Consider the following 133,466-nt stretch of genomic DNA (forward strand, 5'->3'; position numbering starts at 1 on the left):
CTGAACCGCTGATGTCACATGGACTATTATAACTATGTCCTTACAACCTTTCTGGGCCTTGCAGAAAGCTCTTGGATTTTATCAAAATATCTGAATTTGTTTTCCGAAGATGAACAAAGGTCTTACAGGTTTGGAACCACATGAGGGTGAGTAATTAATGACAGAATTTTAATTTTTGGGTGAACTATCACTTTGACACTGTGTAACTTACATTTTAGGCACAATATTGAGAGTAATTTTGTCCATTATTGCTTTGCCAATGAAAATAGTCAAAGGACTTCACACAAAGTTAGAGGATAATCAACTAGTAATGGAAATTAAATATTACTTCTTAAAGCTTTGAAACACTCACAAATCTTTCAAATCAGTAGTTTGGAGCTTGTTAAAGGGGTCATCGGATGCCCATTTTCCACAAGTTGATATGATTCTTAAGGGTCTTAATGAAAAGTCTATAACATGCTTTGGTTAAAATTTCTCAGTGGTAGTGTAAAATACACCCTTTTTACCTTGTCAAAATTAGCTCTTTTTACAGCAACCTGTTTTTTGTCATGTCTCTTTAAATGAGCTCTGCTCACCCCGCCCCTCTCTTCTGTGGGGTGATGAGTTGTGCTCTGAGAGACTGTATTGCTCACAACATTATTAGGAAAGGCAATTTGCAAAGACTCATAAAAAACCCTTATCCTCGCTTCTGCTGTAGGTCAAGTTGGATCACAAACAAAGATGCATTTCGGTAGATCGGGAGGCGCATTCCCTTCAAAAACAAAAGTAATCCATCCTCAGCGGCACAGATGTCGGGAGTATATTACGACTATTATGTTCACTATTACATCCAACAGCCAAACACCTCAATTGCTTAGAAGACATTCTTGTCTTTCCTTGCACTGGAGTCAACACAATGGCGGACTGTTCACAGCTCACTCAGGGCGGGTCTAAGGTAAGACGGCCTTGTCAATGAACAATCGTGGGAGTGGCCTTGGTCTGTGTGACATCTCACAGCCAGGAAACTGAGAATGGCTTGATTTGAGATAGGGGATATTATTTAGAGGGATTAAATAAAAACCATTGGGTGGATTTTGATCATTATAGGGTGGATGTGTACATACACTGCCAACACACATTTATGTCCAAACAACATGTAAAAGTGAATTTTGCATCTGATGACCCCTTTAAAGATGTTTTATTGTTTTGTTTTTTTGTTACAGTGTAACTGATTTTTGAAACAGTGAATCATTTTGCGAAGCAATTGATTCAGTTAATTCAGAGTTTTGAAAAGCTTTGTTTTTCCAATCACTGTGATCGACCTGTGCCGCATCTCAGAGACTGAATAAATCAGTTTTGTTGAACAAATCATTTGAGTGAATCAATGATTCATTCAAAAAGACATTCAATGTGTCTGAAATTGCCTATTTGATTCTATATAGTAGAAAAACACTATGTAAAAAGAGTAGTGTGTCAGAATTCATAGTATTCGAAAAACAGTATGCAAAAAGGGCCCGGGTGATTCTGAAGTGTGCACGACATAATTGTCGTTTAATTTTATTACTTCATGAAACGTGTTATTTTTTCATTGTAGTTTCTTGTTAAAAAGGTGCATGCAGATGTGTGTAACAAGTAATTGCTGTCACATTAGAGGAGCGTCAGTTTGAATCTCTGGGGTCAAGCCAATGGTTTTGAGAGAGTGACAGCGCAAAGCGTTATTCTAGCGTCTGCTAGAGTCTCCACGAGCACAGGTGAGAGCTGGAGAGATCTTGATGAAATATTAACGGCCTGTGAGCTGATGCAGGGCCAGGACGAGGGCACTCAGGGGGCACTGTCTCCTTAATTACTGTGTGCGGTGCTTTCACTATTTCATTTGGGAAAAATCCCAGATTGAGGTTATGTTCAAATTGCCCTTCTTCTGCCACTGAGCGAACTGGACTACGGTGCCCGGAGGACACGGTTCCTGATTTAATTAATGCTTGGGTGTGTTATGCACTATGTTAGTGGGGGGTTGACGAGTCATTAGGTAATAATAATGGCCCCAATCTCAATTAAGCAGCATATTTAAGAAACAGTGAACGCTAATCGATGGCATAAATCTACAATCAGATGTATTTACAGTGTAAACAGCTTTTCGCAGTAACGTTAATTATTTGCACAGATGAAATTAAACACACAGTTTGACTATAAAGGGGCTTTCAGCGTGCCGAGTTTCAGAGATTGGCATAGTTAAAGATCCAGCCATGGTTATTAGTGTTATTAACGTAATCCCTCTCTCCTCATGGTCTCCTGGAGCATTGATCCTCCAAAATGGAGTATGGATCCCACTTTATCCACTGTCTTAGAACAGCTCACCTCACCTTGTGTGTTCTGCCTATCCCTTCATGGACACTAGATATTCTAAGATATAATAGCTAATCTGATTAATTATGTAGATGCAGATGCAAAACATATCATGACTATGTCTGCGTATGAAATTGCACACTCTATGTACTAAATAAGTAACTGCTTATCGACCATTCAGAAGTATATTCTATATTGTATGAATGTAATCTGGACGTACTACATTTGCCAAATAATACATAAACAATAAATAAATAAATACTGTGAATTCGGGCATAGTACTCTGTTCACATGTTCTGTTTTTGTTTTGGTTTTTTTGTTTGTTTTTTGGATACTATATAGTAGAGAAGTATGCGATTTAAGTATATACTTTTTAACCACAAATGCTCATCTTGCACTAGCTTGACTTGAAAGGTTAGGTGCAAGGTCAACGGAAGTACCAACCCAGTGTTTACAAAACAAATGTGCATAGAAACCCAAAGAAACCCTCTACAAAAAAGGTAAAACATTGGTGAAGGGCAATTTCACCAATCACTATTACATATTCGGGTCTTTAGTGACCTGGACCTATGTATCCAGCATGGATGGATCTCTAACAAAATTTTTAAGAAAAATTACAGGAGAATAAAATAAGGCATTTTTCTTTATCTTTCGAAACTTAGAAGGGTTCAATTTAAGCAGATGACTGTACCATCTCCATCATTGTCAGAGCACATTTCCACAGTACATTCAGCATCTGGCTCATATTCACAAGCTCAACCATATTAGCAAAACTATTGTTTTCAGTGACTTCAAAATCAATAGTCTGATTGATGGCAGCTTATTCACCACATCCACTATCAAATGACAGTGACATTTATATTTTATGGCATACAGTAATTACTCTGTAGTATAGCCATTCAAACCAGCTCAATATTTGTTGATGATATTCTTTTGTTTTATGCCTGCAGTAATTATGAGTGAAACATCACATCATTATTGTCTATTAAACAGTGCCACCTCAAGGAATAAGGGTGAATTGCATGTATTGAGTCAACAGATAATAATTTTTTTTTTGCGCCGAAATTATACTTACACTAAAACACATCTCGGATCTCTAGCAACCCTATACACTTTTAAAAAAAAAAATAAAAAATTAATCAGAAAACAGACATTCTTTTAAATTTGATCATTTTTGTCTTGTTATATTGTTTATAATGAATAGATTGAGGAATACTAATAAAGTTGATGTCTAACTTTAAAAAATGAAGGAGGGAGAGGGTAGTGAATGACGTCCCGGGTCACTAAAGACCCGAGGTATGCATCTGAGTTAAGATAATCCTTAGCTGGTTATAAGATGGTTTAAGCTGGTTCTTAGATGGTCATGTGCTGGTCCTAAGCAACTAGCTCCTGCTCAGGACCAGCAAATGACCAGCTCATGACCAGCACATGACAAGCTTAAACCAGCTCAAACCAGCAGCCATGCTTCAAAACATAAACATAATGTGGCATCACACCAACAGAGGCCACTCCCACGATAGTTGATTGACATGAGCATCTTACCTCAGATCAGCTGTAACAGTCCTATCTCCATTGTTTCAATGCCGGACCAGGGATGTAAGTTAGACAAGAATATCTCCGATTGAGCGACTGAGGTGTTGTGTTGCTGGATGTAATAATGAACATAGTGGTCGTCATTTACTCCCGACATTTGAGCCACTGAAGATGCAGTGGATTTCATTTGTTTGTGAAGGAAATGCGCCTCCTGATCTACATAAATGCGTCTATGTTCGCGCAAATCATTCGTGATCTTCACCTACAGCAGAACTGAGTATAAGCTTTCTTTATAACGTGCTAGTTAGCAAGTTTAGCGGCTAAACGCCCAAAATTCGGCTAAAGTAAACAATCGCTCCGAGCAGTTCGTCACTCCACAGAGGGTAGAGAGGGGCGGGGCGAGCAGAGGGTGTTGTTTTACACAACCATTGAGAATTTTTAACCAAAGTATATTATGGACTTTTCATTAAGACCCTAGAGAATCATATCAACTTGTGGAAAATGGGCATCCGATGACCCCTTTAAAAGCATTGCAAAAATGTTTTGTTTTGTACTATCATAATAATATGCTGGAAGCACATGTAGTGAAACTTTTTTTCATTCACAAGATAAAGTGTTAAAGGTCCACTGATCTCCAGTACGCCAACAAAGCCTCAGCACTCCGGTCCCCCTGGACACCAGAGAGTGCGGCAGAAAATCTGTCAGCCCTAAAAGAGCTTGTTGCTGAAATTGATTAGCATTTAGATTGTATCTAGTTTGATTCAAAGGAGGAGAGGCTACAGATGGTTTGAAAGCAGGAGATTTAGAAGTAGATTTTGAAAACTGTCCCTAAATGGATGCATTTACACGCAACTCATTTCATGTTTTCCTTTAGGCCCGTGTACCCTCCGCCCCCAGACCCCGGCCTGTTATCTGACGGCTGCTATTACTCACTTACCATGTATTTAGTTCATAGTATTTAACAGTGCATTCATCTACTTCATGAGAGATTCCTCTTTTGGGAGAAGCCTTAACTGTGAGATTTGATCTCAGATACTGATTTTATCATATGATACATTTATTAGTATAAATTTAACATCCGCTAAAGCCACATGGCCATAAGCCGAATGAAGTCCGTTCATCTTCTCCTTCCGAGACCATGTGCATTCTTCATTGCAATGGATAATGCTAAAACATGTTCCTATCAGTATGCTCTTTCCAAGGGCTTGACATTAAGAAGAATAAATAGCACTGGTTTCACAACACCACCTAATTCATCAAAGTCGCTGCCACGAGTACATGCCCAGTGTGAATGATCAAACACTAGCTGGGCTTTTGGCTCATGCAGAAGGCACCGGTGCATTAGAAAGCACGGGAACTGTCTGCTAATCAGGAAAACTATCACTCCCTTTCATGAGATGCATTAGAAGGCCACGGTTCTAGGGTTTCAATACAATAATCTGAAAACAAATCAATTTTCTGGCAAAATCTAGCAAGCTACCTAGCATCAAGGCACCATTTGTTCATTTGAATGCATGTGCTGTTGCTGTAACTTAACACACCGTCACTGTTTGGCTCTTCTGAATTAAACACATTTGCAAAGTATTAGGTTAGCACCTAGGAAACCACAGTAGGACTCACAATACATCACACTGCTCAAGGCCTTACTCATCTCAGCCTTATTAGTGTAAATGACAAGTATTTTGAAGTGTAAAGAGAAAATGTGTACTTGGCACCAATGAGCAAGCTTTTCTTTTCAGTCCTTACATGATTTGCTGCTGACAGTAGTGAAGTACTAGCTTCTGATAATAAATTCCTGCTCAAACGCATGTTGTAGGATCTTTATTTATCTGCTGCCCTCTGCTGGCAACATTTTATGAGGAATTCTAGGTTTTGAATTGTAGCCAAAATCTTTCATTCTCCTCTTTTGTGAGGTCTGTTACTGACATACTGAATTCATTTTTATACCCAGAAGCCACCGGCTAACACTGTTTTAACTCCAGTGTGCTAATTTAATAATTTAATTAAACGTAGCATAATAAATGAGGTATGTAGCAATGGTGTTATTCAGCTAAAAGCAAAAAAAGAGGAAAAAGCTCATGTACTGCAAAAGAGGAACATTTTTTGTATATAATGCAAAATAAACATTATCCTGTGAAAAAAAACAGCAATCTGGGATTATCACGCCAAAAATATTTTACATTCTTAGTTATACAATACATGAAATTGTTGTTACTGGTTTTGTAATTTTTTTTTTTTTTTTATGTTCCTGCTTATTTATATTCAAACATACAGTTGAAGTAAAAAGTTTACGTACAGAATCAGCAAAATGTTAATTATTTCACCAAAATAAGAGGGATCATACAAAATGCATGTTATTTTTTAATTTAGTACTGACCTGAATAAGATATTTCACATAAAAGATGTTTACATTTAGTCCACAAAGAAAATAATAGTTGAATTTATAAAAATGACCCCCGTTCAAAAGTTTACATACACTTGATTCTTAATACTGTGTTTTTACCTGAATGATCCACAGCTGTATTTTTTAGTTTAGTGATAGTTGTACATGAGTCCCTTGTTTGTCCTGAACAGTTAAACTGCCTGCTGTTTTTCCGAAAAATCCTTCAGGTCCCACAAATTCTTCAGTTTTTCAGCATTTTTGAACATTTGAACCCCTTCCAACAATGACTGTATGATTCTGAGATCCATCTTTTCACACTGAGGACAACTGAGAGACTCATATGCAACTATTACAGAAGGTTCAAACGCTCACTGATGCTCCAGAAGGAAAAACAAAGCATTAAGAGCCATGGGTGTGAACGTTTGAAAGGAATGAGGATGTATATAATTTTCTTATTCTGCCTAAATATCTTTTTCTTTTTTTTGTTTAATTTACCCTGATCTTCATCCCCCTTCTCTTAATGCATAATTTTTCCTTCTAGAGCATCAGTGAGCGTTTGAACCTTCTGTAATAGTTGCATATGAGTCCTTCAGTTGTCCTCAGTGTGAAAAGATGGAGCTCAAAAACATACATAAAGGGTTCAAATACACAAAAATGCTGAAAAACAAAAAATTGTGAGACCTAAAGGATTTTTCTGAAGAAAAGCGGCCAGTTTATCTGTTCAGGACAAACAAGGGACTCATGAACAGCTATCACTAAACAAAAAAACACAGCTGTGGATCATTCAGGTAACAACACAGTATTAAGAATCAAGTGTATGTAAACTTTTGAACGGGGTCATTTTTATAAATTTAACTTTTTTTTTTTCTCTTGTGGACTATATGTAAACATATTTTATGTGAAATATCTTACTCAGGTCAGTACTAAATAAAAAATAAAAAATAAAAAAAACATGCATTTTGTATGATCCCTCTTATTTTGGTAAAATAATTAACATTTTTCAGGTTCTGCAAGGTGTGTGTAAACTTTTGACTTCAACTGTATTAGTTAGGACATATTGCTGTTATCTGTCCATATTGCGCAAATTTGTTTAACAAATGGTTCATGTTGCACTGTTCATGCCTTGCACCATATCTGTACTTCCATTTTTCAAAAACTGCTTTATGCCAGTCATATCAAATAATAAAAATATAAAAAAAAACACACCATATGGTAGACATGCTGGGAACCTATACAATGAGCAATATGGCCTAATGTAGAGACCAGCTCTGCTTGCATTTAGCATTTAACTTAATATTCTTCATACAGACTTTATTCTATAAAGAATTGCTTGCTGAGTTCAGTCCAAAAGCACGTTGGGCACAAAAGAGTGACTTTGCAAATAACATCACACACACACACAAGCAGCCCTTGCAAATGTTTTAAAAGTATCAGACAGATTGTCGTTATTTTCCTCCATTTCAGTTATCCCACAGTGATGATTGCACTCCATATGCATGTGGTGCCATGGAAAATCCATTTGCATTGTGGCTTTCAAAACATCTTGCATTAGTTGTCTCTTAAAACTGCATTAAAAAGTTACCCATTAACATGAGAAATATGATGCTTTTGTGGTTTTACTCGTTTGGGTTATTAAATGTCCCATTTATGATTAAATCATGAGCAAAATACAGCATTTTCAGAAAAGAAAGATGGATTTGCCATTGGTCTTTGATATATAGTTTATATAAGGATGCAAAGATAAAACGGAAAAAATATATTCACATACCAAAAAAAAGACATTTGTCCCTTCAAGTCAATAAGAGATTTGATTGTACAGTCACAGAGTGACCACTTTTTAGCACATTTATAGACATGAACCTCATCGCCTCATCATAGATCAAACTTGTTTTCTTAAAACTGATGATGAGGCAAACTCACAACTTTTAAACATTACTCTTCTAGATCAATCAATAAGGTCTCTTTGTGGAAAAAATGACTATGAAAATGACATTCAGTTCACTTACAATAACATAATTACAACATATTTCACAAAGCAACACTGAAAAATACTGTTAGCCGCCCATCTGGTGGGAAATACCATAATTTCGTCTTCTAGTCAAACTGAATGTATTTGTGATCCAAGTTTTGCATCTGTTCCCCATCTTCAATAGTGAGTAATCACTTTTTGTTCTTTAGCACATCAAGACTCGGATTTAAATAATACATAAAACATTTTAAAATGTGCTGGAATCAGAGCACAAAACAATTGGTCATATGACTGAAGAAAAGGCAACATTTGGAGGAATCATACTGACATAGTCTCAAAAATATAATCTTCAGGCACAGTATGAAAAATGCAAAAACATTTACAAAAAAGAATGACTGACTGTGTGTCTTTTATATCCGAGCCTCTTCATCACAGGCCAGCATGTGTCCTCAATGAGTTTAATCTCATCCACAGCCATATTCTCCTTCCACATGTTGATTTTGGCAGGTGATATATCTCCTTCATATATCAGATTATACAGATTTGTAGATGTGGCAAATGTCAGCTGGTTTAGCGCAGCTGGTGCAACTGGTATTCCAATAAAGTTATGTATCATTTTTGCTGTCTCTTCAGGGAAGCATACAATGTCTTCAAATTTGACTATATGGTAAGTGTGTGGGGGGAGGGTTGCGCTCACTCTGAGCCCTGCCGAATTGTGAGCCAGCCATAGCTGAGCTAGCAGCTGTACAGGGTTGGGATCTTGCTGGGAGAGGATCTTCTTCAATGGAAGGAACTGTGAATCCACTTTAGCACAGCCCTGATCCACACCATCAACGTTCTGCTTAAAAATGTTGCTGATGTGTCTTTTAATATTCTTACGTATGTACAAGCTTGGCTTGCTGCTGTAGAGCATTAGATAAATCCATGCACGTGGGTCTCTGACCACATGAACTGAGCGAAGTGAGCGACCTATGACCTCTTGAAGATATGGCAGCTTCAAGAACCAGCCTCTACTGCCCATGTTCAGCACCGGCCGGGCGTTTGGGTACTTTACAAGGTGCTGCCTGAGTTCTTGAATATATCTGATGTCCATATGAGTACCTTTAGTCCTTTGGTTGTCTGACAGCAGCATTCTTCTCTTTCTCTGTCCTTTTTCTTTGACTTTATTTTCTGTTTCGTCATTGCTCTGGTGCAACTGAATATTTTGCATGTGCAGTTTTACATTGTGGACTATGGAATGGAACCATCCTTGAATGACTCGAAATCGTCCATTCTGCGCATCTGCTTTGGACCACTCGCAAGCGTCCACCAGAGAGGCGAAAGGAGAAATGGGAAACCGCAAGAAGGTCGAAGGGATCCGAAGGTACACAAAGTCAGAGCTGTTATCGAAAAGGTGCTGGAGTATCTCCGCGCCCGAGCCTGGCATGGATGTGATGGTGACGATGGGGAGGAGATCATGAACGCTAGAGTCTGTTCCATCATTTATGCTGCTGTCTTTTGATTTAGCATTGCACAAGAGCTGTTCGCAGCCGTAAAAAACAGACAGAAGTTCAGTCACCCACAAAAAAAGCACACAAACCAGAATGCAATGAATCAGCATATTGAACGACATGTGAAACTTTCTTTTTTTCACTACGAAAGCTACAGCAAAACATAAAGTCAATACCGCAGAGATGTTTACCACCAATCCAAAGTCGAACGCGAAATCTTTTGTGACTTGACTTGACGTCGTTTGAATTCCCCGGCCGAACTGAACTATTCTTCTGCTGTCTTCTGTTTTAGCAAAACCTGCAAAACCCAAGTAGCCATGTCTGGCCTCAATGTCTAAGTAGTTTGTTGCAACTGACACAACAGTCTCTGTGCCATTAAGAGTCACTGATATTTTAACTCCATTTTTGCTGTTGTCTACGAATCTACAGTCCGAGACCTTGATGTAGGGGCCATGCATCAAATAAGCCACTCTAGTGACAGGGTTCTCCATGGGAAAGGTCACGTTTATGTACTGCGTCCATCTCTTTTTGAATTCAGCAGCCTGTTCTGCCTCTTGTATCCTGGCAACGGGGCTGGATCCTTGAGCGTCCAGCCAAAACATTTTGTAATGTGCATCCCACACATCCATCAGAGCCCCATTGTATTTTGCAAATGATCTGTGAGGAACGTACCTGAAATCAATGTCAAGGTTGTGAAAAAACGCACTGAGAGAACTAAGAGGGGAGCGCTCGTGTTTCTCAATGTGGTCCAGCACGAGTAATGTTTGAGAGTTGAGAAGCACAAGCGCCCGATACACACTTTTTAGCTTCATGGCGGACGAATAGGCAGACACAGACTCTCCGCTCACAAACAACATGTCCTGGTGTGATGAAGCTGCGATGACCTCCCCGGCGGTATCCCCGACTTCCTTTTCTCCCCATCGTAGCCACTTTGAACATTCCCCCAACTGTCCTTCCCATGGCTGATTACACTGGCTTGTGGGTGAGGGGGCAAATACCAGCACATTGTTAAGATAGCTGTATTTGGGACCATACAAGGCCTCAGAGACAAACACCTGTCCATTTGGTGCAAAAGTGAAGGAGTTTTGATCAGGGTGCTCGTGTCCGGGGTTAAAGTTCGTCCAGCCTTCAACCCAAGAGTAAGGTTGTGCATGGACAATATCATACACTGCTCGCCCTCCTAATTTTCCAGATTTAAATGACACAAAGGTATTACCTTGAGCTTGAGGTAACCCTGCTCCATATGTCACCACACCCCAGTTGGAAAAAACATGCATGGTTGCTTTGTTAAATTCAGGTGGAGGCTGTGGGGTTAAGTCAGAGTCAAACCATATGTACTCAGTATGTAAAGTAGCCCAGCGCTGGGCTGATGATTGCATCATGGGTCCTTCCTTAGGACGATGCTTCCGAATCTGCTCTGACAGCCAGTTTCCCGAGCCATTTCGGAGCACGTATGCATCCAGAAATACAAGCTGGCTTTCTGGCCCGTAGAACCAGTTATAATTGGAGTCTGCAATGCCAACCGTTCTTTGAAATCCAGGAAGCAGTGTAGCGAAGTAAAACATGAAGTGAGCTTTGAGCCAGTTGTTCTGTGTGTTGTCTATCTGAAAATGACGCAAGGCTAAGTAAACATACTGAGTGATGGATTTTGCCGTGTAGCTACCATAAGCAACACCCTCGTCGAGAGACCCATCGACAATGTGGCTGAGAAGGAACATGGTCTTTTCCATGTAGTTCACTGATATCTGCTTCCATATCATGGTCTCTGGGTCATTATGTTCCCCTGCCACAAGTGCACCAATAAGAATGGCTAGTATATTAGTTGTCTGGTGGTTCTGTAGAAACTGCTTTCCCCATCCTCTGTGCTTGGAAAGCTTGAAAAGCTCTTCGGTAACAGATCGTATTTTCTTGAGATATTGCAGTCTTCTGCGGGTGTCGAGAAAGGTGTAAATGAAATCATACGCTGTGGCAAACCCAGTGAGGGAGTGGGCGATCGGTACCTCATCATTTGGCGCACTGGACACCGTCCAATCTGGATACTCCACCATTCGGTCCATGTACTCTATCAAAAACTGAGAGGCGGTAGCATCCTCAGGTTGAAGCAGACAGTATAGTGCAAGAGGGGGCAAATTGTTACCGTAAATCTCATTCCATTTCTTGCCGAAATCCTCATGGCTCACCGGAGGCTGGTAAACAGCTGCATTGGATAACATAACAGAAACAGCATTTCGAATAGCTTTAAATATGTGTCTGTGCGTGGTGGCGGCCCTCTGTTTCAACACATGCAGTTGTATTTGATCAAAATATAGCTTGGGGTGAAGGTGCGCTGACAAGGTGATATTGTCTGGTTGGTGTTCATTCAAAGACACATATCTGTCTGAGGCAGACGAAATTCCACAGAAACCAAGTCCCACAGCCAAGACACAGAGCAGAACCGCAGACCTCTGCATGTTCTCCATGACCATGATCCAAGAAACAGATGTCGTGCTTTTCTCTTCAAAAGCTCCTCCTCTAAGGCACCCAAAAAATTTGTTATTAATCCAACTTGTACTCACATGTAGAGCTGCAGATATGTTTTTTCTTTCTGGCAAAATCCCAAATGACTATGGCGGTATTTTTGTAGCCAGTAGGAAGCGTTTAAATTTCCTTGGGAAAACATGCTTTTAACTTCCATAAATGGCTATCCGTCTAAACTAAAACTTGATAAACCCACGCGCAACAAATTTCTTCCGCATGCATTTGTGCGCTGTTGCATTATTTAACCAGATAAAAAATGTTAATATCAGTCTCGCTATTTAAAACGATAGCTGCACGAAGTGCCATAACGGAAATATAATAAATGCAGAGATGTGTCAAAGAAACTTCCGTTTTCAGAATCCGTCATTACAAGTTTGATCCTATGCTTCCCGCGGGTCTTATGGAAGACAGTTTCCAGAAAGTTGCAGCGTTCGGCAGTAACTATTCACAGCACCATGTAAAGTCACCCTTAACGCCTTTTTCTCATCTTGTGACACGAAAAGCGAGATAATCCATTAATCCACTTTGAGGTGAAGGAAACGTACCGCTTGTTCTGTCGTTTGTCTAAGTGGTGATGTTTTCTCATTTGATCTGAAGCAAAGGCAGATTTGAAGAATCCATAATGCCATTTCAATGTCACTTTTGTAGGCTTTAAGGTTAAATTTTCTCCATCAAATTCTTCTTCTGTCACAAAAGTGTCTCTGTGTTTTAAGGCAAGTCGTTTTTCCTATCTTCCAAGTTATCTAGTACAACTATCACTGTCGGCATTAGCATTTTTTAATATGGTCGATAGATGGCGTCGTAATATCACATTGTGTGGTTCATTAAACTACATTTCCGGTATTCAGATCGTTTGATTTATACTAATCTATAATCTCTGAATGAACTTTCTATCTAGATGTGAAGTACGGTTTTATATCAAAGATGTAATATGAAACCTTGAACCACAAAACCAGTCATAAGGGTCTTTTTTTTAATATTCTCTGAAAGCTTAATAAATAAACTTTAAATTGATGTGTAGTGTTAGGATAGGAAAATATCTGTCTGAGATACCAATTGAATATATGGAATCTAAAATGCAAAAAAAAAAATCAAAACATTGAGAAAATTGCCTTTAAAGTCATCCAATTTAAGTTCTTAGCAATGAACATTACTAATCAGAATATATTCAAAATATCTTCATAGAACATGATCTTTACTTAATATCATGATTTTCGGCATAAAAGAAAAATCGATCATTTTGAACCATACAATGTATTGTTGGCTATTGCTACAAATATACCCTTAATACTGGTTTTGTGGTCCAGGGTCACATATAGTTTAGGCAAAATTAAGTCAGAGTTGAGCACTTGACTTCTAAGCAGACACAGGTCACAGTATTGTATTCAGAAGTGTGTCCTTTTTCATACTTACCAAAAAATAATGAAACAACACACAGGGAGCTCCGAAACAAAAATGTACAATACATTTTTGAACATAAATGTTAACACAACTAGAGTATATCATACATGTATGGCCATGTGTGTTATATTAAACTGATTTCAAATATTTAGACTTTCACATAATGGAAGTAAAATAAAAGAAAACAGGTTAATTTAAGTTATTTGAACTTTATTTGATAAAGAAACCTACCACATATACTATTCACTGGAAAGACAGTTTATAAAAAAGGGAAAAACAGCATTCCATGTAATGATATGGTAAAAATTAACATGATCCTAAGTAAACACTAAACAGTCCATGTTAATCCTCTTTCTTTGCTTCAGAGGTTTTTCCTGTGCTCTCAGGCTGCAATTCTATTGCCTTCTTCCCATGTGCATCCAAAACAGGACTTGCTGTAGCTCCTTCCACAGGTTTCTCATCATCCACTGGTACAGCAGTACATGTACCCCAGATAATTAGTGTAACTATACCCAGTGGTAGTCCAAACAAAAAACAGGACAAGAACGGAGCTACCTGGAACATCGTCTGAGAATAGGAAGATTTATTTTAGTTACTAGGACAACACTGACCTAAATATTGGCTTCAAGTAAATATTTGATGAGGATGTGACCAGCTGTGTGTTTTTGGTTTTGATGAATTAAGCTTTTAGTCAATATTTGGGAAAAAAAGGAATAAGAGTAAATCTATCCTTCTGCCAAAATAATAATGTCAGCCAGTCTTACCACCACAGTAGACTTTGCTTTATAGAAAAGTCTCTTTGTGTGCTGCAAAAATCCATTTCCCCCGAGTAGCTGATTGGAGTAAAAGGGAATGTTATTAGAAAAGGCACAACGTATTATAAGGCAGGAAAGTATGTTCCTCCACATACCTTTGCGCTGCCATCCAGAACACTGTTTAAGAAGTGAAGTAAATCCTCAATGGTCTCAATCTTACTTTCTGGTAGACAGTATCCATCAATGGTCATGTTTAACACAATGATGGAGGGCATCTCAACTTCCCTGGGAAGAAACATATTAGCGGTTATTGTACAAAAATATATGCATACAGAACTCTGTTTTAATTTATGTCATTAAATAGAGTTCCTTAACTTTGCACCTCCTAAAATCTGTTCAGTTCAACTCACCCCATAATTAAACCGTTGATATATTCATTTCCATCCATATAACCAAACTGGTAATTACTAGAAAACATAAAATAAAACAAAACAAATAATTTGATTAACCCAAATATCTGGCAACTCCTCTTCATGCTCCATATTAATTTAGTACGTACCTTTTGTAATGATCTCTGTATTCAGCTGACAGCTTTTCCATCAGAGTTTTGTAACTACAGAGATCAATTTTGAGTTTTAGAGTGGGAAATAATGGGAAAAACAACAACACATTTTCTGATGTTGCTTACCGAATGCTTTCTTCAGAAGGATTCTTCTCATCTACAACTGCCAATGCCACAAGTTTACCTTTGAGGGAAATGTGAGAAATGAACAGCACCACAATAAATTATGCATGAACGCAAGGCGTCATTTTCACACATAAACACTGGATCTTGGCAGGAACTCATTATGCCAGATCTGTTTTATCACCAAGTGGCAGAAATATAGCAATCACAAAAATGGTTTTAATTAATGATGTATAAGAAAATACAAAAACAAAATAAGAGAGATCATACAAAATGCATGTTATTTTTTATTTAGTACTGTCCTGAGTAAGATATTTTATGTAAAAAATGTTTACATATAGTGCACAAGACAAAAAAAATGCTGAAATTATTAAAATAACCCCCTTCAAAAGTTTGGGAAACCTTGGTTCTTATTATTGTGTGTGGTTACCTGGTTAACTTTTTTTTTTTTTGTTAGTTTTTTGTTTGTTTTGTGATGGTTGTCATGAGTCCCTTGTTTGTTCTGAACAGTTAAACTGAACCGGGTTCTTCAGCATCTTTTGCATATTTGAACCCTTTCCAGCAGTGACTATATGATTTTGAGATCCATCTTTTCACACTGAGGACAAAACAGGAACTTAAACACAACTATTGAAAAAGGTTGAAACATTCACTGATGCTCCAGAAGGAAACACAATGCATTAAGAGCTGGGGGGTGAAAACTTTTGAACAAGATGAAGATGTCCAAATTTTTCCATTTAGTACTGCCCTTTGGAAGCAACAGAAGATACTTGCATGTTTCCCGGAAGACAAATTAAGTACAATTTACCCTGATCTTCAAATTCAAAAAGTTTTCACCCTCCGGGTAATGTAATAAGTGAGCGTTTGGGCCTTTTTTAATAGTTGTGTTTGAGTCCCTCAGTTGTCCTCAGTGTGAAAAGATTTGAATTTGAAGATCAGGGTAAATTGTACTTAATTTGTCTTCTGGGAAACATGCAGGTATCTTCTGTTGCTTCCGAAGGGCAGTACTAAATGGAAAAATCTAGTTCAAAAGTTTTCACCCCCCCAGCTCTTAATGCATTATGTTTCCTTCTGGAGCATCAGTGAATGTTTCAACCTTTTTCAATAGCTGTGTTTAAGTCCCTGTTTTGTCCTCAGTGTGAAAAGATGGATCTCAAAATCATACACTCACTGCTGAAAAGGGTTCAAATATGCAAAAGATGCTGGAAAACTGAAGAATCTGCAGGACCTGGAGGATTTTTCTGAAGAGCAGTGCTCAGTTTAACTGAACTGTTTCTGAACTGTTTTAACTGAACTTGTTTCAGAACAAACAAGGGACGCATGAACGACCATCACAAAACAAAAAAAAAACATCATAGATCATCCAGGTAACCACACACAGTATTAAGAACCAAGGGTTTCCAAACTTCTTAAGGGGGGTATTTTAATAATTCCAGTTTTTTTTTGTCATGTGGACTACATATAACCTTCTTTTATGTAAAATATCTTACCCAGGACAGTACTAAATAAAAAATAACATGCATTTTGTACAATCTCTCTTACTTTTGTTAAAATTATTCACATTTTCACAGATTTTGCACAGGGTTCTCAAACTTTGACATGCCAATGTATATGTAGAAAACAAGGCTTACTTAGTTCTCCCATCTGGTACAGACTGAAACTGTCAATTTGGAAGTAAGAGGGAAAACGTTCTCGATTTATCCAAGAAGACAAATCACCATCAAGAAATTCTATAGGAATGATAAGACAAGTGAGATTAGGCTTATTATTAATTTATGTACATTTAATGTTTTAATGTGTTAAATGTAGCCCTACACTTGTTAAATGTCATCAAGCCTGTGCAAATAATATGCAAAGTAAAAGTACCCAGAAATGTTTAATCTTAAATATACAATCTTGAGAAACAAATGATCTTTTATTTTATTAAGAAAACAAAGTGTTTCTGTTCTGACTGTGCATTAAATTATGCAAAATATGTTACTTGCTCACAGTCAAACTGTTGACTTAAAGGGTGTGTACTGGACGAAACGTTCAGGATAAGCCACATGACAGAAGAGAGCGCAACTGTCTCTGTATTCTCATCTTTTGGAACAGAATGGTAAGAAACATCCTGCTGTAATTACATTGTCTTCACAAATGTTTTTTCACTTATATGCATACAAGAACCTGTATAAAACCATGGGTACGTACTTCTAACATAGCAGTACTTTTAATGTTAATAAAGTAAACTTAATTCCAGTGCCCTTAATGGCCAAATTATGCTGGAAAATTGTAAATGTCTATATCAGATATATTGGTGTGCTGTGACCTGTAATCATTTTTGTTACAATGTTTTTGTGCCATTGTTTTTTTTTTTTTTTTTTTTTTTTTTTTTTTTTTTTTTTTTTATTATACATGCGTTTACAAATGTAATCTTTTGATAAAGTAAATAGTCAGGTAAGTGATTCATAAACTTGATAAAAATAGACCACCTATTTGCAAATGGTCTATGTAGACTGTGTATCAACATGCATATGCTCAATAGAGAGAATGATTTATAGAGTCAAATTAATTATTTCTAATATTTTAATGTTCAAACTTTATTTTTTTAACTTGAAGTTGAGCTGCCGTTATATGGCGCTACGTACTCAAACCCAGACTTTCAATTTGAAGTTCTATTAAAACCTGTATTTCTTTTCAGGTAATCTAGAAGATGTTAATGCATAACATCTCCTGCAGACGCCACTTTTTACACCTTGTCTTTTAACCTTGATCCATGGATGTGCTAACTATTCATATCATGGAGGACTCGTCTGACAGTGCAGTGTTTCGGGTACAGGTTCAGTGTGCTGATCCTTTTCTGCTAAACTTCTGGTTTCAGAAGACCTTCTTCAACAATGGGGAAGTCCAGCAGATCAACACCCTGAGGATAAACGGCTGCCGTGGGCTTGTGTTTGTTCTGAGGGTGCTGCATCGTTCTTCACGCCTCCCTAATTCCCATTATTGGTGCCCTTTCCTAGTAACACTCTGCCTTGATGCCCTGGCATTTCACTACCATCTCCCCTCTGTGCCCCAGTGGAATGGCACCCTTCGAGAGGCAATGAGAGGAAACAGCCTGGAGCTCAGACGCTGAGTGACTATGAGATGCTGCTGCTTACAGATCCTATTAGTTTCAGATGTTCGCTTACTAAAATGATGCACTGCAAGTAGTATCTTACCGTTGTAAAGGTAGTACGTCCCGTCTTTGAACACAGCAACAGCAGGAACATCCTGCAGAGTGACCGCCTGTGGAGAAAATCAATAATGACTTGAATCGTTGAATTGTTTGTTTTCTAAAAAGCTGATTATCTTACAACGGTACTTTCCTGAGGTAAATGAGTCTTACCTTTGGAAGGACTTCCTCATATGCAGTGAAAAAATATGTGTAGACAATATACTCCGTTGCAGCTTTGTAGTATTGCTTCTGTTTAAAAAAAAAAAAAAAAAAAACTGTACATTATATAAACCATTTCTATAAACTCTGCATGACCTAGCAATAAATCTATTCACAGTTTATTTATAAAACATAAAAGTGAAGTATATAAAACAATAAAATACTATCCAGTAGAAGTAGTTACATTTCATTCGTATTCCCTCATAATGCATTTATTGACTGATATTAATGTTTACCTTAAGCAGCGACTCCCCTCCAATGTAAACGAAGATAAGATCATGACGACTTATAACATGCTGGAACAACTGAACACTAGAAAGTGGTCTTACCACAGGTCTAGATTAAAGAAAAAAAGGACAAGGGGATAGCATGAGGAGAATTATAACTAGCATTGACATGAGACTAAAATCAATGCAGAACACGAGAGACAAAAGACAATTAATTATGGTGAAATTTACTCCAGAATTACCCTGAAACTCTGTTGGTGAATTCAATAATAGCATCCTTTGTTTTAAGCCCTTTGTAGTCAAAAGACAGATTTCCTTTAAACCTTATTAAAAGAACAGAACAGAGTCAAATACATCATACAGCATGAACAATTTATGGTTATTGATAATTTTGAGATTTTATATATGGGCCATTCTACAGAATTGGTGCAAACTGCTGTCCCACAACCAAAAAACATATTTAAAAAGCATTTAAGTCTTCAACTGTTTATTCTATTGCTGTTTTTTTTTTAATTTGATTTAAATATATTTTCTTTGTAAATTATGAAACTTGAAAAAAATCTGTCCCGCATTTTCATGTCACTAGCAAAACAATGTATGTTTTAGTCCATTGGCTGAGACTGATTTTAACTACACCTCTACATTTATGTAGCTACATGGTGAATGGATAGGCCCCGTCATTTTGAGGTAAATGTGTTCAAAAGTATGAAAAAAAAATGTGTGTAACCTTACAGAATGTCACTAGCGAACACCATTTTTCTATAATTAAATACTGTTTTGGGTAGTTCCTTCATAACATTTAGTTTTTACATGTCTACAACTGTTCAGAACTGTGCTAGCTAACCATTTGCTTATTAGCATCTTTGAGCTAGGTTCAAAAGTATCTAAAATTGTCACATTTGGTGGAGTTTCGGTAATGACATCTTTGTTTTTTCGGGTGTTATCACACAAAATTGTCACTACTGTAACAGTCAAGACCAAAACATGTCATCACCACTTTTTTCAGTAGTGACAAAATGTAACATAATTCTTTATTTGGAAGAAATAAACCAAATGTTAGTAGAGTTATGCAAAATTTTTGTATTTTAGTAGGGTTTCAGTATGTGGGTTAAAATTCTGTAATGTGATGTGGTCACTGGCAAAACATTACTGTCACTACCAAAAATGTGCAGTTACGAGCGAAACATGGTGTGTTTTGTCAAAAATAAATTATACTGAATTAACAACTAAGATGTTATGATAGTGTTTAGTTCAGTGTATATTCAAACTAATGAATCACCAAGTTTGAAATCAGTATGATCAACTTTTTGCCATTTACAAAGAAAATTTGGATTTAAAATACAAAAAATCTCGTAAATCTCACTTGAACTATTGTTCAAATTGTAATTGTTATTGATATACCTCTGAAAACTTTTTAATAAAATAGAAATATATATTTGCAAGGAAGATGCAAGCAAAATCTCAATAGGTCAAAGTAACCCTTCTTATCAAATTATATATTACTGTGTTTCAGTAGTGACAAATTTAGGAAGAGGACAAATATTCCCAAATTTTCAGAAAATACAATATGAAAATTAACTGCACAATTACTAGAAATGTGTACCTTGGAAGTCATACGATTTGCATACATACAAAATTTGTGGAAAAAGACATTTTTCAATACATTTCCAACTTTGAACCAATTCTGTAGAATGACCAATATATATATAAATATATATATATATATACAGTACTGTGCAAAAGTCTTAGGCCACTAGTATTTTCACCAGCTAAAAAAATGGTTTAAAGTAAGTTATTTCTATCTTTTACTGTAGTGTGTCAGTAGGAAACATCAGTTTACATTTCCAAACATTCTGTTTGCCATTAATTGTAATAATCTAGTGAGATTTTTGTTTGCACAGGCAGTCTGACAACAGCCGGTGCTCCACACAGAGATCTGACCTCACCATCATCCAGTCTGTCTCTGGAATGACATGAAGAAACAGAATAACTGAAACAGACTAAATCCAGATGAATTGTTTTAACATCTCCAAGATGGTTCAAATAACCTACCTGCAAAGCGACCTGAAAAATTTTGCACAAGTGCACCTAGGGCAAAAGCTACTTTAAATGCAAAGGATGGTCACATCAAATGCTGATTTATTTTAGTTAATAGAAGTTCATTGATAAAGAAAATCTATTTATGACATTGTTTTTGACAGCATCCTCATTTTATGTGCCTAACTGTCTAAAATTTTTAACAGTACTGTAGCTTTGTAGGTGTAGGTCTCTTAAAGCATCTTGGAGATGTTGCCACGGTTCTTCTGGATTTAGTCGGTCTCCGTTTTTTCTGTTTCTTAAGACAGACTGGATTGAATGAAGGAGAGATCAGATCTCTGTTTGCACAAGGAGTCTGACAACAGCCTGTGCTCCATACAAAAATCTCACTGGATTATTATAATTAATGGCAAAATGAATGTTTAGAAATGTAAACTGATATTTCCTACTGACACACTACAGCAAAAGACCGACTTTAACTGGCTTTAAACCATTTTTTAGCTGATAAAAATACTACTGTCCTAAGACTTTTGCACAGTACTGTATATGTATGTATGTATGTGATAATAAGGCATTAACTCACAGTTTTATGGTTGGATAACCACGAATATTAAACTCTGAACCAATACCTAAAGACAGAGAGATTAAGCATTATGCCTGTTTCATGTATTTATTAACCAGTAAACAAAGTTGTATTATTCATGTTAATAGTTGAAGTGCTTTGTTTGCTATACCATTAGTAAATCACAGTTAATTATTGTTCATTTGCTTTGATTTTTTAAACTGTCTAGTCTACTCTAATCTAATTAATAACAGAATGTACTCATGGTAGGGGGTAAAACATAAGACATGGGCTATGTTTCATTTACCCAGAAAGCTTATGTGTAAACTTAATAATAAGAAGATTATGAAGTCGGAAGACAATAGCAGCAAAAGGGAGACACTGAAAAACCTAATTCCAAGAAACTAAAGGGATTTCTAATTGCTGAAATGCATCTTGTGCCATATGGCCATCTGGTTAACAAGATACAGACTCAACACAAACTACATATACAGTTCAACGAACTGAGTCTCATGAACGCACGAGGCCTGCTTAACTAATCCCATTAAACAGCAGGTAAGCCTATCCTGCCATTTAAGTAGCATACTAATTGGTTGCTAAGCAATGGTGTGGCATTACCATTACTGTCATCTCAAAACCAAGCTACAGCAGGGGGATATAACTTTCATCTAAGTATCCTAGAGGGGGGTATGGCACAAATGCAGTCTTGCTAATCTTAAATATAATTTTAAATATGCAAGTGTAATTAAAGCTTTCCACCGACACTTTTATGTGAACATGTGAAATGAACCCACTTGTGTGTACTGTGGTATCAATCTTGCCAACATTAACAGGAGAGCCCATACTCTTCAGCTCTGCGCCGACTTCATGCCATATTGGCTCAAATGTGTGACAGTACGCACACCATGGAGCATAAAACTGCAATATAAAACATCATATCACGCAGCAGGCATGACGCAAAGTTACAAAGTAAACATATGATACAACATAAATTAGTCTGCACTATATGCACTCTCACCTCCACCAGCCAGAGTTCATTCTGCAGGTATTCCTTAAACCTGTAAAATAGAAATGTTTAATACAGTCACACATTGATATCTATCTATCTAACCTGTATAATATGTCATATGACAATCCACAGGCCTTGACAAATTAGACTTGAAGCAGGCAAACCTTTTGGCTGTGACTGTTTACAAAGCAGCAAGCCTTGTGCCTTACTACTTTTATAAAATGGTTCCCACATAATAAATATAGTGTGATAAAGGATATTAAAACCCACATTTTATTAAGCAGACTCATTAAGTGCCATTTCTTCCAGTAGAAGATCTCTTTACGTTGCTATGCAACAAAAATAACGACGATGCACTGACAACACCTTCAGTACTAAAGCACTATTAGTATCTTTACAATGTGAAACACTTACTTGTCATCGAGTTCCTCAACGTATCCTGACACCACAGCAATGACCGACAGCAACGCTGTTAAAAAGATGTCAATCAGTCGTGTTAAAGAGATTTTACAATTTATGCAAAACTATATAATTACTAGGCGTTTATACCTGTAAGTATTAAGCTTCTCATTTTTGCTATCTTTAACCGTGCTATAGCCTCGAAATGTTACAGGCAGCAGAGTCGGTGTTAGGTTAGTGACATAATCATCAGACTGGTAGTAAGCTCTTGACCGACTGACTAGATTAACCTCGTTTGCCCCGAGGCGTAGGAACGGACAGAATTAGGCCACAAATTGATTCTGGGCAAGTGGTGAATGTTTCATTGCCTAACTTTAATTAGTTTAAATTAGATTTCAGTCTTGTATTTTCCAGCGTGCACCAAACACAAGCAAACACTCCCTGCTGAAAAATAAAACAATAGAAATCATCACAGAAATTCTAATGGTTTCCATTACAAATACCCTTACATTACAAACCATCATCTTTTAACCATTAAAACATTAAAAAATGTTTCCTGTAATGTGTTTTGGGATATGTTCCATTAGGGTTTAGTGTTTTTGTTTAACCAATTACCAGTAAAGACCAATACAGTTTCCATTAAAACCAGTACAATTCCCATTATAACTAGTCGAACCATTACAAATTCTGTGATGGTTTCTATTGTTGTTGTTTTTTTTTTCAGCAGAGCTGCCTCAAAGGCCCAGAATTAATAACATGTTTTGTGGTGAGTCTACTGTTAGTAGTGTGATAATGTGATTACCAACTAAATAGCAAACTTGCCTATTTATTATATTTTTATTATTGTTGTTGTTGTTGTGATCACTTCAGTTTAGGTGTTTTTAACTACTATATAGCTACTGATGTCAAAATAAACAAATAATTGTTTAGTACAGTGTACTTATTGTGTTCATGTTATATTGCAATTTTTTTTGCTGCTATTCTTGCTATTTGCAATATTATGTTGCAAAACACTTTTGCTGCTATTGCGGTGAAATTCAAGTAAGGTTAGAGACAGGTTTCGTGGTATGGTTAAGTTTAATGGTTTATTAAAACCGTGTAATTGTAAGAAACTAATTACAGTAACTGCAAGTAGGTATTTTTTAAAGACATGTACACAATAGTGCATTGTATGAATGTGACCTTGGACCACAAAACCATAAAATTTTTTATGCCAAAAATCATTAGATTTTAAGATCATGTTCCTGGAAGATATTTTGTAAATTTCCTACCGCAAATATATCAAAACTTAATTTTTGATTAGTAATGTGCATTGCTAAGAACTTCATTTGGACAACTTTAAAGGCGACTTTCTCAATATTTCTATTTTTTGCACCCCAGATTCCAGATTTTCAAATAGTTGTATCTTGGCCAAATATTGTCCTATCCTAATATGTCCTAAACCATACATCAATGGAAAGCTTATTTATTTATTAATGTATAAATCTTAATTAAAAAAAAACAAAAAAAACTCATGACTGGTTTTGTGGTCCAGGGTCACGAATGATTAATTTAAATGTTTGAACACTTATTATTATTATTATTATTATTATTACACAGTTGGCAGTTCTATTAGTATGATACTTTTTACTTTTTATACCTTTTTATACCTTTTCATTTTAGTATTTACGTATAGATTTTAAATTTTGCTTTTTCTCCCAAAAGATGGCGCCATAATAATCCATTTGAAATACAGCTGCTTCGTGTTTTATTAGAATGCGCAGCTGTGCTAAAATAAGTGGGCATCTTTACATTAATCCTATGTTCATAACATTTACACACAGTTGGTTGGTCTTATGTTTTGCTTAGCCAATTTTTATCGAAATAAATGTTGTAAATGTTGCCAGTGCATTTTTTCTCAACTCTTTATTGTTTTCCCAGTTGTTTTCAATCCGATAAATTGCATTTAATGTATTTTAAACCCTTCAAAAATGTTTAGAAGACGGCCTAATAACTATTTATTATCGTGAATCCACTTTTGTTTATGTATTTCGGTATGCCATACAAGCAAGCCTGTCATTGGACGGCAGTACCTTGGGGAAACATTTTGATTCGCTCAAAGACAAGTCAATCAATCAAAATACCCGCCCACATTGCGTCCAGCCTCACCGGTGATTGGTTCAAAACAGTACCTTTTAAGAAGTATCTTGTATCTCAATGGCCGACGTTGACGTCTGTCTCCATCAAATGAAAACGTAAGTTTGGTCCGTGGGGAGAGGCAACTGTTATGGAAGTGGTTGTCTCTTGAATTTACTTCACTGTATTTTTACTCACCCCAAGTGGAATAACGTCGGAATTTACTGCTTAGTTAAGGATATAACTAGAAACTGAGCGAAGCGCCTGGCATGAAATAGAAAGGACTCTCTGGAAAAAGCTAGCGCGTTATTTATTTTCTCTTGACCGCTTCATGTTTGTGGACAGCGCGGCAAAACATACGCAGTTGTCTACTTGTGCAGGTTAAAATTGGCTTTCTTATCGGAAAGTTTGCGGTAGTTACTGTAAGTTAAGTTTTAAGAAGCTCACACAGTGCTTGTGTCGTTTATTTTTTTCGGAGTTCAAATATAGCCTAGCCGACGCTCAGTCAAAACAAGCAGTTATATCTGCATGTAAATATATGGATTGTAGTATATGGCCCTCGTTTGCAATTGCAAAATGCAATGGGACTAACTGAGGCCTTTCGACCGTCAGAATATCTTTGCTTCACTTTCAAGCCTGATGACCAGGTAAGACACTTAACTTTGTGTGTAGGATCAGTAGGGTGTTTTCTTTGAAGTGCGTTGGGAACTTTGAGAGTCAGGCGCGTGTGTCAGTAAACAATTAAGTGCGCTTTGGTCTCCACCTATGAGTAACAGTTTAATGACAGCATGCAGTTGCACCTGATCACTATTCTCAGTGGTATTCTCGCGCTTATTGTTTTGCAGCAACCGAGTTTACTTTCGGTCAGCATCACTTATGCGATCTCGGATTGCAACACTTCCGAGTTGTTTTTCGCGTCCGCTTTGTGCAGGCTTCCCTAGTAACTTAGAAAGCCGCGTAAAAACATTAGCACGACTGGTTTATCCTATACTCACTATTAGTGTGCAAAGCAGTTTGCAAATTCACCGGATCACCAGGAACCGTTGCCATAGTTTCCTTAACGTATTTGCTCTTGGCGATTAAATGATGAGGATGGTTTTGTGTGCTAATTAAACAAAAATCGATTCATTGTATACAAAGTCGTTATTGTTATTCTATATATTAAACCTGTGAAGTGCATTATGCGTCTAACCTTGTAAAGTGTGTTAATTGTGGTCAATAATAGGCCTGTTTGAGTCTAAGCACTTCTTAGCATCTTCTTGAGCAGATTTTCAAGTGTTAAGGAGATTCATGAAAACACAGTCTTACTGTAAAGTATGTTAAATGCATGCAAAAATGTGTGGCATGAGTACAAATATTTGTACAAGATGATCAAGTCCTTTTCATTTCTTATTTCTAATCTTTGGAATGTCAGACATGCTGTTGTTCCCAAATGAGGTTGCATTGTTTAATCACATGATTTAAAATACCTGTAGAATGTGAAGGCATTACAACCTCTTTTGGAATTTGTGTGTCTTTTTGTCTACTAGAGACCATATCAAATGGAGTAGCACTAGATCAAAATAAGGTCTTATAGTGTAATGTTTACATTCAGTTTACTATCATAGCTGTTGTTTTGGTGAAACCCCTTTGGAGTAATCCAGTGCATCATTTTTGACCTTGCGTGGCATGTTTATTTCCAGGCTAAGAGTGTTATTTTGGGAAAATTGTGATTGGTATATGGGTCAAATCATGCAGTGAGCTGAGCATTGAATGTTGGCTGGCCTTAAGGCTGTCCCAACTGAAGGTCACGTTTGAAATGAGCTCTGTGGAGTGCTGCCACTGGAATCATGACCAAAACAGCTGTTTTAGGGCTTGTCTTTAGTAGTCCTGCCCTTCTTACACACTCCAACCCTGAGTGTGCAACGCTTTTGGTAGCTTACAACTCCAAATCACATAACTTAGTAAACGTTTATGGAAACAAAAACAGAGGGACAGCCCACTTTAATTGTTACTGTAGGTTAGTCGTATGATTGGCTCCTTCATTACAGGGGATCTGCAGAGTTGATTTATCACCCTGTAGAGAGTGGAGCCAGCTGTTGAGCGGCCTTAAGGCCTGCGTGAATGTTTGGTCCTTTTAAAGTGGCTTTTTACTGGGGTGTGGCACTCAAATGTGAGAGTGGGAAGACAGAGTTTAGATCCTGGCAGAGTTTTGTGTTATTTATTTCTTTCCCTATTTCTTTCCCAAGCTTACAACTGGAATGTCGCAGAGACAGTTTATCCTGTATCCGTCCTGTGTTGTTTTGTGATGAATGAGGGGAAATGAGTGTGAATGGCTTGATTCTGTGTTCATTTACAGAAAATTTAGTTGAGGTGATACATTTTCATGCCACTGGCCATTGTTTGTTTGGATAGTGAAAGGAATTTAAAATTTAATCCGCTTGCACGTGGTAGGTGTGTTTACCTACCTCTGACCCTATTTGACCCTATACCAAAAAAGTAATTAGTATAGCTGTAATAATGGGTAGTACATAAATAGTGGTTTTCAGATTTCTTTCAAGGATTTAAAAGATACATTTTTATATGCTCTGAACGTTCATCTTGAAGGATTAGGTCAAGGGGGATTAATGGGTTGAGGGTCCAAAATGCAGTTTCAATGCAGCTTCAGAGGGCTCTACACAATCCCATTTTAGGAATAAGGGCCTTATCTAGGGAAGCAATCGACCATTTTCTTAAAAAAAAACAAAACATGCTTTTTAACCACTAATGATGCTTATCTTGCACTAGCTCTACAATGCACATGCATAACTTCACACATTACACTGCCTTCCAAAAGTTTGGAAACACCCTAGAAAAGTGGGGTTTTGGACAATATTAGTACTTTTTACATTTGTGATAATGTTGCACCGATAAGGGACAACACAAACTACGAAAACATATTTTATTACATAAACAGTTTATACATAGAAAAAACTTAAATTTTTGATTAATCAAAATATCCACCATTAGCAGCTATTACAGCTCTGCATAATCTGGGCCTAAATTCGTTGTATTTTAAACTTAACTGGCAATCAGTTGTTGAAGCTATTAAGGTGTGCTGACCCAAAAGTCTTTTAAAAACCTGGGCCAAGTTTAAACCAGTATCCAGGCATCACAGCTGGCAAAGGGGCATGTATGACTTTCTTTGCACGTTCACTTTGTAAACACTGAGTCGGTACGTCTGCCTTCCGTCACTCTATATTGTTCACTCAAATAGGTCACGTACACACTGCAGATAAATTTGGTTGCCAGTTCATCTTTTAATCCTCAATCACATTCTGTACACACATAAGTCACTAAAATACAGGTAGTGACAACCGCATTTATAGAAACTATGCAGTGTGTACAGAATTGAACTGAACAACTAGTTATTAATGACGTATTTAAACACGCATCAGAAATGTGGTTTCGTGTAAGTATCTGTATGCAAGAAAATAACAGTGAAAGAAGTCGTAACACACCACGGCTTAGACTCAGATAGGCCTATTATTGACCACACTTAACACACTTTACAAGGTTAACACGCTAGGCTAATCAGTGATAATGTTCTTTGATAATGTTGATGTTCTTTGATAATGTTAATGTTCTTTGCTCATTTTCTGTAGCTGCTTTTTGAATAACTAAGGAAATGTAAGCATTATAATTAGTTACTTACAATGTTTTTGTTCAGTTGTTGTCATGTTAAATACAAATTAAGTCATATTAAAAACATTGGGCTGCTTTTAGCCTTATGCTGGAGCTGGTTTCGGCCAATGAAACTAAGTAAATAAATAAATAAGCATGATAATATCATGTATCGGCGATTTCGCAGGCTGACCATAGGACCCAACACTACTGTAGCATCAACTATACCTTAATATATCCTTAACTGTAGCAGAGCAGACGGACCTTGCTGCTTTGGCAAGGGGTGTGGCAGTACTGAAACACAGTCTAAGCTGTTCAAAAATCATAATGTACTGGGACAGCTATGCAATCACAGCACGTTTCATTTTTCGGGGGGTGGGCCTTCATCAGACTTGAAACTAATAAAGCCATTTGTGCCAGGCTTGGGACAAAGGTATTGTAATAATGTAAATTATGTGTAAAATAATGCATTTTTTGAACAACCAAGCATGAGAGCATGTTCTAATACACCCACAAAACAAAATCAAGACATTGTAAAAGAGCACAATAGGTCCCTTTAACTCCATAAAATGCCTAGATTTATGAACTAAGACCAAACAAAATGCCAAAAAAAGGCTTGCAAATATCCTCATACATGACAACGGCACTCTCTCCCAAGCATAAACAAAAACTTTTTTTATTAACAGTATTTTGCTCATCTGTTTATTTGTTTATTGCTCTATAGGTCTGGCAAGGACAGTCAAAAATGTGAACTGGTGATTGATACTCTACCAGATTAGTTGTGCACCAGTAGCAATGGAGCGGAGCAAACGCAACTCCATTGCTGGCTTCCCCTTGCGGCCAGATCGGCTGGAGGACCCGGATTGTGGAGGAGGAGGAGCGGAAACCGGTCCAGCACCGCTGGACAGGGTGTGTCCCTCATCTTACCGGGCCCTCATCAGTGCCTTTTCTTGCCTGACCCGACTCGATGACTTCATCTGCGAGCGGATTGGCTCTGGGTTTTTTTCAGAGGTCTACAAGGTAAGATGGTTGTGTGATGACAAAGTCATTTCGACTTCCGTTATTAGTCACTGTGCTTTACAAAACCACCTGCAGAGTTGAGTTCTGACACACTTCATTATAGTTATAAGTGAACATGAAAACGTTGATTATCTGAATAACTCCTACAGTTTTTCCACATCAGGAGGTGAGAGTTGTGTAGCCTTTTTTCAAAGATAGACAGAGATGAAAAAGGTCTTATAGGAGGAAAAGAAGGTTAATCTTGTGATTCAGTTGATCAGTTGTTGTCTAGGTTGCAATGTCAGATAGGTGTGCATATTTTGGCATATCAATTAAATGCTGTTGGCTTAGCAGTGATGATAGATATATGCTATTGGATTACAATAGTTAATTTGTGCAAGTAAGAAGAGTTGCCAATAGGGCTTATACTGATCACTATAATGATGGTGTTTGTTAGAGAGTGAGTCTTTCAGTATGACTGACTTGGTATGATATGAAAGTTAGAAGTTAATGAAGATGAAACATTGTGGTTAAATTTGGGAGTGATTCAGTTTTGTGACCAAGTTTAAATGCAGTGAAACTGCTTTTAGTCTGTTTGGATACTGTTCGGGCCTAAAGTATTGCGTAGCATTGGCTGACAGTGACACGTTCAGATACAGCCTGGTTCATGTCCTGATCCCTTTCCCTTCTTTCTCACCCCAATAGTTTCCTGTTTCTCTGCACTTATCCAGTCATATAAAGACATTAAAAATCCATTTAGATTTAGATACTATTACCTGTTACAGGATAGATTTACTTAGTCCCTTAACCTTTTCACAGGAACATCCATAAAGTAGCTTTCAGAGATGGTGAGAGTCAGTGCCTCTTCTGTGATTTCTTTGTTCTTTAAACAAAAATAGCAAGCTGGTGTCTTTCACTGAAACAAGTATCGTGACATGTCAAATAATTGTCATTCCTGATGTTTAACATGAGGATGATGTTTACAACATGCGTCTTCCTCTGTAGTGTTGATTGCAGTTTGTAATTTATAATTGTTTCGTTGTTTACTGCACATTAATCCTGATGACCTCCTAGATTAAATTGAGTGCTGCCCTTGATGCTGAGCATCAATAGTACAGTAGCCTATTCAACTATATTCGCTGTGAATAATTCAGTGACGTTTTGAGGTCAGAAAAGCCCTGGGAGAACAGAGCATGATGATGCCCATTACCAAGATCAATTCTTCTGTCATAGCAGTCAACTCTTTCACTCATAAGCAGTATTTGTCACTGAGGTTCTCTGTACATGCACATGCTGTGTCAGGTTATATTATAGCTTGTGTGTTTGTCATAAATGGGCTATCTTTGTTCTCTTAGGCCGGATATTAAGTCATTTAGAGATCAGAGCTCAGCCATTTTTAGATCAAAGTGTGTCTAGAGAGATGTAAGAATTGTAGACCCTGCAACTCTGAAGCCTCTATTGGCTTATTGTAATTCTGTCAGTGTTACTTACAGTAGACTGTGTTGCTTTTGTTATAAGCCAATCAGAGCAGATACCCAAAACTGTGAACAGTGTTGTTTTTCTGACTTTTTTTGGTCACAGTTGCATGATGCAAACTCACAATTCTGACTCTTTTTCTCTGAATTGTGATATAAACTTGCAATTGCCTGTTATAAAGTCAGAATTATGATCTATAAACTCGCAATTCTGAGAAAATATCAGTGTTTTTTTTCCCCCTCAAAATTGAACTTTATAACTTAAAGTTGTAAGTTTATATCTCACAGTTCTTACTTTATAGCACGCAGTTGCGAGATTATATCACGCAATTCAAAGAAAAAGTCAGAATTGCAAGAAAAGTCAAAACTGTGAGATATAAACTCTCAATTGCAAGGAAAAAAGTAAGAATTGTGAGATACAAACTCACATTTGTGAGAAGAAAAGTTGATCTCACAATTCTGACTTTTTCTCGCAATTGCAAGTTTATATCACGCAATTCGGACTTTATAATTCATATGAAAAGAAAAAGTTATCTTGCAATTCTGACTTTATTTCTCACAATTGTGAGTTTATATCGTGCAATTCTCAGAAAAAAGTCAGAATTGGGGAAAAAAAGTCTGAATTGCAAGAAAAAAGTCAGAATTGCGAGATACAAACTCTGCGAGGAAAAATTTTTTTTATCTTGCAATTCTGACTTTCTTTCTCACATTTGAAAGTTTATATTTCACAATTCTGAGTTTATAATTCACAATTGCTAGTTTATATTTCAAATAAAGTCATCATTGTCAGAAAAAAGTCAGAATTGTGAGGGGAAAATCATTTGTAAGAAAATTTCTCTCAATTCGAATACTTTGTTCAGACTTTATCATGCAATTCTCAGGGAAAAAAAGGCAGAATTGCACATTTATATCTCGCAATTCTGACTTTGTAATTGAGAATTGATTTTAAAAAAAAGTCGGAATTGAAGGATATGAACTTGCATTTGTGCAAAAAAAATTTTTATCTCGCAGTTCTGACTATTTCTCGCAATTGTGAGTTTATATTTTGCAATTCTGACTTAATGCCACAATAACATTATTTTATTTTATTTTATTCTCTGGTAGAAACGGGCTTCCATAAATAATAATATCCATGTACTATACACTGTCAGAAAAATAGTGCAAAAATTTCCTTTAAGGAAGTAGGGCAGCTTGTCGCCAGCGCAGTACCTTATGTATAGGCAGTGGAATTTGATTTAATATACATAAGAAAATATTTCCCTTACAATATATATCCTAATGGTAGTGCCCTAGTGACAAGCTGTTGTACCCTTAAATGTTTGAATGCTGTTTGAGAGTGTACGCATAGAATTTTGATTATGCAGTTTGTTTTGTGGCTTCCAGTTCCAGTGGCTTCGGTTTTTGTTTTATGATGTTTGTTTTATAATGTAGACACCATCTCACTGGTAAGAATTAATCTCCCTTTGCTTTGCATCTTTCAGGCACTTTCACTTTTAACCTTTGTTTTTATTTAATGAAGCAGGTGTCCGAGAAATGCAAATGTTCATGCCTTTCGTGAACTTTGAATTGAGCATGCAAATAGTTTTTTGCAGTTTAAATAAAAATAAAAAAATCTGTCAAACTTGAATTGCCTCAGGTGTGTGAGGCCAAAAAGGTGTATCGCAAAATGAAGATTTAGACAAAAAAGTAAACTTATTACTTCATTTGCAGTAAAAAGTGCTAGCTTTTGTTTTTGTGTAAATTAATAATTACGGAGCTCTTATTAAGATACTGTTTAAACCCCTGAACGTGCTTACCTTAAAGTGCTCCAATTATGCCATTTTAAAGGTTGCTAATATTGTTTTATGAGTCTCTTAAAACATGTTTACATGTATGCAAGGTCAAAAAATGCTTTAGTTTTCTCCAAAAATACATTTAATTTTACCATGTTTCTAAATGATTCGTAAACAACTCGTGCGAAGCAGTTCGAAGAATCAGTTTCTCTAAACCACTCCTTTTTGTGAGCCCTCACTGCTGTGATTGGTCAGATGGCGCAGTCCTTTATGATCGGTCTTCCCTGTACAGTGTGCGTCGGAAAATGATATGCCCACTGCCATAACTGAATGACAGCCCTGGAGACTTGTCAATACATAGAAAAGATGGCATCGATTTTACCATACCAGATCGAGCTGGAGTTTGACGATAAAACGGTTGAATTGGCTGATCGACAAGTTAGCACGGTCTACCATGGAAAGTGCTCGCAATTTGCCTATGTAAGCAAACCGGGCACACCTCTATGTTGTAAACTTCAACATTGTATAATGCATTAAGCAGTTTTCACACCGAACGCGGAAAGCCTGGGCCGCTGGTTTCAGTGCAGCCCTTCAGAGCACAGGGGCAAAAGTTCAACTCATTTGAACGTGCAGGGAAAATACAATCTTTGTAGATTCATCACTTGGAAGTGAATATAAAACAAATTTAGTCTCACAGCGTAGGATACAGCATCTTCTCAAAATGACGTAAATAGAGATCGACCGATATATCGATTTACCGATATTTTTCCCGATATTTAAGCATTTTACCATAATCTGTTATTGGTTTTGTAATATCGGATTCACCTATCGGATAAACCGAAATAGACAAACTCACAGAGTCACTTAAGATAATCCGTCTTAATAAACATGTAAATTTGTCTTAATTAATATACAGCCATGAATGAGCACATGTTGGAAATGAAAGCGCTGAACTTAATTCTCTCTGTGTTGTCTATATGCTCATCATTGGTCTTGTGAGGTCAGTCGGCTAAAATAATCCGTCAAGTCCTGTCCCAATAAAGACTTAACTTAGCCTGAATTAAATAATACAGCAACGATTAAGCGCGTGTTGGAAATAAAGCACATAATTTAATTCTCTCTGTTGTGAATATCATTAATCTTGTGAAGTCACTTTCATTTTTGCTGTTCATTCATCGGGTTGATGCTTAGGAAATGTTCCAGCACAGCAACCGCATGTAACTTTTAACAAGAGTCACTTGTTTAAAACTCTAAATTATATTAACATTTACTATATAACCATTATTTCGCTAATACACATCTCTATGAAAATTATTTATTATTTCCGCGAGCGATCACAGTTTGAGTATAGTTCTGTGTAAACAGCGCTTTCTCAGAATCTAGAACGACAAAATATTAGTGATTCTGATATAACATACCAGTTTAGAAATGCAATAAAATGTTTTGTTTGTTATATTCCAACATTTCAGAGAATTTTATTCAGTGAATTAACAATATCCAGTGAGCTATTTTTCACTCTTTATATTAAACAGCTTATAAACCTACTAAAACTGTAGTTTAAAATGAAGTTGATGTGACTCCTGTCCTTTATTTATTTTCTCCATTTGAAAACATTAAAAAAAATTATATATAAATGAGTTTTTATTGTTGTAATATGAAGATCAAGAAGGAAAAATGAAAGTGAAGTATGGACTAACAGTATATAAATATGGGTTCTGCATATCGGTTATCGGGCACATAAACGTGCAAATAATCGGTATCGGTTATAAAAAAAAAATCAATATCGGTTGATCACTAGATGTAAACCACATGGAAATTTGATTGTGTTTGTGGGTGGGCAAGTTGTTTGCGACATAGAACGTGGGTGGACATTATGCAAATGTGTTACTTCATGACTTATAGCCGTAACAGAATAAGATTCGAATTCCTGACGACTCGTTCAGGCGATTGTGAGCTGACTTTTTTTTTTTTTTTTGATAGACAATAACTTTATTTATTGTGCACTGTTGGCTTCACAACTTTGTTCACATACAGCTACATGACACACTGCATGAAAGGTAATTTGAAAAGGCATAATAGGAGCACTGTAAAATCGATAAGCATTACTTGTTTATGATTTGTTCATTTAGAATATTTCCTTCCCCACACAGGTGGCTGAGATTTTAAGCAGAGTGAATGGTTTTAGGATGGCAGGCAGGGGGTGTCTGCATATGGCACAGGCAGGGGTAATGCGTTGGGCCAAATACCAGCTGTGTTGGGGGTCTGCAAGAACCTGTCTGGAAAGCTAATGCAATAATAGCCTTTTTCAGTTTATTTGAACAAACGAGTTTCAATCTGTATCCATATGGTAAGCTAAAAACAAACATCTAAAACACCCCACAGGAATATGCAGAGTCCTTAAATAATCATATTGCTCAATCCATCTACATTTGAGGAACCAAAACATTTGCGTAGGACACTAGATTTTTTGCATGGGCAGCAAGCTGTGACTCGATAATAGCAGAACAGATTGAGAGTTTGGGTGCTGTAGCAGAGGCATCTGGGTCCATGTCTGACAGGCGGCTCTCACTGTAGGTGGGCACACGAAATGGGCTCTTCCTAGGCTGCTGATTCCCCCAGACTGAGATTGGTTGCAGTACAGTCAACACCAAGTATTTAAAGTAATAGGATATGCTTATAAAATATTGCTTTTACAGATACATTCACCACAGATTTTAATATTTAGGTTCCCTAGCTCTGACTTTTATAATCCTTTAGTTGTGTTGAGCCTTTCCATCACTGCATACAGTTTGAGGAAGTCAGCATTTTACGGACTTAGATGATGATAATTTTTTTGCACTCATGAGGAAATCCTGTGGTTGATATTTCTTTTCCTAAATGTATTTTTATTGGTCAGCAAGATGAAAGCACAAAGAGGAAACTAGAAAACATATCTGCAGAAGCACATTTTAGAAATGTTGTGAAACCCCTAACGGTACGTGGCCAAAAGTCAGTTTTGCAGTGTCTGTCTATTTTCTTCATCTTGTGCTAAAAAATTGATGTTCCTTTACACCTCATTTTGCTATGTATGGCTCTTCCCTTCTGAGTGGTATTGTTGGTCTAACGCTGTGGTTTCACTTTCTCCGATGCAATTTTTGGATGGTAGCATATGAGAAACAATGGCCTGGGATGCACCGAACAAAAAGCTGCAGTATTTGTATCCCGGCTTTTAAAGGATTACTCCACTTTCAGAATAAAAATTTCCTGATAATTTGCACACCCCCATGTCATCCAAGATATCCCATGTCTTTCTTTCTTCAGTCGCAAAGAAAGTAAGGTTTTTGAGGAAAACATTCCTGGATTTTTCTCCATATAGTGGACTTCAATGGTGCTCAATGGATTGAAGGTTAAAAATGCAGTTTCAATGCAGCTTCAAATGGCTCTAAATGAACCCTGAGCCCAAGTGAGCCAAGTGAACTCTGTGATGTGCATGTGTACTCTGTGCACTCCGGTTAAAGACAGTTAGGGTATGTCAACTCCCATCTCATTTTCTCCTCCAATTTCAAACTCGTCCTACATTGCCATTTTACCTTTTTTTGTAAAGGGTGTTTGACCGTCCTTGCGTGTTCACTTTGTAAACACTGGGTAGGTACTTCTGCAGCGATGTTGGATGATTTCAGAGAAAAACACTGGAATGTTTTCCTCAAGAACATTAATTTCCTTTCGACTGAAGAAAGAAAGACATGAACATATTGGATGACATGGGGGGTGAGTAAATTACCAGGAAATTTTTTATTCTGGAAGTGAACTAATCCTTTAAGATGAACGTTCAGAGCATATAAAAATGCAAATTAGTTCTTCTGACTCATTTCATTTTGTCTGTATGGCTTAGTTCAATTTCAGAAAAAGACTAAAAGATGACTGCTCATTGTTTGTTTTAGGTGCGTCACAGAGCTTCGGACCAGGTAATGGCTCTAAAGATGAACACGCTGAGCAGTAATCGTGCCAACATGCTGCGAGAAGTTCAACTCATGAACAGACTATCTCACCCCAACATACTCAGGTTTGCTTTCAGTACAATACTATTATCACAGTGGGTTAACACTTTTTTTTTGATTGCGTTAAAATGATCATGCAGATTGCAAAATGTGCAAAGCTAGTCCACGGCTTCAATGTGCAAGGAGGATTTTATTGCAAATTCCACTCCAGTCTCCTTTCAAGTTCTTCGCTGACGCGTGTCTCAGTGTGGTTACTTTATAAAGTTGGTTTTTGCAGTTGCGGTTCACGCTAACAAGAAACTTAGGAGCTGATGCCAATAAAAGTACATTTAATGAGTTGTAACTAAATGGGAAAATTGAAATAGCATGCGTTTCAAAGAAAAACACGACTGCAGTGTTCATATAAAGCGATGGCTGATGTAACATAATATTAATATTAGGTTTCCTACTTGAACAAGGAGTGTGCCTCGCTTTATGCATTGCCAGTGGCTCAAAATTAATGCAGTCTTTCAAGTAAGTGAGTCTGTGGGAGTGTTGCTTTCAATGTGAATCTTTCTCTCCTTTGTAATGGAAAAGCAGGGATGACCTCTTCTTCCTCGTTCCACAGAAATCAGGTCAGAAATCCATTAACAATAGATGGAGTGAAACGACATCCTGAGTTTAGATTTCATTGAGATCAAAAAGCAGTCCTTTAGGTTCTTGACATTTGCTCAGTGTAGAACTAGTGAGTTTTGTCAGCTAAATCAAATTGCTTGTGTATTTATTTATTAGTTTTCTGTTTTATTTTTGTTGTTTTATTATGTTTTTAATCCCGGAATCAGTGTGCCAACCAGAATAATAAGCAGTTGTCTTTCAAACAATGCTGCAGTACATATTTGATTTACTGTTTAAATATGTCTGGTATTGCTTCCATTTTTGTGATGCTTGGCTTGTTTGTAGAGCAGAATGTGAGATTGTGGGTGGATGAAAGAGTGAGAGAGGGTCTGTGTGTGTGGTTTACAATCACACCATTGTTACGTCTTATTGAATGGGGGTGGAGGGACTGTAGTGCAGACAGGAGAAGGCTGAGGGGAGCTTTGTTGAAAAATCCCAACACAGACCCGCAATAAAACCCGGGCCTGGGCTTTATGGGGCCATAACTTTGAAAACACAGACAAATTTGTATCCTGTCTAATGACTCGTGTGAGGTGGCCATTCAGAGACATTGATACGTTATTTAACAAATTAGTGAAAGACTACTGCATGTCTGTATCATGTGGGCCTCACACTGTGCATAAATTTCATTTGTATTTTTTTTCAGCTCTGAGCTTATTGCAAGTGATGACTTCCTGAAAAGAAAATCACAATAAATCTTAATTGACACAGATATTACTACATTTATACATTCATACACTACCTCATCTACCTCATCTCTGATGGCTTTTTATATTTAAGCAGAAATCTTGCATTTACTCTGCCATTGTGCCTGTTCACCCTCCAGTCAACTGGAGACTCACATTTTATGGCTTGTTTTGATGTACACCACCATAAACCTGTCTGAGTTTATGGTGTCATTTGTAAAAGCTATTTTTGACACAAGAAATGAACGTAGAGCATAAAATAAGCCCATTGGACAGCAGCCTCAGAGAAAGTCAGCACAGCAGCAGCTCAATCAAGTTGATAATGCTGAATTTGCTCTTGTGCTATTGATTGTACATTGACTTTACTTTGTTTTTTGGCATTCTAGGAATCTCCTCATACTCTTTGCTGCTGCTGCTATTTTAGAGCATTGAACTAACATCAACCTTTCTTTTTTCGTTTTTGTGGTGTTGTAGATTTATGGGGGTGTGTGTACAGGAAGGTCAACTTCATGCTCTCACAGAGGTAAGTGACATCAGACTTCTGTGTTTCATTCACCACACATCTCACGCACAATAGACAGTTGAATTTTCTTCTTTGGCTGTACCTAAAACAAGACTGTACCTTATCACATTGACATTGCAACTTGACCTCCTGCTAGCTTCCTCTAACTTTTAAAAAATAGCCTTTTGTACCAGCAGCGCTGTATTGAATTGAGTGCTTGAATAATACTTGCACTGCTGGAAAAAGTTATGGGTACTTTTGATTCCTAAATCTGTGGCATTTCCCCCATGTGAATCAGCTGTGACATTGAACAGTTTAGTCTTTGTTCACAGTGGCCCGAGGGGAGGTATTCTATTAGAGAGCCCACTGGCAGTCCCCTAAGGCATGTTGTATTTTTACCATCTCAAGCGGTGTGGGTGTATTATGTTTGTATGACTGTTACTGTGCAATATAGTCTTATGCTCAAGATGAACACTGATTACACAGGAAAGAGGGGTTTTACTTGTTAAACAGGAAATGTTTTTTTCTTCCTTAATGAATCAGTTTAAAGATGCTGTTAAAACTTGAAGTAGTTTATATATAAATAAAATGTTTAGTTATTTAAATTAATTAGTCATGATGTGCATAAGTGACTATCCTTTGACTATCCATTGAGCAAAGCAATGGCCTTCTACTATAAATGTTTAATGAAACCAAGAGTTTGCAAAGGTGCTACCCAGTATGTCCAAGATCCAAGGCCAAGATCTGAGAATACTATGTTTTTATAAAAGCAAACAAGAGCTGCAGACATTAAAGGGGTCATGAACAGAAATTAAAATTTCCTTCATATTTTGACACATAAGAGGTCATTGTACTATAAAATTTCAGAACTCTTTCTCGTTAGTCTAAAAACAGCTTGTATTGAAGCCTGTCTGACAAAACAACAGGTTGCGGAATGTGCCGCTTTATGATGTAATAGTGTGGCTAAACACCGCCACCGCAGAAGATCAACGCCTACATCACTGCCTGTTTAGACCCGCCCACCAATTTGCACATGTAATAGATAAACAATGCAAATCTATGCAGAAACCAAACAATAAAGATGGCTCAGAAGACAATAAGACACTGTACAGTGCCAAGTTTGGGAAAAACAGTCTTTGCATTGCCTTCCTTCTGATCCCAATATTAAGAAAGAGTGGATGAAGTTTATTTTTAATTAAGTTCCAGACGGCGTAAGTAAGAACTTGGATTATTTTCTTTTACTGCGGATTAGTTTACAAACAAGGCACAGTTCGACACAAGATTTTCAGAAAGATTGAAACTAAAAGATGATGCTGTGCCTATTATATTGGATACAACAGTAATGATGTACCACGCAAGTGTGAGAAAATAATTTGTTGATGTGAATTAAAATAAGAAGTCTTTTTATTTTCAATTGTTGTAGCTTGTTTTAATGGTTGCTTTTGTTTTGGTTTTGTTTTTTTAAAAGAGCAGGTCATATGATATTTTAAAGTGTCCTAATATTGTGTTGGAGTCCCCTACAACAGGTTTAAATGCATCTCAGAAAACATTGTAATTTTCTCAGAATATACTTTTAATATTAGAATATTTTTTTCATTCTAAACAATTTGTTCAAAGCAGTTCTGAGTACTGTGGTATCATGTTAAAAAAAAAAAAATACAAAAAATTGAACCACTAATTCTGCGTGAGGTGGGAATATGCAAATGTGATATCTATTGACTTATATCGGTAACAGGTAGCAGATTCGAAAATATAACAACTCGTCAAGGTGGTTCAGAGGTGAATCTTTCTTTTGAGTGATGATATCTTTATTTATCATGCGCTTTTTGTTTTTTATTAACAACTTTGCAGACTGTTTACATTGAAGGATCGCCAAGTTTCAAACTCCAAAAAATATATTTTTCAACAACCCAAAAGGCCTGCGCTTTAATCATTTATAATGTCATCTGCAGGCCATTTTGGAAGCTTTCTGAGGCCCCCAGTGGGCCCTGGACCCTGGAGGAAGTTTAGTTAGTTTAGGTCTGGGAACCTTGGCCTCTTTGTACCTGAGAAGCCATATGACTGATAGGTGAACAACCAGTCACGCATCACTTTGTACCGCGTCATGTTTAGGGACATAGAAATGACCCTAGAGTAAATCTCTTAGATGCATTTTAAAGAGCCTATGCTGCAAACTTTACATATTTGACATACTTTTGAAAATCCAGCGTTTAGTTGATAGTTGTGAACGCATTGGATGGCTTCTTCCATGAGGGGGTTTGGCATCACAGTGTCTTTTTTCCAAGAGGAACGTTAAAAATAAAATGCAACACGCACGTATCCCGGAAATCCTATATAATTCAACCAACGATCTGTGGGCGTGACATCTGAAGCTGAGACCAAGTTGTATACAGTAACACACTACAAAAAGTCTGGTAAACACTATGTACTAGTGTGTCCTTGAAACCTGTTCTAGATATGTGCCATTATTCTTTTTCCTGTAAAAAATACACAGCTCCTGTTAGTATTTCCATTGTATTTTCAATCATTGCAGGTCATTTGTTCTTACCGTTGTCCCTGTGACCTGTGCTTTCTTGATGCATGTTGACAGAAAGAGGTATTAGTGCAGTGGTAATCACTGGGCTGCTGAGGGATTATACTATTTTTCAAAGCCACTGAGGCCTTGTTGTATGTTGCTCATACCATTAAGAATCCCCAGTCATTTTTTTTCCTATAAAGACACTTCATTTAAAGGCCGATGAGTGAGTTGACAGTGTATTAAATAAGCTCTCTCATCACTCAACAATTATGAAATCAACCCCGCAGGAAGCTTTTCATCCTTTGTTGGAACCTACATCAGCACCCAAAATACTCAGTTACCGTTTCACCAAGAGGATTAGCTCTATATAGGCATACACATCGATCTCCTAATTACCTGGACTAACACAGCTTTAGACCTAACGTGGGCTATTCCCTTTTTTCCGTTTAGTCAGTCTTGCAGTGCATTGGATAGTCAACGCTGACCAAATGGTGTGACATAGGATTAGTTTTAACCCACTGAAAGATGAAACCAACAGACAGCAGAAGCAGAGCACTTCCAAATGAAAGATTTACTGACACGGGTTTGGGATAAATGTTGGGCATGAGATCAGGTCTGAAAGAAGAGAGAGAAATGGGATTAGATGGGACAACCAGCCAGATTTGGCTTAGCTGACCGTTTACCATGTACAAACGTCCCGGTCTTCATACATGCAAATTTTCCAAGTGTAGTTTTTCCTAACCCCCAAAAAATCCTGTTAAAGGCAGTGTTGGGGAAAGTTGCTTTCAAAAGTAATGCATTACAATATTGCGTTACTTCACTAAAAAAGTAACTAATTACATTACTTAGTTACTTTTTATTGAAAGTAATGCTAAATTATTTTGGCATTACTTTCATGTTACTTTTTTTAAATCTGGGGCAGGGCTTGCTTGTTTGTTTTTAATATAGAAAGTTCTAGTTTTAGCAAACGTAAAAGCCCTTTTACACCAAAAACTGAAATTAATAAGCCTTAGGCTGAAGGAAAAGTAAATTCACTGCTGTACAGTAGAGCACAGGAGAAGATGGTTTAACACTTTTCAGCAATTTAAAAAAAAAAAAAAAAAAAAAAAGAAAAAATGAAGCACAAATGTTAGTCATTTTTGCTTATTAATATTGTCGAATTGGATCATAAAAGATCAGTAGCAAAGGCATTGGTTGATAAAATTGGATTAAATACATAAAGCATATCTGTTATTTAATATATTCAAGTAATGTAGATTTGCATCATATTCTGCAGTTTTTGCATTTCACTTTTTAATTCATTTCGATGAACACTGAATCAGTTTTTTTTTTTTTTTTTTTTTTTTTTTGCAAGTGAGATGAATTAATGCATGTTCACATTTAGTCTAGAACTGCAGTAACATTTGTTTACACAACGCCTTTGTGTTTCAGATTTCTCTCAACATGGGGACAGGAGACTTGTTAGTCAATAAATGGGAAAACAGTAATTGGCATTACTTATTTGAAAAAGTAACTCCAATATTTTCTTGTAAATTAAAAAGTAGTTCACTAATTTACTAGTTGCTTGGAAAAAAAAAGTAAACTGATTATGTAACTTGCGTTACTTGTAATGCGTTACCCCCAACACTGGTTAAAGGTCCTAAAAAATTTAGTATTTTTGAAAAAGTTTTTAAGCTATTAAATCCAGTCATAGCAACTATATTACATTGACCTGGTCATCTCATGGTTGCAATCATGTTGAGATCACATGACCAGCCAAATGCTATTTGCTTTGTCTGAGAAACCTATTATCAGACACTTTCGCTTTCAGAATAAATTACAGCTGCTTGCAAAGTGTTTGTTTCTAGAATAGCATTGATAACTGAAAAATGCTTTTCCATTATGCTGCTATGTGTCCTTGGCATTTTTGTTGAGCTTTACCACATGCCATTATCCAACATCCCAATGCTGGAAGGTGTTGATTCGTTGGAGGACCGAGAGGGCTGAGTGTGCCAGTTGGGACGGGGCGAAGTGTTCATTTTGTCAATTTGAAGTTCCAGGGAATTCAGATAATTAGATGCTTTGCTGGTGTTTTTTGTAAATGTCGTTCTCAAGGTTATGCTGTGGACAGCAAATTTTAAAAGTGAGTTGTATCTCAAAATTTTACTTTTGCCTGTGATACTGAGTCCTCAGACTACAATGGAACAACCCTGTTTGGTCCTTATTCGCTTAGATTATATGGTAGGAGTCATTAAAATGGATGAAGGGCCGAGGAGGAGACCTGTTGACAACCTAAGTCTGGACACGGCACCAAAGCTTTATGGGAAACTGGAAGGTGCTGTCATTTCGACTCAGCCGTCTTGTCTGCCTGTTGATATCTCACCGCGCTGACCGCATACTAAGGTCTCTGTTTAGTCATCCGTGGCTAATTTTGTTAGCTGAATGTGGAGCCCTTTATCTGTCAGCACAGATCATTTCAGGCAACCCAAAATTAGGACGCTGTTGAGACCAGTGCCCCGTGGTGAAGGCATCAAGCTCCTAGTTAGTAGCATGTGTGCCATATCCACTAATCTCTCAAAGACTTGTTTTAAAGTTAATCACACATAAAGCATTTGCTGCTGCAAAAGAATAGTTAATATGTCTCTTGCAGAATAATTGCCTAATTATTAGATGGTGCTGTCATGCAAATTCACTATGTGAAACAGAAGCACTTAAAGGGCTCCTGCTGGGCTCTGCTAATTTGCACGCTTTTGTAACTTGAAAACCAATCCACTTGAGAGTAGGCATAGAATAGTTTTACCCACAGGAAACTGATTGGATTCACTTCTGTATTGTAAACACAAAGTACTGTGACCATCAAAATCATTATAATCCCCATGATGCAAAGATTAAAGTTGTTACAGATTTCATTATTGTTGTACATATCGGATAATTATTTTATGAGATTCAGAGTACCCAGACAAATTTAACTTATCATCCTATCTATTGTACCCTCTTGAATACAATATGAACTGTTTGAGCACTACAGAGACATAGAGACAGTGATATTTGTCACATGATGTGTCTTCTCTTTTTTTCAGTATATTAACGGTGGCAACTTGGAGCAGCTGCTGGACAGCAATAAGTACCTGAGCTGGGCCACACGGGTCAAACTGGCTTTAGAGATCGCCATGGGCCTCAGTTACCTACACTCCAAGGGCATTTTTCACAGAGATCTCACCTCCAAGGTACGGGACTTTTCATCATATTTATTTCCTGTAATCACTACTACTGTTCAAAAGTTTATAGTCAGTAAGAAAGAAGTCTCTATGCTCATCCAGTAATTGCAATTATGCAATTATTTAATCAAAATATAGTAAAAACAATAATATTCTGAAATATTATGTGTTTTTTTTTGTTTTTATTGCAGTCATATTTTAAAATGTAATGCATTCATCTGATCACAAAGCTGAATTTTCAGTAGCCATTACTCCAGTCTTCAGTGTCACATGATCCTTCATTCATATATGCTGATTTGGTGCTCAAGTAACATTTCTTAATATTATCCGTACTGAAAATAGTTGTGCTGCTTAATATTTGCATGGTAATCATGATACATTTTCAGTATTCTTTCATAAATAGAGAGTTCAAAAGAAGAGCATTTACAGTTGAGGTCAAAAGTTTACATACACCTTGCAGAATCTGCAAAATGTTAATTACCAAAATAAGAGGGATCATACAAAAGGCATGTTTTTTTTTTTTTTATTTAGTACTGACCTGAATAAGATATTTCACATAAGACGTTTACATATAGTCCACAAGACAAATGTTCAAAAGTTTACATACACTTGATTCTTAATACTGTTGTTACCTGAATGATCCACCGCTGTTTTTTTTGTTGTTGTTGTTGTTTTGAGTTGTTCATGAGTGCCTTGTTTGTCCTGAACAGTTAAATTGCTGACTGTTCTTTGGAAAAATCCTTCAGGTCCCTCAAGTTCGTTAGTTTTTCAGCATTTTTGTGTATTTGAACCCTTTCCAACAATGTCTTTTCACACTGAAAACGACTGAGGGTCTCATATGCAACTATTACAGAAGGTTCCAACGCTCACTGATACTCCAGAAGGAAAAAGGATGCATTAAGAGCCGGGGAGTGAAATCTTTTTGAATTTGAAGATCTGAAGGGCAGTACTAAATGAAAGAAATATGATATTTAGGCAAATAAGAAAAATTTGCACATCTTCGTTCTGTTTAAAAGTTTTCACCCCCCGGCTCTTAATGCATCCTTTTTCCTTCTGGAGCATCATTGAGTGTTTGAAACTTCTGTAATAGTTGCATATGAGTCCCTCAGTTGTCCTCAGTGTGAAAAGATGGATCTCAGTACCATACAGCGATTGTTGGAAAGGGTTCAAATACACAAATCTGAAAAACCAAAGAATTTGTGGGACCTGAAGGATTTTTCTGAAGAACAGCGGGCAGTTTAACTGTTTAGGACAAACAAGGGTCTCATGAACAATTATCACTAAACAACAACAAAAAAAAAAAAAACAGCTGTGGATCATTCAGGTAACAACACAGTATTAAGAATCAAGTGTATGTAAACTTTTGAACAGGGTCATTTTAATAAATTCAACTATTATTTCCTCTTGTGGACTATATGTAAACTTCTTGTGTGTGAAATATCTTGTTCAGGTCAGTACTAAATAAAAAATAACATGCATTTTGTACGATCCCTCTCATTTTGGTAAAATGATTAACATTTTGCAGACTCTGCAAAGTGTATGTAAACTTTTGTCCTCAACTGTATTTGAAATAGATTTTTTTTTTTTTTTTTGGTTTCTAACATTTATAAATGTCTTTACTGTCGCTTTTACTGAACTTTTACTGGCCCCACATTTTTTGAACAGTAGTGTAATGTCATAAATGGTAATTACACTGCTTGATTTTATCAGCTTTATGAAGGTAGGCAATTACAGGATGTACTAAAGGTGCACTTGTCCTGTGGGTTTAATGATGTAACTTTAAAAACAAGAAGACTATATCAGTCAGCACTAAAACAGGTGCTTTTGATTTAGTCTTCACAGTGCTCTTGTCGGTGGCATGCGCTGACATGCTGTCTGTACCTCCAGCTGTTGCGTTCTCTCCTAAGCACTTGTGGGACTTCCCATAATTATACGCTGTGGGAATCACCCCCATGGCTTTCTTCGCTACACCATTACTTTCTGTTTAAGTGATTCTAATGGACTGAATCTCAAGTGGCAGGTATCCTGTGGGAGGAGCAATATGTTCTTCTAGTTACTGTTTCTTTCCTTTTGATCTTCTCTCAGAACTGCCTGATCAAGTCTGATGAGAACGGCTACACTGCGATCGTCGGAGATTTCGGCCTTGCTGAGAAAATCCCCAGTCATGAGTGAGTAACATGTTTGGAAATAAGTCAAAAATGCATTCATTTCACTCTGCGGCCTGTGTAATGATTACAACAGCAGCAAAGTGGGCATCCTTCTGTTTTGCTTATGGCAATCTGAAAGGAAGCAATGGTGAGATGCAAGCAATACTGTAAGGGGGTGGTGCTATCTGATTTGAAAGGAACATACCGTCCAAAGTTAACTTTTAAGAGAGCTAATAATACCAGAGCAGCTCAAGACCCTTTCTCTCCCATGACCTCCTCACTACTAGTGCAGTACTATATATTTTCAGTAAAAACGAATAGCTAATTTGGTTACCTGAACAACCAGGATCCCTAATTTTTTTTGCTTAATGCTCGCATAACGTGTGCTTTCAAGATGGACTCAAGAAACATTTGTTAAATTTGCTGTGTTTTTAACCTACACACCGTTTTAAAGGGTTAGCTCACCCAAAAATGAAAATTTTCATTAATTATTCAACCCCAGAACCTCTGAAACCTCCATTCATTTTTTTTTTAAAACACAATGGAAACTAAAATTTAATAAAATCCTTTAATAAAATCCTCCACTGAAATATTTTTGACGTGGTTGCTTTATATAATAAATGGATTTAATTTAGACTTTCATTCACATGTAAAATAGAGTATCTCACATACATAGAGCAGATCAAAGATATGAAAGCTAAAATTTGCTTGTCTGATGTGTGAAAACAAGGTTTGTTCTTGCATGTCATGTAAGCAAGTTTGAGCTTTGGCAAAAAACCAGTGAGGTTTGCTCTCGCACGTCAAGTCCGAATTATCATCTAAATCTCATCAGCTGTTCAAGTCTTATTAAAGAAAGGTTTTAATAAAAAAAATTTGTATTTGTGTTTCAAAAATGAACAAAAGTCTAAGTAATTGATGACAATGTTAATTTTTGGGTGAAGTTTCCTTTTGAATGTGCAGTAGATGCAGCCCTCGTGTTCATGCAAACGTGCAAGATGATGTTGTGTACAAAACGATCTGACAAAAGGTCTATTTAAAGCACTGCTGCTAAAAACATTGAAACTAAAAAAGGGAAAAAATTAGACAGAGCTAATTGAGTAGTCATGTTGTTGCTCAACTGGTCCCCTTCCCTATTCAGCACACATTGTTCAAAAACTTCCCTTTTCGAAGTACTGCTGCCTCATCTGAACCCTCGCGTGTCGTTTAGTGATAGTCAGTGTTTAAGTGTGAAAGCATTTTGACATGGAAGTCTTTTGACCATTATTCTGTGTGTTCAGTTTTGAGGGGGAGAAGCTGTCTGTGGTGGGATCCCCATTCTGGATGGCTCCAGAAGTGTTGAGAGACGAGCCGTATAACGAGAAGGTTCGATTCTCAGTTGCAAATGACACCCAACACTATCATAAGGCTTGTTTCTTGCCAGCATCCTTCAGGATTATCATTTCTCTGTAATCATTTCTAGGCTGATGTCTTTTCGTATGGCATTATTTTGTGTGAGATCATTGCAAGGATACAGGCTGATCCCGACTACCTACCACGCACTGAAGTAAGGAAGTAATTCATGGTTTTAGATCTCTCCAGCAAAAGTATTGGAGATAAACTTTGTAACTACATCACTTGTTATGCTAGTCATTAAAAACTCTTTGTCCTGATTATGACATTTACCCCCCACATTTGCACCCTGCAGAACTTTGGCCTGGATTACCATGCCTTCCAGCACATGGTTGGAGATTGTCCCCCAGACTTCCTGCAGCTTGCTTTCAACTGTTGCAATGTGAGTTTTATTTACCAATCCATTAGTGATTCTTGTAGTACTTTGGAGAAAGCACCAAGTACTTGATCCTAACTATTTAAAGATACACCAAAATTTAGGCTGTACTCTCTCATGACGCTATGTTCTGCTCACATGCTCTGATAATAATACCTTTGTAGGATTATACACTACCAGTCAAAAGTTTTTGAACATTAAGATTTTTAATGTTTTTTTTTGTTGTTGTTGTTGTTTTTTTTTTTTTAAAGAGGTCTTTGCTTACCAAGCCTGCATTTGTTTGATTCAAAGTACAGCAAAAGCTGTAACAGTATTTTTACTATTTAAAATAACTGTTATCTATTTGAATATATTTTAAAATTTAATTCATTTCTGTGATTTGATTAGAGTTTTTTTTTTTTTTTTTTTTTTTTTTTTTTTTTTAGCATCATTACTCCAGTCACATGATCCTTCAGATATCATTTTAATATTCTGTTTTGCTGCTCAAAAAACATTTATTATTGTTGGAAACTGAGCAGATTTTTTTCCAGGTTTTTTTGATGAATAGAAAGTTCAGAAGAACAGCATTTATCTGAAATAGAAATAAAAAAGATTTTGATCAGTTTTAAGCATCCTTTCTAAATAAATGTATTATTTCTGTAATTTATTTCCCCAAAAAAAAAACTTAGTATATAATGTTACAAAAGCATTTTATTTTAGCTAAATGCTGAACTCTGGGTCTTTCTATTCACCAAAGAATCCTGAAAAAGAATGTACTGAACTGTTTTAAATATTGATAATGATTAAAAAAAGTTTCTTGAACAGCAAATCAGCATATTATAATGATATTTGAAGGATCATGTGACACTAAAGACTGGAGTAATGATGCTGAAAATTTAGCTTTGATCACAAGAAAAAAATACTTTTTTTAAATATATTCAAATACAAAGCAGATATTTTACATAGTAAAAAATATTTCAAAATTGTACTGTTTTTGCTGTACTTTGGATCAAATAAATGCAGGCTTGGTGAGCAGAAGATACTTAAAAAAAAAAACATTAAAAATCTTACTGTTAAAAAACTTTCAGTTCAAAAACTGACTGGTAGTATACATTATTTGGATAATTAGATAAAAAAAAAAACAGTTAAATATGATTCTGTTGGAATGAACTACATAAAAATAATATATTGATGTTTAATATTAATGTTTTGTTCTGTCCAATTTTATTGTTTTACACTCAATAAAAGTGTGGTTATTTTATTGGCTTGTATTTTTTAAATTCAGTATCATTAAAAAGTCTTACAAAATTAGGTTATATTATTTTAAAAAAATTAATAATAAATAATTATTAAAAAGTATTTTCAGTTTTGGTTTCGCCCCAGAATTTTTATTTCAGTGCTTTCCTACTATCTATATTATTACCATATATAATATTTTATTATTTTTATAGTTTCATAATAGATAGATAGATTTTTTTTAAAAGATGCATTAAATTGATCAAAAGTAAAGACATATTATTATTATTATTATTATTATTATTATTATTATTATTATAATACAAGTTTTCTATTTCTAATAAATGCTGTTTTTTTTTGTTGTTGTTGTTGTTGTTTTTTGTTTTGGGTTTTTTTTTTGTTTGTTTTTTAACTGTCTACTTATCAGAATCCTGAAAATAGATTGTGGCATCCATAAAAATATTAAAGCAGAAAATATTAAATGGTTTTCAACTGTGATGATAAGAAGAAATGTGTCTTGAGCACCAAATCTTACCGTTTTTACTGTATTTTTGATCTAATTAATGCAGCCTTGGTGAGCATTAAAATACTACTTTCAAAAATGTTACAAATGTTCAAACTGTTTAGATTTTTTTCCATTACATTTTTCAAACCCAGAAACTAAAAAACTAAAAAGTATTTTATTATAGTATTTTATTGCAAATATTTACATATACGATTTTTCAACATTTTCAAACCTAAAATCAACAAGCTTTTATTTTGGCGGGTTGCCAAGTATATGCGCTGCCAGTTTTAATGCTGCCAAGTGGAGAACATCGCTAAATGAAATGTCATATTGTAGCATTTTGCTCTGAAACTGGCAGTGCGTAACCTAGATTTATGTTTTCAGTTTGAAAGGAAATATTATAGAGTATTACAGTTAGTCAGTCTAAAACGATGATTGTGCATTAACAGCTGTCAGCCATATCAGTCCGCAAATGAGCGGTCTACACTTATGTACCCAGTGTTTTTTTTTTATTTGTCTTTTCTCCATTTTTGCTGTGCATGCACACATGCGCACCACTTATGTGCACCCCTGATAAGATTAACAGATGAGCAGCTACAACATTGTTAGTTGTTTTCACCATGAAAATGAAACCCCACTATAATATAATGTGCAGTGTAGCATTCTTAGAATAGAAGTGAGAACATGGCGCTCCTCTGGATTTAGATGCTGATGTGTTTTTATGCTCTTGTTGCCTCCACTTATATCCCAGATGGATCCAAAGCTCAGGCCCTCGTTCCCAGATATAGCAAAGAGGCTGGAAGAAATCCAGAAAAAGCTGAAAGCTGATGACGCTGAGAGGGAGAGGATGCTACTAACCGCCGGGGAGGTGGAGAAAAAGCCCTTGCCTAAAGGTGTGTGTTTTTTCGCACACATACACGAACCTGTTTATTTTTCTCCCAGTATTGATTCGTCTAACCTGCAAACTGTCAATACGATCATGAAAACTACAGGTGACCGTGCCTATCACTATTTCTGGCACTAAACCTAAAGCTTTGATGTGCTTTGAACACGTCTTTGATGCGAGTTGCTTTGACAGAGAGCTAGTACATCCTGTCGCCCCCTGAGGCTTTGCTCGTAGCATCCAGCACTCACTTTCCATTTAATACCGCAGGGCCAATGAGTTCTAAGAACAAGGAGACTGGAAAACGAACAGGATTGGAGACCGTAACACTAACTTGTCTATGAGCTTTATGGATTGGATGTTCTTTCCTCATGGGAATTACTTATAATGCGCAGCTTTTACTTTCTGTCTCTCTTCGGTGCAATCTCACAGCCCAGTTTCCGTTTAGTGCTAATTCATATCCTGAACAAACAGGGAATAAGTCACAAAACAATGTGTGGCTAGAAGAGATTAGAGCCTCATGCTTCAGATCCACTACCGTTTAAGTCTGGGGTCAGTAAGGTATTAACAGTTTTACCCAGCCATGAAGCATTAAATTAAACAGTGAATTACAAAATATTTTAATTTCTATTAAGTATATTGAGTTTGTGTGACGTGTCAGTATATTTTTATAGACAATATAGGATGAGGCAATACCGTTTATATTGATATACACTGCCGTTCCATTTTTTTTTTTTTTTTTACTCTTTAATACTCTTATGCTCATCAAGGCTGCATTTACTTGATCAAAAATACAGAACATTTTTTTTTTATATTGTTAAATATTATTAGAATTTAAAATAATGTTTTTCTATTTTAATATACTTTAAAATATAATTTATTTCTGTGATGCAAAGCTGAATTTTTAGCGTCATTACTCCAGTCTTCAGTGTCACATGATCCTTCCGAAATTATTCTAATATGCTGATTTATTATCAGTGTTGGAAACCGCTGTGTTCAACTTTGAATAAGAATTTAAAAAGACAGCATTTATTAAAAAATTAAAAACAGCATTTATTCAAAATAAAAGTCTTTTCTAACAATATAAGGCTTAGACATAATTTTTTTATCATTTTAACACATCCTTAGTGAATAAAAGTATTACTGTCTTTTTTAAAAAAGAAAGAATAATAAATTAATGACCACAAGCTTTTAAATGCTTGTGTAAACTGTTACATAAGATATACTGTTATAAAAAATATCTATTTTAAATAAATGCTTTTCTTTTTAACTTTTTATTTATAAAAGAATCCTAAAAAAATATCACAGGTTCCAACAAAATATTAAGCAGCACAAGTGTTTTTAACATCGGTAATAAATCGGCATATTCAAATGATTTTTTTTTTTTTTTTTTAAGGATCATATGACAATTAAACCTGGAGTAATGATGCTGAAAATTCAGCTTTACATCACAGAACAAAATAATATTTTAAAGTATATTCAAATAGAAAACCATTATTTCATCACAGGAACAAATTACATTTTTAAAATATTCACATAGAAAAGAGTTACTTTACATTGAAATAATATTTAACAATATTACAGTTTTTGGGATTTTTGATTTTGCCTTGAGCATACCAAACTTCTTTAAAAAAAACATTAAAAATCTTACTGATCCCAAAAGGTCTGAAAGCCAGTGTACAGTATTTTGATGAATGGTATATGTGCCAAGTAATTGTACTTTTATGATAGGAATAACTGTAAAGAGACTATTAGAATAGAGTAAATCAAATATAAGCTTATATAAATTGTTTATTTTTAATTAAATGATATATACTTTTTTTTTTTAAACCCTGCTTTAAAAAAAGTTTATTTTGGTTTTAGATTGTGATGTTTTTTAACACATTTTTGAATGTAATCTATAGCATATCCTACACTGTTACAATTCACTATATTTGCTTTCATAGCCTTTATTATGCATATTTAAATTCATTATTTTTTTTCTCATTTTTAACACTTTTAGGGCGTGAAACAATGTCTTTTCTGAATAAATACAGAAAACTTTGATTGCCATTTGTATCCCGATTTTCATTTATTGCACAGCCCTAATTTCAAGTCTTGTTTTTATTTGTACTTTGTATTCATCAAAGAATTCTGAAAAAAAACATCAAAAAATAATGCAGCACAATGCTTTTCAACACTGATAATGTTATTTGACATTAAATCAGCATATTAGAATGATTTCTGTAGAATCCTGTGACACTGAGTTGAGTAATGACTTCTGCAAATTCAGCTTTGCCATCACAGACAAAATGACACATTAAAATGTTAAAATATAAAACTCTTTATTATAAACTGATAAGTCTGCAAACTTTTAAAGTACCAACATTGTATTTGGACTTAAAGTACTGTATTTCTTTTTTTATATATAATTTTTTTTCTCAGTGCTGTGTAGGTTTGAGTATTGAAATGTTAAACATGATTAAGCTCTTCTTTCTTCCTTCCACATATTCAAATCAACATTACAGATTTTGTCACCCCCTAGTGTTCAAGATTATTCCTTCAAGCTCAATTGTGTCAATTCTATATGGTGACTAACAAAAATACGGTTAGTAGGGTTTAAAACAGGTTTTCAGAACATTCCTTGCATCTGCAATTGGTCAACAAACAGTTAGCCACGCCCCAAACTCATTCCATTGGAGCCAGTGTTGTTATATCAGGCTCTGGTCAATATGCTCAGACTAACACAGCAATGTTTTGATAGTGCCACAGTGTTTACACTTGTCAAGGGAAAGAAAAAAATGTTAATTACTCACCCGCATGCCGTTCCAAACCTGTAAGGCATTCGTTCATCTTTAATGAAAGCTAAGAGCTTTCTGAACCTGCATGGACAGCAACGCAACTTCCACGTTCAAGGCCCAGAAAGGTAGTGAGGATATCTTACAAACCTGTAAGACCTTCATTCATCTTTGTGACACAAATTAAGATATTTTAGATGAAATCCAAGAGCTTTCTAACCCTGCGTAGACAGCAACGCAACTACCACGTTCAAGGCTCAGAAAGGTAGTGAGGATATTGTTAAAATAGTCCATGTGTTCAGTGGTTCAACCTTAATTTTAATTCTACTTTTACAGCATTTATAAATCTCACATATTAATCTCTCTCATTTTTGTTCTAGGTCCAGGTGAAAAGGGCATAAAGAGGTTAAATCCTCTTGTTTTTCAGGATGACAAGATTCCACCCAAGTCCCCCCGTCCACGTCGCAACATCTGGCTTTCCCGTAGCCAGTCCGACATTTTCTCCCGTAAGCCCGTCCGCAAAGTCAACGTCCAGGACCCTTATTATAACCCAGGACCTAGGGGGTTCATACACGGGCAACCGAAAGTCAACCCCTTCAATGCCAGAGAAGATTTAAAAGGTGGCAAGATTAAGTTTTACGACATGCCCAGCAAGTCTGTCTTCTCGCTCATGTTTGATTTGCACTCGCCACACGGGAGTCAAAGCTCGTACCAGCCTCACCCCAACATCAGCACGGGAGCCCCATCCTGGCCGGAGACCTGGCAGTTGCCCGGTCGGCAATGCCGCTCGCTCCCGGTCTCTCCCCAGCTGCCCCACTCAGATGTCTTTTTCTCATCTCACCTCACGTCCAAGAGCGAGGCCGGACAGCCTGGCGGTGACAGCAAGCAAAAAGCATTGAGCAGCTGGGCTAAGAAATACGTCGTTACCGAAATCCCTCCTTACAAGCCGCGAGTCGAAAGACAGGAGGAAGCGTCAGAGGACTGGTCAACTCTGGTACCTTCTGAAGGAGGAGAAGCGGAGGCGATGGATTGCTCCAGCAGCAGAGGAAGCCCTGCGGACGATAAGGACACAATCCTCAGCCAGATACAGAACGGAAGCCTCGGCAGCTTATGCGAGGACATGGAGGCTGAAGACCAGGATGCATTGATGATCTCCAACAAGAACTCGCTCACGCTGAGCATGTCTGTGGAGCCACAGGAACTCTGTCCGATTGTCCTCACAGCCTGCAAAGACTCGTCTTCAGGAGAACGCATCTCCAGATGCGATATCTAGATGGTTGAGGACGCTTCAAGTTTGAACTGATCAGATGCCATGCGAACAGAGATTATATTCATTAAATATTTAATATGATTATAAGTTGTATATATTGTCTCTTTGGAGGGAAGTAAACCCTTGTAACTTAAGCTAAAAGGGCGGTGTGGATTGAACAAAACAGCAGGAAAGGGGTGTCAAACACTGATCCGGTCCATGCGGTAGTAGTTACCCGTCACACTATGAAGATCTCCAACAGAGGGAGACACAATGGACATCACCTCAAACAGGGCTAATGATGAGACACATTCTGTGATATTTTTTTTCTTTATAATACATGCTATTGGTTGCACATACCACAGATGCTGTTTTTTTTTTTTTTTTCTGAAGTTGTCCACAAACTATCCGATGCTTATTACTATGTTTGAATTTTTTTCAGTAGTTATCAAAGAACAAATCTCTTTGGAGAGGTTTCCGAGTGTCTTTTTTTTGCACTGCATGGGCCTAGAAAATGAGCAGCAAACATTCCATGTTGTCTCGCATCTTAAAAAGCTCTTGTTTTGATCCTACGCTAACGGTGTGTGCCATGGTAATTTCAAAACGAGGATCATTTTCACTCTTTGACCTCTCAGGTCTTCAAAAAAAAAAAAGTCCATGTCTGTATCTACTTAAAATCGTAATTGCACTTGAAGTAAGTTAATGGTTTGAAGTTGTTTTAATCTATTATTTGTCACTACATTTCTATGCAATAAATTTAACCAAGGCATGATAGTTTTATAGAGAGGATTTATTTTGATATTTATAAGTAATTTTACAATGTCTTCATGTCTGTGAACCGTTTAAGCTGTGTTGTTGTTTATACGAGCTGATGAATAGATTTCTGTACATGTTGAAAAAGGTCAGTTCTTGCTAGTTTATTCTAAACTCTATTTTTCTGCTTTTTCAGTCCTGGCTGTTTCTCAACACTTTTTAGATTGTAGATTTGAATCAGAGATGTATATTTCTACCAAAGACAGATCAGGACTTATTTTCCCCATTTATATGGCTTTGATTGTTTAAATGCATGTGTGTATTTCCATTTGTTTAAAATAAATGCAAAATGTCTTACTGATTTTTATTGTGGCTTTACTTTGTGTACTTTTGTTTATTAACCTAAACCATCATCATCCTTGCTTTTAAATGCTCTTTCATAGTATCTATTTAAAGGAATAGTTCACCCAAAAATGAGAATTCTGTCATTAATTACTCACCCTCATGTCGTTCAAAACCTGTAAGACTTGTGTTCATCTTCAGAACACAAATTAAGATATTTTTTAATCCGAGCGCCTTCTGACCCTGCATAGGCAGCAAAGTAACTACCATGTTTAAGGCCCAGAAAGGTAGTAAGGACATTGATAAAACAGTGACATCAGTGGTTCATAATTTTATAAAGCTACAAAAAATTGTGTTGTTGTACTCTCAAGAACACGAGTCGAAGACTGACACGTAAGAGACGAAAATGTTGCATAAAGTCGTTATTTGTTTTCTTTGTGCACAAAAAGTATTCTTGTAGCTTCATAAAATTACGGTTGAACCACTGATGTCACATGGACTATTTTAACGATGTCCTTACTACCTTTTTGGATTTTGAAGGTATCAGTTGTGTTGCTGTCTATGCAGGGTCAGAAAGCTTTCGGATTTCACCAAAAACATTTTAATTTGTGTTCTGAAGATGAACAAACAACATGAGGGTGAGTAATTAATGACAGAATTTCATTTTTGGGTGAACTATCCCTTTAAGTCTAATGTCTCTAGTCTAGCAAACTTACAAGAAAACGGTTTTGCATGCCTAAAATCAGATTTTTTGGAAAAACAGGCATGCCAACGGACAAGAAACTGTAGAAAAACTTAGATTTTATTTGACCAAAAATGTACACAAAATTGAAATCTGAAAATCAAAGATTTCTATGCAGTTCCTTCAGGGTTTACAGCAGTGCTTTTTCCCCAGACATATTCCATCTTGTGCACATGAGCCTTTGAAGACTTGGAGAAGGTGCTTTTGGCTACATGTAGAGGAACAGACTTGCCACTGAGGAAGAGTTTATTGAGACATGCAGGGATGAGAAAAGCAGTACCGGATTCTTCTGTGTTTTCTGTCAGATTTTTGGCGTAAGCAAAAATATAGCCTGTCATGAAAGCATCGAACCCTGCTCGGTGAGTCCCTCCTTCCGCTTTCTTCTCTTTTGGTCTATCAGGAGCTTCAGAAGATGCTTCTGGCTGAGATTCCTCATTTACATTCTCGCTGGCCGTTTTCCCAGGTTCAAACGCATGTTTGGCATCTGTTGGCTCAGAGCTTGCGGTCTTCTCCTGATGTTCAGGGAGTACTGGTTCAGACATGGGCACTGCCTGGTCAGGCTCAGCCTCTTCAAAGTGTGACCTTTTGCCCTGTGGGGAACCGCATGTCTCAGAGAGCCCCTGAGAACCTTTCTTTTTGTTCTTGCGCTTCCTTTTCTTCCTCTTGTCTTCTCTGATCTTCTCATCATGCTGGATTATAAGGTCTGTATCATGTGACATGCTGCATTGAGAGCCGTTAGGACACCATCCATACGCCTAGAGCAGAAAATAATTACCCAGTGTCACATACAAAATTTTGTATTTTGAAGTATAACATCCTTTCAGGCTTAAAGGGATAGTTCACCCAAAAATTAAAATTCTGTCATTAATTACTTACCCTCATGTCATTTCAAACCTGTAAGACCTTCGTTTATCTTTGTTTATCGCAAATTAAAATATTTTTTATGAAATCTGAGAGCTTTCTGACCAGCAACGCAACTACCACGTTCAAGATCCAGAAAGGTAGTAAGGACATCATTTAAATAGTCTAGCTATGAGAATACTTTGTGCATAAAGAAAACAAAAATAATGACTTTATTCAACAATTTCCTCTCTTCCAGGGGCAAAAAGCTCTCGGATTTAATCAAAAATATCTTATTTTGTGTTTCAAAGGTGAATGGTTTTACAGGTTTGGAACAACATGAGGGTGAGTAATTAATGACAGAATTTTCATTTTTGGGTGAACCGTCCCTTTAAGGAATACAAACATGAAGGGGTGAGTTAAAGTGAGATCTATTAGAATTATAATAAACATTTTTATATTGACAAAATACCATAAGCATTATTATTAACTAGTGTTTTTATTTGTGTTGCATGGCAAATTAAGGCTTCAAAGTGGAGAGAAATGTAACAGATGGTTCTCATTCAAACACAACAGATGGAGTAATGACAGAAACGTCGTCCTGAGTTAATTCACACTAAAGGTAAATGTGAAATTTATTATAATGGGATTATGTAAATTACGTTGTTAATAAAATCATACGAAAGAACATTATGTAAATGTTATTAAACAAGTCTGATAATTTGCTGTTCCTAAATTATGGCATTTAAATAGTTTATTGCGATAATATCAATATTGACAGTACTGACCTTGATCTTGATAGTAAAAACATGCCTTTAAAGAAATATTATTTAAAATATATTTCCTTTTTGTTGACTCTAGAATTAAATGTACTGATATTTTGGTGTTAGATCCATCAGCAAACTGTGATATATTGTAAAATATTGTTACAGTTTAAAATGACTGTTTTCTATGTTAATACATTTCAAAATGTAATTTATTCCTGTGATGACAAAGCTGAATTTTCAGCATCATTACTCCAGTTTTCATGTCACATGATCCTTCAGTAATCATTCTAATATGCTGATTGGCTGCTCAATAAATATTTCTTATTTATTATCAATGTAGAAAACAGTTATGCTGCTTAGTATTTCTTAGTATTAGAGTTTTTCAGGATTCTTTGATTTTGAGCATTTATATGAAACAAATCTTTTATAACAATATACATTTCTTTACTGTCACTTTTGATTTAATCCACCCTTGTAGAATAAAAAAAAATATATATATTTAAAAAAAAAACCTTTTGAACAGTAGTGGAAATTTGATGAACTTACAGAGAACTGAACACAGATGTTGAGGGCACCATCCTGATTCTGGTTGTCCAAGCACGGCCTGTAGTCGATGTAGCTCTGCATGTTGCCTGTGTATTTACAAAACTCTAGAAACACATGACTCCCACTGCCGCCTCCCGCAATAGCTTTGCTATTTTCCAGCTTACTGTGAAGGACAAAGAAAATATCTTAAATTTTAGGCACTGAACAACACAAGTACACTTTTTTATACTTTTAACACATTGAGATATTCCACATACCACTTCTTATAGGCATACTCCAGGTATGACGCTGTAAACCGCAGCTCATACTCTGTTGCATACTTAGTGTCATAGATGCCTGAGGGAAACATCTGCGACAGATCGGCTATGAAGGTGCCAAGTCGATCAGGTAGATGAGCATAGAAGCACTGGTACAGGAAAACCATGTCTATCAGACCATTATGGACCACCAAGGGCTTGTTAGCTCTAAGCAGTTCGACAAACAAGGAGCGCATGTTTACCCCATGGGAATCACCACCCTAAAACAAGCACAGAATAAGTTTTAAAGATCCTTCAAATCTGAAAATATCAACATTTTTCTTAAAGGTTTGATCATACTCACTTTATCATTACCCTTACAATAAGGAATGCCTTCAGCATATTGTTTGTTGAAGTCGAATCCATGTTGTACAAGAAACTGCACTGACTGAGGTTCAATGATGTATTCCTCTGAGCAAAGTAAGGTCAGATTGTAAACCTGGACTAGGTATGTGCTGTCCGCCTAGAAACAGGAAACATACAAGAGTCAATGTACGTTGACATATTTAGAATAAAAAATACAGCTGAAGTCAAAAGTTTACATACATCTTGCAGAATCTGCAAAATGTTAATTATCTGACCAAAATGAAAGGGATCATAAAAAATGAATGCTATTTTTTATTTAGTACTGACCTGAATAAGATATTTCACATAAAAGACATTGATAGTCATTATATCATTATAGTTGAACTTTTAAAAATGACCCTGTTCAAAAGTTTACATACACTTAATTCTTAATACTGTGTTGTTACCTGAATGATTTTTTTAAGTGACAGTTGTTCATGAGTCCCTTGTTTGTCCTGAACAGTTAAATTTAAAAAAACATATTTAAGCAAAATTTCTTCATTCTGTTCAAAAGTTTACATCCCCAGCTCTTAATGTATTGTTTTTCCTTCTGGAGCATCAATGAGCGTTTGAACCTTCTGTAATAGTTGCATATGAGTCCCTCAGTTGTCCTCAGTGTGAAAAGTTGGATCTCAAAATCATACAGTAATTGTTGGAAAGGGTTCAAATGCACAAAAATGCTGAAAAACCAAAAAATCTGTGGGACCCGAAGGATTTTTCTGAAGAACGGAGGGCAGTTTAACTGTTCAGGACAAACAAGAGACTCGTTAACAACTATCACTAAAAAAACCCAGCTGTGGATCATTCAGGTAACAACACAGTATTAAGAATCAAGTGTATGTTAACAGGCACATTTTTGTAAATTCAACTTATTATTTTCTTTTGTGGACTATATGTAAACGTCTTTTACGTGAAATATCTTATTCAGGTCAGTACTAAATAAAAAAAAAAACATGCATTTTGTATGATCCCACTTAATAAAATAATTAACATTTTGCAGATTCTGCAAGGTGTATGTAAACGTTTGACTTTAACTGTAAATGTTAATGGCATAGACTCACTTTGTTGTCAAGCTTTTTATAGCAAGCAAACCCCAGTGAAAGTATGGATCGTGTGCGAGCTGCATGGCATATGGCTTTATACCTGTCTTCAACAGATCTTTGAAAGAAAGAACGGAAAGAAAGAAGTAAAAAGAAATATTACCACTTGTTAGTTAATCTTGGAGGATATTGGATAGGAATATTTTAATATCAGAACTCACTCTGCTAACAGAGCTTTCCGTGATCCAAGACCACTCAGTTCCTACAAGAGACCACATACATGAATTATCTTGTTCTATTAAGGCATTTAACACTTAAATTTTCACATCCGGTTGAGTTCCCTGCTAAAAAAGTAAAACATCTAATACCAGCCCAAGCTGGTTGGCTGGTTTGAGCTGGTCATAGCTGGACAGCAGGCTGGTTTTAGAAAGATTTTGACCACTTCTTTAGCTGATCAGGCTGGACCAGTTTAACCAGCCTTGGAGACCAGCTAAGATCGGCCAACCAACTTAGACTGGTTTTAGCTGTTTTTTTGTTTTGTTTTTTTCAGCAGGGTTTCTACATACATAATGTGATTCATTCTTACCGTATCAATGGCGATGAATGAAGATGTTTTAATGGCTATCACTATTGCTGCCCACAACTCCTTAAAGTTGTTCCCCTGTACATCTACAACTGGGATTATCATTGAGGATGACATTATGTAAATTCACCAGATAAACTAACTGCTACAAAATCTGTCTTAACTGAACCACAAACTACCTCTCTAATCGACGTAAACAAGTGAGCGCTCTACGTCAGCGCCTTTATTTATAAATAAAGCCAAATGATGCTGTCAATGTAGATACTGAAGACGTGGTGAAAATGTCATTTCGGAGAGCAAAACTAATTATAACCGAATATATCTATAATGTACATGTTCCCATCATTAGTGTCCAGTTTTCACGGTTTTCCACCTGCTCCTATATTTACTCCTTAAACGTCGCAAATGTGTTCTTTACACTTCATAAGTTCAACCGCCTGTGTACCATGTGGGTTTGTGTACTTCCGGTTGCAGTTTCTTCTCAGTTTTATGAAGGTTTGCATATGGCGCGTTTCCGCTACCTGCTGGACTGGAGTGTTAATGATGGACGATAATGTAATATTTTTGCTAAATATTTTGTTTTAAATGGACTTTACAGAATAAACATAATTACGCCATGAAACTTTTAATGAGTTCAGCAAAAAGTAACATTCACAAGTCCAAAAAAAAAAAAAATACCGTATATTTTTTTCGTAAGTTTCTTACTTTGTTTCATATTTATAAGGGTTTCTTTTAAATATGATAACATAAAATAAAAAACCTTATAAAAAAGCTTTTCAAATTCATATTTACAGCTGCTCACGTTAACTTTTTTGTTTGTTTATTGTGTATTGTTGTTTTGTTCTTTGAACTGTTATGCATTTTTATGTTTTTAACTTCTATTACTGAACTAAATACGACCTTGAAAAAATTAAATGTGTTTAGATATCAATTTAACTTTTAAAGTTGAACGAGGAACGTGTGGGGGGAAAAAAAGCTATTTGAAACAATTGTTTTGCATCGTTAATGAAAATAAGAAAAAATGAACTTATTATTTATCCCTTCGTCACGATATAAGTATGTTGCGCTTGCATTTGTATGTACATTGATTTATGTCCGCTAAACGTGAACGAATTTTATACAGGCATATCCAAAGTCAACGCTCAGATATCACGTCATCAAGTAGCCTACCGAAGTTACCGACGCCATTTTGGCTCAAACAAACTCTGCTTTGCACTTACTAGTATAACATATTCGTCATAAGGAGTCTCATTTTATACTCAGTGCATTAAAGAAACCGACCGTTAAGTGCTTGAGTACGTTGGCTAAAATAACAGCTGTATCTTTTTCTGAAGCGTGAAGTATTTTTAATAATACACCTGCTAAGTCCTCTGCTAGCAGTCCGCTACGTGTCATCGTTGTTGTGCCCAGATGATAAGTTACACATTTGGCGAATGCAAATAAAAAATGGGTGGATGCTCCGCTCCAAACTGCTCGAACTCTACAACTATTGGAAAGCAGCTCTTTCGCTTTCCGAAAGATCCCGTGCGCATGAGAAAGTGGCTTGTGAACTGTCGGCGTGATTTTGTACCGACTCCCTGCTCCAGACTGTGCCAGGCAAGTAAAAAAGCATGCGAGTATTAATTTTTGCATAAGACAATAACGTAGTCATCCTTTTTGCGTAACAGCATATGTATATTTTTGTCGTAAAGCTCTATTTCCATGACTTGCAGGACCATTTTGAAGAAAGCCAGTTTGAGGAGATCGCGAGATCACCAGCAGGGGGAAGAAAACTCAAACCCAACGCAATCCCCACACTCTTCAATGTACCCGACCCTCCCTCTCCTGTCACCCCTCAAGTAGTGTTACCTGTTAAAAATGAGCCAGGTAAAGTAATTAATGGTAGAAGAAAAATTGTATTTTAATGTTTTTGCTTTTACTCACAAAAATATTGCATTTTCCAGAGAAACTTACCATTTACTCACAAAACTCTTGCGTTCTTTTGCAAAAAATTGCGTTTCCCACAGAAACTTTGTATTTGCTCACATAACTTTTGCATTCTTTAGCAAAAATATTGTATTTCCGCAAATAACTTTGCATCCACTCCTAATATTTTTGTGTTCTCTGCAAAGTAATTAGTTCCCTCAAGATATTTTGCATTTGCCTCCAAAACTTTTGCATTCTGTATCAAAACATTTTACCCATTTGTCAACAGAAAAACAAGGGAAAAAACACAAAACTAAAAAAAAAAAAAAGTCTGTGTTCTGATTTATTTTACACTACCAGTCAAAAGTTTTTGAACAGTAAGATTTTTAATCTTTTTTTAAAGAATTCTCTTCTGCTCACCAAGCCTGCATTTATTTGATCCAAAATACAGCAAAAGCAGTAATATTAATAATATGAAGTATTTTTACTATTGAAAATATCTGCTTTCTATTTGAATATATTTTAAAATGTCATTTATTTCTGTGATTTAAAGCTAAATTTTCAACATCATTACTCCAGTTTTTAGTGTCACATGATCCTTCCGAAATCATTCTAATATGATAATTTGCTGTTCAAGGGAAATTTTTTAGCTTTTGGAACATGATGCATTATATCATTCAAAAGCTTGGGAACAGTAATTATTATATATATTTTTTTTAAGAAATTAATACTTTTATTTAGCAAGAATGCTTTAAATTGATCAAAAGTGATGATAAAGACATTTATAATGTTACAAAAGATTTCTATTTCAGATAATGTTTTCAACATAATAATAATAATAATAATAACAATAATAAATGTTTTTGAGCAGCAAATCAGAATATTAGAATGTTTTTGAAGGATCATGTGACTGGAGTAATAATGCTAAAAAATCAGCTTTGAAATTACAGGATTAAATTACATTTTAAAATATATTCAACAGTTTTTTAAAATAGTAAAAATATTTGTAATGTTTTATTGTTTTTTTGTACTTTAAATACAGCAGAATAGACTTCTTTAAAAAAAAGAAAAAAAAATTTGACTGGCTTTATGTACATGCAATATCAGGGTCAGTTTAGAGGTCCTTCAGTGTTCGATATACATTCCAGGTCACTAAAAGCTTGAATATGTAATAATAATTGGCAAAACCTTCAAGGTTTAAAATATCAGTAAGTATAATGCTGAAAATGTAGGGGCTGAATAGTCTCTCTAAGTCACTTTGTATGTTGCAAATAAACATTATGTTGTTCATCTAGTGGAAAAAGACTTGAATATGGGAGATCATGGTTATGCGCGTCGACAGCCCCCTGTGGATTCAGAAGAGGATGGGGTTCAGAGAGTAGACGAGGAGCGACCCTGTTCTCTCTGCCAGCATTATAAAACCAAACTGGAGCAGCAACAGCAACACACAGTCAGATTACAGAGAGAGGTAACATTCATTCTCATAAATCAGAACACTGTCAAAAGTTTTTGAACAGTAAGATTTTTAATGTTTTTTAAAGAAGTCTTTTCTGCTCATGAAGCCTGCATTAATTTGAACTGAAGCAAAAACAATAAAATTTTACAATATTTTTACTATTTAAAATAACTATTTTCTAATTTAATATATTTTAAAATGTAATTTATTTCTGTGATTTCAAAGCTGAATTTTTAGCATCATTACTCCAGTCACATGCTCCTTCACAAATCATTCTAATATTCTAAATTGCTGCTCAAAAAAACATGTATTATTTTTATGTTGAAAACAGTAGTTTTTTTTTTTCAGGTTTCTTTGATGAATAGAAAGTTTTTCAGCATTTATTTGAAATCGAAATCTTTTGTAACACTATAAATGTGTTTACCATCAATTTTGATGAATTCAAAGCATTCTTGCTAAATAAAAGTATTAATTTTTCACTGGTTGTGTACATATTAGCAATTGAAAGCACATGTAATATTTTGTCTTTTCTGTCTTACACAGGCAGAGGAGATGAAGAAACGCCTTTACAAACTGAGTAAAATAGAAAAGGGGCTGCAGGTGTTCCTGTTTGAGGATCAGATACGTGCGTTGACGTTAGCCAAGCGTTCCCGGAGGGCAGTGTGGTCCCATGATACTTTACTGACAGCCCGTAAAATCCGCTGCGCTGTGGGGGTTAAAGGATACGAGTACCTAAGGGAACTGGGCTACCCTTTGCCTTCTTACAGGACGCTGTGCAATCGGCTGGAGCCCAAAATGATGGTGACCACGAGCATGCAGGACGAGCTGGCAGAGCTCGGCCTGGGCATCATAACAGCTTGTGACAGTCCAGAGGGCAACGTGACGAGTGATGAAGCCCTGATTGGAGTCATGACCTGAAACACTGTGTTTGTAAGAAACTGCACTAATGCCTGACTATTAAACCAGCCAAAGGCGAGGCTACGGCGGGACTCGCAGAAGACTTTTGTTTACTGGGTTAAGTTATTTTGAGTTGTTGTTGTTGCATTTTAAAACCATTTGCATAAATACCACAACAGTTCAATTATTATGTTTTCTTTTCTCTAAAAAAGAAATAGTTTGGTCTTGCTGCATCTGGCTGTGTTGTTGAAGTCTCTTGATGCAAATATTGCACCTGTTACCTATTTTTCAGAAAATTGAGGTAAGCTGTCGTTGGAATATTTTTAGCTGTTCACAGAATGATAAAAATATTAAGAATGTGCACTGAAAACCAAATATTATCAGTCTAAACTTGATTTTTGCTACTGAGACAAAGATATCAGAGAAGTTTTTGCTAGTTTCTGTGAGAGGACATTGACAAACAAGACTTAAAAGTTAAAATTGGCATGACAGTGTGACAAAAGTCACTATTTTAAAGTGGTATATTGTTAGTGGTGCTGATTTAAAGTGTTGTAAATCTGGTGTATGAGTTTAGCAGCCAAAAAGATTGCACATATTTATAGAGCCACCACACAAATAATTCATGCAGTTGCCAAACTGAGGGGACTGTTCTGAATAATAAACTTCTGTCTGCAAACCAGAGTTTCTGGTTTTATTTTGTTTTCTCCTTTGTCTTCATGTTTGCCACCCCTGTCTATACAGTTGTATTTCAACAGCTCTTTTATGGATGTCTTGTTAACTATGTGTTTTAAGGCATAGTTCACCCAAAAAAAAACTTTTTTTTTTTTTGCTTACTCATCAACATGTTGTTCCAAACCTGTTGGACTGACTTTTTTTTCTGTGGAACACAAAAGAGTGTTGGTAACCAACAGTTGCCTTTAAAGGAGAAGTTCACTTCAAGAACAAAAATATACAGATAATTTACTCACCCCCTTGTCATCCAAAATGTTCATGTCTTTCTTTCTTCAGTCAAAACATTTCAGGATTTCTGTCCATATAGTGGACTTCTATTGTGCCCGTGAGTTTGAACGTCCAAAATGCAGTTTAAAAGCAGCTTCAAAGGGCTCTAAACCTCTAAACGATCCCAGCCGAGGAAGAAGAGTCTTATCTAGCGAAATCAATCATTTTCTTAAAAAAATTTACAGTATACATACTTTTTATCCTCAAATGCTCGTCTTGTCTAGCTCTGCATGAACTCTATGTATTCCGGTTCAAGTTAAGGTATGTCGAGAAACTCCCATCTCATTTTCCCCTCCAACTTCCAAATCGTCCTGCATCGCTGCAGAAGTACCAACCCAGTGTTTAAAAGAGTGAACGTGCAAAGAAAATCAAACGCCCTTTACAAAAAAAGGTAAAACAGCAATGTAGGATGATTTTGAAGATGGAGTTGAAAATGAGATGGGAGTTTTTCTGACCTTCCCTAACTGTCTTGAACCGGAATATACAGAGCTAGGAAAGAGCGTTTGAGGACCCTTCTTCCTCGTCTGGGATCGTTTAGAGACTTTTGAAGCTGCATTTAAACTGCGTTTTGGAAGTTCAAACTTGGGGACATCATTGAAGTTTACTATATGGAGAAAAATCCTGAAATGTTTTCCTCAAAAAACAATTTCTTTACGACTGAAGAAAGACATGAACATCTTGGATGACAAGGGGGTGAGTACATTATCTGTATCTGTAAATGTTTGTTCTGAAAGTAAACTTCTCCTTTAACAAATTTTATGGGCAAAGAAAAGTCACATTTCTCAGAGTATCTTCTTTTGTGTTCCAAAAAAAAAAAAAAAAAATGTATAAAAGTTTTAACGACATGAGTGTGAGTAAATGTTAACATTGTTTGCCCCAAAATGGAAATTATCTGCCTACAGGTTGTTTATCTCCTTGAGTGATTTATGGAAATGTTCTCAAAACACATTAATAGTGTTATTTTTGTCAAACATATGGAGATAAAAAGTGTTTAATTAAATGACTGAAATAAAAAAGCACTGGGTTTTAGTACTAGGTTGTACAGTTAATTTTGGTGTTGCTCACCTCTGCTTGGATATTTTGAGTGTACTAAAGGTTGCTGTGCCATGGATTACAGTGTGTACTTTGGCCCAATCATTTCAAGGATGAAACCGTTGTTTGCAAAACTAAAATCAATGCCTCTGTCCATGGGATGGTGTAAGATCTTTCAAGAATGTTTTGAGTATAAATCTCCGATTGTTAAAGGATTAGTTCACTTCCAGAATCAATTTACTCACCCCCATGTCATTCAAGATGTTCATGTCTTTCTTTCCTTAAATCTAAAAAAAAGTAATTACATTTTTTTTCTGTCAACTTTAATGGGGATCAACTGGTTGAAGGTCCAAATTGCACTTTCAGTGAAGCTTCAAAAAGCTCTACACGATCCTAACTAAAAAAAAATGCAAATGTATTTACTTTTTGATCACAAATGCTCATCTTGCACTAGCTCAACTTCACGCATTACGTAATCACACACGTGACATAGGCGAAGTACCGACCCAGTGTTTACAAAGCGAACGTGCAAAGAAAGCAACAATGTCGAGCAATTTTGATGTGTTTTTCGCCCTACCCTACCTTTTTGAACCAGGTACTCAGACGAAGAACTAACCATGAATGACTTTTCTAATGTGATTACGAGATGCATAAAGACTGGCATACGCATTGCAGAGTTAGTGCAAGATGAGCATTTGTTGTTTATTACTGATTATTTTGCTAGATAAAACCTTTATTCCTTGACTGGGATCGTTTAGAGCACTTTGAAGCTGCTTTGAAACTGTAATTTGGACCTTCAACCCATTGGCCACCATAGAAATCCACTATATGGAGAAAAATCCTGGAATGCTTTCCTTACAAACCTAAATTTCTTTGCGAATGAAAAAAGAAAGATATGAACATCTTGGATGACATGGGGGTGAGTAAAGAAAAGACAGGAAATTTTCATTCTGGAAGTGAACTTCTCCTTTAACTTTAGTGTATCAACAGTGAGGCTAATTTATTTTCTTTTAGCATGTGGTGCACATGCGAGACTCCTGGTCCTGTGAACGTTCCTATGTTTTTTAATGGAAAGGTATGAGCTAACAAGCACGTTCTCATTGGTCACTAAGGGATCCATTGCGTCATATCAGCAGGACAGTATATTTACAGATGCACTTGTTTTTCACATGATGTGATCACTGAATGTTTAGCTCAAGCAAACACTGACAAAAACTGCTAGAGAGAAAGAAACTCAAATACAACACTCACGAACCAGCACAATTTACTTAAGTATTTGCAGATGAATTTGTTTTAAGAATACAGAGAGCTTTAATCATTTGTATATTTATTAAACTGATGTTAAATATTGTACTGTCACTAAAATCATGTTCAGTTTGGTATCAGCCAGTGTTTATCTTGTATTCATATTTATCTTGGATCACCCACACACATGAAAGAAAACTTTGTAGTACACCAATCCCCGATCCCTTCTTTTACTGGTATGTTCTGTTTGTTTAGGGGGAGGGTTTGTCCAGAATGAGACCTTTAAACGTGGGCCAGACAACATACCCTCATTTCTTTATTTTTGACCTAGAGAAGGCCAAAGGACAGCTTGAGGTTTGTGCAAATCATGTCAGTTTTGCTTGCTTATGTGTGTACAGGACAAAATTAAAGTAAAACTAACTAATGAAGCATTAAACTAATTGATTGTGTGGTATTTTAGTTTGATGAACTGGTGTTTTTTTTTTTTTTTTTTTTAAAGCTGTTGCGGTGGGTGAAGTTCAGCAGGCATGATGATGCAGGCTCTCTGGGCTCTGTGGTTGTCTGCTCTTCCAGCTCTGCTGGGGGCTTCGCCACTCTTTTTGGAGAAGGAAAGCAATGGCTCCAGAATCTGTAAGCCTGCTCCAAAGTGGGAGATTGATGGCCAGACTCCAATGAATGACCTTCTAGGAAATGTAGTCATTGTGGCTCTTCTTAAAGCGAGCTGACGTTTCTGTCTCACGCAGGCTACCAGGTGAGAGATCTTGTGCTGTGTAATTTATTGGGTCATTATTTAAAATGATGCCTTTTCTAGTTAGAGAAGTAGATTTTTGCATTACATTTTTAACAAAGGAAAAAAACCTAATACTATTTCTACACTTTTTTTGTTTACTAAAAATGAACCATTTAAAATTTGTTTACTATACAAAATTGTAACAGGGTTAACATTTTAAGTAAGAAAACATACACTGAAAAAGGTGTCTTTTATGTTTCATTCTGAAAAGGATGATAAAGATGATTAATGGGATAGTTCATCTTTAAAATTAAATGAATAAATAAATGCACGTAATTTTATATATATAGCAATATTTCAAATGTAACTAATCTAGTTCTTTGTAAAAGGCAATAAATTGATCATACTGATTTAGAAGTTAAGGTTGAATTTTAGTTTGAATTTGAACAAACACTATCATAACATCTTTATTTTTGACAAAACATCTCATGTTTCAGTAGTGACAATAATGTTTTGGTAGCGAACACATCACATTACAAAATTTTAACTTGCATACTAAAACATACTAAAAATTAGCATAACTGTACTAAAATTTGATTTATTTCCCCCAAATAAAGGATTATGTGTTCCCTTTTATCATTACTGAAACAACGATGACATGTTTCGGTGGTGACTGTTTTGGTAGTGACAATTTTAGATACTTTTAAATCTAGCTTAAAGATGCTAACCAGCACACAGTTCTGAACAGTTGTACATATAAAAACTAAATGTTTTGGATTAATTGCAATTTTTTTTTTAGCTGGTATTTTTTATACTATTGTGGGTTTCAGTAGATAATAAAAGGATCTTAGTAATCATCTACAATTTGCATATTTAATTGCTTTTTAAATGTGTTGTTTGGTTGTGACACAGCAGTTTGCACCATTTCTGTAGAATGGCCCATATACACATTTCAAAGCATATGTACCTTTTTTCAGTGCAGAAGTAGGCCATTTTTCTGTGAATGTGCACGACTTCCAGTTCATTAGCCGCTGTAGGGAAATAACGAGAAGAATAACAAAGTGCAGTAAATGGTAAGACTATGGTAAGACACACCAGTTTGCAATATCAAGGAGCAAAACAAGCTGCTTTGTACAGCTAAACATAGCTGGAAGCGAATGACACTGGAAGCCAGACCCATTTTTTTATAAATGTCATGACTGCCCCTGTTCTTAGAGGAAAAATTAGAGATTATAAAATTAAAAATAAAGAAAACTCACGTATTTAAAGAATAAAGACAAAATAATAGCCATTATTTCAGTTTATTTACATACAAATGTTAGTATTTAGTAATCATACAAATGAACCCTTTAACTGTCACTCCCATTTTTGAACACAGACACAAAAATACACTAATCTAAACTTAATTTTTTATAATTCATGAATAAAAACGTTTTGTAATATGGTTTTAATGTACATTTTCTGTGGTAATGCAATGACTGATTTTAAATGACGGATGAATTTTGAACTGATATATAATTTCTTATGATTTCTAAAACGCGATAGGGAAAAAGGCAATGAAGACAGTCTTTTGTGACAAAGGTCAGAACTCATGTTATGATGTAGATTTTTTTCAACACAAAAAATATGGTAAAATATCTATTTAGGAGTCTTAGACCTTTCCAACGATGTATGGTTTGTCATGATTAGTCATGAACTTGGGCGCCCCACAGAGGGGACAGTGACTGTTAAAGGGTTAAAGTATATAAACATTATTAAATTAATTAAAAAATATTATAAATATAACAAAAGTATATGACAGCCAGTTTGTAGAATGACCCTCCTCATTTAAAGTGACAGAGTTTGGGTTGTTGTGCACAAATAATCTTGGTATAAACTGCTCAATCAGTTAAATTTGCTTGTGCTCTCATCCTTTTGTTTCTGAAGGTTGGGTGACCTGCGTGACAAGCTGGCCCGTGGCAAGTTGACTAACATATCATTCATGGTTGTCAACGAGCAGGATGCTCAGTCCAGAGCCATGTACTGGGAGCTGAAGAGGAGGACGGCTGAGGGCATTCCTGTGTATCAGCAGAACCCACTGCAAAAAGACGTTTGGGACATCTTAGAGGGAGACAAAGATGATTTCTTAGTTTATGACAGGTGTGAGCAAAACACAATTCTAAATCCATCCAGTAATATGACCAGTCTGACTAGTTTCTCTTCAGAGTCACATGATTCTTTTGTACTCATTTGAAGCTTCTCCATAAAAATGAATGAAAAATGTTTTCTGTGTCCAATGTCATGTTCCTTCTGTTCTGCACAGATGTGGATATCTCACCTTCCACATTGTCCTGCCCTTCAGCTTCCTTCACTACCCTTATATCGAAGCTGCCATCAGGGCTACGTACCACAAAAATATATGCAACTGCTCAGTGAGTGCTAATATTCAAATTTATGAAAGTGCCGCATTAACTAAATGTTTGCAAAATGTTCATTAATTAAAACTCTCTTCCAGTTAAACCCAAACACCTCCATATCAGAAGGCTTCGAAAACAACAAAAACAAAGTAGATGAGCATACAGAGAACAACCAGAAGACTAACAATACAGAGCCTGTAACTGTTGAGCATCATCATCACCATCAACATGAGCATCATCATCATCAACATGTGCATTATCATCATCACGAACATGTGCATCACCATCATCATCATCATAATCAAAATAACAATAACAGCACAGATGATTCAGATGTGAGCAGCGTACCAAATGAGCCAATCCAGCATTCGCATCAGAAACATAGTCATTAAAACAGTTTTGTTCAGTAATTTTCTTTAAAATCTTTTTGTCTGTGGAGCTGCTCTTGTGTTAGACCTTATATTGACCTTAAAGGGGGAATTCAGTTGGTTCTCATTGCTCTTAATGAAGTGTGCACTTTAAACCTGAGTCAGGGGTTTGCATACAGATGTTGAGCAGAAGAATTATTCAAACTAGACTTTTCCTGTTAGGGAATATCTGAGAGTGCTGAACTATAGAGTTGGCTTTGTGTATTATATCTTAACTGCACTGTATTTATATGATTATATCATGTGTTAATGAAATATGATCCAGAGTGATCATATGCAAAGAGCTGTATAAAAATAAATCTTCATCAGCATATCGTAAACAGCATCTACTATGTGCATTTTTCCTATGAAAACATACATGGCTGCATTCATGGTTATTCAGGTTGATCCATCATGTTTTAGAAGACTGGGACTGACCTGGTAGAGCTTGTGTGTTGTTACCTGAATGATCCACAGCTGTGTTTTTTTGTTTAGTGATAGTTGTTCATAAGTCCCTTGCTTGTCCTGAACAGTTAAACTGTCTGCTGTTTATCACAAAAGTCCTTCAGGTCAAACAAATTCTTTGGTTTTTCAGCATTTTTGTGTATGTGAACCCTTTCCAACAATGACTGTGTGATTTTGAGATCCATCTTTTTACACTGAGGACAACTGGGGGGCTCATATGCAACTATTACAGAACGTTCACACACTCGCTGATGCTGCAGAAGGAAGCACAATGCATTATGAACCAGGGGTGAAAACTTTTTGAAATTTAAGATCAGGGTAAATTGAACTTATTTTGTCTTCTGGAAAACATGTAAGTATGTTCGGTAGCTTCTGAAGGGCAGTTCTAAATGGAAATACATATATATATATATATATATATATATATATATATATATATATATATATATATGATATTTAGGCAAAATGACAAAAATGTACACGTCTTCATTCTGTTCAAAAGTTTTCACCCCCCGACTCTTAATGCATCATTTTTCCTTCTGGAGCATCAGTGACTGTTTGAACCACCTATAACAGATGCATATGAGTCCCTCAGTTGTCCTCACTGTGAAAAGATGAATCTCAAAATCATACAGTCATTGTTGGAAAGGGTTCAAATACACAAAAATGCTGAAAAACCAAAGAATTTGTGGGACCTGAAGGATTTTTGTGAAGAACAGCAGGCAGCTTAACTATGAACAACTATCACTAAACCAAAAAACACACAGCTGTGGATCATTCTGGTAAGAACACAGTATTAGAATCAAGGGGTTGTATACTTTTGAAACGGGTCATTTTTATAAATTCAACTATTATTTTCTCTTGTGGACTATATGTAAATGTCTTTTATGTGAAATATCTTATTCAGGTCAGTATACTACATAAAAAATAACATGCATTTTGGATTATCCCTTTTATTTTGGTAAAATAATTAATTTAGCAGATTCTGTATGTAAACTTCTGACCTCAACTGCATTTAGAAAATTTAACAAAGCTTGTATCACTGTTCAGAGAAGAATATCACAATACAGCCTAATTAGCGTATTAAATCAATTCTAACTCATAATTCGGTTTATTAGTGAAATTATTTCTAAGTTTGAAAAGTCTAAATAAAAACTAGTATTAACCTGCGTAACCTATTAACCGATAGTGTCTTTAAAAAGCAACTCTTAAATAGCTAATACAGTACAACGCTCAAAATAGCTGATGGTAAAGAATAGTTATCCAGGGGATTTTGGTAATCCGTCTTGGGGTGGATGCCATGTGTAAAGTCCTTAACTCCTTATTGAGCCACTGATTTATGTTGAACGAGAGCTGTGTCGTATATCCGCTCATAACGTCATGTTTTCTCGTTGAACTGAAATAGCGCTCATAATTGACATTTTTCCACAGTTACTCCTGTAGTTACACCCTTCGACGAACTCTCTCGCTGTTCTCAAATGCAACCGATGGATGGCGCTGTTTGGGCATTACTGAATGAACCTCAAGCGCAATGGTAAGGCATTTACGCTTAATATAGACTAAAATTTCTCAAATAATGATAGACTGACTAAAATGGGCTACTTTAGGGCTTGTTTTAGATTGTTTGTTTACTTGCTGCTTATGCTATTTTCTTTTTACAGCATGTCCATACATTAACAAACACCTGATTCTTCTCTTTCATTACTAATCGCTCAGGTGTCTGTATCCCCGTCGATATGGCAAAGGCTCCAGATATTTTACCAATGGGTCCTAGAAAACGGAGGTATTTTTCAAGCAATTGCATGTGTGGTGTTCTACTTTAATTCTAAAAGTTTTATACGACATAAACTACATCAGAAAACGCAAGTTGTAGACTACAACAACGAGTTCTTATTTTGACTAGGCTATATTGGTCCTGACCAGTATGAAAATACCTTCATAAACTACTTTAACCACGATATTAGGCACATCAAATGAGCTAATGAAGCAATTTGTTTATTCCTACAGACAAGAGGACAGATGGATGGCTTTTGGTTTATTCTCCGCTGCCTGTCGGTGGTATCTTCCTATTTTACCTTGTCATCGTCTGGCTTGGTCCCAAACTGATGTCCAGCAGGGAACCAGTCAACATCAAAGCTCTCCTCATTATTTACAACTTTTCCATGGTGTGCCTTTCTGCTTATATGTTTTACGAGGTATGAAAACTGAAATATACTTAATTCCCATTTATTCATTCACTCACTCATTCATTCATTCATGTTGTTTTTAGTTCACAGCATCTTCTTGGTTGGCAAATTACAGTTTGGTGTGTCAGCCTGTGGACTACTCTGAAACCCCCTTGGCAATGAGGGTAAGCAAATTATTTTTATATAGGCTACACTACCAGTCAAGTTTTTGAACTGAAGAATTTTAATGTTTTTTAAAGAATTCTCTTTTGCTCATCAAACCTCCATTTGTTTCACCCAAATACAGTAAATATTTCTATTTGAATATTTTTTAAACGTAGCCTAATTTATTCCTTTGATCAAAGCTATCCACCTTATTTTTCCCATAGGAGTGGGTGCAGCCATTTTTAAATTTTTTTGTGTCTGGCTTCCGGTCTCACCCACTTCCAGCTTGTTTTAGCTGCACAAAATGCTTGTTTTGCAGCTTGATATTGCAAACTGGCGTGTTTTACCATTTTATTTGAATGTATTCTCTCAATTATGAACACACTGGTTTGTAGTGCAAACTGTTTTACCGTTTACTGCACTTCGAGATTCTTCTCGTTATTTCCCTATGGTGAATTATGAACCGGACGTCTAACACATTACCAGAAAACAGCTTACTTCCGCATTGAAAAATAAGGTGGATATTTTCAGCATCATTACTCCAGTCTTCAGTGTCACATGATCCTTCAGAAATCATTCTAATATGTGACCCTGGGCCACAAAACCAGTTTTAAGTATCACTGTATTATCACTGTATACTTATATTTGTTGCAATAGCCAAAAATACATTATGGGGCAAAATGATTGATTTTTCTATTATGCCAAAAATCATTAGGATATTAAGTAAAGATTATGTTCCATGAAGATATTTTATAAATTTCCTACTGTAAATGTATCAAAAAAAAAATTGATTAGTAATATGCATTGCTAAGACTTTCATTTGGACAACTTTAAATGCGATTTTCTCAATATTTAGATTTTATTCACCCTCAGACTCCAGATTTTCAAATAGTTGTATCTCGACCAAATATTGTCTTATCCTAACAAACAATACATCAGTGAAAACCTTATTTATTTGGCTTTTAGATGTATAAATCTCAATTTCCAAAAAAAACAAAAAAACAAAATAAATAAAATAAATTGACCCTTATGACAGATTTTTTGGTCCAGGGACATATATGCTGATTTGCTGTTCAAGAAACATGTTTTACTATGTAAATATGGCTTTATATATATATATATATATATATATATATATATATATTTGCATTTACAGTTCAGGGTTCACTGATGAGTAGAAAGATCCAAAGATCTGAAAAAAAAAAAAACAAAAACAAAAAAAGAAGCTTTTGTAACATTATACATTATACCATTCAAATGCTTGGAGTCTTTTTATTTATTTTTTTATTTAACAGGCATGATTATAATTGATCAAAAGTGATGATAAAGACATTTATAATGTTATAAAATATTTCTTAAATATATAAAATATATAAATGCTGTTCTTCTAAACTTTCTATTAATCAAAGAAACCTGAAAAAAAATCTACTCAGCTGTTTTGAACATATTTATTTTATTCTTTATTTTTTTCTTTATTTATGATGTTATTTTATTTAAGCTGCAAAACAGAATATTAGAATGAGTAATGATGCTAAAAATTCAAACAGAAAACAGTAATTTTTAACAGTAAAACTATTTCAGATTTTTACTGTTTTTGCTCTACTTTGGATTAAATAAATGCAGGCTTGTTGAGCAGAAGAGACTTCTTTAAAACAAAAACATTAAAAAATCTTACTGTTTAGCAACTTTTGACTGGTAGCATAAATTATTTGTGTTCTCCTTCAAAGAAGTTATTAAAAATGATAATTATTGCTTGTATTAATTATGTGCAATTTTATTGCCGTGCAGATGGCCAGAGTGTGCTGGTGGTTTTACTTCTCCAAAGTCATTGAACTTACTGATACAGTAAGTAAATTATCTAGTCCTCTGACAGATAGCATTGTTTATGAAAGTCTTATGATGTTTTATTACATAAATAAATAAATGTCATTATCATCAGGTGTTCTTCATTCTGAGGAAGAAGAACAATCAACTGACCTTTCTGCATGTGTATCATCACGGCACCATGATTTTCAACTGGTGGGCCGGGGTCAAGTATGTTGCGGGAGGACAGTGTAAGTGTTCTTATCTTGGAGTAAGACAGATCATTGTATTTACCTTCAACACTGTTATACTATAAATCAAACAATATACATGTTTATGTCAAGTTTTTGACACAACCTTTTTTTAGCTTTTTAGCTATAATATAAAATACATATAAATATAATACAAAAATACAAGATATAACTGAGTTTGTTTCTTAATCAAAACAGATTCTGAAAAATGTTGGATTATATTATTTGCTCACCAGAGGATCCTCTGCAGTGAATGGGTGTCGTCAGAATGAGTTCAAACCTCATGTGAAGTGAAAACTTTCATTCATAATTAACAAATTCATTATTAATCCATCATAATTTTTCTTTCAAAAGCCACCAACATTTGTTTAGAACTGTTTTACTTGATCTGTGCATATTTCTCTCCTGATTCTGACAAGTCCTAGACAACATTCAAAATATCATTTGAACCTTTGTACAAAAGCTTCTATTGAAGCTTAAGATGCTGATTGGATCATGTCAAATCATGCTGAAGATCTTCATGTAAATTTTCACTCGTATTATGTTATAATTACAGTATAATTTGTAATAAAAATATTTTGGACCCCACTGTAATGTAATTAAATAAGAATTAATTCAGCTCCTAAATGAGAATCTACATCCTGGGGGTTGTTTAGTTGCAGTAGCACTCTGACACCACTAGGTGATGTATTGCTTCAGAAATAGACAGTGAAAGTATTCTGAAATGCGTCTGGTATTAATGCGACTGATAAAAGACCTCATGGATGTGTGCTATTTTATCTGTTTCGGAGTGCCATATGTTCTCAAGTGTCAAGGCAGAGAATGATTTACTAAAGATGTTCTCTATCTCCCTCAGCGTTCCTTATTGGCCTCATAAACTCTTTTGTTCATGTGGTGATGTATATGTACTATGGCCTGGCAGCATTGGGCTCCCAAATGCATAAGTACTTGTGGTGGAAACACTACCTTACTTCGCTTCAGCTGGTGAGACTCTCATGGTTTTTTAAGGATTTTTTATAGGATTGGTCACTTTTGTGTCACTGTCTTTCTTTGTCCCCCTCAGCTCCAGTTCTTCACTGTCACCATTCACACTGCAGTCAACCTATTTGCTGACTGTGACTTCCCTGACACCATGAATATGGTGGTGCTCGGCTACTCCCTCAGCCTGATCGCCTTGTTTAGTAACTTTTATTATCGGAGCTACATTTCCAAGAAAACCAAGACGGTGTGATAACATGAAGATCGAAGATACAGAAAAAAAAAAAAAAAAACTTTGATTGTTTGAATAAAAATGTGTCATGCATTGATCCCGAATGTGGCGGTTGAGACTGTCTTATGGACTCTGTTTAATCCTTTATCTCAAATCCATTTGTCTGTGCATCTCCCCTCCTCCAAACAGAGTCCATACAATCTCTACACTCCCATCCCCCTCTGGTCATTAGGGATTGAGACCCTGCAACGCTCTAGTGATCTGGTCAAATTGAAATAAACCCGAGTCCACCTTCTGCTCCTCACTCACTTATTTATCTAATCTCCCACTGTGACACTTCATTTGTTTTACCACTCATTGGATCAGGTCAACCAATCACAGTGCAGCTAGGGGGAGTGGCTTATTTAGGGCTCTACCTTCTCTAAAGCTGTCCTCTTCTACCTTAGGCCTATGCCTTTTTAAAAATATTATATGTTATCTCCAAAAGGTTACTTTTTAAGATATAAAATCCAATATATAATACTATTTATCTATCTATATCTATCTATATACGTTTCCTCCGAGTAGGTGAGGGAGGCAGTGCCTCCTCAAAATATTTAATGAGAAAAAAAATTGTAGTACAAAATGGCACTATTATAAAATATAACATTAAAAAGTGTAAAAATCACTTGTTTTTCTAAAGAAACATTGTCCAACAGTGACACCAGCAGCTGTGATTGGTTCATGCGATAATTACCGCCTCTTGTGTTCACGTTTGTTCTGCGTTCGTGAACCCGTCTGAATGAACAGTATAATAGCTTCAGTCGGAAGACTAATTTAAAAATATAATATTTACGAAGATTTAATGACTGATGATCCGAAAAATTAAAAAATAGTTAAAAGTTAACTATTAAAAAGATTTTTTTTAGGTTATATTTTTGGGTTTTTTGGGCCTTTAATGGACAGGACAGTAGAGGGTGACAGGAAAGTCCTGGGCAGAGAGAGAGGGGAGCGGGATCGGCAAAGCACCTTGAGAGGGGAATCGAACTCGGGTCGCCGCGAACACGTGCGCTGTATGTCGGTGCACTAACCACAAGGCTATTAAAAAGAAGTCGTAATTTTGCATATGCGTGAGAAGTGGTGAAAATTTGCATCTGAAATGGGTTTCAGAAGTGGATGTGGCAAAATGGCTCGATAGCGCCACCTATAAAATTTCAGCCTGAAAACATCTAAAGGCCAATATTCAGTTATAATCATAGCACCACCTGTTGGCAACAGGATGTCATGTTTTACACTAACACAAACATACCGTGTTCAATCTTCACCAAACTTCATATGTTTGATCATGGTCCTAGATTGAAGACATCTACATGCCAATATTCAGTTATAGTCATAGCGCCACCAGCTGGCAGCAGAAAGCTTGGCACATATAAATGACTTTGACATATTACTATTTACTACTCCTATATTTACTACTATTACTATTTCTCACCGTTTGCTGTTTTGGTAAAGCCACCAGGTGGCGGTGAGCCCAGATGCGAGGGCCCTTTCAACACTGCTTGCAGCTTTATTTATAGCTATATTTCTTATCATCAGGATTGTGCAAAATTCTGAAGTGAGAATTTCTTTGAATTTAAATTAATTTGAATTCTGCTTCCTTACATTTAAATTTAACTGCAATTATGCATTGTATTTGCTACCTCGGTTTAAATTTAGTAATTGAATTGAAATTTAAAAGGCATTCTTGAACCAGTTCTGAATGACACGCAAGCGTGAAAGCTTGTCACAATGGTGTAGAGAGAAGATTTCTCCTGAAAAATTGTTCCAGCCATCTCTGAATAGCAAGTGTAGGCCTACTCCAAAAATACTGGGCAAGCACCCTGTCACCTGAGTGACATGTGTCAAAACAGTGAAAATGTCCTTTCATTGCAGGGGAAGGTAATGGCATGGAATTGCGGACTATTTTGCACTGGAACATTCTAGACTCCTGCATGAAATTAGATGGCATTACAGACATCTAAAATTGCAGTGCACTTCCAAATTACCTCTTAAATATAATGCAGTTTTATTATTTGTTCTATTGATAGCTTCTCAAAAATATTTGCAAGCAATATTTCTCACAGAGCAGGCATAGATTTGTGCCTCAGGTTCAGTTTGAAGAATGCATTGCATCCATATGAATACGAGAGAGCTCTCACCTGTCTCTCATTTCGAATAAAAGCAGCACAAGCTCCACAACATGTCAGTCATCTGACAAAATGCCCAGGTTGCATTTCACCTGTTGAAGATTACATTCCCCACGGTGCCATCAATGCGGCGACTCTTCATGCATCCCACAGTCCAGTGCGGTAAACAGACGGTTCTCAAGGTGCACCTCTAAATGTCACTTTCCCTGCAAGATGCCAGATGAAGGCCATCCTTTAATGCTGCTGTCACTTTAAGTCACAGCCATTCTTCCTCTGCCTCTCTTTGTTAAGGCATATAAAGAGCAAGCAACAAATGTCTCTGATGCAGGCTGACAGAAAAGAAAGTGCTTGTAAAGATGAAAAGAAGATGAGGAATAAATTCACCTCCCTCCCTCAATTTTCTTTTGTTTAGAATTTGATGGTCACACTTTTCCTTTTCGCAGGCGCAGCAAAGGATGCCAGAAGAAAATGGTAGTTGTGTAATAACTTGTTAGCAACACAACCGTTTCAACCGACCAATAGACAGACAGACAGACAGATTGATAGTTCCTTCCGCTGTGAACTTTAGTGTGGAGTTGTGTTCTGGCTGGGGTCGGTTTCTTCCACTAGCAGCCGCCCTCTCAGTCTGAACTGTAATTAGTAATCACTCAGAGAGGGGCTGAGACCTCCTTACCGCTGCCTGTCGGTAATCACACATGCCCTGAGTACCAGCAAATGAACTGCTGATGATGATGCTTTAGGTGCGGTACGGTTTTCTCTCACAAAGAGGGTTAACAAAAAGGTTAGCAAAGCTCAGCCACTGCCACACTCAGCTTCCCTGAGAATCTCAGCAGCGGTCACATGCCACTACATGATCGGAGTCGTCTGGTGGTCATCTGGTGGATGTGGTGTCAGTGAGGTGGAGGGCTAATGTGAGGTCATCATGTTCGGACTGCAGGAAGATCTGCTTAGGATAGTAGTGAGGGTTTTATGGAAACAGTGCAGAGGAGACATCCTGATGTGACCTGTACACATACACATAAAGGATGTTGTTGATGAAGTGTTGATTAAGTGTGCTTCTTATCTTAAGAAAGCATATTTTTGATGACATTAGCATTTTAGTAATTATTTTGTTTTGTTAAATTATGTAGACTGTAGAAGGATAAAACATGACAGGGACAAAAATGTCCTGTCTTATCACTTTTTATGTTGCAAAAATTAAATAGGACTAAAATAAAACAAAACAAATATTACAAAATATGACATTAAAGAGTGTATAAATCACTTTTTGTTTCTAAAGAAACACTGTCCAACAACAGCACCAACAGGTAAATGAGAATAAATGGGGCAAAGTCACGTGAGAGGAGGTAACGACTCCATCATGGTATGATTGGATATGCCTGGTTATGATCGGCTGTGATTGGTTCATACGAGAAATCCCGCCTCTTGGATTTGCGTGCGTTCCGCTTCCGAGAATCATTCTGAACGAATAATATAATGGCATTGAAGGAGAAGTTTTTTTTTTTTCCCAAAACAAAAATGGTTTTTCGGACACAAATAAAACACAGTATATCACAATAAACACTTATTATTTTTAAAGCACACACCCAAATGTCTTGATAACCTAATCTAATTGAAGGCAAAACTATGAAATTAATTTATATTTGAGGTAATTTTCATGCTTAAATGCAGAGTAGAATGAGCAACAAAATCGGACAGCTGAATGCCATGGTTGTATGTGATATGAACATCATTTTTAAACAAAAGATATGGCTTTTTCAACATATAGTAGTGTGATTGGGAAAAATATACTGTGTACTAGAAAATTAAGCATTGAGGATTTATATTGATGAAAACATATTAAAAATATACTTCAAGGACATGAGATGTACCCACAATTATAGAATGACCCAGTAAATCTCTGTCTGTGACCAATATTTACTGAGCTTTGATGACTGATGTTCCGAAGAATTAAAAAATAGTTAAAAGTTAACTATTAAAAAGAATAGCTGAACATAAGTTCATAAATAAAAACATGATTAAAAACATTAACCTGATGAGATTCATACTTCACTTTAAAGGAAACCCTGGGTATTAAGAAAAAAACAGCATATGCTGTTAGGTATGTTTTGATGCTGGTTTAAGCTGGTCCTTTGCTGGTTTATGCTGGTCATGTTGCTGGTCAAGGACCAGCATAGACCAGCAAAGGACCAGCTTAAACCAGCATCAAAACATACCTACCAGCATATGCTGTTTTTTTCACCAGGGTGTATAGCTTAATATAATGTAAATTATGTTTCTTACTGAAATATGTAGTAGAAAACCCATGAAAGATTTACATTGTTACATATTTTGGACTATGTAACAATTAGCCATTATTTTGATTACGTAGAAAGGTTGCACTTGGTGAGCTACTGACACTGAGCTATTTTTACCACAACACAACTCGGAAAATAAAATACTGATACGATGATCACAGCTACTGAAAGAGCTTACAGGTGGCAATGAATATAAGCATAGGCTTAAAATAAATGCCTTACCATCGATTTTCCCCACAAAGATTCTAAACGCACCCGGATATCAAGTGAAATCTGTGCTGAGAAACTCAGAGGCTGCAGCATCATAACAAGCATCGGCATGTTTACATTGTTTGTAAGCTCTTTCAGTAGCTGTGGTCTACTAAAACCCTCAAAGGCATCAGGGCTAAAGTGGAGAGAACAAAGACATGGAGTCTTTAGGAAGTTTTTTCGTCCTCAGGCATCATCCCATTATTTTCTCCTCTTCTTATCGCTAGGAAAGCAGTGAAGACTTACATAGCTTCTCTTGTTGCCCTTCGACTGAAAATTACAACCAAAAGCCACACAATGTGGCACTGTATCTGTATTTTATTTACAGTAAAAATAGCAACACATAGTGCCAGTAGCTCACCAAGTGCAACTTTTTACGTAATCAAAATAATGGCGTCCCCCCCCCCCCATAGTCCAAAATATGTATAAAACGATGCAGATTTTTAAAATAAAAATTAAATAAAATGTATAAATATGTCTTTTATAGGTTTTCCACTACATATTTTAGTAAGAGACATCATTTACATTATATTAAGCCATACAAGTCTTAATACCAAGGGTTCCCTTTAATAACTAGGATATTGTTAATGTAAAAACATGAAATAGAATCATTTCTTCTCTCTTTCATTTACTGGTAGTTCAAGTAATGTTTATTTAACCAACAAAATTATGATTAGGGCATTGCAAAAGAGAGAAAACGTAGTTATGAAAATATGGTAGGCCTATAGTATTCTGTCCAAAAAGAAGATGGATATATTACAGAAAATTATGGGAAGCCCAAATGGGACAGGTACATGGTAATGCAGCAAACAAAAGAATTCATTGCTTAAGACAAATGTATTTTAATACTATGGTAATACTCATGTGTATTTATCCTTTGCTGAATTTTACTTCTTGTGCAGTTCTTCATAAGACAAATGTACTTTTTCCTACTTTAAAAAAAATGGTAATACGCATATGCATTTATGTTTTATTTGAATCTTAGCATATGCTGAAATTGACTTCTTGTGCAGTTCTTCATTTAGCTGTGTGACAGCAGAACTTATATATGTTATTTATGTGCTCAATGTACATATTAACAGATCAGTTTGTCAAAACACATGGCTCAGTTTCATTTGCTCATTGATCATGCTTCTCACAGGGGAGGTTACTTTATGGTGTTTTATTAAGAAAGAAAGAGGACCCATCTGTCTTATATAATATTCTATAATATAAAGTGGGGCCGCTATAAAACCAGTCTGAGTCTGAGACACACATGCAATACAACTATGCATGTGCTATGCATCCCATATGCTGTTGATGATTTAGAAAGGCAGCGGTGGTCTGTGGATGAGTCATTTCTGCTAAGTATGTCAGAAGTTTTCACAAAAACTCCAAATACAGGTATTGCACGGGGATGTGCTCATACTACACAGCCTGTGGCTGTCCTGGGGTCTTTTGATAAGGACACTGATTTTCTGTCTTGACTGTTTTTTCATTCACAGACAGTTTTGACCCGGCTAATGCCATGCTTTATCTGGCTGCTGAAATCATGTGCAACTAATTATTCCTTTCTTATTCTATCCTTAAGGTCATCATTGTCATCATCAGGCAATAAAGAAGTTATTTCAAGCTTATCCTTGTTTGAATTCATGTCATGATCTGACTTTTTGTGCTTAAGGTTGACAAAATAACACTTAGGAAATTGTATTTGTTTTTGTTATGTTTTGGGAAAAAAAGTCTCTTATGCTGTCCACCTTGTTCTAATCAAAGTTCAACTCAAAAGTAAGCCTATGGGTGAGATTTCCGGTTAATTAGTCGCTATCCACCTTTTTCCTGAACACGGAAGTCTCGCTCGACTGGAACGGTGCTTTACATTTCTGGTTTCTGGTGTTTCTAGTCAAATTAACCTATGAAAATGGATTTGAAAAGCACATGGTGCCATAGTTTCATCACTTTACAGTGTCGCAATGACCATTTTTTTTTGCAGTAACTCACCTGTCATAGTTTACTGAGTGGGAAGATGAAGTAACGCAAGGTTAGCTGCACTGAAAACAGATGTGCGCACATATTGGGGCGAAGTGAAATGGGATTTTGTTTAAAAAATTATATGAGTACACAATATTTTAACACATTATTTTATTATTTCACACACAGTATTTTAACTTAAGACTGGAACACGAGAGCACCCGAACCGAAGTACAATCCATCATGGCAGCACTCATCGGTTACTCAGGAAAAAGGTAAATAGGGAAATAATGAGAAGAACAACAACGTGCAGTAAATGGTAAAACTGTTTGCACTACAAACTGGTGTGTTCATAATGAAGATAATACATTAAAATAATGTGGTAAAACACACCAATTTGCACTAACAAGCATCAAAACAAACTGTTTTGTACAGCTAAAAAAATAGCTGGACGTGGATGAGACAGTAAGCCAGACCCATATTATTTATAAATGGCCACTATGTCAAAAATAAGGCCAATAAAAACAGTAGGACTAAAATTGTGAAATATTATTACAATTATTACCATGGCAAAGCTGAATTTTCAACAGCCATTAATGTTGTAAATAAATGTACAGCTGAACATTTTTGTAGAAACCGTTTTACATTATTTCAGGTTTCTTTGATGAATAAAAACTTTACTTTACTTTACTTTTGATCAGTTTTATTTGTCCGTGGCACGTTGAATAAAAGTTTATACTTTTATCTTACTGACATATATGGGTGTGTGTTTTATTAAATATGATTTGTTTAAAAATCATATAAAAAAAAACTGCATGGTCGTCATATGAAGTAAGTTTTACGAGTAGGCTACTTTTTTGAACGATTCATTAAAAGAACCGACTCATAAGAGTCATTTACTTGTGAATCGGACAACGGGTGGCGTTGGACTGTATGTTTTTGCGTGTAGTTCACGAAAACATCTCAGTTGAAAGAAATATTTTCTAGCCGTTATTTCACACTGCAGCTTATCGAATGAAATTCAAGCAGCAAACTATATTCAGGTGAACTATGTCCACAATTCTGGAAAAAATAGCAGCGACACAATCTGTGTGTTTCAGCGGCAACGTCCTAAAAAGTAAACATAACAAACACCATAACATCAAACCAAAGCCACAAAACATCATTGTTTCCCAAAGATAATGACGTTGTTTAGACAATATTTGATACAAAGGAAGGCTAAGATGTAATTAGAATGTTGGACATTTCCTCACACAAAACTGTGTTTCCAGAAGACTTAGAATACAGTATGTGAAATTTATGAAATAAGTTTATGCTACTTTTATAGTGATTTTTAGGGCTTCAGGCCTGAATTGTCACTGTCCCAGCCTGAACCACTAATAAAGTGATTTAGTCCCCTCTAAAACGAACTTGCTAAGCCCGATATAATAGTGCCTTGTGAAAGTATTTATACCCCTTTATTTTTTCATGTTTTATGTTGCAGCCTTATGTTAAATCAGTCTACACTCCCTACACCATATTGAAAAAGCAAAAAAACAGATTTGTGACAACTTTGCAAATTCATTAAAATTAAAAAATGGAATAATTACATTGCATAAGTATTCATACCCTTAACGCGGTACTTAGTTGAGGCACCTTTACAGCCTCAAGTCTTTTTGGGTATGATGCGACAAGCTTTGCACATATGCATTTGGCAATTATCTGCCACGATTCTCCTCACTTCTTCACCTCTCAAGCTCTGTCAGCTTGGACAGGGGCTGGTTTTCTCCAGAAATGTTTGATTGGGCTCAAGCCTGTGCAAGCTGTGGCTGGGCCACTCAAGGGCATTCAGAGAGCTTTCTATAAGCCACTCTTGCTGTGTGCTTAGGGCCATTGTCCTGTTGGAAGGTGAACCTTCTGCCCAGTCTGATTTTCTGAATGCTCTGGCCCAGGTTTTCATTAAGGCTGTCTCAATATTTTGCTGTGTTGTGCTTTCCTTTTACTCCGAGGAGTAAAAAGACCGGATTCATGGAGTGTTGCAGTAATGTTTGTCCTTTTGTATGTTCCTTCATATATGAGCATGGAGCTCAACTACAGTGACCATCAGCTTCTTGGTCACCAAACCCCTTCTCCATCAATTGCTCAGTTTGGCCAGGAGCCCAAATGCTTCTGTAAACCTTCAATGCAGCAGATTTTTTTTCTGAACTCTTCTCCAGAACTGTGCCATGACACAATCCTGTTTCTGAGCTCTACAGGCAGTTCTTTTGACCTCAGGGCTTGTTTTTTTGTTCTGAGATGCATTTTCAGCTGTTAGACCTTTTATTGTGAGGTGTGCCTTTCCAAATCATACTTATTCAAATTAATTTGCCACAGGTTAACTCCACTCCAAGTGTAGTAACATCTACAAGCGATATGAGTTTCAAGTGTCCCATAAAAGGGTATGAATACTTATGCAATGGAATCATTTCAATTTTCAATTTCTAATAAATTTGTTATAACCTTGTTATGTGCTTTGTCATTATAGTGTATAAAGTGTTGATTGATGTGGAAAAAAATGTAAAGCAGTTTAACATACGGCTGCAACATAACAAAACGTGAAAAAAATGACAGGGTATGAATACTTCCGCAAGGCTGTATACGTTAACATCAGCAGGGATGTTAAATGTCTAAGTTATGATTGTTCCAAGTTCGTTTTTGTTTTGTGATCCAAAGAAAGTCAGGTTTGTAGATAATGGCTTTGCTATTTGTAACTTTGTTATTGGATGCACTGTCTTGTTAATACCTGCTGCAAGCAGACACACTTATCTAATTACGTGCGGTAAGCTCACATACATCTCAATAATTGCAATTCTAAGACTGCAAAATGTTGTTTTCAATACACTGAGCAGATGTAACAAAATTGTGTGGGTCAGCTCTCAGTAGGCCTGGCCTTACCGAGGCCTGGCCTGTTTGTGCAGGCCCAGTCGTCATCTTCTCCCCCATTCTGCATTATTCACCATGAGGTGACCAAGGGGAAGCACTCTCTCTCTTTCCTTGTCCTCCATTTGAAATGATTTTTGCCTTGCATCGAAGCACATTTTGCCTGACACAGAGACAAAGGACCTTGCACACATGTGCATCTCTCGAGTCCCTGGCAATATTAAACATTAATGCTAGCATAATTTCTACGGTTCCCAAGGAGCTGAGGAGTGCAGGCCCGCAGTCATCAGTGAATTATGTGTTTTTCCCAATGGCGAAAAGATTGTCAAAATCAATTGTGCGCAGGGCAGTGAGACAACTCAGTGTTTAAAGCCACGTTTAAGAGCTTAGCAGTAGGCCAGAACGGGGATAATCGTAACACTCTTTGGTTTTACTTAGAAAATGTTTAAACTGTTAGGAGTCATTAACTGTAAAATAACTTATAACTTAAAATAATAAGAAAAGTAGCCATTCACAAAGGCACATTCATAGGATCAAAGGTGTATGATAAATGTACGTTAAATGTTAAAAAGACCACTAAATATAGTAAAAATTAAAGGTGTTTAAATATAAAATATAAAAACAATTTAATTGCTACATAAATATTATGTAAATTTTAAATGCTGAAAATAATAAGAATAGTAATATTTTAAAACAATAAGGTAACAAAATCATTTTGAATCACAAATGAGTTATCCAAAATACAGTACCATTCAAAAGTTTGGAGGTCAGTGCATTTTTTATGTTCAAAGGAACATATTATAAACATCTTTTGCTGAATAGCAGAATTTCATTTTAAAAAATCTCACGGACTCCAAACATTTTACTGCTAGTGCGTATTTAATTCAACTTGAAACCCCAAAGACCATTTAAATGCATAAGAACATCAGTTAAAATACAGCAGTTTAAAATCCACCCTGTGACGTCTGAAGGAGAGATAATTTTTTAAATTATATTTGATTTGATCTGTAATAAATTAAATCATGATCCTAAAACTTAGAATGACTTAACTCAGTCAAAGACAGTTTTTTTTTAAAAGACCTGTGTCTAACAAATGAAATTTCTTGTTTTTTGTAGGAGGAAGAAGACTGTATGTGCACATACCTGATACGGTGAGTCATTACCGATGTTTCTTTCATTAAGAGTTTAAAAATATCCCTGCTCTTTCTTATTAATATGACATTCCACATTAACTTTTTACTTTTTATCTCTCTTTAAGCAGAGTTTCTCTTCTATAGATGTGCACAAACATTCAAAATGTGCTGAAAGCGGTCTCTTATGCTCATCAAAGCATTTTTTGATCAAATATACAGTAAAATGATCAAATGTTATTAAAATTTAAAATAGCACCATTTCAGTTTCAGGGTCCAGTGATCGTTTAGAAAGCATACTAATATGCTGATTTGGTACTCAGGATGCATTACTTATTAACAAATTTAAAAACAGTTGTGCTGCCTAATATTTATGTGGAAACCATGATAGCTACACTACCAGTCAAAAGTTTTTGAACAGTAAGACTTTTAATGTTTTTTAAAAGACATCTCGTCTGCTCACCAAGCCTGCATTTATTTGATCCAAAGTGCTGCAAAAACAGTAACATTTTGAAATATTTTTTACTATTTAAAATAACTGTTTTCTATTTGAATATATTTTAAAATGTAATTTATTCCAGTGATCTAAGCTAAATTTTCAGCATCATTACTCCAGTCTTCAGGGTCACATGATCCTTCAGCAATTATTCTAATATGCTGATTTCCTGTTCAAGAAACATTTTTTTATTATTATTATTATCAATATTTAAAACAGTTTTTTTTTCAGGATTCAAAGATCAGCATTTTTTTTTTTTTTGGAAAGAAATTATAGAAATTAATACTTTTATTTAACAAGGATGCCTTAAATTGATCAAAAGTGATGATAAACCATTTATAATGTTACAAAAGATTTCTATTTCAGATAAATGCTGTTCTTCTGAACTTTCTATTCATCAAAGAAACCTGAAAAAATTCTACTAAGCTGTTTTCAACATAATAATAATAATAATAATAATAATAATGAATGTGTTTGAGCAGCAAATCAGAATATTAGAATCGTTTCTAAAGGATCATGTGACTGGATAATGATGCTGAAAATTCAGCGTTGAAATCACAAATAAATTACATTTTAAAATATATTCAAATAGAAAACAGTTATTTTAAAGTGTAAATATATTTTAGAATTCTACAGTTCTGCTGTACTTTAAATCAAATAAATGCAGGCTTGGGGAGCAGAAGAGACTTCTTTAAAAAAATATTAAAAATCTTACTGTTCAAAAACTTTTGACTAGTAGTGTTTTTTTTTGTTTGTTTTTTTTTTTTTCCAGGAAGTATTGATAAGTAGAAAGTTGCATTGATTTAAAATATAAACTTTTTGTAACATTATGAATGTTTTCACTGCCACATTTGATCAACTTTATAGATCCTTGTACAATAAAAATAATTATTTCTTGGGAATAAAAAAACAAAAACTTGTTGACCTTAAACTTTTGAACCGTTATGTAAATACATGTGAGTACATGTTTCTTTGTGTGCGGATGAACCTGTGCATCCACATCAGGCCTTGCACCCGCACGCCGACCGCTCTGTCAGTTCGCCAGCTGCATGAGTGAGCAGATTCTACATTTAGCCAACCATTATTTATGTGCTGCGTAGACCCGGCCCCACCGAGCACGGCAAGACACTTTAACATCAAAGCCAAATGAGCAGGGCCTCCACTTTCCCGTAGGAACATGCTCTTTTGATTCGCTTCTATCTCTTCCCCTCTCCTCCACGCTCCCTCTCTACGTGGAGTGTTTCCCCTCACCCCAGCGCGAGCTTCCAGGGTCACCTGACGCAGAGCAGGGGCCTGCCGAGGGTTGGTCTCTCCTCCTGGGCCTGCCGTGCCTGTGAATTACAGCGCCGTTCCACGTTATTAAACATGACACTCCAGCAAGATAATGGAGGCTTTCTTCATCCCCATTTGAAATCCTAATCTCATTTCTTTGATTAATAGGCGCTGATCTGCATATCAAGGGCTCTTGTTAATTTACTCCAGCAAAACCCCCATTTTTATGATGCACTTGCAAAAGAGATGGAGAGAGATTGCGCGGGGGGGAGAGCCCATATCAGTGCTCCCAGTCTCTGCCCTCCTCCTTCTCATGGTGATATGATGCATGCGGAGTGAGATGAAAGTACTGGGGTATAAACATGGGGGCAGCGCTTTTGAGTGATATGGTGTCTTTTTGTGGATGCAGATCTCTTCTGGATCATCACTGCAGGTTTTGCATTCCACTCAACGCATTATGTGCGAGAAGAAGACGCCTCTCCATTCTGCTTCCTGAACATTTCAAATCACAAGCAAGAGTGCCTTCATTTCATCACGGGCCTTCAGCGCTTTTCAAAGACCTTGCGCTCATCTCCATTATTCCCTTTTATGTTATCTTGCAGTACTTCTCACAGTCACTCTCTCTTCCTGTATGGAACCTCAGAACCGGCCGAATGATGTTTCTTTATAAACTTCATTCCGCTGGTATATTTGGGTCTTTGTTTATGAGTCTCACAAACGTATTTTAAAATCCAGAGAAATTTAATTCAGTGTCTTTGATAGTACAGACTGCCCTTGATGCAGCCTTTTTTTGTTGCACTGAACACAATTCACACACGATATTTACTTTTTTTTAGGATTCATGAAAAGTAGCATTTCCCTCAGAAAACTTTTAGAATTTTGTTTAACAATGTAAAAGTGTTTACTGTTACTGTCACCATTGACCAATTTAATGCTGAATAAAAATATTAATTTCTCAAAAAAAAAAAAAAAAAAAAAAAAAAAAAAAATATATATATATATATATATATATACATATGGTTATATATACTTTCTTAGGATTCATAAATAAATTCCCCTTTAGTTAATTAATTAATTTCTTTTTAAAAAATTATACACACATATATATATATATATATATATATATATTTTTTTTTTTTTTTTTCATGGTAGAAAACTAAAAAATGGCATTTCTCTCAGAAAACTTTCAGAAGTGTAAATGTAAATGTAAAAGTCTTTACTATCACTTTTAACCAATTTAATGCTGAATAAAATTTTAATTTGAATAAAATTAATAACAATACATTTACCTTTTTATTTATGATATTTGTCAGTAATAGCATTTTATTTTAGACGGACAGGGAAGATAAGTTGGATGGAGACTTTTGAGCACATATTTGAACAGATTTAATGTATTTGCCATTTTGTTTCTGATATAAACTGCTTTGCTGATTATAATGGGAGGGTGTTTTAGAGCTGGTGTACAGATTCAGAACAGTTCAAGATCAGGCACTCATCCAGCACCAGCATGCTGTTGTTGTAAAAAAGGGCACGTGTGAACTTTCCAGCCCAGTGGAGCCATCCAGGGTATGAGATGCCTAGGGCTCCTCAACATCTGATTCCCCACCTGCAGGCCTCCACACTGGACTGAATGCAGGCAAGAAGAACCAATAATAACACCTCTCACTCAAACAGGGAGATGCTGAAGCTCAGCGGTACCCTTTTTTAGTGTAGTGTCTCTGTGGCGCAGGGAGGAGACGTAGCAGCACGCTGGTATGTTAGCATGGCTGAGGAGCGGCAGGGTGAGTGCCGAAGCTTGTAAGGAATGCAGACGTGGTCGAGAGAAACTCTTCAACCGCTCTGAGACTTCCAAGCATGTGGAGAGACTGGTGGGGGAGGGATTCTGCCTGTCTTCTCCCCCTGGAGGCTGAACTCCAATCTGAGAACCAACTATTGTTTTGCGTACCTTCATCTAGCGCGCGGTGATTATCCCTCTCTTCCAGGAAACGTAACTACTCTTCACCTATCAATGGTTCATCTTTCAAGTATGCCGCTGTCTGAATGCTCTCTGATTTGTTTTGGTTTTCAGGCACGGTGAAGTGAACGGGTAATGGTCATGCAGTTGGGCTGCTTTGCTGAGGAAAAGGGCCCTTGATAGCCAGATGAGACATTTATAGAACAATCAGGACAAAAGATGTAGTTTGTGTCATTACAAAAGGATTCTTAACACTGTACCTATTGTCACTTCCATTGTGAGTATCAGGGAAAAGCAGCCATTAGCTCTTTTTGAAAACCGAAGCATAAACAAAGACAAGATGTTCAGCTGTCTGTCCGTCTTTCACAACAAAGACCAATTTCTAGATTTCTTTTGTAAACAAAATGCCAAAAACCAATTTAATGGTATGTTTGCGTACATCCTAAAAGATGAAGTGTGTAATTTAAGAACCTCAATAATAATGACAGGCTATTGATTGGCAAACAGATGGTCCCACCCCTAAACCTACGCCATTGGTTGAGCCAGTGTTGCTGTAGTCTTAGCCCACAGACCATTGGCTAAACATCGGATGCATAAGGTGCACAAAATTGCAAACACTTTGGGAGTTGCAAAGTCATCATCTGATTGCTTGAACTCTACAGGATTTCCAAAAGACGTCTGTGTCACATTTTTAACGGTCCGTCTGGAAACAAAACCCTTGTGACGCCACACCCCATCATGGAAGAAGAAAACGTTCATGTTTATAATTTTGAAAATGAGCGCTTATCAGGATCAGCTGAACGCTGGGTTTTCAAAAGTATGTGAATCATAGGTATAGTTCACCCAAAAATGAAAATTCTTTCATTAATTACTCACCCTTATGTCGTTCCAAACCTGTAAGACCTTTATTCATCTTCGGAAACTTTTTTTTTGCATGTAGGACAGTGGAGATATGACAGGAGGCGAGAGGGAGAGAGAGAGAGGGATGGGATTGGGAAAGGTCCACAAGGCAGGATTCTAACTCGGGACACCCGAAGCGCAACTGCGACACGTTGATCACGAGGCTATCTGCGCCGACCGGGAAGATATTTTTGATGAAATCCAAGAACTTTCTGATGCTACATAGGCAGCAACACTGCTACCGCAATCAAGGCCCAGAGAGGTAGCAATGACATTGTTAAAATAATCACAGTTACAAGAATAAGCTTGGTGCGCAAAGTAAAAAAAAATAACGACTTTATTCAACAATTTTTTTTTTCTGTGTCATTTTTTGACGCATGTTCACGAGAGTACCAGACACATGCGTGTGGTGCAGTGGACCAGGGTCAGAAATTAAAGGGGGCTTGTGGCAGAAATGCCCTATAAATTCAAGGCAAAATGCCTATGCAGAATTTAAAAATATAATCCCTCATCATAAACAACACAGTGCAGATACGATGTAAATAAAAGATTAATTTCCTAGCTTTAGTGATTATAACGGCGTTTTCACAGAACTTGTACTAGACTTAGCAAACGTCATTCGTCATGTTTGTCAGAATGTGACGTGCCCAAAACGAAACAAAAACATTTTATATTGTTTTTTTATATTGATATCAATAATCATTATTACAGTAATGATCTACAATAATAATTTTTGTCATGACATAATATTGCAACCCTATTTGCTCCATTTTTTTTACATGTATAATTTAAATACAATTTTAAATGGTCTATTGTTATTGACAGCAATTTAAAATATTGATTAAAGTAATTGGGTAAATTTAAGTATTTGACATTTGTCACAACTACGTGTGAAGGATAAGCACGAAGGAGAAGGTCAATGAAATCAAAAGTCTTTAATATATTCCAAACGGGTAAATCCACAAGCAGGGCAGGAACACACATACACAGACGAGATCGGACGACAAACACTGAACTAAAACCATCTTAGAAAGACAGGTGATTACAATGAACTTAATTAAGACACAGGTGATACAAGGTTAACTAATAATGAAGACATAATGAGGGCAGGAACAGGAAAACCATATATGGGCACATGAGGGAAAAACCAATACAAATAGTCCAGGGGTTTGACAACATTAAAAACAACATTTTTTAAAGGGGTCATCGGATGCTAAGTTCATTTTTTCATGTTGTTTGAACATTAATGTGTGTTGGTAGTGTATGTACAAATCTACCCTATAATGATAAAAATCCTTGCAGTGGTTTTTAATTTTAATTTAGTTTTAATTTTTCAAATCGAGCCGTTCTCAGATGGCTGTCAGTGTGACCGCTCCCACGATATTTGACTGACATGAGCTCTTACCTTAGACCAGCTGTCACAGTCCAGTAACTTCCCTTGTTTCAATGCCGAAGCAGGGATGTAAGTTAGACAAGAATATCTCAGATTGAGCGATTGAGGTGTTGTGTTGCTGGATGTAATAATGAACATAGTGGTCGTCATTTACTCCCGACATCTGAGCCGCTGAAGATGCAGTAGATTACATTTGTTTGTGAAGGGAATGCGCCTCCTGATCTACATATATCCGTCTATGTTCACGTGAATCATTCATGATCCGGCTTCACTTACAGCAGAAGTGTGTATAAGCGTTTTTTATGAATCTTTGCGATCGCCTTTCCTTATAATGTGGTAGTTAAGAAGTTTAGCGGCTAAACGCGGCTAAAGTAAACAAGATCGTCATTCCACAGAGAGAAGAGAGGGGCGGGGTGAGCAGAGCTCATTTGCATTTAAAGGAACAACCCCTTAGAATGAGATGATTTTTGCTGAGCTCATTTTGACAAGGTAAAAAGGGTGTTGTTTTACAAAACCATTGAGAATTTTTAATCAAAGTATATTAGAGACTTTTCATTAAGACCCTAAAGAATCATATCAACTTGAGGAAAATGGGCATCCGATGACCCCTTTAATAATAATAAGATGATTATAAAAATTGCCCGTGGAAATGTTAAAAATGCCCCTGGAAATCAAGTCCAGGAAGACTGTTTTATGTACAGCATACATCTTTTTCTGCGTGTAAACCAGGCGGAGTGCATCCGGGGGGGTATGTCAGAACACCAAATGCATGCGTCATGGTGCTATCGTGAATGTACGTCAAAGACGTTTATTAATTATGAAAATAGTCAATGCAGTTGCATAGAAATCCCCATATTTCCTACAGAGGCACTGTATTGGTATGTAGCAAAAACATCTTTAATGTGTAATGCACAAAAGGTATATGAAGAGTTTATTTGCAAAAACAGATAACTGTATTTTAATTCATTTTCAGAAATCATGTGTTTTTTTATTGTGCATTCAAACTGCAGTTGGGTTGTTTTGATTAAGTAATGATAATTTAAACAATATATATATATATATATATATATATATATATATATATATATATATTGTCACGGGGGCGGAGCAAAGCGACAGACACAGTGGGCGTGACGTCAGGCCTCGGAGAGGCTTTTATTAAACAATAAAACAAAGTGTCCAAAAAAGGGGGAAAAAGTGTCCAAAACAAAAGGGGGATCTGGTGTCCTCGAAGTGACGGGGTTCCGTGAAGGAGGGGTAGTGTTCCAAAAGGGAAGGGTCCAGGTAAGGGGCGGAGTCCGGCGGCCGCACGCGCTCCCCGCTCAGGTCCGGGGTGCGAAGGGCGGCGGCTTCTCTAGCAGCATCGTCCTCCTCCACCTACGCGGCGCTTCTGGGGGATAACACGGCCCGGCATCCTGGCCCGTCAGCCGTTACGGGTGCGGTCCTCATCCGGACCCGCGGGGTCCGGCAACTCGTCCTGCGGCGCTGGTTCCCTCTTCACCCCTTCCTGGACCCACGAGGACACCAGCGTGCATGCACGGGGAAGAGACCGGTCTCCTGAGGAGAGGCGCGCTCGGCATTTTAACAGCGGCGGTGATGAGGCTTCATTCACATCAGGTGTGCCTCATCACACGCCGCCAGACCTGGATGTTTCGGCGCCCCTCCTCCTCCCACACGCCCACTCCCGTCGGGAGCCTGGTGAAGGGCGGCGATTACCGACGGGGTGCAGCTGACAATAAGGGGGGGAGGCAGTCGACTCGTCACATCATATATATCAAAAGTTTGTTTTATAGCATGGTTCAGTCCATACGCATGACACTTTATCGTTTTTTGCCTGCGTTTTGCGTTTATTGTTTTTTGCAAGTGAACTCTTCATATAGAGCAGCTTACTTTTAGTTGTCTCTGCACATTAAGCTGGGATATTATCATAAAATTACACACTTTAACTTTAAAAGAACATACTCCGCCATCATCATCACCCACAGAGTTCCTGTTCGGTTCGCTAACGTGAAAAGCGGGAGATGTTATTAAGATGCTTTTAAATGATGTACAGCTTTCCTCATTCATGGCTCATAGCCAGAGGTATGATAAGGTAATTAACCAGCTCATTTCAGAAACACCTCAGAGGGACTTAAAGCCAGACAATGGCTAATTTACGGGTTAATTATTAAGATGGGGGAAAGGTAAACATCGTAAGAATCAATTTGCCAGCTCCCACTGCACTGGGGAATCCTGGGGAAATCTGCTCGAAGATGCTTCACGGCAAACAAAACAACAGCCACAAAGCTGAAGATTGCTGTGGAATAAATGGAGGGTGGGCTCTGCTGGCAGCACAATCACAATTATGTCTGCTCAGACATCAAAATCTTGAAGGTGGTGTCGTACGGCCAGGCGAGGCTGTCTTATAAAAGAGGCTCCTCTGAGAACAGATGTTACAGACCAAGTGCAATGCAGCTGACAGGTTTACTTCGTAAATAACGCTGAGAGATATCTGTTGTTCCGAGATTATGCCTTTAATCAGAGTCTTCCACAGCAGCTGAATGTTGGAAATTATAAACAGCTCTTTCATAGGCCCATTCACGTGTCACGAAGGTGGTGTTGACATTGTCAAAGGAAGGTCTATTGTGGTTCTGTCTGTTTGATGATGCAAAGGCCGGCCACCTTGAGAGAAACCCATTTTTGTAATCGACGAGCTCTGAAATTGTGATTATAATCACATTGTAGTCTGTGAAAATAACCTGGTTAAGATAATTAATGGGCGACTCTTCTGTGTGACTGGCACTCTGAGCATAAATAACCTGGAAATATTCGTAATAACCATGGTAACGGAGAGGTAATTGCTAGAAAGTTCTCTCGTGTCTGAGATGTGATTGGAAGAAAAGGACGAAAAAATTAGTCCTTGCTCACAGTTAAACCTCCATTAATTGTATGCATTGTGTGCATTTATTTGTCACAAAAGACACTCTCAGTCTCTCGGGGGCCTTTCTTACGGTCAGAATGAGGGCAATTAGCCTTAAGGCTTGTGAAATGTTTTCTTCTTGTACAAAAAAAAAAAAAAGAAAAAGAAAAAAAGAGTTAGATTTGAACAAGTGCACAGATAAGGGCTGTGAAAATGATGTCAAGTGCCAGCTTTTAAAGCTGGTTAAATGAAAGCTTCTATTGATTAAAATGTCTTTCTGGAACCACACTTTCAAAACATTTTGTCTAACTAAATGGCTGCGTTTCTCAAAAGCATCATAAGTTCATAAAGGCCATCGCTGCCAATTTATCTACTTAGGCTTAAGACGATTATGGGAAACACAACCCATATCTTTTTTTAAATGTTCAGTCAGATTTGGAAGAAAATCTAATCACATAATGTGATGTTATTTTGTGACATATTTTTAAACTCTAATGCGATGCATCATGCAGCTACCCAGAAAGGTAGTAAGGACATAAATAAAATAGTTTTTTTAACATCAGTGGTTCAACCGTAATGTTATGAAGCTGCGAGAATATGATGTCCTTACTACCTTTCTGGGCCTTGAACGTGTCAGTTGTGTTGCTGTCTGTGCAGGGTCAGAAATCTCTTGGATTTTATCAAAAATGTCTTAATTTGTGTTCCAAAAATGAACAAAGGCCTTACAGGTTTAGAACAACATGAGGGTGAGTAATTAATGACAGAATTTTCATTTTTAGGGGAACTATCCCTTTAAGACACATGGTCATTACAGTTTTGTTTTAATAAATTATTATTGGTTGTCTAGAACCAAACGTTCAAATATATTTGCGAAAATACTATTGTCTTTTGTTTAAAGGGGTCATCGGATGCAAAGTTCACTTTTACATGCTGTTTGAACATAAATGTTTGTTGTCAGTGTGTGTACAAATCTACCCTATAATGATAAAAATCCACTTAAATTAATCGGTAAAATAATTTACACTTTTTCAAATCAAGCCGTTCTCAGCATCTTGTCTGGCTCCCACAATAGATTGATTGACACAGCCGTCTTACCTTAGAGACACCCTAACAAGCTGTAATAGTCGGATCGCCATTGTTTCAAAGCCGAAGCACGGACGTAGACAAGCGATTGTCTCGTAAGCGATTGAGGTGTTCTGTTGTTGGATGTAATAATGAACATAGTGGCCGTCATTTACTCCCAACATCTGAGCCACTGAAGATGCAGTAGATTAGGTTTGTTTGTGAAGGGAATGTGACTCCCGATCTACATAAATGCGTCTATGTTCACGCAAATCATTTGTGATCCAGCTTCACTCACAGCAGAAGTGAGTATAAGGGTTTTTATGACTCTTTGCAATCGCCTTTCCTAATAACGTGCTATAGTTAGACAATAAAAGTAAAAGTAAACAATCTCTCAGAGCAGGGCTGGTCTCTCCACAGAGAGAAGAGAGGGGTGGGGTGAGCAGAGCTCATTTGCATTTAAAGCAACATCCAACAGAATGGACTGATTTCTGCAAAGCTGATTTTGACAAGGTAAAAAGGGTGTTGTTTTACACTATCGTTGAGAAATTTTAACCAAAGTATGTTATAGACTTTTCATTAAGACCCTAAAGAATCCTATCAACTTGTGGAAAATGGGCATCCGATGACCCTTTTAATATGCAGTATATTTAGGTTCACATGTAAGTTTGAATCTACTGAAAGGAAAACATTGACTGGTTGATGTGTTGGAACTGAAATGATTTCTTTTTTTAAGCAAATGCAAGAGGAACAATGCAAAACTTTAAGCGTCAGTGTTATGTTAGTGTCATTCATATACATACATGCATATATATTTTCGTTAACAGACTTTATCTATAAACGTTTTAGAATTTTGTTGTTGCTGTTCCTATTTGTTCATTTTTTTTGTCTATATGGTTTTTAAGTTTAATAGTTATTAAATTTTAGTTTTCAGTTTTAATCATTCTGGTGGATTCTGTTTTTTTTCCATTTTAATTTTTTCTAGACAGTTTTAATGGTTAAAAAAATTGTATTAATCAAAAAGCATGTCTAATTAATTGAAATCATGAAACACTATTTAACACTTTTTTTTTTCTTTTTAAGTTTAACCAAAATTACATTTTTAAGGCCCTATGAAATGTGTTTTATTTTTTTTTCCCAAATGCAATTTTACTTTTTGCCAAATTCTGTTTTCCATGAGTTCAATAAATTCCATTTATTGGTTCATTAAATTTTAGCATAAATATAAATTATAGACAAACTTTTTATAATTTGTTTCATGATCTAAAAGTATACTAATAGGGCCCTATAAAATCTGATAAATTCCGATAAATTTTTATATATTTGTTTATTTATTTTTCCAAAATCCTTCACCCCACCCCTTTTAATCTTTCTGGATAAAATTACATTGTTAAGGCCCTATGAAATACATTTTATTTTTACCAAATTCCGTTTTCCATTAGTTTTCTGGATTCTATTTATTGGTTTATTAAATTTTAATAATCAAAAGCATCTATAAATAATTGATTTTATTTAAAAAATGTTAAACTCTTTAAGTTTAACCGAGCTTTTATTTTGACGGGTTGCTATAAAGTACTTTGAGTTTGTGTTTGTATATGATATGTTTTTCTCACAAGAAACAGTAAAATGCTCATGAAGAGACGCTCAGAGCAGTTCTAGAGATTATGTTTATGTGTTTATGTGTTCATTTACATGAGTATTGAGATGGCAGAAGCACTACGAGCTTCATGCGCGTTTTACTATTTGTGTAGGACACAATAGCGCGCATCTGTGCCATCCATTCACACAGAGACACTCAGAACATGCAGGATTCATATTTAAATGATATTTTTGTGACCTAATATTTACAGACACTAGTCCATATCGCATTTTAAGTGTACTGGCTTGCTTTTGATTTATTTGTCCAAAATTTGGCTAATTCTGTGACTGGATTCACGATTCTGTCCACATTTTCACCGTCATGGAAATCATAGGGCCCAATATTACTAATCAACATTTCCCTTCTCTGCCACACAGGCTAGATTACAACGGTGCCCGTTGCAGTGCATTATGGGATTTTGTTCTCTGCGAAGGATGTCAGGTCCTTCTGTCACTGGAACCCACATAAGGGATTCTGTCAGGCTGACTCCTCTGTGAAACACGTCCTCACTCAACCACACAACAACAGGTTTGAATCATGCAACAGAGCGAGGCGCTGGAATCTTGTGATTAATAAAGATATTATTCAAGCCTGCATTCTCTTTGCTCTGTACAGGCGAACGAGAATTCCTGGCATGTGAGCGAGTGGGAACGCTCACTGTGAGCGAGCGCAAGGTAGACGTGGAGAATGCCGAGAGAATGGCACCATGTTGGAGGAATGGTGGCCAGAAGCACAGAGAACGAGATCACCCAGATACTGCTCATTCCTGCTCCGCCGTTGTGCACTCGGGCTATGTCGTCTATCTTTGTCTTGAAGCAGTCTGTGCATACATGAGGTACTCAAACAGCATATGTAATGGCCACCCATCACAGGACAGCTAATATTCTGGATTTTGTGGAGGAGAGGGGCCATCTTGAGGGCCTGCCGTGCCCCACCTCTCTATGGGGGACAGTAGAGGGCTTTGTTCCCCTCTCATGCCTTGCATTCCCCATGCAGCCAGGCCTATGTGCAAGGCAGAGTTCATAGAGTAGGGACAGGAGCCTTTTCTCTGCTAAATCCAGCCCCAGGCACACCTATTTAACACGAAATGAACCCACGGTTACGGGATCCCTATAATTAAATAAGAACATCCTGAGACAATGAGAGCGGAGTGGGATGCTGGAAGGTGCTGGATGAATGTTTGGGTGGGGATTAATATACGCCTGGCAGCAAGAGAAGCAAATATTGTATAAGATGCTTTCAGCTTAGTGAGTCTGACAGAGAATCACACATGAATTTATGGGTTACTCAGAGAGCTAGCTGCTTATGGGATTATTTTTGGAAATCTTTGGCTTCCTACATATCAGTTCATTTACAGTAAGGCCAGAGATTCTGAAATCCTGAAGTTGCTTCATTGGTTAATGCAACAGTTATGGATACAGTACAGTACAATCATATTGTGACATACACTCGTTCCTCATTGGCATCTGTGGTTCCATGAAGAATCTTAGAAACATCCATAGAATCTTTTCATTTACCATTTAGGTTAAAAGCCTTAATACCCAGGGTTCTCTTTAAAAATGGGGCAAGGGCTGTGTTTAAGTGAATGAAATGACTGGAGTAACTGGAAGATCCAGTCATATTGATTTAAAAAAGAAAAGTTTAAGTTTAAAAGTTTAAAAGATTAAACATACATGTATGAATGTGAATTTTCATATTATGCTGATAAACAACGTTAGCTATGATTAGCTAAGAAAAGATGTGATTAGCTATATAACAGCTAACTGCTTCATTTTGTAATGTGGCTACACTGATTTGACATACACAGCTTTTGCTTGCTCGTTCTGTCAAATAGGGCTCTATTTGCCGACCTGTGATTGGCTGATTCCATTTCGCTGAGAGAAGAGTGGGGAGTCGCCCCCAGGCCGCTGTTGTTACCTCCATCCAAAAGAATTGGAGCAGACATTTCAGGGCTGGCTGTGCTGCAAGCTCCCTGTAGAGGATTTGTTTAATGGAAATTTGGTGTAGGCAACATCCCCCAGAGGGACACTGAGCTGTAACAAATCACAAGGACGTGCGCAGAAATATGACATTTTACCCGCCACTGGCATCACTAATCATTAACACCATGATGTAGTGTACACACACACACCGCTGAAACAGCCTGTGAGTCCGCACACCTGCTCTTGCCTCCATTTTGTGTTGCCCATTAACGTGCAAGCAAAGGCCCTGACTGCTTTATCAAAATGCTTGAGGCAATGATGATCAATCTAAACAATTTGAAGCTGAGCTGCTGGTGGTGTTGTGCTGTTATCATATCCATTTTAATCATACAGTAATACGTAGAATTGATGTTCACTCAGTGGCTTTGTTTTGAAACCTAGTGAGCTGCCGCTGACTACATAGACAGCTGCTTTCTAAGGAAGCATTTTTACTGAATAGGACCTCATAGGTGGATGATTCAGAAGACTCTACATAGACAACAACTCAAGTTTTTCAACAGTTAAATTTCAAAACAAGAAATGCAAGAAGAGCAATATGAAAAATCGTACTGGATTTCAAACACTTTAAGGCATTTAAGCACATATGTAAAAAGACATTCTTTAGCAAGCCTGTAACCAACTAACTTAATTATTTAAAAAAATATATTTTTGGCAAAATCAGGTAATTTACCATAGAAATATTATGTTTTTTAATGTTTATGACTGTTGTAGCACTAGCTGTGGTCTGATCTCCTTAAAACTTTCCATGTTTGTTTAGAATCACCTGTCGCATGGGCTCAGCAGGTTTTGTGAAGTTTTGAGTTTTCCTTTAGGCTTTATAGGATTTTGGGTAAATTTGGACAGGCGCCTTTTCTAAACGACCCCATTATAACTTCCCAAAGGGTAAATTTCAGCATTTATTTTGGATAATTATTGGCATTCATTTAACAAACTATTTTATTGACAGCAGTGGTTCTAGAGGCAAAGTTGTCTGGAATGAGGAGTTCTACCATATGATACGAATATTGCGTGTATGTGCGAAAAACCATGCAACGTACAGTTGTTTACTTGAAAAATGCGATATCACCCCACAGTGGCCGGTTTCTTTCAAATTTCTCGCAGACCTTTGGGGGCGTGAGTCAAACGGGCCCACTGAGGTTCGTTCCGATCTGCCTCTGTTAACCTTGTCTAATAGCTGTTCAAATTTAGTAAAATGTCATTTTACTAAAAGTTGCCCCCGCCCCTTTCGCACATTTGGCGTCCCTTTGCGACGGTGAGTCGAAAGTTCTACTTTTTTTTGATAATTTATTGATATTCTTTCTCCAGAGAATCTTTCTGCACTGGTTTGGTTCCGATTGGGTGAAAAACCTAGGACTAGTTCACAAAAGTAGGTTTTTCAAAAAATCCAAAATACCCCAGAAATTGCGTTTTTGTCCAGCATGAGCCAAGGATTCCAGTGACATAAAACACTTGAGCCTGTGACTGATGGTTTAGGGATTATGAGCGATTTCGTACTTTTGTTCACTGTAGCGCCCCCGTTAGGCCGACTGGGGCGAGCCTTGGCCACATGGTAGACGCTGTTAGTTCTAAAATCCCTCCAGGTTTCAAGTCTCTATGACTTATGGTTTGGTCTGCATTATTAGTTTTATGTGGAGATTGCTGATCCTTGGCCATTCTAACAATTCCAATAGTTTTCAGCGCTACACACTTGAACCAAAAAAAAAACTAAAAATATTTGTTTTTAAACAGTTACCTTGGGTAAAATTAAATTAAACTAAATTAAATTAAATTAATACTTCAACTGAATGAAAGTTTAAAGCATTTCTGTTTATGCATTTTATGGAAAGAATTATTAGTATTTTTAGCAACATTTCTCTTTTTTCAGCGGTGAGTTCTTTGCAATGCATTATGGGATGTTGATTGATTTTTCTCATCAGCAAAATAAATTATGAAATATTGAAGCATTTTTACTGATAGGTTCTTCTATTAAATATGTTATCAATCAAATAAATAATTAGCAATCATTTTATATTATCAACATTTTCTAGATTGTTGCATTGCATTATGGGAGGGTGCATAATCAAGTCGTCTACCTTTTGGAACAGCTATTTTGTCTTTTGCACCCCTATGAGGCCTTAAAACGCTGCCTATGGTGGCAGTTGACTAGGTTTTGGAATAGAGCTAATATGTTGCATGCACCATAAAGCTAATATGAAGAAGGAGGGGAAGAGATCAAATTAAGCCAAGGGGTGAAACACCAACAGCGTTGGCCAGTCTGTTGGGGAAGTTAAATGTGGAGGAGGCAGCTTTGCACAGAGACGGTGGGCGGGTGAAAGTGTCTGATGTAGACAGGAATGAGCTCCGACAGCTCCACTAAGGACAGAGGAAGGAGCTTATTTCATGGCTGATTTGTTTTAATATCTGGAGCAACAGCAGGAGAGTGTGGGATAGAGGCACGGAGTGAGGGATCGAAAGCAGCGGAGGAGTGCAGGTCCAGGGGGGAGCTGTAAAAGGAGAGGAAGAAAGGGAGAGTGTGCGGAACTGAGGAGACATGATAGGGCACGGAAACAAAGGGGGAGGACTAAGTGTTGCCATGTGGTCAAGACCAGTGAGAACATGCAAAAGAACTTTGAGAAAGAGAAAGAGCTGCTACACAGTATGCAAAAAGCATGTCAAATGAGTAGGATGTTCGAATATTCATGATGCAGGCGAACAAAACCCGGATGACATACTGCGTCTGCTGAGATTCTGAAGTGTGTATCCGCTTTAAAAAAGTTCTTAACTTAGCATACTAAGTCCACCTGCTCTTTTTGTAAAGGAAAAGTGCTTAGTTTTACGTGTGTAGCAGAAGAGTAGGTCAATTTTGGGATATACCATTATGTCATAATTGCGTCTAGGTGAACTGTGCCATCTCATTTTGTCCTCCAACTTTAAAATCTTCCAACATCTTTGTTTTACCTTTTTTTTGTAAATGGCACTTGACTTTCTTTGCAGGTTCGCTTTGTAAACACTGGGCTGGTACTTCTACCTACAGTACGTCACACATGACCTTTCCAGTTGTGGATGCAGAGTTAGTGAAAGATGAGCATTTGTGGTTAAAAAAAGTATATACATTTTTATTTTTTGATTGTCTAGAGCCCATTGAAGCTGCATTGAAACTGTAATTTCGACCTTAAACCCACTGATCCCCATTGAAGTGCACCATATGGAAAAAACCTTCATTTCTTTTTGACTAAAGACAGAAAGGCATGAACATCTTGGATGAGGGTTGAGTTAAAAATTAGAAAATTTTAATTCTGGAGTGAGCTAATGCTTTAAAGGGATGGTTTTTCTGTCATCATTTACTCACCATCAAGTTGTTTCAAACCTGTATGAGTTTTTTTTTCTTCTGTTGAAACAAAAAATACAGATATTTTGTTGACCAAAGAATTGACGGTAGCCACTTACTTAGTAGCCATAATATTTTTTTTCCATACTATGGAAAACTGTAGCTACTGTCAACTGTTTGGTTATCGACAGAATGTTCATTTTTGGGTCAAGGTGTTGTCACATTTACCATTGTTCAGGAAATTTTTGTGGACAAAATCCAGTCATTTTCAACCTGATCTCATGAGGAACACCTACCTGTGGGAACTTTTTTACGAAACGTGAAATATGTACCAGTAAGTATCACTGCACTTTCCAACAGAGTGTTGCTAAAAATGTTTGTTTTTTTCCCCCGCAACATATACGTACATATGGTACGTTTTATGTAACATTGATTTTGTACGTCACCGCAGTTCTGATTTGAAATGTCCATTGAGTGGCGCTATAACTCTAATGCTCCATGACATTTTAAAATAATATACCATCTACACTACACGTAAACTTACCCAATAGCAGTGATGGGAAAAGTTACTTTAAAAGTAATGCATTACAATATTGCATTACTCCCTAAAAAAGTAACTAATTATGTTACGTAGTTACTTTTTATGGAAAGTAATGTGTTACGTTACTTTTGCGTTACTTTTTAAATCTAGATAGGGTTTGCTAATTATTTTTAATATTACACAATTTCAGTGTTTTTGCAAATGTAAAAGCCCTTCACACCAAAAGCCTCAAGCTGAAGGAAAAGTAAACTCATGTCTGTACAGTAGAACACAGAAGAAGAAAGTTCAACACTTTCCAGCAATAAAAAATGGACAAATGTTAGCTTATCTAGAGTAATTTTTGCTTTTTAGTATGATTGAATTGGATCATGGAAGGTCTGCAGCAAAGACATAAAATAAAATGGGATGATAAAATGGGATTAAATACATTTAGGATATTTAACATATTTAATTATTGCAGTTGCATTTCACTGTTTTCATTCATTTTGAGGAATACTGAATCAGTTTTTTTTTGGTGAGTGAGATGAATTAATACATGTTCACAAACATCTTACTCCCAATTTCTCTCAACATGGGGACAGGAGAGCTTTCAATCAATAAATAGAAGGAAAAAAATGGCGTTACTTATTCGAAAAAGTAGCTAAAGTAATGTGTTACTTTAACAGTTACTTGAAAAAGTAATCTGATTACGTAACTCACATTAGTTGCAATGTGTTACCCTCAACACTGCCCGATAGTTAAACAAAAGTGAAGGTAACATTAAAACTTTTAGATTGTTTTTCGATCTCTAATTTTTCAGCTCTTTCATCATGAGTCATGTTTTTCATGGGATTCGTACCCAAGGATTCCACATCCTAAGTCCAATTCAGTGCTGGCTGAGCTACCGAGCAAGCTTGTTATGTCTGGTGTTGTGTCCTTTTTCAACCCCCTGCCAAATTAATATCCCCCTCTCGTTGAAATTGCTACATGATTGTCTAATCCTAACCCCTCTCCCACACCTAGCCCTAAACCTACCAATACTACGGGGTAGTAATCTGGCGGTGGTCAACACTGGAAAGCGAAACATATGGAGCTGTAATCATAATTCTGTACAAAAAAGGATTACAAGTGCTCGCTGTTTTACCGCCTCTAGTGTTCATTTCTGTTGGAAACTGCAGTGCAATGTACTTATTGGTACATAATTTGCATCTTGCGAAAAAGTTCCCACAGGTAAGTTTTCGTCATGAGATCAGGTAGGAATCCATGCACTCTGGGATTTCACGTTGGTCACATAGATCCATTGCACTGATCAAGCTGCTTGATTTGTAAGGGTGTGAGCACACCTATTTGGTTCAATTAAAACAAACTGGTGTGAGTGCGGTTCATTTGAGTAAGTCTGAACACTGCCATCTGAACCCTGGTGCGCAACAAACAAGCGCTAAAAAGATTGGTCCACTTCCAAACAAACTCTGGTGCAGTCCGAATGAAATATGAATGCAACAAGGACCAAATACTTCTAAACAAACCAAAAACAGGAAGTAACAATACGATGGGACACTATGCAACATGATTTTATGAAGGGAACAAGCGGTTTATCCAAAATAAAATGAGCACAGGGGAAACATGGAGCAACGAGGAGGTAAAGTGGCTTTTATGAGTTTGGAGTGTTCGGTGAGTTCCGTCACATGATATACATCATTCAACCTGACCAATGAGGTTGTGAACGTATCACTATGCTTTTACATTCGGTATCTTTAGGTTCGCTGTCAAAAATGCCAGTGTGAACACTAAGTAGACCAGGACCAATTGTATAAGTTTCCTTTTTGGTCCATACCAGATGAAGCAAAAAAAGCAGAACTACAAGTGTGAACACACCCTAAGTGACTTCTGTGTGAGAAGTGCTTCATACATTACCACACTATTAACAATAAACAAAGGATTCTTTGCCCTCACCTTTCGTCCATTTGTGTGACCCCACAAAAATTAAAATTTTATCATCATGTATTAACCTTTATGACTTGTACTTTCTTCTGCAGAACATGCTTTTTTTCATACAGTAAACATGAATGGGGTCCAACAACATTCTTTAGAATGTCTTCTTTTGTGTTGTACAGAAGAAAGTACAACAGGCTTGAAATGAAGGTGTGTAAAACGATGGTAGGATTTTAAATTTTTGCTGTGTCATTCCTTTAACAGTGTCATCATGTGGTAGAAGAAAGAAGAATGTGACAAAACATCTGTCATGGACATCAAACGCCTTGCTCGCCTTTCGAGTCTGAGGTGTAAGCGCAGGAGGACTGGCTGGAGGTTTGACAGTGGCAGGAAGCTGTACCTCTAGGCCTGTACACTTTGGAGGCGTGACTTTCAGAGAGGAACATACTGGAGCTGTGGTGAAGAACTTGAAAGAATCCAGAGCACGTAAGAGGTGAGAAGTTCAGACATGACTGATGACCTTTCTCTCCCAATTTCCAGTGTCTTTTATTTCATATTGAACGCACACAATGTTCGCTTTAGAAATGTGCACTAATACGTCGATATTTACCACTTGAGAAATAAGTGTGGAACCACTTGAAATTCAAAACTGTCCTTGTGTTTTCTAGCCTCTTATCGCAGCGCATGTTAATCATCCTTCTGTTTTAGTGCACGCATGTCGAAACAGCCCTCAGAACCTTCAGAGCTCTTAGTCCCTGAGCATTGTTCACAGTAAACGACATGAAATTCACTTCGCCTCTCCATCGTTTTGTTTCCCAGGAAAGTGAGCCTTTCTAAAGCCATTTGGAGAATGTAAGTGCCCATCTTCCTTTATGCGTGCTGGTTTGGAGGTGGGCATAAAGTATGTTGGGGAAAAGCCAAAGTGACATGCTTGTTCGAAAGGAGTACTTGAACATACTCCAAAAACAAAGAGCACCGTCACACGCCGCAGTCCCGTCCCTCCGATTCGAAGGCTGGGCTGGTGTCATTGGCTACAGCGTACATTTATAGTGCTCTTGTCTATTTGGCAGCGGTTCTCTTCCTCCATCGTGACAGCTGGTTGTCATGGCACCTGTTGCGGTGCTTGGTGCCAAATTATTGTTGCCGTTGATTGGTGACATCACCGCTTTCATCTTCATCTCAGAAGTGAGGCAGAGTGAGAGAGCGAACGCTTTGAAATCAAAAGCTGGGGAGTCACTTTTGGAATCCAACGCTATCAATCTGACCCCATTCTGAATTCAGGGCTCATCCCCTCTCATCATTATTAGTGACAGCACAGATCTGGAGCAGTACATGTGTGTGTGCGTGTGAGTCACGACACTGCCAAGAAAGAGGTTGCTTTATACCAGACTGTTCCTCTATTGAGGACCACGGAAATTATTATCCTCCATTCAAGACTTTTTCGGGATGTTTTCCACTGTATGCCATTGCTCTTGGCCTCCGGGGTGTGTTGGACAAGTTTTAAGAGCTGAGTCACATCACTGTCACATTTAGATATATGATTCTTTTCTTTTTATTGAGTAGGGGATTTTGGGGTAAGATGTGTCACCCCCTTTTTTCCAGGAACTGTTCACAAAATAAAGCAATGGTGGTGCTTTCAGCATGGGTGAATATAATGGGGTACTTGACATTTTATTTTGACTCACCCCCATGTCATTTAAGATGTTCATGCCTTTCTTTCTTCAGTTGAAATCATTCCAGTATTTTTCTCCATATAGTGTACTTTAATGGTGGTCAACAGTTTGAAGGTCCAAATTGCAGTTTCAGTGCAGCTTCAAAGGGCTCTCTGCTGTAAAAAACAATTTGTTGAGTCAACTTAAAATAATTTGTAACCTGGCTGCCTTAAAATTTTAAGTTCAGTCAACTCAAAAAAAGTTTATTCAACTTGAAATGTTAAATTATACTACTGACAATTTATATATTTGAGTTTAATCAACTTAAAATTTTAAGGCAGCTGGGTTGCTTACCCATCTGTTAAGTTTAGCAAACACAGATATCTAGTAAAACTTTCTCTAGTAAAACTTAACATTTCAAGTTGAATAAACGTTTTTTGAGTTGACTGAACTTAAAATTTTAAGGCAGCCAGGTTACAAATTATTTTAAGTTGACTCAACAAATTGTGCATGCAACTTCATGCACGTAATCACATTGGAAAGGTCATGTGCAGTTAGTTCTTTGTGTACTTTGGTTCAAAAAGGTAGGATAGGGCGAAAAACTCCATCTCATTTTCTCCTCCAATATCGTCCAACATCGCTGTTTTACCTTTTTTTGTAAAGCGCGTTTGACTTTACAGTTTGTAAACACTGGGTCAGTACTTCCTTCTACGTCATGTGTGACTTTTCTAATGTGATTACGTAATGCGTGAAGTCGAGCTAGTGCAAGACAAGCATATACCTTTTTACTTTTCTTAGAAAATGGCCAATCGTTTCGTTAGATAAGACCCTTATTCCTACACTGGGATTGTGTAGAGCCTTTTGAAGCTGTATTGAAACTACAGTTTGGACCTTCAACCTGTCGGCTCCCATTGACGTCCACTATATGGAGAAAAATCCTGGAATGTTTTCCCCAAAAACCTTAATTTCTTTTTGACCGAAGAAAGAAAGACATGGGGATAAGTAAATGATTAATTTTTAATTAAAATTATTAATTATTTAATTTTTATTCTAAAAGTAAACTAATCCTTTAATATTTGGCCTTCGAGCACCTAAATAGTGTCACACCGCAGGATAGAAAAAATGCAATGTCTAAAAATCAAACTTTGTAGACACTGGGAAAATTTTGCGTCACTTCTGGTCATAGCTGTATCCCCATCTAGTCACAACCGTAAGTTTGTCTGTCATATATTTTTGAATGACTTTTTCGACTTCTGATATCATTTCTAGCATTTCAAATTAGTATTGTAGTAATTCTTTCAAAATAATTAATTATGTTGCCGCAGAAGCCTGTCCAGAATCAAGATTTAGGAGATACAGTTGCACTCAAAATTATTCAACCTCCCCAGAGATTGCAGTACTTTACAAATACAAGTTTTTATGAAGATACAGGATTTTCCAAAAATTGCTTTGCAACAGTTTACTGGCATATTAAAAGTGATAATGTCAGTATATAATGTAATGTTTTTGAGTTGTAGGATTTTAACCCCTATTCAACATTGCTGTTTTTAAATCACTTATTTTTATGGTAGGGAACAAAATTGTCTTAAAACACAATTAAGCCTTTAGAAAAACCTATTTAAAAAATAAAAATGATCTTGGGTTGTTATACATACATTTAGACCATGTGCATGTGCTGAAGTTGAGTAGCAAATATGGCAGTTATAGAGAAAAAGACTGACTTGAAAATGCTAAAATTAATTTGAATAGACCTGTGGAGTTCTGGAAGAATATTTTATAAAGTGATGTGACCAAACTGGAACTTTTTGAACTTATAAATCAGCAGTATGTCTGGTGCAAATAAAGGCGAAGCAGAAGCAGAAGAACACCATCTTCATCGTCAAACATGGAGGTGGATCAATCCTATTATGGTGTTGTTTTACTGTTGCAGGAAGTGGAAATCATGACTGTATGAAGGACGTCATGAATTCTTTGAAGTATTAGGCCATTTTGGCAAGAATTGTGATGCCTTTGGTGCAAAGACTTAAGCTAATGATCAATGGACTTTCCATCAGGACAGCCAACCCAAAGTAAACAAACATCCAAATCCACTTAAGCTTTGGGTCAGGGTTCGTTTGTAGAATGTTCTTGAGTGGTCTGTTCAGTCTTTTTCAGATTTAATTATTATTGAAAATATTTGGTTGCATTCGATGAAAGCAGCGGCAATGTGAAAACCAAAGATTACCAATGATCTTGAAGCTTTTTCAAGTAAGGAACGGGTCAAGATTGCAGGAGAGAGGTGACAGAGGCTTCTAAGCACTTACATGTAGCGTTTATTGGAGTTTATAAAGAATAAAAGATTCTACACCAAATTTGACTTTCGGTGGTTGAATAATTTTGAACATTAATGTTAAGAGCTAATTAGATTTTTTTCATTATTCATCAACTTTATGTTCACAAAATCACTTAAATGTGTATTAATAAACTTTCACCAATAGTTTACTGATGCCTTTGTTTAACTGTCTTCATAAACTGCAGCAAAATGTCCTGCAGGTCAGCGGGGTTGAATAATTTTGATTGCAACTGTATATTCATTGTATTTTTTTTTTTTTTTTTTTTTTTTGATGAAATATTTTGCTAGTGTCATTTTATAGACCCCAATGATATAATGGCAGATTTTTTTTTTTTTTTTTTTTTTTTTATTTTTTATTTAAATTGTTTAACACAGGGGACATATAGGGACAGCTATATATTCTATAATTCTCAAAATTAAAAGATGAAATCCAGACATACTGAGAAAGTACATTAGTTTTTTGGACATCTGATTGCCAAATAGACGCTTTAAATTTTCTGCTAGTATGAACATTGCAAATAAACACCTGTGTGACTCATCACAACAGTAAAAAAGGTAAAAAGTATTTTTGTCGGCAGTGTGTGTGCACAGTAGATGTGTGTGTCACACTTTGGACAGCTCTCTCTAAACTCGGTGTCTGAGCTGCTCCAGTTAGCTAATGGTCCCTGCAATGTGTTCCCTCAGTGGTGCCATTACTCTGCATTCCACATGGCTGGCGCACTAATAAACAAACTGTGAAATGCATTAAATTCCGCAGAGAAATTTGCAGGGACAAAACGTACCCTCTTTTCAGAGGTATTTAGATTTCTTTTATTGTGACTTTCTAACCGAGAGGTTTTTTAATTGTCCGTGATTGGAAACGCAGTGAGCCCAATCATTTCTCCTCTGCTTTGTAAACAGATCTGTTAAAATCTCTTGAAAAGCGTGAAATGACTGCACCGCCGGTAACCTCCTCTAAATGAGCCTGTGCTCTCTCTATCTTCTGGTCGGAAGGCTTGGCTCCTCTGTCCACACATCCCTCTGTTTATTGTTGGAGGAGATCTCCATTTGTCAGTCTGGCACTTGGTTTACCCTTACACTAGAAGAGGCCTGAGGGGGGAAGGCAGAGAACAGGTCATGAACAGTGTGTGATAAAACAGCTGTGCCTTGCCTTTGCTTGTATCCTAATCAGTCTCAAGGCTGCCTATGCAGCCTTGGTCATACACAGAGAGACACTATCCATGTGAAGATGCACAATGCATCTCTCATGAACAATGTATTCATGGAAAATTCGGGACGTTTTAGCAGTTATCTTAAAATAAAATAGTAGAACAGAGAGCGATGGTGCTCCCAAAAAGAGGCGAAGTCCTCAAAGGGTTTTTTATTTTATTTTATTTTTTAGGTTTAATCAAATGTAAATTCATTAATTTATTTGTGACCTTCTGTTCAGCTGTTCTTTTTAATAGTTAACTTTTAACTATTTTTTAATTTCGGTTCATCAGTCATCAAAGCTCCATAAATATTGGTCACAGACATGAAGATTTACTTTAAATTTCACCAAGCTGATCACTCACTAAAAACTTCCACAGATCATGTTTTCATGCCATTTTAAGTCTTATTTTGACATAAAGAGGTTATATCTAAGTGTTTGAGTTACTTTTTAAAATTAGTTTTCTCATTAACAACATTATATTGAACATAACCATTTCCAATCATATTGTGATGGAGGCATTGCCTCCTCTCATGTGACTTTCCCCCATTCATTCTCAATAACCCCCCACTAAACTCACAACGCTTAGGGGGTCTGTTAAAACCAACCCAGGCTTATTGGAAATATGTGCATCTATATATATTTCTGTAACACCGTAATTACGTATTTTACTGCACGTTTCGTGTCAGTTTAAAAGTGAAATGTGAAGAGTGACGCTAAAACACACGTTCAATACGTGAGCGTGCCACATTTTTATGTTAGTAGGTATGTATTGTTGGGGTTTTATTACGCTGTTTGAGGTACGTATTGCGGCTGTTCAGAATTCAAATATGCAGGAAGTGTTGCTAAAGGTTAATGCTATATCGTGTTGGAAATATCCCCTACACCAAACCCAACTCTAAACCTAACTGAGAGTGTTAACAAATGCAAAAGTGATATGAAAATGCATTTGTTGATGCAGCTGTGCTATTTTAACTTTCTTATGCAGATTTATGCTTTGAGAGTACAGATATAGGTATGTTTTTTCAGTTTTGCAGAAATATATATAGAGGCACATATTTCCAATGAGCCTACGTTGTTTAAAACTCAGTGAGCTCAGAGGGAGCCGCTGTAACTTTATCTGCTGGTCAGTGTTGCCAAGTCCACAGTTTTCCCGCAGAATTGGGCTACTTTAACACTGTTGCCGTGGGTTGTTTTTCATGTCTGTGGGTTGAAGCGACCCCAATAACATCATATTTATCCCCTGGAATGCAAAGTGTACCAGGGGAAGCCCGCCAAAAATGTGTATTTTACCCCTCAGGACACGATTTTTACTGGGGGATCCCGCTCAAATCATTTTGGGCTAGTGTCAGAAAGTTAAGATTATAATTTTATATCAGACACGCGACTACCCAACTACCTAACTGAAAGGAGAAGTCCACTTCCAAAACAAAGATTCACACATAATGTACTCACCCCCTTGTCATCCAAAATGTTTATGTCTTTATTTCTTCAGTTGTAAAGAAATTATGTTTTTTGAGGAAAACATTTCAGCATTTTTCTCCATAGAATGGACTGGTATGGTTCCCAGATTTCGAACTTCCAAAATGCATTTTAAATGCGGCTTCAAACGATCCCAAATGCGGTTGTAAATGACCCCCCCTCAACTTCAAAATCACCCTTTATCGCTGTTTTACCTTTTTTGCTAAGGGTTATTGATCTTTTTTGCATCCTTGCAAGACTGTGTCAGTACTTCTACAGCGATGTAGGATGAATTTGAAATGATTTTTGAAGTTGAGGGAGAAAATACGATTGGAGTTTTTTGACATACCCTAACTGTCTTGAGTCAGAATAAACAGAGCAAGGCAGAGCAAGGCAAGACGAGCATTTGAGATTAAAAAGTATTTAAATTGTATTTTTTTTGCTAGATAAGACCCTTCTTCCTTGGCTGGGATCATTTACAACCACATCTGGGATTGTTTGAAGCCGCATTTAAACTGCATTTTGGAAGTTCAAACTCGGGGCACCATATCAGTCCAATGTTTTCCTCAGAAAACATAATTTCTTTACGACTGAAGAAAGAAAGACATGAACATCTTGGATGACAAGTGGGTGAGTGCATTTTATGTGAATCTTTATTTTGGAAGTGGAATTAATTGGGTCAGGTCTAATCATATCTGTCCTTTTTTGTATGCTCACTCGGCAGCGATTAAAATTTTGTACCACACTTTATACCTCCTCTGCATCCAATGGGGAGTGGAATTTAATGAATTACCTATTTTTCTTTCCTCTCTCAATTAAGGAGATGAGTCCATCCTGCAGCCCTCCACCATAAGAGTGTATATCTGGAAGTGAATGGATTGGCTTGGCAGGATGCTGAGATAAATGGAGATCAGTAATTCTGGAAACCCATCTCACGGAAGTATACAGTGAAGAAAAGAGATGATGAATGCACCAGTTACACCAAGTCAAGGTATTTCCTTTTGGGTTGTTCACAACAGCAGCATGTAAGTGTATATGTGTGCGCATGTTTAATGGCGTTCAGGAGGGAGGGCTTATGAAAGATGTGTGCTCACATCTCTAATTAGAAAGACTGATGAGGGCTGACACACCTTGCCTGCCTCATGTTATCAGTCATTAGTGAGAGTGCACCAGATTATGTGGGCCATGACCTATGTAATGGTGAATTACCTTTCCACCATTCTCGCTGTTTCTCTCTCCACTCTCCCTCCAAATATCAGATCCCGATGTAGCCTGAAATGAGTAAGCTCACACGTAGGACCCAGACAGAACAAGAAAACCACACCGCTATATAATGTATCTCTCAATTATACTCCGATGATAATTGCTTTGGAGCATATCCCTGGTGCTTCCCCTGGTGTAAAACTGATACCTTGGCCGATATGGTGCAGACCATCTGGTGGTTCCTCTAGCAGACAATGGTCTCGTGAGATGGGGGTTGATGGAGAGCATTTGGCTTTGCTCAGGGTATCAGCTTTTAATGCAGTGGTCCAGAACACTATGCTCAGTCAAAAGGACAGGATGGGACGGAGCGCTTCGGAGGCCTGCGAACGCTCAATGCCATTAGAGGGGGAGAAGGGTTGCAGGCAGTGAAAGGGCCGGATGGAGACTCTTATGAATAGTGCATGATTTATGATCTTTAATTTACTGCGCTTTCAAAGAGCATGATGTTAAGTGGACTGGTGCTGTTGCAGGTACGGTTAGATCCGTCGGCTGAACGGAGACAAGACCGCGACCCCGAATGCTGGACAGAGCTGCTTTTATGTTGACATTTCTGCAGGACCAGGTGTGGGAAAATGAGCAGCCCGGCAGGTGCCCGTATTCAAAACTGTTGTGTTGAGAGGGAATCCTTAAAGAACTGGAGACAGCAGGAAAGTAATTAAACATGATTTCACAGCTTAATTGTGTTTACAAAGAACTCCTTTAGCTTGTCATGCTGTTTGGAGAGAATGAAAGGCTAGTTGTGTTGCCTACTGGCTCTTTAGTCACAATAAGCGGGCAGTGACGAGGGGATTTTTAAAACAAAACAAAAAAAGGCAAAAGCGTTTCCTAATTTTGCCACTAAATGATTGCAAATGGTGGACTTGAAAACAGAAGGAGCGTGATCACACTTACCAGCAATCATGAGTTCAAAAGCAACCAAACTGTTTGTTGTTTGAAAGAATGGACCTTTTCTCAGATGTTGAAAAAAACATGTTTATAAAAAAACGGTAGTGTTCTTTCAGCACTGTGACCAGGTTTGTGTGGCATTCAGAATTACAAAGTTTGAATTTAATTTGAATTAAGTAGCAAACAGGATGCAGAATTGCAATTTAAAGGAGAAGTTCACTTCTAGAATGAAAATTTCCTTACACTCCCATGTCATCCTAGAAGTTCATGTCTTTCTTTTGGTAAGTTTTTTTGAAAAACATTCCATTACAGCTTCAAAGGGCTCTATACAATCCAAGCCGAGGAATAAGGGTCTTATCTAGTGAAACGATTGGTTATTTTCTTAAAAATATAAACATTTATATACTTTTTAACCACAAATGCTCATCTTGCACTAACTTTAAGTTCTTTGTCTTGACTATATGGAGAAGAATCCTAGAATATTTTCCTCAGAAACCTTCATTTCTTTTTGGCTGAGGAAAGAAAGACATGAACATCTTGGAATACATGGGGATGAGTAAATTATCAGGAAATTTTCATTCTAGAAGTGAGCTAATCCTGTAAAATTTGAATGCGAGAAAGTAGAATAAAATATAAGGAAAGATTGATAAACATGTTTGGCTTCATAAAGCTGCCTTTTAAAACCTTTTGGACCAGAGTGGAAAAACGCAGAATGCATTACCTGTGTTGAATTTCTTTAAAGGGATAGTTCACACAAAATTCTGTCATTAATTACTCACCCTCATGTTGTTTCAAACCTGTAAGACCTTTGCTCATCTTCGGAACACAAATTAAGATATTTTTGATGAACTCCAAGAGCTTTCTGACCCTGCATAGACAGCAACACAATTGACGTGTTGCAGGCCCAGAAAGGTAGTAAGGACATTGTTAAAATAGTCCATGTGACATCAGTGGTTCAACCATAATAATTGAATTCTTAAATCTGATTGGCTGACATTCTGAAGGTATACATTATTTTCAGGGAAACGCATGCGAACGTAGTTCCAGGCAGCTCTTGACCGCATTACATGTCCATATCACTTCGCCACATGTTTTCAGTTACTTCAAAGGTCCTTACAGCCTAAAACAGCAAATTAACCAAAACCCACAACGACCCTGTCCTAATAAATAAATACAATAAACCAGTGGTTCTCAAACTGTGGTACAAGTACCAGTAGTTGTACTCAGGCTCCCTTTAGTGGTACGCAGCAGAATCACTAAATTAAATATAAATTAATGTTAAAACACAATGGGCTGGCTTCACAGACAGGACTTATTAAGCCAGGATAAGACCATAGTTCAGTTAGGACATTAAAGTAATTTTCATAAACATGCCTTATAAAAGACATTACTAGTGTGTATCTTGAGATGAAACAAGGCCACTGACCTAAATCCGTGTATCATTGGTCCATTCGTTTTTGTTTTTTGTTTTTTATATTGAAAGAAGAAATATGAGAAAAAGTTTTTTTCATTTTTTCCAGAAAAACAAAAACAAGTATTCAGCTAGATTTTTCGTTTTTCGTTCAGGGGTGGAAAAATGAATAAACAGCTTGAATATTCAATTTCACGTGGGAGGAACGAAACGTCCCTTTCTACTGATTGGTCAGATGAAGATCAAACCATGCCCCCGTCAGTTCTTCCGCAGTTTCACCCAGAATAATAGTCCTCCGCTGCTGCAGTTGAACAGATAACGCATTAATTGAAACAACATTTAAACTTTCTCATCAAACAACCACACTTACGAATAGCTCGACACATCCCGTACTGGAGCAGAGCCTAGACAGGGCTTTCTTCTATATAGACATAAATTTACTTACCCTTTAGTTGGCAGGGTTTGATGACACGTTAAAAAAAAGTGAAAGTGAATGATTCTCTGCCATTAAAAGTGCAAGCAGGACATTTATTTATTTATTTATTTTAGGCCTAACCTATAGTTCATACAGTTCCAATAAGTTGCAATGGGTTAAGTAAACTAAGCAGATAAATGCGCCCTGTCAAGTGTAGACCAGTAGTGAAGTGTAAATACACAGCAGTCATAATTTTTTCATAATGTTTTTGCTGAGTTTATTTAATTAATATCAGCAGAAAGGGCATTTCCGCCCATGTGTAGAAGTCGAATATTTAAGCCGTTTATTCATTTTTCCACCCCTGAACGAAAAACAAAAAAGGAGCCTTTTTCTCATGTTTCTTCTTTCAATATTGAATAAAAAAAATGAATGGAGGAATGATAAACGGATTGACCTACATTTCAAGATCAATCAGTGCAAGTTTCTTTCAGTTGATTTTACACTGAAGTGCAGTATAGTTTTTATTTAACTTTTAGGTACAACACATTTTAATCTAATCATTATGCAAGTTTTTTATTTACGTGTTTATAAGCACAGTGCAGTGTTAATGTTCAAACTGTGTATTTACAGTGTTAAAGTGGCAATGTTAAAGTGTAACAAAAATATTCTTTCATTTTTGAAGTGTGCAGAGCTGTAACTACACTACTGTATTTTGATGTTGGTCATTATGGTGGTACTTGGAGAGATATTTTCTGAGGTGGTAGAGACACTGCTGCCAATCACTTTTGAGAGACACACAGGCTCAGAGAGGTTAAATTATGAGCTCTCTCTCTCTCTCTTTCTCTCTCTGTCTGTCTGTCTGTCTAAACGTCATTACTAACTGCATTAGTCTGGTATTAACGGCTGGTCATTACTAGGTCTAAAATGACATCTTGAGGTGTGGGAACCGTAGTATAAGCGGAATAATTGACATTCGGTCCTTTGAATTCTTCGAAAATAATGCACACCCAAGGTGGTGATGCCTGTCATCAACTTCCTGTGGGTGTGGCCAATTTGATTACAATTCACACTCTTGAATTGAAAGGGAACTAGTTCAACAGTTCTGCAACACATCAAACAGAATCCAAAAAAATTTTGTAATAAAAGTTATATAAAAATGTTTATTTTCCAAAAAATAGGGCTGCTAAAAATGTTGCTGATGTACTGTAGGAGGACCAGAATGTGTCTCTGTATCTTTCTAGTCTGACTACACACAGACCCAGTGCTTCCACAGCAACAGCTCTCTCTCTCTCTCTCTTGTCAAACTGTGTTTCAGTCATGCAGCAGTGAAGAGCAGACTCTCAGCAGGGTGAGACCTTACTGAAAAGACAGCAGAGAGCTGGAGGTATGAACTCAGAAAGGTTCAACAATGGCTGCCGCAAAAGTTCAGCAAAGAATGTGTTCAGAGATTGCACATCCTGGCTGGTTATTTTAAACCACATACCTCATCAGACAAACCTGATAAGAAGCACTTCAGCCTTTAAAAATGCCTTTAAAAGGATACAGAAAAATAATAAACACATAGTTTGAGTTATAGAACTAAAGGCAGCTGTGGATGTATTATCTGTGAATCATTCGTTCATTGCTAATCAATATAAAAGAAAAAAAAAAAACTAAATTTTTGTTTTCTTTGTGCCCAAAGAGTATTCTCATAGCTTCATAAAATTAAGATTGAACCATTGATGTCACATGGACTATTTTAATGATAAAATTAAAAGGATAGTTCTTAAAGGAGAAGTTCAAGATGTTCATGTCTTTCTCTCTTCAGTCATAAAGAAATTATGGTTTTTGAGGCATTGAAGCATTTCAGGATTTTTTTTCATTATGGACTTAATTGGTGCCCCCAATTTTGAACTTATCTAGTGAAACGATTGATCATTTTTTTCAGGAAATACAATTTTGTATACTTTTTAAGCAGAAAAAACCTCATGTAGCACAGGTTCTGGGATGCACGTTCACGTACTATTGAATCATGTGGTAAGGTCACGCCGAACGTACACGGAACCACAGACCCAGTGTTTCCAAAGCGAACGCGCAAAGACTAAGAAAGTGCCAAGTAAGTCAAATGCTGTTTATAAACAAAAAGGTACAACAATGTTGGACGATTCTGAAGTTGTAGGAGAAAATAAGATACTCTACATTTTTTAGAACGATGAACTTAGACGTGATTCGTAGTAGTGATGGGAAGTTCGGATCAATTTACCGACTTGGACCTTTGAGTCTCGTTCAGCAAAATGAACGAATCTCTTTTCGAGTCATTACATTCATTTTAGCAAAATATAATTAAAATATTATGTGTTACTTCCCTAACACATCTACTGCTTACACAAATTTTGATTACACTACAAACAAGACAAAACTATAATGCTATAAGAAACAGAAAAGATTAATTAATTGTTTACCTGGGTCTTAAGTCTATGATTAGCTCACCTCACCTCTTATCTGACAAGTTTTCGGGTTTGAGTCGTTCGTTCATCACGTGACAGCCCCATAAGCTCAACCAATGCAGTGTGAGCCAGAAAAAGAATTGATTAGTTCATCTCTTGAGTCTTCAGGTTCGAGTCGTTCATTCATCACGTGACAGCCCTATAAGATGAACGAATGACTTGAAAAACAGGTGAACTAATTCCAGCACAGAACCTATAGGATGTTGCGCATGCGCAACTGAACGAATCACTCCCGGAGACGACTCATTCTTCCCGAGTCACATTAAAGATTAGTTCAAAATGAACGAATCGTTCAAGAGCGACCCATCACTAATTCGTAGCATAGTGAACGCGCATCCCAGAACCTGTGCTACACAAGCTTTTGTGCTTAAAAAGTATACACATTTTTATTTTTCGAAAAAAATGACAGAATGTTTCGCTAGATAAGATCCTTCTTCCTCGGCTGGGATCATTTAGAGCCCTTTGAAGCGGCATTTAAAGTACACTTTGGAAGTTTAAAATCGGGGCACCAATGAAGTCCATTATATGGAGAAAAATCCTGAAATGTTTTCCTCAGAAACCATAATTTCTTTACGACTGAAAGACTGAAAGACATGAAGATCTTGGATGACAAGGGGGTGAGTAAATTATTTGTAAATTGTTGTTCTGGAAGTGGAGTTCCCCTTTATTAAAGTGTTCACCTAAAAATGAAAATTTTGTCATTAATTGTTTACCCTCATGTTGTTTTAAACCCCTCCTTACTACCTTTCTGTGCCTTGAACGTGTCAGTTGTGTTGCTGTCTGAGCAGGGTCAGAAAGCTTTCGGAGTTCATCAAAGATCTTAATTGGTGTTGTGAAGATGAATGAAGGTCTTATGGGTTTTGAAACAACATGAGGGAGAGTATTTAATGACACAATTTTCAATTTTCAGTGAACTATCTCTTTAAATTGGTGAGGTGTGAAAACAATCACACAAAAAACAATAAAATTATTCTTATTAAATGCATTTTCCAAATCACTTGTTCTAGGTATGGATGTTAGGAAGACTCAGCAAAGAAAACAGACAGGAACAAGAAACCTGTGTCTGTGTTGCGAGCAGAAGAATGAAATTAGGCAGACAAATCAAAAGAACAAAGACAATGGCAATATCCAGCGTATATGTCACTGTTGTTGTAAGTTCACTTTCATGGTTCCATATCTGCATTGTATCTAGACGACTGGTATCCATAGAGACAAGCTTCACGGATCAGGGTGACATTCCAAAGTAATATCTAATCTTCAGCAACCTGATCTCATTGTCATTCATCTAAAGCTTTGCCCTTTTGGTGGTATTTATTCTATTGTGGATTTTGACTTATTTGAACATGCAAATGAGGTATAATGTAGACCTGGGGCATCTGCTGTGCTCAAATACACACATCACGGTTATCGGGATGAGCACCCACCTCCCCGTAGCCTATCGCGCTAGTCACATAAGCCTCTTGGACTGCATGGAGGCGAGCGAGGCCTAGAGGCCTGCTGTGCGTAAAATCACCCCCTAACACCATTAGAAACATCCAAGCAATCACACTACATGGGCGTGAGACAGACAACAGTGCTTTCTGTCCGTGCCGTTTTGAAGCCATTCAGACTATTTGGTGGAGAGGCTCATTTAGGGGAATGGCCATTTCCATTGACTGTTTCCTGTCTCAAAGAAGCTTGATTACTACAGAGCGGGACAGACTGTACAATTCACATGAATGTGATTGTTATAGGAAAACATGATTTAGGAGTACTGATTAAAGAGAAAATGGAAATATATTGCCACAATTTGGGCTCATTTCCATAAGTAGTTGGTGAACACTGTTGGGAGTTGGGAGTGTAAAAAGAGGAAGTGTACTTAAGAAAAAGTATGGGTGTACAGTGTCAACATTGTACTCAATTAAAAAATAACTAAAATTAAAACAAGTTTAGATTTACTTGAATATGATAGCAATATTTCCTTTAACAGTATGAGTAAAAACAAATGCGCATATAGTGGGGTTTTTTTATGCTGTGAAATTTAGCTTGCTCACTGGGGTTGTAAAGGCTGTTTTTTATTTGTGAAAATAACCATATGAATAAATATAAATGTTACTGAAAATGATTCTCTGTAAAATATTTTAAGATTATATATATGTATGTATGTATAGTGCCGTCTAACAATTAATCACATCCAAAATAAAAAAAAATGTTTACATAATATATGTGTGTGTGGTATGTTTGTTTATATATTAATACACACACATGCATTTATATATTTAAGAACAATATGTCATATTTCTATATTAAATATATTTATGTATAATATAACTAATTTGAATATAAATGTGTACTTGTAAAAAAGTATTTGTAAAATATATACTGTATGTGAAATATATACATAAATAATATACACAGTACACATACATATATTATGTAAAAAAAGGGTGATTACTCATGATTAATCACAATTAAACGCATCTAAAATAAGTTTTATATATATAGAGAGAGAGAGTGATGTTAAACTATATATATATATATATATATATATATAGTGTTGGCAAATTATTAATTGTGATTAATCACAGTATATATAGTTTAATCATGATTAATCACGATTAATCGCATCCCAAATGTATATACAGAGAGAGAGGTGCTGTGAAATGATTAATCATGATTAATCACTTTATATATATTTGTGTGTACATGTATTTTTATATAAAAAATATCTAATATACATATTTTTTATATATAAACATATTTACATTTTTTAAGTATTTACGTTTGCAAACAATATGAAGTCTTTATAATATCATCCATGATTTTTTAAGGCAGTACAAATGTGTCTTTATGCATCTTGATATTTCAAAAAGAAAGGAAAGGCAATCATCCAGTTTTGTGCCGATAATCAAAACCCCTGTTGTAGGACTCACCAGATGTTAAATTCTTAATTTTTTAATTATATATTTGTTTGAATATTGCTATATACATGAACAAGTATTCAACAATGGTTACAACAAAATTACAGTTGCATTGTTTTGTGTAAAAAAACTGCTGTGGTGAATAAACAAAAAAGACATTTTTACATAAGGATAAAAAGATAAATACAGTTGTTTTTATTTTTTTAGCCAATTACAAAAAACATTGAAATTGATTTTAAATAAAACTTGTTGGTTCTGTAAAACAAATCATATATGTACACGGTTTGGGGTCAGTAAGATTGTTAATGTGAAAGAAGTCTCACCAGTGCTGCATTTATTTGATAAAAACAGGAATATTGTGAAATATTTTTTACCATTTACATAACTAGTTTTTATTTAAAAATATTTAGAAATATAATTTATTCCTGTGATGTCATGCTGAATGTTAAGCAGCCTTTACTCCAGACTTCAGTCACGTGATTCTTGAGAAATCACTCTGATATGCTGATTTGCTGCTCAAGAAACATTTCTTATCATCAGTGTTAGAATTGTGCTGCTTAAGAATTTTGTGGAAACTGGTTCATTTTTCCCAGGATTTTTTTCTTAGAAATGTGATTGTGTAATAGTATTTCAGCAGCCCTTGGGTGAAGTACAAATTCCACCAAACGTGAGTAATTATACTTTACACACCCCTGACTGGAGGATTCCAGTGGACAGGTGAAAGGGGGCGACACAAAGGCCTTCATCCGTGCTTTTTCCTGCAGCTGCATGCTCAGCACAGCCCCAAAGGACATATCAGTGCCTCCACAGTAAACACTCCTACTATTTGTCCAGGACCCTCTCATGAGACCAGCTCCATCCTGCACCCTTAAATAGCTTTAGGCCACAACAAAGAGCAAGGACTGGGGGAGGAAGAAGGTGAATGAGGGAAAGAGAGAGACGGCGAGGGCACGGCACAGAGGAGGAAAGAGGGTGAGGATGTGTGAAGAGGGGCTAAGAGCTTCTGTCACTTGTGGTGCGAACACCGAAGAACCGGGCGGGGGGTTGAGTGGACGAGGACGGACCCGGTCATAAATTTAGCTCCTGTGAGGGAACACACAGACAAAGAGGCATAAACGAGGTGACGCCGGCACACTTGTGGGAGGAAGCCGGCACGCTAAAGTAATAGCGGTTATGCCGGGTCCAATACGCAAACACCTAATTGACACCAATGTCTCAATCATCACACTGTCACCACAACAAATGCTCAGTCTGACCTGACCCTGACAGACATCTTATCAGCCCAATCAAACAGACCAAATGAGACTGAAAACCTCTCACCACAGGCAACAAAGAGGCTGGGCTTTATACGTTTTGCATGCCAAACTACATGCTGTCTTCTCTATTGTGTGGGGAGAAGGCTTTGTGAAGAGATCAGCATGCCTTCAAGACATTAGCTGAGCCACACTCTGTGAGACAAAAGGCTTAGGTAATTCTCTTTCTTTCTCACATGGGTGACTTGGGCTCTCCTCTCTTGCTAAAGTCTGACTCCATTTAATGAATGCTGCAAAGAGCGATGACAAGAAGGGCCTGGGGGAGGGGGCCGCCACACCGCTGCGAAGATAAAAATCAGGCCCTACAGGTGGAGCTGGGTTCTCTATCAACACCGCCATTGTTCCCCTCTCCAACCGCCGCATGGTAAAGAGCCGCAACCTGCCCCGATCCTGCTGACATCATCGCGTACGGAGAGGGGAAGGCAGTCAAAACCTTGAGATACTACATACTCTACATACGATACATACAGCTCTTGCTTGTTTGGTTTGGTTATGCTGGAAATGACGGTCGTGACGCAGTCTCAGCCATTAACCCTAGAGGCTTCTGCGCATTCTTAGACACTGTGTCAAGCTGAGCAACTCCCCGCTTGAGTTTGCCAAGTCCAAACAGAGCCTAGAAGAAGGAGAAGTGGCGTGAAATGAACGGAAAGGTGCATTGTGAAGAAAATATTCTGTTGTAAATGTATTCAATACAAATATGGCAGTTGCGGTGACAACATTTCTGGGATTACAGGATTACATATTGGTGCCTGTATATTTTGACAACTGTATATTTCATCAAATGATATAATGTACCGTACCATAACATACCATATCTGCTTGAACTACCAAAATCTGCTTTTTACCTTAAAAAGTACTCATCACCATTATGATACTATGAAAAAAGTTTAATCAGAGTTCATCATACAGTCGAAGTCAAAAGTTTACATACACCTTGCAGAATCTACAAAATGTTAATTATTTTAGCAAAATAATGCATGTTATTTTTTACTGTGTTGTTACCTGGATGATCCACAGTTGTGTCTTTTTGTTTAGTGATAGTTGTTCATGAGCCCCTTGTTTGTCCTGAACAGTTCAACTGCCTGCTGTGCTTCAGAAAAATCATTCTGGTTCCACAAATTCTTTGGTTTTTCAGCATTTTTGTGTATTTGAACCCTTTCCAACAATCGCTGTATGATTTTAAGATCCAACTTTTTAAACTGAGGACAACTGAGGGACTCATATGCAACTATTACAGAAGGTTCAAATGATCACTGATGCTCCAGAAGAAATCACAATGCAATTAGAGCCAGGGGTGTAAACTTTTGAACAAAATGAAGATGTCTTTTGCCTAAATGTCATTTTTTTATTTAGTGCTGCACTTCAGAAGCTACAGAAGATGTTTCCCAGAAGACAAAATAAGTCAAATTTACCCTGATCTTCAAATTCCAAAAGTTTTCACCCCCCGGCTCTTAATGCATCGTGTTTCCTTTTGAAGCATCAGTGAGCATTTGAACCTTTTGTAATAGTTGCACAGTTGGATCTCAGAATCATACAGTCGTTGTTGGAAAGGGTTCATATACACAAAAATGCTGAAAAACCTGAAGGATTTTTCTAAAGAACTGTTCAGCACAAACAAGGGGCTCATGAACAACTATCACTAAACCAAAAAAACACAGCTGTGGATCATTCAGATAACAACACAGTATTAAGAATCAAGTGTATGTAAACTTTTGAATGGGGTCATTTTTATAAATTCAACTATTATTTTCTCTTGCGGACTATATGTAAACATCTTTTATGTAAAATATCTTATTCAGGTCAGTACTAAATAAAAAATAACATACATTTTGTATGATCCCTTATTTTGATCCCTTAATATGATCTCTTATTTTGGTAAAATAATTAACATTTTGCAGATTCTGCAAGGTGTATGTAAACTTTTAACTTCAACTGTAAGTAGCCTGTCCATAAAACATGGCCTTAGTATTACTGATATCAAAAATTAAACAAAATAATTTAGATGAAATTTAATCATGTGTTTTGTCACTCAGGGCATTTTGGGAATGTGCTTCCATAATGTACTTGAAGTGCTCTATTTTCACGCACTTATTTTGTACTTAATATACTAAAAAATATTTGTTAGCACTTTTTTAAAGATAATCTAAGTGTATTCAAATGTGGTATTTTGGGACACCAAAAATATGATCTAAAATGTCTTACACTTGTACACTTGAACCCCTCTTTCATACACTAGTGGGTTCAAGTGTACTACAAGTGGTAACTAAATAGTTACAGTATGTTAAAAGCACATTTTCGCATATATGTGCATTGTTTCCCAAAATAATTTGAGTATATTAAGTACAAAGTACAAAATCAGTGCACTTAAGTACATTATCACTTTTTTCGCCTGGGCTTTTACTCCAGGGATGCCAAGTCCATGGTTTTCCAGCTGATTTTGGATACTTTTAAACTCTTTCCATGGCTTTTTCCCCCCTGTGGGTTAAAGGGTTGAAATATTATATAAATTATACACTGACTGAGATGCTTGTATTGAAATATTTTGGATTCCACCCATGATACAACTGTGCTGGCTTATTTTTAGTGCTGGGCAACAATTAATCGCATTCAAAAATAAAAGTTTTTGTGTGCATAATACATGTGTGTGTACGGTTTATATTTATGATGTATACATAAATACACACACGTGCATGTATATATTTAAGAAAAAAATGTTGTTTATATATTAAATATATTTATATATAATATAAATTATATGAATATAAATCTAAATATTTTCAAAACATATATGTGTTTCTTTATATTAATATACATAAATATACACAGTAAACACATATATTATATGAACAAAAACTTTTATTTTGGATGTGATTAATCGCAATCAATCATTTGAACAGCACTAATTATTTTTTCTGGTCTGTTTTAATCTGTTTTAATTAAAACAGACTGTTTATTACTACTATATAGTGATTATCAAGTTGGAAGTGTGTGTGGTGCATAATATTAATTGTAAAATATGTATATTAGCTATGGGAGTGGCATATTTTGATATTTGGCCTTGGGTCATTGGGCTATTTTTGATGTGGTTTGGTTATGTAGACGTGACAACCTCATTTTACTGTTTTTCACAGTAAATTATATGGTAATTCATATTTTTTACTTGCATAAAACCATACATTAGACAGTATTTTATAGTAAAATTACATAAAATCTGATTAAATCTGAGTATATGAGTATACATATGATAAGTTTTTCAGTGAAATGGAGAAATGGAATTCTGTAAAGAAACGGATGAATAATTTTTGATGCCACTTCGTTTAGCAATACGCAATCTTTTCGTACATTTTCACATGACGGTAGACTGACAGATGTGTTGAAGCCATTGAATTGGGCCTGAAAATAGATGGACAGGAGGCTGCCGATGACTCGAAAGGATGCAAGACCCTTTATTGTATTGTTGTTATTCCCAGAGAGACCTCCTTTGATAGGGTTTTTTTCCATTCTCGTGTACCCCATCAATCTTTTTCCAATTACCTGTCTTGTCTCCCCCAAATCTGTCACAATTGTTGCCTTGGAAACTGGTAGCGTCCAGCGCCATTATATTTCGGTCCATTGTTCGATTTGTGTTGATGTGGCAACATTCCCCCAGACGAACGATGCTAAAATCATGGTGCGATCAGGTTGGGAAGCACTTGAATCAGATGTAATCAGTACTGTAACACAACTGCGCTGGCTTTAAATGAAAATGTTTGATAAAAATGTCCGACAGCAGAAAAACATCGCCTTCGATTCGCCTCCATAATAACAGTCGGGGTTGGAAAGTGGGGTGCTGTGTGTGAAAAAAAAAAAAAACGGTGTCTCTGCCCTCAAGGACATTTCCGTACACTGGGAGCCCAGGGTACTTTGAAAAGCACCAGAAGTGACAAGACTCCCTCTTCCAGACTGTCATGCATATACATATACACATACACACAGAGACTTACACACTCACACAGAGGACTCGCAGAATGTCATTAGACGCCTGGTATCCTGTGTGGTGAGCTGTCAGCTTGTCATCTTTCAGTCGGTGCACTCGACTGGACAGCGGCGAGCATGCTGGGATGTGACAGCCAGTAAAATGGAGTCCTGTCATTACTTCTCCCCACACCTGCTGTTCTGCTTCCCTAAGAGGCAGCAGACAAATAAACATATAAACAAACAATCTTACAAACATTCCCAGTGTTTACAGACAAATATGAAAAACATGCCCTCAAATAAATAAGTGGATAAGATGTTTCCATTTGGCTGAAAAATGGGATTTTTTACTTAATTCTGTCATTCCCGGATTGTAATGTTAACATGACACCTTACAAAGTGCATGTCAGCAGAGTGAGACAACATACAAATATCAGCAAGTTGTCAGAGGCCCTCAGGCCATCACGGTGTGCATGAAATCAAGAGAACTGCAATAAATGTGGGCAACATTAGTATCATCTGCAGTCTTGATAGTCTTTGTCAAGTCAAGTCAAGTCAAGTCACCTTTATTTATATACCGCCTTTAACAATACAGAATTGCGACAAGGCGGCTGTACAGTATTAAATAGGAAACAGTACATCAAGGCAAACCAAAGGCAACATTAAACACTCACATTATAGGTAAAGGTAGTTAATCAAAAACAATAAAATAAAATGCAATATTGTGTTAAGAGAAAGTGTCCCCAACTAAGCAAGCCAGAGGCGACAGCGGCAAGGAACCAAAACTCCATCGGTGACAAATGGAGAAAAAAACCTTGGGAGAAACCAGGCTCAGTCGGGGGGCCAGTTCTCCTCTGGCCAAAGTTCCCGTGGTCTTGTGCCGACAGCCGTCTAGGTGATGTGGTCTTTAATGTGGATCCGTCTCTGGGGCTCATCTAGTTGATGTGGACTCCGCTGACATTCAGGGCTGTAGAGGTCGTCTCTAGGTGCTGATCCACCGTCTGGGCTGGGTTCGGACTGGATCCGGGGGACTGCAGTGACCATCTGATCTGGATACGGACTGGATCTGGTGGTTAATGTGACCTCGGAATAAGAGAGAAACAGACTAATATTAGCGTAGATGCCATTCTTCTGACAATGCACCGAGTACATCGGGTGTTATGGGAAGTGTTCCCGGTTCCGGTTGACCTAATTAGTGCAGCCTAACAATCCTTTAACGGATTTGAATTATAAGAATGTGGATTTGTTATGTGTAAGCAAGGTTAAAGAGATGGGTCTTTAATCTAGATTTAAACTGACAGAGTGTGTCTGCGTCCCGAACATTGTAGGGTAGATTGTTCCAGAGTTTGGGCGCTAAATAAGAAAAAGATCTGCCGCCCGCGGTTGATTTTGATATTCTTGGTATTATCAAATTGCCAGAGTTTTGAGAACGCAGCGGACGTGAGGGACTATAATGCGATAAGAGCTCACTCAGGTACTGGGGAGCTAAACCATTCAGGGCTTTATAAGTAATTAGCAAGATTTTAAAATCTATACGATGTTTAATAGGGAGCCAGTGCAGTGTAGACAGAACCGGGCTAATATGATCATACTTTTTGGTTCTAGTAAGAACTCTAGCTGCTGCATTTTGGACCAGCTGGAGTTTGTTTATTAAGCGAGCAGAACAACCACCCAATAAAGCATTACAATAATCTAACCGTGAGGTCATAAACGCATGAATTAATGTTTCAGCATTTGACATTGATAGCATAGGTCGTAGTTTAGATATATTTTTGAGATGGAAAAATGCAGTTTTGCAAATACTAGAGATGTGGTTTTCAAAGGAAAGATTACCATCAAATAGCACACCTAGGTTCCTAACTGATGACGAAGAATTGACAGAACAGCCATCAAGTATTAGACAGTGTTTTAGGTTATTACACGCTGAGGTTTTAGGCCCAATAACTAACACCTCTGTTTTTTCAGAATTTAGCAGTAAGAAATTACTTGTCATCCAATTTTTTAACTCAACTACACAATCCATTAGTTTTTCAAATTGGTACGTTTCGCCAGGCCGCGAAGAAATATAGAGCTGGGTATCATCAGCATAGCAGTGAAAGCTAACACCATATTTCCTGATGATATCACCCAAGGGTAACATGTAAAGCGTAAAGAGTAACGGGCCTAGTACTGAGCCTTGTGGTACTCCATACTGCACTTGAGATCGATATGATACCTCATCATTTACTGCCACGAATTGATGGCGGTCAGATAGATACGATTTGAACCATGCCAATGCACTACCACTAATGCCAACATAATTCTCAAGTCTATTCAAGAGAATGTTGTGGTCAACAGTATCAAACGCAGCACTAAGATCCAGTAGCACTAACAGAGAGATACAACCACGATCGGATGATAAGAGTAGATCATTTGTAACTCTAATAAGAGCAGTCTCAGTACTATGGTACGGTCTAAAACCTGACTGAAAATCCTCACAGATATCATATTTCTGTAGGAAGGAAGATAACTGTGAGGATACAACCTTTTCTAATATCTTTGACAGAAATGGGAGATTCGAGATAGGTCTGTAATTAGTTAATTCGTTGGGGTCAAGTTGTGTTTTTTTAATTAGAGGCTTAATAGCAGCCAGTTTGAAGGTTTTGGGGACATATCCTAATGACAGTGATGAATTAATAATATTTAGCAGAGGATCTATGAGATCTGGAAGCATCTCTTTTAGTAGCTTAGATGGAATAGGGTCTAGCATACAAGTTGTTGGTTTAGATGATTTAACAAGTTTATACAATTCTTCCTGACCTATAGTAGAGAATGAGTTGAATTGTTCCCCAGGAGATCTATAGCGCACTATCTGATGCAACACTGTAATTGACGGCTGCATAGTGACAATTTTGTCTCTAATTGTATCGATCTTAGAAGTAAAGTAGTTCATAAGTAGTTCATTTGTCTTAGAGATCTGAGGATCTATAAAGATCCTATAGGAAATATTATAAAGCGTCAAGTGTAATGATTTCAAAATTAACAATAAAACAGATAATTGGCCTGGAGCTCCTGAGAGGTAGAAGATGACAATGGCAGGCTGTAGCCACTGTCTTTACAGGGCAGGAGGTGAAGTTCCTTCAGTGTGTCGATCAAAAGAGCATAAAAGTGAGAGAGAGGGAACTAATAGGGTGAGAAATAGACTTGCAACCTGGAATGTTATATCATAAAGATTTATGTTTGCATTATTGTGGAAAATTGGGGCTCTTTGTGTTATTTCTCAAGGTACATTTCTTTTTGAAAATGTAGAGTTCATGGACACAAACACATTACCAGTTGCAGGAAAGTTTTCACAACAGAACCTGCCATTGTTTTTGTTTTTTGTTTAAAAAGTAGGGGTTTTTTTTCAACATTTGAAGATGAACAAAAATGCTGACCTTCTTTCTGAGTGGTTTGCAAAACATTAATTATATTCATTAGTGCAGAAAATTATTTGACATATTGTACTTAAAAGATTAGTTCACCCAAAAATGAAAATATGTCATTAATTACTCACCCTCATGTCGTTCCTAACCCATAAGACCTTTGTTCATCTTCAGAACACAAATTAGGATATTTTTGATGAAATCCAAGAGCTTTCTGACCCTGCGTAGACAGCAACGCAACTACCACCTTCAAGGCCTAAAGGTAGTTAAGTTATTGTTAAAACAGTCCAGTGACTTCAGTGGTTCAACCTTAAGTTTATAAAGCTAAGAGAACTTTTTGCAAGTAAAAAAAAAACAAAAATAACGCCTTTGTTAAACAATTTCTTCTCTTCCGTGTCAGTCTTCGACCTTTAAAGGGATAGTTGACATAAATTTTCAATTTTAGTCCAGAAACATGTAATATGCCATTAGAAGTAGCCTAAATATATGTGTGCAACCTTACTAAATTTGAAGATTATTTTACAAGAAATAAAAAATAACTTTCTTATGCTGCCAAAAATACAGTAAAAGCATCAATATTGTGAAAAATTATTAACTATT

At 36.7% G+C, this 133,466-nt stretch overlaps 6 protein-coding genes across 14 annotated transcripts; 3 read left to right on the top strand and 3 right to left on the bottom strand.

Annotated features, from left to right (window-relative positions):
- Positions 1–7,939: 7,939 nt before the first annotated feature.
- Positions 7,940–12,722, bottom strand: dsela (dermatan sulfate epimerase like a). 3 transcript variants are annotated; one of them, XM_051128504.1, is made up of 2 exons: positions 9,889–12,722; positions 7,940–9,726 (listed from the first exon to the last, which is right to left on the bottom strand). In XM_051128504.1, the coding sequence occupies exons 1-2, from the start codon at positions 12,160–12,162 to the stop codon at positions 8,587–8,589; spliced, it is 3,414 nt and encodes a 1,137-aa protein (XP_050984461.1). In that variant the 5' UTR covers positions 12,163–12,722; the 3' UTR covers positions 7,940–8,586. The 3 variants fall into 3 exon arrangements, with proteins under 3 accessions (XP_050984461.1, XP_050984453.1, XP_050984445.1); XM_051128496.1 differs by having other exon boundaries at positions 9,874–12,722; XM_051128488.1 differs by having other exon boundaries at positions 7,940–12,722.
- A 1,129-nt stretch (positions 12,723–13,851) lies between these two features.
- On the bottom strand, positions 13,852–22,966 carry tmx3a (thioredoxin related transmembrane protein 3a). The gene is made up of 16 exons (XM_051128624.1): positions 22,852–22,966; positions 22,717–22,771; positions 22,312–22,351; positions 22,088–22,211; positions 21,315–21,360; positions 18,937–19,017; positions 18,704–18,803; positions 18,420–18,497; positions 18,253–18,319; positions 16,687–16,785; positions 15,059–15,116; positions 14,930–14,983; positions 14,781–14,837; positions 14,526–14,655; positions 14,380–14,448; positions 13,852–14,182 (listed from the first exon to the last, which is right to left on the bottom strand). Exons 1-16 carry the CDS (start codon positions 22,871–22,873, stop codon positions 13,958–13,960), a joined length of 1,305 nt encoding a protein of 434 aa, XP_050984581.1. The 5' UTR covers positions 22,874–22,966; the 3' UTR covers positions 13,852–13,957.
- Positions 22,967–24,882: 1,916 nt separating this feature from the next.
- tesk2 (testis associated actin remodelling kinase 2) lies at positions 24,883–55,438 on the top strand. Of its 2 annotated transcripts, none has more exons than XM_051128561.1 (11): positions 24,883–24,935; positions 29,183–29,478; positions 36,625–36,746; positions 38,496–38,544; positions 44,101–44,247; positions 46,324–46,406; positions 47,663–47,747; positions 47,845–47,928; positions 48,070–48,156; positions 50,622–50,763; positions 53,911–55,438. In XM_051128561.1, exons 2-11 carry the CDS (start codon positions 29,254–29,256, stop codon positions 54,801–54,803), a joined length of 1,917 nt encoding a protein of 638 aa, XP_050984518.1. In that variant the 5' UTR covers positions 24,883–24,935; positions 29,183–29,253; the 3' UTR covers positions 54,804–55,438. The 2 variants fall into 2 exon arrangements, with proteins under 2 accessions (XP_050984518.1, XP_050984510.1); XM_051128553.1 differs by lacking the exon at positions 24,883–24,935 and adding an exon at positions 24,942–25,463.
- Positions 55,439–56,658: 1,220 nt separating this feature from the next.
- Positions 56,659–61,682, bottom strand: toe1 (target of EGR1, exonuclease). 2 transcript variants are annotated; one of them, XM_051128604.1, is made up of 8 exons: positions 61,479–61,682; positions 61,037–61,125; positions 60,672–60,712; positions 60,472–60,568; positions 59,370–59,528; positions 59,027–59,286; positions 58,770–58,932; positions 56,659–57,371 (listed from the first exon to the last, which is right to left on the bottom strand). In XM_051128604.1, the coding sequence occupies exons 1-8, from the start codon at positions 61,534–61,536 to the stop codon at positions 56,727–56,729; spliced, it is 1,512 nt and encodes a 503-aa protein (XP_050984561.1). In that variant the 5' UTR covers positions 61,537–61,682; the 3' UTR covers positions 56,659–56,726. The 2 variants fall into 2 exon arrangements, with proteins under 2 accessions (XP_050984561.1, XP_050984567.1); XM_051128610.1 differs by having other exon boundaries at positions 61,037–61,679.
- A 386-nt stretch (positions 61,683–62,068) lies between these two features.
- si:ch73-382f3.1 (uncharacterized protein LOC100151273 homolog) lies at positions 62,069–72,441 on the top strand. Of its 4 annotated transcripts, none has more exons than XM_051128672.1 (6): positions 62,069–62,629; positions 62,746–62,899; positions 64,234–64,406; positions 64,938–66,983; positions 68,337–68,397; positions 68,823–68,861. In XM_051128672.1, the coding sequence occupies exons 1-4, from the start codon at positions 62,480–62,482 to the stop codon at positions 65,310–65,312; spliced, it is 852 nt and encodes a 283-aa protein (XP_050984629.1). In that variant the 5' UTR covers positions 62,069–62,479; the 3' UTR covers positions 65,313–66,983; positions 68,337–68,397; positions 68,823–68,861. The 4 variants fall into 4 exon arrangements, with proteins under 4 accessions (XP_050984629.1, XP_050984617.1, XP_050984624.1 ...); XM_051128680.1 differs by lacking the exons at positions 62,069–62,629; positions 62,746–62,899; positions 64,234–64,406; positions 68,337–68,397 and adding exons at positions 69,067–69,318; positions 71,224–71,436; positions 71,600–71,708; positions 71,792–72,441 and having other exon boundaries at positions 65,385–65,592; positions 68,823–68,921; XM_051128660.1 differs by having other exon boundaries at positions 64,938–68,397.
- Positions 72,442–73,253: 812 nt separating this feature from the next.
- Positions 73,254–78,461, top strand: elovl8a (ELOVL fatty acid elongase 8a). 2 transcript variants are annotated; one of them, XM_051128692.1, is made up of 9 exons: positions 73,268–73,347; positions 73,997–74,099; positions 74,282–74,348; positions 74,573–74,760; positions 74,835–74,915; positions 76,684–76,740; positions 76,835–76,949; positions 77,806–77,933; positions 78,013–78,460. In XM_051128692.1, the coding sequence occupies exons 2-9, from the start codon at positions 74,097–74,099 to the stop codon at positions 78,178–78,180; spliced, it is 807 nt and encodes a 268-aa protein (XP_050984649.1). In that variant the 5' UTR covers positions 73,268–73,347; positions 73,997–74,096; the 3' UTR covers positions 78,181–78,460. The 2 variants fall into 2 exon arrangements, with proteins under 2 accessions (XP_050984657.1, XP_050984649.1); XM_051128700.1 differs by having other exon boundaries at positions 73,254–74,099; positions 74,573–74,730; positions 78,013–78,461.
- The last annotated feature ends 55,005 nt before the right edge of the window (positions 78,462–133,466 follow it).

Source organism: Labeo rohita, chromosome 2 (genome assembly GCF_022985175.1).
Source record: "Labeo rohita strain BAU-BD-2019 chromosome 2, IGBB_LRoh.1.0, whole genome shotgun sequence".
In the NCBI taxonomy this organism is placed as follows: domain Eukaryota; kingdom Metazoa; phylum Chordata; class Actinopteri; order Cypriniformes; family Cyprinidae; genus Labeo; species Labeo rohita.

Excerpts from the sequence above, each read along its gene's own strand:
- tmx3a (XM_051128624.1), bottom strand. The coding sequence starts at position 22,873 with ATGAGAAGCTTAATACTTACAG. Across the intron at positions 22,352-22,716 it reads GTTGAGGAACTCGATGACAA|GTTTAAGGAATACCTGCAGA; the intron begins GTAAGTGTTTCA and ends TCTATTTTACAG. Across the intron at positions 22,212-22,311 it reads ATGAACTCTGGCTGGTGGAG|TTTTATGCTCCATGGTGTGC; the intron begins GTGAGAGTGCAT and ends TTTATATTGCAG.
- dsela (XM_051128488.1), bottom strand. The coding sequence starts at position 12,162 with ATGGTCATGGAGAACATGCAGAGGTCTGCGGTTCTGCTCTGTGTCTTG.
- si:ch73-382f3.1 (XM_051128660.1), top strand. The coding sequence starts at position 62,480 with ATGGGTGGATGCTCCGCTCCAAACTGCTCGAACTCTACAACTATTGGA. Across the intron at positions 62,630-62,745 it reads CCTGCTCCAGACTGTGCCAG|GACCATTTTGAAGAAAGCCA; the intron begins GCAAGTAAAAAA and ends CATGACTTGCAG. Across the intron at positions 62,900-64,233 it reads ACCTGTTAAAAATGAGCCAG|TGGAAAAAGACTTGAATATG; the intron begins GTAAAGTAATTA and ends TTGTTCATCTAG.
- tesk2 (XM_051128561.1), top strand. The coding sequence starts at position 29,254 with ATGGAGCGGAGCAAACGCAACTCCATTGCTGGCTTCCCCTTGCGGCCA. Across the intron at positions 44,248-46,323 it reads ACAGAGATCTCACCTCCAAG|AACTGCCTGATCAAGTCTGA; the intron begins GTACGGGACTTT and ends ATCTTCTCTCAG. Across the intron at positions 46,407-47,662 it reads GAGAAAATCCCCAGTCATGA|TTTTGAGGGGGAGAAGCTGT; the intron begins GTGAGTAACATG and ends CTGTGTGTTCAG.
- toe1 (XM_051128604.1), bottom strand. The coding sequence starts at position 61,536 with ATGCAAACCTTCATAAAACTGAGAAGAAACTGCAACCGGAAGTACACA. Across the intron at positions 61,126-61,478 it reads GAAGTACACAAACCCACATG|TTGTAGATGTACAGGGGAAC; the intron begins GTACACAGGCGG and ends TGATAATCCCAG. Across the intron at positions 58,933-59,026 it reads GAGTATGCCTATAAGAAGTG|TAAGCTGGAAAATAGCAAAG; the intron begins GTATGTGGAATA and ends TGTCCTTCACAG.
- elovl8a (XM_051128692.1), top strand. Across the intron at positions 74,761-74,834 it reads CTGCTTATATGTTTTACGAG|TTCACAGCATCTTCTTGGTT; the intron begins GTATGAAAACTG and ends TGTTGTTTTTAG. Across the intron at positions 76,950-77,805 it reads GTATGTTGCGGGAGGACAGT|CGTTCCTTATTGGCCTCATA; the intron begins GTAAGTGTTCTT and ends TATCTCCCTCAG.